Raw genomic sequence first — 122920 nt, 5'->3', positions numbered from 1 at the left:
TCATTCACACAAATTGATGAATTTAGTCAATCCTTTAGGCCTTAATGACTATAGAGTATAGACAGAACCTCAGAAAAATGCATGAATTTTTCCTTGGCCATTAGAGCACTTGTAGGAGTGCAAATGGGTCAGATCCAGGATGGAAGTTTTGCAAATTTTGGCTACTCTGTATCCGACTTCATCTGACTCCCCCATGTACTTAGTTGTTCCTTATCCAAACCGTTTGCATCTAGCTAGCTGCTTCTCATTTCACTATTTTATAGACAATGAGGGCTCCACTCATCTTGTAGGGACGACTAGTGAATGTCACCAAGGGATGTCATGACTTCAAAACCCACTCAACTCTGTGGAGGAGGCTGCTGTATTTTGGGTTGTAGTCTGATAGAGTACGAAAGTATTGATGGATGTCATGACTCATGGAGCTTGTTTGGGCATTTAAGAAAGTCAAATAGCTATGAAGATATTTTCTGCAATAAAGAATATTAAGCAGCAGTTGTACACTGAACCTTGGAGTTTGTACATCATATGCACTTCACAACTACCCCGCTTCCATCGCGGATCTTAAAATATTAAAAAGTGTGTGCTAGATTTACAACTCTCTCAACCCACAGGAAGCCCTATTGGTAGCATTAATCCGTGGCTCAGTCATGGATTCATTTAAAAGAAACCTAGTTTGGTGCTGTATCACACTTAACAATAACTTCAAAACTATGGGTCTAATTACATCGTGTGATCTATTTGCACGAGTTGGTGATTGCTTATGACTTAAAGGCTAATGCGGTTGAATATAAATCACTCAATATATACCTTGGCTTCTGCCTTTTCTTCCCTTTTTCTTTTTCAATACAATCAAGTTGGGGACGCATCCTTCCTTTGAACATGAACCACAGATCACTCATTAGGACGAGAACTATTTCATGCAACCATATCCTCATGTTGTTTTCTAAATTTGGCTGTCTTTTCCTTTATTTGTCACATAAGCATACCTCTCTTTACTCGGTTAATCCTTTTGGAGGAAGTCTTAAATTGACTCTCTCTCCCTCAGACAAAAAAAAAACCTTATGCACTCATACCCTTGTTTTGGTCGGCCAATTTGTCGGCACAGATAGATTTACTCGTTTCATTGCTTGAAAAGGAGTTGTGCAAATTAATTTTTTAATTTTCCAAACTTTTTTTGCTTTTGAGTCCTAATCAAAAAGAATTATCTGCCTTGGTTTGACCAGTACTGCCTTCTTTCGGGGCAACAACAGGAGCTACGTTAATTGCTTCAACTGTAGAGAAATTAAACAGGAGATTCCGGTTACTTCTGAAATAGCTGGTTGCATCTGCAGAAAGAATAATTTATTAACTCTAGTATGTGGTGATTGAAGGGAGAAAACAAGTTGGTGCATCCAATCGATCCCCAACCATGACATGACTTAAGCTATCTAGGATTGCTAGCTTGATATTTTAATAACCTAATTATAAAGACAATGAATCTATCTATCAAAAGAAAAAAGACAATGCACATACGTTAATTAGTTGTTGCTTCATTGTGAGCATATGATTAACCCCATAAAAAAATTATCCAATTTATAAGTTTAATCACACAGACCTCTTGTCACAAATCTACAAAACTTGCAGTTAAATAATCCCAACGCGTCACATGCAACAGGAAGGTTTACTGGTGGTTATGCCTGTCTTATAGAAGCAAACGAGTGTTTAGCATGCTACGCTCAATCCAACACAGATTGGAATTATTTCAAGTGAGATGACGACCTCAAATTAGGCTTTGTTTGGAAACTAGGAGCTGGGATAGGAGTTCATGCATTTGGCAAAAACTTGGTCAAACTAACTTGTGGTGGTCGTTTGGAAACTGGCATGGGATGGGTTTTTATGTATTTGGGATGGGAAGTGAGGTCCTCACCTTTGTATTTACACTAAAGAATGGAATCCTCAGTTACAACATCCAAGAGGTGGTAGGCAGTTTCGACTTTCTCAAATGGCACTTCCTATCCCAGCTACTAGTTTCCAAACAGGGCCTTAGTGGCATGACTCGTGACCAAAAGAGTTACGCACTCAAATCATGCTAGCTCACCAAATGTACGTGCACCGTTATATTTCAACCTCATCAGCCATGGGTTCAGTTTTCCAATCCTCCAAAAGTGACAATTTTAATGGTCCTTTATTATAAGGCTAAAACTAAAATCGGAAGCTTTGTCACAAATATCGCCACTGTTTTGAAAATATCGTGATTTTGTTTTGATGTTTTCAAAGGTTGAATTAATATGGGGAAAAATGATATTTTCATAGCATCACATATTTTTAAAATATCATGTTATTAACATGGCAGAAGCAATTCTGCAATCTTTATGTTTTTTGGTTTGGGATTACATATGATCATGTCACCATTACCTACAAATAAGTTTTCCTTTTAATTTTTTTAACTTTTTTTGTTGTATTTCATGAAACTAACCTTACAGATGTTATTTGCATGTTTAGGTTAGTAGGAAACGGATTTTAGATCATCTGATGCATGTAGGTTTTTATATCAAAAAACAATGTGTGATATTTTCCTGGTCATAAAAAAACATGATTCAAAAGTTGATTCCGACTATTGTAAACATGTTGAATCCATCCATGAAGTTGGATTGGACCAAAACAACCCAGGGCATAGAGACGGCACCATTACCAAATGTTATTCATTTTTGTTTGCTTTTATGATGAAGTAAAAAACCCAACCAAGAACTGGGTCACTTAATTGCCCGCCTGCCTGCAAGATAAAACTCTAGATTGAGGAAACAACCACTTAGCTTCACGAGCCCTTATTGACCCAGATTGTATAGATGCAGTGGACTTACAGGCAGAGGAGATAAATAGAGAGAGGAAGACGATTTGATGACTTGTTTCAAGGAGGTTTTTCAAGTTGTTATAAACTTGTATCTATAGCGAGACCTATAGGCCCTTATAGATTAACCCTCTGGTGTTGCCATTAGCCCAGAAAATGTAGGGGATTTACCACAAATTGTGGATATCTTAGCCCACTCTTAGTTAACCACCTTCACTATCACTGCACACCAAAGAGTGTAATAACCTCATTTTTTTGGGAATTAATTGGAATTTTTATAGATATAATGCATAAATGGTTTGATTTGGGCCTGGGATCCAAATCTCGAATCCAAGACCCATAAAGGGATCAATATAGGTGATAAATATTATAGCTATTGAAAAAAAAAGGTATATATATATATAATGACAATATAATAATAATTATATTAAAAATATAAAGGGGGAAATTAACGAATGGATCCACAGTTGGATCCACATGGATCCAACCTATAGATCCATAACCCAGACGAATCACGAATCCTAATATACATTTCAGACATGGTTGGTTCGCGGGGTCTTAGACCCGACCTGTGCCCCGTGTAACGAAAAAAAAAAAAGAAGAGAACCTCGAGTTAAAAAGGGCAGGACCTGCCGATAATAAGAAAAAAAATTGTGGTTAGGGTTATGAAGGAACCCTAACTCGATAGATGCAAAGGGGAGGGGCGCGGAGCCGCCTGAGAGAAAGTCTATCCCCTCTTCAAAAGGGGGTCTCGAGTCTCTTCCTCCTACTCTTGTTCCTCTCTTCCTCCCACCTTTGCTCTCTCTTTCCCTCTCCCTCTCATCTCTCTCTCATTTTTGCGCGTGACGGCAGGTCCACAGTGCCGGCAACCTCCCACCGCGGCAGCCTCTTCCTCCATCTCACTGGACAAGTGGGTTCTACTATCTTTTTGCTTTGGGTATACTATTTGTCGAGCATGCTATGTGGGTTCTTGAACCCTGCTAAGGGGTTATGATTTCTGTCGTGTGGTTGCCAAAAATACTCGAAGAAAAGGAGGGAGACTTGGGGGCTGGTGTGCCAAAAACCCCAAATCGATAGATTTAGGGATTTTAGATTGATGATTAAGGCAATGGAGGGGTGATTTTGTTTCGGATTTTTGCATTGAAGGGGTTTCTAAAAGGTAGCAGGGAGGGGTATTTGTCTGATTCCTGCTAGATGGTCGGAAACCCCAAATCACCGATTTGGGGGTTCCGACTGTCAATAGTATAAGGGGGGTCGGTTACTGTCAGAGAGGTAGACCGAAACCCCAAACCGGCAAACTCGAGGGGGGGGGGGGTATGTTGTTAAAAAGGGGGTTTCGATTAAAGGAGTTTAGAATTGATAACCAGTGAAATACGTGAAATGTTTTGGGAATAACTTGAGTATGTGCTTTGAATCAGTGTATCTAGGCTGTGTATATTATCAGTTCTGTAAATTCAATAATTTTTATCAGCCCTGTGTATCATCTTGTTTCAATGTTCTGAAATTTAAGACTTGTTTTTCAGTAGGACATCTTATATTTTATCCTAAAATGAATTTTTGGTAGGCTTCTGCCTGATTCCCTCCTTTTTCAGTGAGACCAACGAGGCTCTGCTTGTCTAGTAGAAGCAGCTAGTGCACGTCATCTCACTTTGTGTTGGGACGTTGCAAGTTCCAAACCCAATGGTATAGTTGTATAACTGGTTGGGGTCAATAACCCTAGCTTACCTTTAAAAAAAAAACTTTGAGCTAAAGAATTTCACATCCCTATGTTCGGCAGACACCCCCGACGACCCCCGCTTAAGTTGTTCTTCGCCATCGGCGTTCTTGAGCTTTTCCCAAGTGTCGATTCTGACATACGAGTTTTTTCTTTTAAATCATGTGAGAAATTGAATACCAATTTGATTTCCATGCAATATTTAGTGCAAATCCATGGTTAAAGAGTGATTCTATGTGTTCACTCTAGATTACATGGATGTAGATCCTCTTTTATATGGGTGTTTTTTGTTCTTTACACATAAAAATTTTTTGTATGGGGTTTTTATACAAAAACAGACTCATATTGGGTTATGATCGAGATTTATTTCTGTTTGTTATGATCAAGATTTATGCTTGTATATATATACCTTAATCTGCGTTTTCTGTTCTTGAATTGGGTTCATGCAAGATATAGTTTGAATGACTTAATCGATGCTTATAAAACTGATTTTGTTTAGGCATAGTTAAGATCAATGCTTAGGTGGTGATTAGATTTGCAAAATTGTTTTCAAGTTCATTGATTCAGCAAATTGCATATGGCTATATACAGATTCTCATGTGAAAAGTGTTCATGTTATCCCCCGGTTTACATGTGTTAAAGATTTAGTTTTTCTTTCTACGCATGTGAATGTATGGACATGTGCATGTATTGAAAACATAGATCATGAAAGTTTATTGTTATTGCACTCGCATGCTTATATACTTGTATGCATATTTTGCTAGAGGTGAAACAAGGAAAGAATGATATTTTCCTTGTGCTTAGAATCAACATGTTATGCTTGATTAAGACATTAGTGCAAGGTTGCTTGCATATGCATGTGCATACATGAAATTGATGTATTTTGGCACATATATCATGGTGTGCACATTCACATGTTTTAATTTGAACCAGTTCATGAATAAACGTATGCATTTGACTTGAGTATGCATCCAAATTGAACAAATACATGCTTATGAATATTTTTGTGGCATACACATAATACATGTTTGCATTTTTGAATGTGCCTATACATTTTTAGAATGTGTGGTGTGCATGTATTTTGATTCTCGAGACATGTCAAGATTTGAAATTATTTATATGCTTTGACTTGATGTGACGTGCTTAAGCATCTTACTATATGAAGTTTGTTTCAAATGCATATGCATACATGCATTGATGTGTATTTCAATTATGCATGATCTAGTGCATAACAGAAAAATGCATGATTATGTGCAATGTATGATTCCTTTTGTTATTTTTTTATTTAAGTTATATTTTTTCATATGCATGCCTTATTAAATGCACACAACTTTAAGTTCCTCTTCTTAATTACCGTTGCCCGTGGATACACTAAACGGGTACAATCCTCGATGTCAAATAGGTTCCCAGGGTAACTTAACACACAATTTGTATTTTATTACTGGGTTCAAACTTAACCCTTGACCGAATCACCTTCGGAACATTAGACCTCCACATCTAATGTCGGAGACACAAGGGACACCCCACGCCTACAAGTGTCACTTCCTTGGTACAAAAAACAATCACAGTTGTGACGAACACACCACCCTCAGGTAAAGTGGTGGACTCTCCCTAAAACTATGGCTAGAAGAAATAACATCAATATCGGGTTCATGGGACAAAATTACAGCACACAGAGTTTTTGTATCCTCACAGTCTCCCCAAGACCGTATCTCTAAGATCTCCATTCTCCAGATAGAAGATCCCAGAACATATGTTACACTATTTTTTATTATGTATTTAATTTACCTCAATTCTTTAAGTTTGCAACACCATATGAAAAAGTAAAGTGAAAACCCACATCCTCCCTTGCGAGAACTCTTACGGAACTCCAACCCATGAGGACAACTAGAACAGTGTAGTAGTGTGTCATACCAAATTATGTGGTTTAAGTGATGCAGTTGAATTATATGTGAGACGAAAACCATCCCACGGCTCTCTAGGCCGATGATGGTTCATTTAGACCATCGTTGCATAATCTATAAAAATTCTCTCAACTTATAATTTATACAATGAGGTAATCAATGCCTCCAAATGCATATCCAATTAAGCTCACTTAACAATGTGCATGAGTTATCACAACCATATGCATGTGCCATTTATGTGCAAGTGTTTCCATGCAATCTAATACACAAGATTTTAAATAACACATGGAACTCTAGACAGGAGTATAATGTTCAACTAGAGGCAACAAAGCAAAACACATTACGTATAAAATTTCAGTTCTTTGTGTCTATCCTCCCTAAACAGTGTAAAATGAACACTATTATACACAGCTGAACATTTCAGGTTATGTTTCAATGATCCCACGCTGCATCTTACAATTTTGAGCTTAAAACATACTCAAGCATCAACTTATGTCAATAGACATCCTAAAGCAAAACAGTAGGTAACACATGCAAAATCCTATCGGACCTTAATAATTTATGTACCTAGCAGAAGTGTATCACACTATTCATGCTTTAACGGTTTATGATTGTGTATATCCATTTATGAAAATAGGATATCAGATTAACATCATTCAGCTGACTACAAAAATGTATGGAAATCAGCCCTGACAATAGTAACCAAGACATGTGTGTATATATATATATATATAGTCAGTCGGAACACATACTGACTTTAAGTCTAATTCAAAACATTGTATGGTGCTGCATCATCAAACACATTTATCCCCTGTTTCGGTATACACAACAGTGTTCCATTTTGAGGATAACAAGATTTCAAAAATAAATGAAATCAATTAACAAAAAATTGCCTATATGCAGATCATCCCACAGACCCTTCTTCTCCCCTTTCAAATTACAGGCATAGACATCCCCTTTGATACCACAATAACCAAATGCAAACCGAAAATATGACTTCAAATTCTGAAAATCTAACATTCAGTCCAGAATACAATGATCCATTATGAAAATAGCAAGTCAAGATTTTACAATAAATTTCCGAGGACTAATTACCCTATTATCAACAACAACTACAAGTCCCCAAACAATCTTTATGTACTCGGTTTTCAAGATTACAAGTACTCATATTCAAATGCAACATATTTCCAGTAAGTAACGATATCAAGACCTAAATCCACACGCAAGATCAACTGGATTCATGATTTTAAATTATCATTACCATGTTATATCCAAGAATATAACATTTGGCAGAGAAAACAGAGGAAAGACTCATGGTATATGCTACAATCTGCTACTAATAGGGTTATAAAAAAAATTTAAGAATCTTCAGATTCAAATACAGCTTCTCATCCTACTTGTGTTAATCGGTTTCCAGCTAGGAAACCCCCAAATCTGGGGTATCCATGCAAGAAACTGGGGACCTTCACAGCTGAGACCATCCCCTACCTCAGCCAACCCCCACAATAGGCCTGATTTGGGGATTTTTCGTGTTAGGGTTAGACCCAAGGCTTTCCCCAAATCATATGCTACTACCACCTGAAACCCCCCTTTGTCCCTTGAAAACAGGGAATACATCCATCAACAGGGTTCTCTGGATGCTCACCTCAAACCCCACACACGAGATCGAACCCTCACACAAATCCAAGAAGAACTGTACCTTATCCGGCGATTTTTTCGACGATCGGAGGCTGGAGACATGAGTACACAGCCGCGGTTGACGCTCCTCGTGACAGAGCTGCTCGTCGTGGCATTCAATGGCAGTCGGTAGCCCACGCTGTCTGACGATGGCGTTCTGCCCTTCGGCGTGCGCACACACACACACAGAGAGAGAGAGAGAGAGAGAGAGAGAGAGAGAGAGAGAGAGAGAGGAAATCCAAACATCGAATGGAAGGGGTGATCTCCCCCTTTTATTCGAGGTCCGACCCCCTTCTCTTCCTCCAGAAAGGTCGGAAGGGGTCGGTTACGCTCTGCGTAACCCCTCCCCTTTCTCCTCTAAATCACGTTGCAAGAATCATGCCTAAGGCACGCTTCTTGTTTTTGTTTTCATTTTAAGTTATGTACAGGGGTCCGGGTCCAAGCTGCGCAACCCGCGACACTGAATCCAGCATATGCATGGATCAGGGTCGCCCTGAACCAGTGGATCCATAGTTGGATACTGGCGGGTGCCACTGCGGGTCCGACCCAGTACATGAAATTTTTTCTTTTCTTTTTATCTTATAAATAATATTAATTATTTATTAAATCTAAAATTATTATTATAAGCATAATTTAACACCCATTTTATCGATTACTTACGGATCCAAATATCGGGTTCTAGGCCTAAATGTCCATTTTTCTTTTGGTTATTATAGTGCCAGCCCCTCCCTGCCTTGTCCGAAGACTGAAAAAAAGGAGCAGGGGGCGTCGCCCCCCTGCCAGCCGAAAACGACGGTGGCAGGAAGGTAGCGCCCTCCTAAGGGTCGTATCTGCGTGAGGGAGATTGAGAGAGAGATAGTAGAGGAGAGGGGAGAAAAAGACAAAGGAGAGGGGATGAGTCAGACTTGTATAAGTAATGGGGCCACGACGCAAGCCTGGCCCATGTCAGGCCGGCTACCAGAAAATAAGAGTTGTTATCGGGCTGGGTAGCCCTTAGGCTTTCCAGTACCCAGCCCGAATTGGCTCAGGCTTAGACTGCAATTTGCAGCCCCAGCCTGAATACGGTCAAGCCGGGCCTTGCCTGATTAGGTAATCAAGCTCTAATCGGGCTGGTTCCTTGTGTAAATAACATAGGACCTGACAAGCCTGACCCATTAACTGGGGCAGGCCTAAAGGGCCCGGCCTGAGACAGTTTATGACTGAGCCGGGCTTGGGCTAATACATGAGTTCGGGCCTTTTGGGCCCTTATCGGGTCCTAATTGGGCCGGGATGGCCCAATGTCCACCCCTAAATGAAAACTGGAGTTGCAAACGGCTCGAATTCAGGATGGGGCTTTTGGAAATTTTGGCTGTCTTGGATCCGATCTGATCTGACTCCCCAATGTATTTTTTGATAGAAATCCAAACCGTTTGCTTCCGTACTGAAAACCCATCCGGTATCTGGCCCAATGCCCACCCTTGATTCAGACTCATAGAACATGAGTAGCAGATCGACCTAAATACGATATATGAGATTTCATACCAGACCCATCTCTGACCTCAGCACTGCTAAAGACCAGCTTATTTTTTTCCACTTTAAAAAAAAAAATTTCGGGTCCACCTATACAAGGACCAGTGAGTGCAGGTCCGACCCATTGACACCCAAACAGTCACACGCAGCTGCTGCTAAAACTACAGGGTGACTCCGGTGATACTCAATTATAAAGCCCACATTTTTGTTGCTGCTTAAGCTACGAACACTAACAATAGCGAGGCTATGCTTCAACGTGACGTCATATTCAAGCGAGACTTGTTTCTGAAAGGCACTTATTTTTCACGCAACTATTTTAAGCTCAGCGTAAGCAGCACACTCCATTGGTGGTGCCGCTCTGGCGGCCTTCGACCCGCCCCCGCCAAGCATAGAAGCCTACTCTCTCGTCAGTCTCGCTCTCTCTCTCTGGGTCGGTTCTCCATGGCGAGGTTGCAGGCGAGCGTCCGCGAGGGCGTCCCGCTCTCCAGATTTGGGATCCTTGTGGCGCAGCTCGAGTCCATCGTCGCCTCCGCACCGCAGCAGCCACCCGACGCCCTCCTCTGCTTCGATCTCCTCTCCGATCTTGTCTCCGCCATTGATGAAGAGCCCAAGGCATCCCTCCCCTCCCAACCCCTTCTCTCTCTCTGTCTCCTTCCTTTTGATCCTATCTCGAATTGTCGACGAATTGCTTCTGGATCTTGCTAGATATATGCTTCTAGTTTGCATCGTTTCTCGATCTTAGCGTTCTGATCGTGTTCGATTAGATCGATCGCGAAACCAGTTTTTGTTTTTCATGCGTTTTGGTTGATCCGGTAGATATTTTTTCGCATAATGCGGTTGGTTAGTTTACTTGTTTTGCTCATGTTGCACGAGACTAGGCACAATGTGGTTTCTGGAATCACGCACTTGAATTTTCGTTTTTTTTTTTGCGTCTTATTTGGTTGTGGTTGGGTTGGGTTGGGTTGGGTTTTAGGAGAATTAGGGCTCTATTGTTTTGTGTTTGTGTATATGAAATCGGGAGATCATGACGATTTTTTATTTTTTGTTTTTTTCTTGGGTTTCAGGCGTCCATCATCTTATGGCAGAGGAAGTGCGAGGATGCTCTCTATTCGTTGCTCAAACTGGCAGCTCGTCGGCCTGTTTGGCGTCTGGCATCACTGGCCATGGTGAAGGTGATAGCGAAGGGAGACGACATTTCTATATACTCGAGAGCGAGTAGCCTCCAGGGGTGGCTCGCCGACTGGAAAAGAAGCGATGCACTTTCGTATGCGGGTCAGTGTTGTTCTTCCCCCACTTTATTTTTCCATTTGTTGGAGAGAAGAACTTGAAAAGTTTGAACTAGCGTGTAGAAAGTGGTTGTAAATTCCAGTTTCCAAGACGAACTTCACATGTGACGTACTCACTGACCCTTTGAAGGATACCTTTAGATAGGAAGCAATTAGAAGATTATTTCTGGGTGGTTGCACAGATATAGGGGGACACATGAATAATGTTATAGCCGATATGGCCAACGTCTCGCATTCTGGGGCATCCACTAACCATTTTAGGTGCGGTTTCAGGTAGAAAGGAGGAGAGCGCCCTTATTAAGTACTTGACTAGATATAGATAATAATTGTTTGTACGTAGGGCCTCTGTCGACATTCCACATTCACAGTAACCCAATGACCCACCTCTGCAAATAATCAATGGCATGAGGTCTGGTTTGAAACCAAATCAGACAAATGCTTTGGTTCTCACCGAGGGGCTACTTCCTTACAGAACCGATTAACCAAATTGTTCTATCCTGTTCAAAAAGTATTTGGTCACCAACTGAACTCTAAATTCACGCAATAGGACTTTCAGTTTTGCCAGCCATGGGTCATTTGATCCTTCAACAGGGTTCAACATTTGCAGCCATTGGGAGATTTTTCACTTTGAACTCATTTACAAGCATTGGTTGCAACATTCAGATCACTGACTCATGCATGTAAACACTAGTTATGTTACATAGATAAAAGATCCATATGGCAAGTGGACAAAGCAGTTGAAAAGCATGGCGATAGTTAAGTTTTATCTACTTGAAGGGCATGTATTAACCAAGAATGGTTGTCGAGAAAGTAGTAGAAGCCATGATATGTTTTCAGAGTTTCATTCACTCACATTATTTAGCAATGTCTGCTTAAGTGAAGGATTCAAAGCTGATAAAGAATAGAATCAGTAATTTTCTCAACCACTCGAAAACAGGAAAAGGAAGTTAATTTTCCCAAGCTTATGTCAGAGTCAATGAGGGGCTGACTGGATGTCTGGAAATGTGAAGAATGCTTTGATTAAATAATGGGATCTAGGGGCATTGAACCTCCACATGTATGGCACATGAACCCAAGTAAGTTCCTTTATACAAGTATGAACTGTATGTAACCTATGTCACACGGACTCTTCTAACAGGGCACTGCACCCACGTCGCACCCAGGCGGGTGCGACACTTAATCACAGCTTCCTTTGTGTTAGGTGAAATCAACCATACTGAGGTCCATTTCTATCCAAAAGTAGATTCAGTTAACCCTAATCAAGTCCATTTTTATCAATTATTATATATATATATATATATATATATATATATATATATATATATATATATATATATATATATATATATATATATATATATCCTCCCCGCACCCTAGTTTTTTTAAAGTGCCGCACCCGTATATACCCTCCCCGCACCCGCACCCGCACCCGCACCTATGTGACATAGTATGTAACATATACCATTGGTGGACAGGGAAACAAGTTCTCATCCAAGTTTGTGTTTCACATTTTTTTGTTGTAAATGTGACCCCTGATGTCTGAAGATTGTCTCATATCTGACACCAAAAGAAAGATGTCACAAAAAAAGAACAATAATCAGATTCTTTTTGAGTGGAAGTGGTGAAGGGAAGGGGATGCAGGTTTCATATAGGGTGAAGAGAGAAATAAAAGGGAGTTCCGTGCTAGCTGAATTCTTCTATTTTGAAGATGATTGCACTCTCAGACCTACTCTTACAAATCTAGAGTTAATTTTGCTCTACCTGTGCTCTAATCTAAATGGAAGCATGCTTCAAACAAGATTGGTTCATGCTTCCGTAAATTATTGACCAGCTATTGGATACTGACACGAGTGTTGGTGTTAGACACAAGTAGAAAGGGTTGCACATGGCAGATGTTGAAAAAGTAGATGGATGACAAACAAGGTTCCATAACCAGGTTTGACTTTTTGAAACCTCTAGGCATGAAATGAGCAAAAGTAGGGTCTAAATATGATAGACATGGAGTGCTATCTTTATGATTATAAGGACATTTCTGCAAGACTATTATAATATCAAGTTATCAACACTGTTAACTATAGGAACAAACACACATGTTGCATGGATGCATTTGTTAAGTTGGATAAATGTAGTAGCAAAGAATGATAAGAAAAAAGTGAATGCATTAAAAATGTTTAATATTACTGTCGGCAAAATAAAAAAATAAAAAAATTCTGTTTAAGATGGTCTGGACATGTTCAATAACCTATCACAACACTGTTAAGAAAGGTTGACATGATGCAAGTGGAAGACATTAAAAAAAAGGAAGACCATTAAATATTTAGAGGGAGGGCATAAGAGGAGATGTGGCATACTATGTGAAAGTATCTTCAAAAACATACTACGATCAAGACACGATGTTCTTGATGAAAAACAAGCGCACTAATGCACAATAAAAACACTTAGAACACTTGTGCACAAAGGCACAACCCACAATATCTCACAAATGCACTAATGCATAAAAGAATGGAAGGCTTTATTAGATCACACATAAGCTTTGACCCAAAGCCTTAAGAATTACAAGGGGAGAGCCCCTATTTATAATCCACCAAAAAGGAGCCTTGGAGGGGCTCCACTCATAGACGTTGGAGCTCCTCCAACGGTCTCCCCCCAAGGTATCTTTTGGTAAAAATAAAAAACAAAAAAGTAATAAAATACAAATAAAAAAGAAAGAAAAGAAAAAGGAAATTACAATCACATTCACGAAAATGAATGTGCGTAAAACTAAGGAAATGACTAAACTACCCCTATGACTAAAATAAGAAAAATTATATATTATATATATAAGTGGATGGATACATATATGATATATGTATATGTATCAGCCTTTATATATATAAAATATATAAGATTACAAGATTTCGATAATATAATTTAACACCCCCCTCAAACTTAGGCCAAGATGATCGAAAGTTTGCCAAGAAGAAAGTTGAAACGCGAAGCACACAATGCTTTGGTGAAGAAGTCTGCCAACTGATATTCTGAAGTTACATATGGAAGATCAATGATCCCTTTCAGATATGCTTCACGAACATAGTGACAGTCCATCTCAATGTGTTTGGTACACTCATGAAATGTGTGATTTTTGGTAATATAAATTACACTCTTGTTATCACAGCAAAACTTGGTGGGCCTTTCTACATTAATCCCCATATCTTCTAATAGCTGATGAATCCACACAATTTCCATGGTAGTCATTGACATGACTCGATATTCAGCTTCGGTAGAGGATAAAGACACTTTTTGCTGCTTCTTACATCTCCATGAGCTCAGCGAGTCTTCTAAAAACACACAATAACCAGTGGTGGAGTGACATTTATTTGGGTCACCTCCCCAGTCAGAGTCAGTATAAACAATCAATTTCAATTCAGAAGAAGAGGATAAGAATACTTCTTTATTTAATGTACCTTTTATGTATCTCATGATTCGCAAAATGGCACTCATGTGAACACATGTTGGTGCATGCTGAAACTGGCTTGCAGTATGAACTGCATGCGAGATATCTAGTCTAGTAATACTTAGATACATCAACGATCCCACAAGCTGTCTGTAAGGAGTGTGATCTGTGAGGGGAATGCCATCATCAATCTTCATTTTGGCTCCAACTATAGCAGGAGTCTCACAAACTTTATCATCTGTAATACCTGACCTGTTAAGAATCTCAGAGGCAAGCTTAGTCTGAGATAAAAAATACCCTCTATGAGAGTATGCCGCTTCAATACCCAGAAAATAGGTTAGAAATCTCAAATCAGACATTTTAAATCTATCATTTAAAATTGATTTTATGCTTTTAACTCCTTTAGTGTCACTTTCAATTATTAACATATCATCCACGTACAAAAGCAAAATAACTATCCCTGTATTGGTTTTTCTAACAAATAGAGCAGTGTCAGTGAAACAGGATGAGAAACCATTTTCTAACATTACAGAATTAAATCTATCATACCAAGCCTTAGGGGCTTGTTTTAAACCATAAAATGCTTTTTGAAGACGAAACACTTTTCCTTTGGGAGTCTTCGTACCTAGCGGAGCATCCATATATACTTCTTCATTTAGATCACCATTTAAAAAGGTATTTTTAACATTCATTTGATAGATGTTTCATTTGTTGATTGATGCCACAGTAATGAGGCATCTGACAGTGACCATTCGGGCCACAGGGGCAAATGTTTCTTTATAGTCAATCTCGTATTCTTGACTATATCCCTTTGCAATAAGCCGAGCTTTATATCTCTCAAGAGATCCGTCGCTCTTAGTTTTTACTTTAAATACCCATCTACATCCTATTGCTTTTTTTCCCTTGGGAATATCTTGAAATTCCCAAGTTGTTGCCATGTTGAGAGCTATAAGCTCACATTCCATCACTTTTAACCATTCATCATTCTTTTTGGCTTCTCCGAAGTTTCTGGGTTCTACATAGGAGTGAATGACGCTAAGACAAGCTCTATGTTTAGGTGTAAAAGAATCACATGAGATGAACCTAGAAGGCACCTTTCTGTTTCTCTCAGTTCTTCGTAGGGTTTCTTCATTTGTTCAAATGAAACTACTAGGTTCATTGTATTTTCCAATTTCCCTTCTAAAACTGTTTCTGTTTCTATGGGTATAGGTTATAGGATCTCTCAATGCTCCTTCATCACTTTTTTGGTAGGTAGATGGATGAAAATAATATTTTCCTCATCTTCATTGTTATCATCATCATCATGAGTGAGTTCATCATCACTATCATCATCTTTCGATGACAGCTCAAACAAAAAAGAATAATCCATATTTTCTTCATAAGATTCATTTTTCTTAAAATCATTAACATTTTTAAAAAAACTCACATTTCTGGAAACATATAACTTATCATTCTTAACATCATAACATCGAAACCCCTTTTGGGTTTCGGAATATCCAAGAAAGGCACATGTAATGGCTTTCGGTGAGAGCTTGTCGTTCTTGTTAGTAAGAACAAAGCATTTGCAACAAAAAATTCTCAACCGATTATAGTTAGGTTCTTTGGTATACAACATTTCGAAAGGCGAGATTTTGTTCAAATTTTTAGATGGTAAACGATTTATAAGATAAACAGATGTTAAAGCAGCTTCGGCCCAAAAACCTTTTGGGATGTTTTGAGAAATAAAAAGGGTTCGAGTTGTCTCTATTATATGTCTATGCCTTCTTTCGGATAATCCATTTTGCTGAGGATTTTTTGGACAAGATCTTTGATGAAGAATACCATGACTTTCAAGATAAATTTTGAATTCATTTGAAAGATATTCTCCTCCAGAATCGGTTATGAAAATTTTTAGGTTTTCATTAAATTGATTTTTAATCATCGTATGATAGTTTTTGAAAGTCGAAAAGACTTCGTATTTGTGCTTAAGAAAAAATATCCAACAATATCTTGTGTAGTCGTCAACAAAAATAACATAATACGCAAAACCCCCTTTTGATAAAACTCGTGCCGGTCCCCATACATTTGAATGAACAATTTCAAAAGGTCTTGTTGTAAACATAGATCTTTGACAAAAAGGTATCTTTTTCATTTTTCCAAGAATACAATCGTTACAAGTGAAATCACTTTTACATAGGTGTTTAACAAAAGGTAAGTAGGAAATTTTTACAACATTTGGATGTCCAAGTCTCTTGTGTCATACATTAATATCCTTTTGTTGGACAATATTACAAAAAGGGTTCTTTGGAATTTGAAGGAAATCAAAATAGTATAGATCTCCCTTTCTAGAGCCTTCCCCAATCAACCTCCCTGACTGGCGATTCTGTATCCAACATTTGTTAGATGAAAATTTTATATCACACCTATGATCCGAGAGTTGAGAAACCGAAATCAAGTTTAAGTTTAATTTTGGTATAAATCTAATTTTCGGGATAAAGAATCCTTGTTTTTCAAAATTTTCAATTCCTTTTACTTCAAGAGATGTTCCATCCGCGGTTGAGACGAAGGATGGTAAAAGATTGTTTGAGTATTCAGAAAAAGTACTAATACTTGGGGACATGTGAAAAGAGACACCCGAATCTAAAAGCCAAGAGGTCTTATCGGGAGATGAAGAGGTTGACATGGCGGCTTCGGAAATTGCCCATTTGAGAAGAGGTTGAAGTGCATCCACAATTTGTTATAATGAGAGAGCTCCATTTGAAGATGACGAGCACTCTTCCTTTTGAGGTTGGGATGTGTTAGCCATATCCAACAACTTCTTCCACTTTGGACAAATAGGCTTGATGTGCCCCGGTTCCTTACAAAAGTGGCACACAAGTTTGCTATGATCTTTCTTTCCGCTTTGACCATTTGTACCTTGACTTTGATTCTTGAAGTGGGGAGGTTTATAAGTTCTTAAGTTATTCCCCGATCTTGAGACAACATTAACACCTTCACTTTCTTCATGGTTGGAAGATGTGGCTAGAACACTTGGGTTATTTTTGCTTATGACCATACGTGTCTCTTCCTCACTTAGTTTCGTAATTACATCTTCAAGAGAGGGGGAAGTGAAAGAGGAAAGAAGGGAGGATCAAATTTGCTCAAATTCGGGCCTAAGCCCATTCAAAAATTTAAAAAGCGATCCTCTTCTAGTTGTTTATGTCTAAGTTCAATAGCCTCTCCACTCCATTTGGGCTCAAGTATAGCAAGTTCATCCCAAATAGACGATAATTTCGTGAAATACTCTCTAATAGCCATTTCGTTTTGTTGAAGGGTCAAACCCCTTTTTTGAAGATAACACTTGTGGGACATCTTCAAGGTATTTCTACGCTTGAGAGGCTTTCTTGAACTTGATGATGTTGGCATTAATCATTGTTTCAACGGATGAGAAAATCCATAATAGGATTTTGAAGTTCCTCATCTCCCATTCTTCATGTTTCTTACTATAGTCTTCAAGAGCCTTGGCTCTTTCTTCTCTTTTAAGGATCTTTATTTCTCCTTGTTCCATCAAAGTGATTTTGGGCTCCGGTTCCTGAATCGAGTCTTGGACATAGCCCCAAAGCCCTTTTTCTTTAATATGGGCCCCCATCTTTCCGGCCCATACATGATAATTTAACCCATTGAGTTTAAAATAAAGAGAGAAATGTGAATCTTTTTCACCCATTAGAGAGGAGAAAAGAGAGAAAGAGATATGTACCACAAAGGAATTTAGGATCTTTCTTGGTAAAAGAGACTTCTAAAATATTGGATGAAGAGAAGAGTCCACCTCAATCACCAAAAATTTGAGGGCACATTTTTTGAGGTACTCGAAAAAGGTGAGAAACCACACGATCTTCTTTCTTCAACCTTGCTCTGATACCATGAGAAAGTATCTTAAAAAAGATACTATGATCAAGACACGATGTTCTTGACGAAAAACAAGTGCACTAATGCACAATGAGAACACTTAGAACACTTGTGCACAAAGGCACAACCGGAGTTACCGGAAGCGCTTAGGTAAAAGGGGAAGCGCGCTTCCCTGAAGCGCGAAATGTCGTGCTTCCGAAGCGTGAGGGGAAGCGTCTCCCTTTTTTGGGAAGCACACTTCCCTTTTATGGGAAGCGTGTTTCCCTTTTATGGGAAACACGCTTCCCCTTCGCTTCCCCATTTTTTTCATTTTTTTTCGCTTCCCCCTTGCTTCCGGTTCGCTTCCTAGGTCGCTTCCGAGACGGTTCAGAATTTTCTTCTAAGTGGTCCCACGCTTCCCCGCTTCCTAAATTTTTTAAAGTGCCTCGCTTCCCGCTCCCGCTTCCCGCATCGCTTCCTGCTCCCGCTTCCTCGATTGGTAACTCTGGGCACAACCCACAATATCTCACAAATGCACTAATGCATAAAAGAATGGAAGGCTTTATTAGATCATACATAGGCTTTGACCCAAAGCCTTAAGAATTACAAGGGGAGAGCCCCTATTTATAATCCACCAAAAAAGAGCCTTGGAGGGGCTCCACTCATAGACGTTGGAGCCCCTCCAACGGTCACAAATGTGACTGTTGGAGGGGCCCAACGTCTATTTGAGTGCCCCCCCCAAGGTATCTTTTGGTAAAAATAAAAAAGTAAAAAATACAAATAAAAAAGAAAGAAAAGAAAAAGGAAATTACAATCACATTCACGAAAATGAATGTGCGTAAAACTAAGGAAATGACTAAACTACCCCTATGACTAAAATAAGGAAAAATATATATATATTTGATATATATAAGTGGATAGATACATATACATATATATCATCCTTTATATATATAAAATATATAAGATTACAAGATTTCGGTAATTAATTTAACATACTAATGGTGATCTATGTCACCTTGGTGCGGGTGTGGAGGGTACGACACAACAAGTTCGAAACATGTGTGTATGAGGACACAACTATATATATAATAACATTTTTAAATGAAATAAAAAAATAATAACATTTTAAATGTAAAAGAGGAAGAAGGGGTAAAATGAAAAGGAAGAAGGGGTAAAATGTTTTTTTTAAAAAGAGAGGGTGTTTTAAAAGTGTGTGTGTGTGTTTTTGAAAAAATATAAAGGGGAATGAGTTATTTAACCCCATTCCCACCGCCTCTCACTCTCTCGATCAAGATGCCAGATATGAAGGAGGAGGACTCCATGCGAGTTTGGTACCTTCTCTCTCTCTCAGGATTCCATGCTTGTAGAGAGAGAGAGAGAGAGAGAGAGAGAGAGAGAGAGAGAGAGAGAGAGAGTTGAGGGGTTGGGGGGGGGGATTTTGCTTTTGCTTTTTTTCCATTGAGGTTTGGGTCTGCATTAGACCCGACCCGACCTGGCGCAGTACGAGACCCGACCTGTGGCGTACCCACACTATGCTCGGTACCCGTACCCGTGTTGACGCATGTCGACACAGGTATGGCAGCCAAACTACCGTGTCGCGGTTACATAGATGGTGATTGAACTTGTACCTATAAATAGGAAGGTAGAAAGAAATTGGACTCATCAAGCCAACCTCGTGTACTTGGGATAAAGCTTGTTAATGATGCTCATCGATGAATAAACAAGTAAAAGAATATGTATATAAAGTTTTGCCTAAAAAATCTAGATGGATAGACGTGCTCCCAAAATATGGCATGTACACATGCCTCCATTGTTTTTTATGGGCATGAATAGATCCCAAAATTTTCTTTTACCCCTAATCACTTTGAATTTCCATGTTGTTGCCTCAAATATAGTATACTAATGGCATATAAGTAATTTTATTCTATAAGCTGTCACACGGACTCGGCTAGGGAGGCGCCGCACCCGAGTCGACATGCCCCGACACGGGTGCGGCTTCGGACACGGCCCGGACTCGGTCAACACCGAGTCGTACTCGGTCAACGAGTCGAGGCCGAGTCTGTCCTTGTTTTGGACTCGATCAACGTTGACTGAGTCAAAAAATGTTCATTTTTAGGGCAAAAAAATGATCTTTTTATATATTTTTAAAAAGAATATATATATAGCATGAGTCTCAAATATAAGCCTCAAAAAAAAAAAATTCCGGGGAGGGCGGGGGGGCGCTGCCCCCCTACGACCCCTCGCCAGGGGCGGCCTCCCTTGGACCCCCGCCCGCCGGGGCGAGCCCCCGGACCCCCCTTTCTACAAGGGCAAAAGTACAATTTGCAAAGTTTGTAAAAACACTCATGCTGGTGCCAAACTTTAGAGGACAATATCCACATATATGCACACACTGGATATATATATATATATTTTAAAAAAAAATCTATATATATATAGCCGAGTCCCCGTGTCCAAAATTTTTAAAATTGTGCCGCACTCGCACTCGCACTCGCACCCGCACCCACACCCGCAACCGCACCCGCACCCATGTGACATAGTCTATAAGTCATATTTATTTCATATGCCCTGGGACATTAAGGTTTTCTTTAAAAATGTTTGGTATGTTTTTTTATGAAGAGCTGCCATTTGTGGTGTCAACTAATACTAGATCACCATGGTATTTCATAATCTTTTGTGTGTATAAGTGCATTTGCGTGTGTACAAGTTCACCAAGAATTTTTGGCCAAGCGACTCCTAGATTATCATTTTGAATTGTGTATTAGTTGGCACCATTATAGGTATGCCAGGGTATGTTTGAATCCTGTGGATCTAAGTTTTGAGGGGTACATCTAGCGTGGGGCGCAACTGAATATACTTTTGGACATAAATGGACCTCAGTGTGGAAGCCATGTCCAAGTGTCGCACTCAGTGTGGAAACCGTGTCCAAGTGTCGCACCCGCGTGTGCGACGCTGGTGCGGTGCCCTGTTAGAAGAGTCCATGTTTCATATCTTTTGAGCTGCATAATTCCTTATTACAACTAACAAGAATGATTTTGGACAGGTCAACAGAGAGACCCATGGCTTCCATCTTAAATTATTGGTCTCTGACAGACCATAGCCAATTATTAAATGACATTCAAGATCATATATGTTCTGTGATATGACTTATAAACATTATATTGAGTTTTGCTGCAAAAGAAGAAATGAATATTGTGAGAACTACAGTGACACACTGATATACTTCTGAAAGTGATGTTAAAGTTAGCACAACTTGAGAGTATTTGGTGGGCTTGGAAAGCTGGGTTGAGCTTTTGCAGGGAGCAACATGATCATGGGGTTTTGTGTGCGACAATACATATCAATTAGGCCCAAGAAAACAGGTGTCTAAACTAGAATGTTGGGTTTGTTTATGGCTGTGTTTCCTCTGGATGCTAGCGGCTAAAAGTTTGAGGATGTTTTTGGGATAACAATGTCAGGTATTTCTTTTTGGTATGCTGATGGTTCCTATGTAATGCACTGTTTCCTTTTCTTAGTGTTTTGATTATTTACATTTTAATTTGGTGAAATTAATAAAAATATCATCATTTTTGTTATGTTACTCTTAAATCACATTTTTCGAACTCCTTTATTATCTTTGAAGATTTTGATAATATGTATATCAAATTACCATTTTCTTTTAAATGCTTAAATTTAAGGTGCATTTCTGACACATCTATATAGCTTGATTATTTTCTTTGGCTGGCATGCTTACGCTTGATTCTTGCTCTCTGAATTAGGTTCCAGCCCATGTTCCCAACATGCAAGTAGTTGTGTTTATAAATGCATAGTTGCATACTAGGCAATTAACTTTATGGATGCATGCTGGTCAACTAACCCTTTGGTCTTGCACTCCGAACGTGCAAATGTTGCTTTCAAAATCGTGGCTTGCTTGTTGAACACCAAAGGTTTCTTGCGGGCTTCAAATGAATTTATTCATGATGAATATCGTCTTATTTTTTTTAATTATTTGGTAGGTACCACACATTGCCTAGGGGAGTTATATCATTCATTTGGAAGGAGGATTACTTCAGGCTTAATTGAAACGGCTAACATTGCAGCAAAGTTAATGAAGTTTCATGAGGTAGACAAATTTATAACATCTAAATTTTTGTGTATAGGTTTTTGTAATCCTTTTCGTCCTCTTTTCTGTTAATTTTTTTCCTCTGAAAGGGTCGATGATGTATCAGAAAAAGCTAAGGTTTGTATAGATGAGAAAATTGTATGAGTTACAGTCAAAGACTCTAAGAAGATGCAAAAGAGTGTGACACATACATGTTCAAGTTATGTAAGCAATGAAGCAGGATGATAAACAATGGATGTAAATAGGTGGTTGTATCCTACTTGATGCCTGGAAACTGATGGCTCCTTGATGGGCAGGGTGATGGGGCAAGAGTTAAAAACAATGTGAAATTCAATGAGGCAAAGACATGATGGATGATTGGATAGCATAGTTTTTTCCTAGCATCCACTTCTATACATCTTTATATGCCAACATAGAATATTGGTCGATTGGCCAGGTGGATGGGTCAAGGCTTCATGATGATCATTATGAGATGCAATATTAGATTACTTTTCAAAATTATTCACAAGGTCAATCATTAGGAGAACCTTTGTCTAGAAAGTTTCAAAGAACTTCTAGGCCTCCAAGCAAGTTTGTGTCTTACTAATCCTTTTTCCCAAAATATAGGACTTGCTTGATGACTATTCATGCCTACCATGAACCCTCTGATGTCAATGAAGCTAAGCAACATTTACATTGGATAGAAGCCATGAAATTAGAATTAGAAGCTCTTCATAAAGCCAAAACATGAGAAGTTGTTAATTTACCCATAGGAAAGAAGATTATTAGTTGTAGATGGGTTTTTAAAGTCAAAACCAAAAGTGATGAGTCCCTAGAAAAGTATAAAGCTAGATTAGTGGCTAAGGGGTATTCACAAAAATATGATATTGACTATGATAAGACTTTTGCCCCTATGCTAGGATAACTAGTGTTAGGACATTGATTTCCTTAGCATCCATTAAACGGTGACCTATTTATCAGTTAGGTATGAAAAACACTTTTCTTAATGATGACCTTTGTGAAGAAGTTTTTATGGATCTTCCACCCGGACATAACATTAAAAGGGGTCAAATTTTTAAACTTAAAATAACTCTTTATGATCTTAAACGGGCCCCAAATCGGGGCCCAGAGCTTTATCACCATTCATTTGAAAGATAACATTTTTCATCTCTTCCTTAGTTACAGGTTGGCATAGGGAGAAATTTTCAGAATATGAAACTTTAGGACCAGGAACCAGATTAAAGAACATACCTCCACAAGCAGGGTCTTTGGTTAAAAGATCGCTGAATTGAGTCTTCCCCGCTTCTTGCATGCGCTCAAAAGAACGAAGTCTCTATCCCTCAACGTCAATGGAGTGGATAGTATTATGAGCCCGCCTCCCCCGAACACATGAATGGAAGTAGGAGCTATTAGTGTCACCCTGAAGGAGCCACAAAAGTTTGGACTTTTGTTTCCAATACAACTTCTCTTCTTTAAGTGTCTTCACCAACTCCTGCTGCAGGTGAGGTTCTTGCTCGATTGCTTTTGTCCCAGCAGCCATAGGTCTAATATGATCGATTTAGTAGTATTATTATTAATAGTGGTTTTGTCTCCTGTTATACTGATATTGCTTTCTTTGTTAGAAATGCAGAGAATAGTATAATTATTCTGCTATTATATGTTGATGATATGATCATTGAAAATGATAAAAAGGGCATTAAAAGAAATAAAAAATATTTTTAAAAGAAATTTTAATGTGTTTGACCTTGGTTTTTATGGTATTTTTTAGTTATTGAAGTTGCTTACTCTCCTAGGGGTATGTGCTTTCTCAAATGAAACTTGCATAAAATATTATTACTAGATCTGGTCTAACTGCCAAAAAGAAGATAGATACTCTAGAGGTGATGAATGTTAAGATGATGGCCAATTTTGGAACTGTATTAGAATATTTTACTCCTTTTCGTCAGTTGATAAAGCCTCTTATATACTTATCCATCACAAGGTCAGATATAGCACATGCAGTTCACAGTGCAAGTCAATTTCAACATACTCCCACTTTTGTTCTTATGGCAACGATCATGCGTATTATCAGATATTTAAAAGGGACAATGACAAAAGGACTCTTCTTATCCTCTTCTTCATCTCTTAGTTTAGTTGCTTATACATCGAGATGGACTGTCATCATGTTCGAGACAAATTTCTAAGAGCACTATTGAACTTCCTTATGTTACGTCAGAATACCAGCTTGCAAATTTCTTCACCAAAGCTGTATCGTCATCTCGGTTTTCTTTCCTCTTAGGTGTTAAATATATATATATATATATATATATTCATTGTTCTTGTTTATGTAATATAATATATATTTAAATGTATATATACTATACTTTTCTTTTCATTATTGTAATAGGTAAACCCATTAGGGGTATTTTGGTCTTTTTTATTTGTAATAAAGTCTGCCCAATAGGGACAAAATTTATTATTTTCTTTATTTTTATTTCTTAATTTGGTTAAGGGTCTATGGTCTTTTGACCATAGAGACAATGCTCCCAAGGGCATTTCTCATGCCTTATTAAGTGTATAAATAGAGGGGGTTATTACACTCTCTAGTTAATGCTTTTTCTTAAGCATTTTATAAAATTTATGTGTGTCTTGCTCTTTGTAAGTTTTGTAACTTTAACCCTTTGTGGCTTATTGTATTTAGCCCATTAGTGGCTTTTGTGTTTGGGCACTTTTGTAGCCATTTAGTGGCATTGTGTTTGTTCACATCTTGTTTCATTACAAATCTCTGGTGAGTCTCTTCAAAAACAGGTTACTGCCTGTTCTCACCTTTTTTATGGATTCTCCTAGAAAATAAGCAAATATTTGTACTTTTTCTAGATTTCGATAAAAGATGGGCAAGCACATCTCCCCCCCCCCACCCCCTCTCTTTTTTCCTTTCCCTCTAAGTAGTCCTGGATATTCATATAGAAATAGTGACTAACATGATATGCTTAATCCAGAAAAACAGTCACTAAGGATATATCCTAGGATACAAAAACAGCCAAATCCCTTAACTTGTGTTAGTGTTCTAAATTATTTTGATACTGATGAGATTACTGCTATGTTTCATGCAAAAACAAGCTAGAAAATCTAGGTGACAGTTTTGAAATGGTTTCCACAAACTTTGACCATTGTACTTAGGGATGTCAATGAATCGGATTTTATCCGATATCCGACTGAATTCAATTCTGTTTAGTTGCATTTGGTATGTCAAAACCATTCCCAATATAATCGGATGCGGATATGGTTTTGATTTTTTGCTATTGAATCCTGATAAATAACGAATTTGACAGATATCTGAATCCGCTTACATGTAAAAAAGAGGATCTAGTATGAGCTTTTGACCATCTGAATCCAAATCCTTTTAGCCAACATCTTATTAGTTGAAAATGGCATTGGCCACATCCGATCCAAATCCAAACTGTTTACATCCTTAATTGTACTGAACGAACACCAGATTTGTGGCATGTTTCTACTTTAGATTACAACACACAACTCACAGCCCACGGCCTCCCTTGTTCTTGCATAATGGTATGCACACTTATTGCAATCTCATGCTTGCCCAAGGAAGTACCTAGGAACCCAAGACTTAGCACCTATTGTGCGTGGCTACTGTATCAATACTTGCAAATGCAGATGACTCATAAGTTCAGTGTAAAAGATATATTTTGTTGTCAATGTAAGTTAGTGTGCTGCCAACAGTGGACCATAGAATAGTTGATCATAACTAATGCAGTTGAGAGAATTTACATCATCAAATAGGAGCATATGGGATGATTTCGTACTTATATTATGACTACATTTTGGCCATACATCAATTCCTTTTCATCTTTTTTTCTATATTAAACATCTGTTTGACATATGTTGCAGGACTTTGTTAGGCAAGAAGCATTGCAAATGCTTCAGAATGCCTTAGAAGGTTCTGGCAGAGCAGGTTCTTCAACTGCATATTCTGAAGCATACCGCACTATCATGCGTTTAGGCATCACAGATAAATCACCTATTGTAAGAATAGCTGCAGCTAGGTGTCTTACTGCATTTTCCAGCATTGGTGGCCCTGGGTTAGGTGTAACAGAATTCGAACACTGTGCTACATGTTGTGTTAAGGCAAGCATGTGCTTTCTTAAAGTAAAACAAATTCTTGCTCGAGTCTTTGCCTACCATCATTTTGGGAGAGTCTTATCATAGTTCTCTTGGTTATATCTGCTAATTCTTTCTTGCCTTCTTTAGGCTCTTGAGGATGCAGTCTCCTCTGTCAGGGATGCCTTTGCTGAAGCCTTGGGTGCATTGCTTGCTCTTGGGATGAATCCAGAGGCACAGGTATGTTCCTCTGTAACATGAAAAGAATACGCAGCATTTACCAATATATTTGCAGTTGTTGCTCATACTGTTATATGATTATAAGGTGCAAACAAGGGGCAAAACTCAACCTGCTGCAGCAAGAAAGATGGAAGGTGGTTTACAGAAGCATTTGATATGGCCTTTTGTTAAGGGTAAGTGCGTGAGTGTTGGTGCAATTTTTGTATGCTAACATGCTTCCATTAAATTTTGCAATTAATAGTTGCCTGAAGTTGCTATTCTTGGTTTAATTGTTGGTTCATAGATCATACAGTTTTAGTTGACTTTGGTGAATTGGGTTTGTTTGACTTTCAGCTACATGCATGTAAAGTTGTAAACTAGAATAGACATAAATCTAAATTTAAATTTAGGTGGGTCTGAATTTATATTTGGATTCAGGTTGTTTTCATGGTATACCTGGTCCAAACTAACATTCACTAGGAAATCCATTTGTTCTTTTAGGCATGAGTCAAGCTTGGGTGACAATCCAACCCATGGACAGCCCTTCTTGTCTACTTCCTCATACTCAAAAGAGTGATTAGAAACTCAATTACAGAGTGGGCTTGTTCAGGCAACTAATTGAGCCTCTATGGCCATATATCATATAACTCTGCCATAAGAGGTTTTGACTCAACTAATGCCAGTCCTAATCCTGCATAAAGGAGGGTTGGCAGCAGTCGCAAATGGCTGCAATACTGTAGCCATATCCTTTGAATATTTCCAAGAGAATTTCTGTTAAGTCATTTGAGATGGTTTGGGCAACTTATGCGGAGACCTATTATTGGCATCAATAAGAAAGGTTGGCATGATACAAGTCGAAGAACTTAAAAAAGACTAGGGCCATAAAGACTTGAAAGGAGGCAGTGAGAGGTGATGTTAAGGGTTGTAAGCGACCAAAGTTGTAGCTCTAGATAGGAAGGAATGAAGAAACAAGTCTCATAAAGCTGAGATCATGTAGTTGGAACAAGACTTGATGATGATAGATGCATACACACACGTGTTCTTGTGTCCTACTTTTTATATTTTTTTTGAATTAATATCCCATATTCACATTGTGTTTGTATCCATATCCGAATCGATCTGACAATAGATGTTCAGTGAGGGTTCCTAAATAAATACACCTCTTTTTTGTATTTCTGCAATTTTTACAGTTCTACTTAGTGTTTGATGGATGACTGCATGTTGCATCATTGGCAACATTCATCATTTTGGAAAACTAATTGAGGCCAAAATCTTTCAATTACTATTACTTGTAGGAAGCAGTAGACTCATTAAGTTAGTTTCATGATTGCTCTCTATTAAGTTGGAGTGTCTTAGTGGAAGATATTACCATAGTTATCTGGCTGTAGAGCTTTCATATTTATATGAACAATGTGAGAATTGATATTGCATTTTAATGGCTTCTGAATTGCAGCTGGTGGTCAATGCTCCAGGGAATTTCGCGTTGGAATAACTCTGTCATGGGTTTACTTTCTGCAGGTATGCCAATCTGCTCATTAGTTGTATTTGCTAGTTTATGATTTCTCTTTCAGGGAGAATATGAGTTTAATTTGTACGATGTGTTTCATAGACACAGGCACGAGGCATGGATTTCACATGGATATAGTGCAATTTTTAAAAAAAACATGGCATGTTTACATCGATAATTATTTTAGTTATTGTATACTATATTTTAGGATATAATAAAAAATTCTGAAGTGCAAGTATAAATTGCCAACCAACATTGTAAAGAAATATGTATAAAATCATTGCTAAGGAAAAATGATAAAAGAACATCAATTACCAGTAAAAGCACTATTTTGGTTGCCCAGACTTACACCCGGGTAAGCTAAAGTGCACTGTGACAAATGTCCGCAATTTAAAAAAAGAAAATAACAAAAAAGAAAGAAATGTCCAAAACGCTTTAAACAGAAATCTCTTGTAATATTTTGAGAACATGTGTTTTTATCATTTTTACTTATGGTTTAACTGCTATTTACAACAACAACAACAACAACAACTACGCCTTCATCCCAAAACAATTGGGGTCGGCGATATGAACCAGCAAAGAAAATCATTCTGGGTCTTCCACATGAATCCTTCTCCTCCAATCATTTCTATCCAATGCCATGTCCTCGGTGAGGTTCAAAGCCTTCATATCCTTTCCTATCATCTCCATCCAAGTCTTCCTAGGCCTACCCCGACCTCTTTTAACCAATATATTTTCCCATTTCTCCATCCTTCTAACTGGAGCATCATTAGGCCTTCGCCGAATATGTCCAAACCACCGTAAACGATTCTCTCTCATCTTATTTTCAATGGGTGCAACGCCTACTTTCTTACGTATCTCCTCGTTCCGAATCTTATCTTTTATTGTATTTCCACACATCCATCTAAGCATACACATCTCAGCTACACTCATTTTTTGAATATGATGTCTCTTGGCAGCCCAACATTCCGTACCATATAGTAAAGCGGGCCTAATAGTTGTCCTATAAAACTTTCCCTTCAACCGCAATGACATTCTACGATCGCACAACACTCCAGTTGCATTTTTCCATTTATCATGAAAAAATGTGTGTTTTCATTTTTAAAGTAGTTTTATTTGTATATCTTGATAAAACTATTTTTATAAAAGTTAATTTATTTATTGTTGCCAAAAAATGCAACAGTTTAAAAAAAGTTATATTTCTCACCAGATTTTGGCCGCCATTGTTTTGGCGCTTTAAATGCTTCTCGCTATGCTAGAGAGAAGTCAATAAAGGAATACTTCTAAAAAAATCCAAATTTTCATTTAGAGTCAACCTTTTGCTCCTACTAAAATGAATTTTTTCTTAATTTTTTTATATATCACATGCTTTTATTATTTGTTTTATATTTTTGAATTATAAATGCACTAAGTTTTCCTAATGTCTTCTATAGAAAGCTTGATTTTATTATTAGAAGGATTTTCCCTTTATGATAATGATCCATAGAGAAACACCTTTACCGAGATTGGTTAGAGCAAGGTGTTGGTCAAAGGGAATTACTGAATAACTCAGTAGAATTCATACGACCGCTATAGATGGGATTTTTTTCCCCTTACCACATTGTGGAGGTAGGGGTGCAGAGACAGCCAAGAGGTTTGCCTAGAAGCAACCACCCTTGAAAGAGTGTGTAATAGCTCGCTCGTGCACTGAAGATGAATGGGGCTAAGCGATCGGCCGAAGCTGTGAGATGTAAAAATGCGGTTCTCTCTGAATGAATTAATTGGTCTTTTTCTTCATATGAATCCAATTTTTGTAAGTCGTTATTTTTAATTGTACGATGCTGATTGACTTTATTTCTCCATTTTAGAAGTGCTAATCAAGACCATTTGGCACAGGCTATGCCAAAATAGGGATAACACTTGATATAATTAGAAATGCCCAGAAAATATCATATTCTGAGGAAAAATATTCACCACCAGTCAATCATGTGGCACTTGGATCCATATATGAATTGCTTCAATTGTTTCAGCTTGAGCGGGACCAGATCAATAGCCCAAGATTTAACCAAAGAGGAAGCAAAAACATGTTTTTGACCAAACTATACCAGGTCCAAGTTTGCGTCTTTTACCAGGTTCCGTGTTCAACTCATTCTAAACTGGTATAAGAAATTAAACTTGCCAATGAAGGTTGCAACTTGGTTGAATTAGTTCAAGCGTTCAGCTCATCCTTGAGTCTACAAATTGGTTATGACTCTGACAACTAATTTGGTCTCGAATTTGGTTCTGGGTACGATCAAAATGGAGACTCATATGATATAGGTTTTAGTGGGTTTATGTAAAAACAGGTTGGGCTTTAAATAGACATGTTTGTTAATTGGTTCTATATTGGAAACCAGAACAGACTCATTTTAGTTCAGTTTTGCATTCAAGTGTGATATGCCAGATTTTAGACCCATAAGAGTAAGTGGGCTTAGGTATAAACCGGGACTCCCAGCCGATACTTGTAGGGATGAAAATTGGTTGGAATGTCTGGTGATCCTTGACCCGGCATTCTATCTGTTTCTTAAAAACAGTTCAGATCAGGATTCAAATCTGAATCGGGTTTCTCAGTGAAGTTTGAGATCCAGTTAAGACTCGAGCTTCTCTGGTAGTCGGCCTTGTTGACTTTTATATGGTCTGATATCTGATCCGATGTCCCCGACATTTTAGTTCTGGATTCATATCCTTAAAGTGAGAATCCAAATGTGCATTAAGATGACATTTGGATTTGTTAAGTGAGATTGTTTTTTGGATTCACATCAATATTGCAAGTTGGACCTAATTCAAAATCGGATCAAAATATGATCCATTTGCATTTTTACATATAAATAGCTTGCTTTTTTGCCTATGGATCCAGTATTACCACATATAATTTGGACTGAGGCCAACCGTATCAGATCAGATTTCTTTTGAAGCTGGATTCATTTTCTGTTCGTATTTTTAATTATGATCTAGCATCATCTGGCCTGAATGCGTCTGTTTACACCCACCTACTCTCAACAGAGAGAGAGAGAGAGAGAGAGAGAGAGAGAGAGAGAGAGAGAGAGAGCACTCTGTCACATACCTTCCCCACCCTCCGCACCAACTTAACTGGTGAGGGAGAGAGCCCAACTGTACATGATGAACAAACAATGTTTTTAGGTTTTTTACCTTTCATCTGTGTTATTCAAATAAAAATGTTTGATTAAAACCACAATAAATTTGGTACTTACATGGCAGATGGTAAGTGTTATTTCACAAAACATAGTATTCTTTTTATATTCTTTGTTGTTATTGGCTATGTAGTCAAAAGCGCTAGGCAGTGCCTAGTCGGTATACCCCTAAAAAGACTAGTCGAAGACTAGGCGGACTAGTCGGTACCCCAATTAAATATTAAAAAGTACACAAAATATACATAGAAATATGCTTAGTTCTTTTACTAATAAGATGATTTCATTACACAAATACAAAATTACACATGTTTTCACAAAATATATTAATATACATAACCAGAATATACATATATAATTGTACACACACAAATCAATTATTCATAACATATTCAGTATAATCAACAAAATATGCATTCAACCTTTCGCAGAAGGACAATAACACATACATACATAAATAACATTCATAATGCTAAACATGCTTTCTGGCTTTTATAGAAAAATTCATTAGAAACAAAGTAACACACATATATAAAAAACATAATCAATTAAAATTAACTGTGCATGCTTTCAATGTTTCACAGAAAAAATCCCAAAAGCAAAGTAGCACACACACACACACGCATATAAATATAATAACTAAGCATGTTTTCATGATTTCACAGAACAAATATATATAATTATATATATACAAAAAATAACAATATATATATATATACGTATATATGAATAATAAATAACTAAACTGCTCTCGTGCCTAGGCTGAGGCAGCTTAGTTGGTGCCTAGTCGGCAAAATTGGTACCTTTTAAGGTACCCACCTAGGAATTGCAAAGCCTAGGCATTTTACTTAACCTAGACCGACTAGGTGGACTAGTCGGTGCGTAGTTGGGGCTTTTGACTACATAGGTTATTGGCAAAACTGTGAGTTGGACCCTGCAAAGTGGGACCAGCACACTAGAAAAAAGAAAACTGATGGAGGACATTATGTTACCATTATTATTTTTTGTTTTCATGTGCCATCAATGGCTCCATCTGGTGGTTCAGGAACTCAGGCCTGAAAAGTCAAAACAGGCTAACAATACATTTATATTATATATATAGAAGATTCAAAATGCTTAACATAAACATGGTTGCAGTCATGGACATGGGTTGACCATGTCAATACACATTTATCTTTTGTCTATGAGAGGTTGTGGTGTGGGTGCTTGTGTTTTGTGTCTTTATTGTGTTGATATGGTTCAAGCGTTAACATTAGGTGCTGCATGGCTCTCCCGGCTAATGTCATATTTTCACATGAAGGTGAAAAAAGCTTTACTCCAGTTGACATATGTGCTTTTTGTTTAGTGTTGACCTTCAGCTGATGTTTGTATTTTCCTTTTTATATTTGTTATTTACTATTTTTACATTTTATTTACTTCTATTTCTTGTTTTTCCTCATCATTGCATGTCAGAAAAAAATTGGTTTGCCTTTTGTACATGTCCTGGTTGTTTTACTGTCATTTTTGTTCTTTTTGATAAGTAGTTTTTGTGAATCAGATTTTGGTTTTCTCCAAGTGATAACCTTGTAATATGGATTGTAAATTTTGTGTTGCAGACAATTCGTCTGAAGTACCTCCTTGCAGATACAGAGCTTCAACAATTTGCACTGCAGACAATGGATATGCTCCAGGGGAATTCTTTGATGGATACCCATGCATTGGTATTTTTGTTCTATTCAAGCCTTTTTTATTTTTTGTATTTCTTTCATAAGTAGTTTGCTGTGTGTTGTAGGGCAACAATAAAATCTCTTTTGAATATTTTTGTCTCTCTATTTGGCTCTATTTGGTAGCATTTGCAGTGCTGGTCCTTTATATATTTTTCTAGAAAAATCCCAGGTACTATAGTAATCAATTTGTTAGCATGTATATGTATGTATGTATGTATTGTCAGGTTGCTTTGGTGCCTCTTGGAGGCTAGTAAATTAAGACATAAATTTCATAAAGGGCTCATCACTGTCCTGGATTATTGTACAGCTTGAGTCAGTGATAACTTTGATGAGACACCGAAACTAAAAGTCAATGGTCCACTTTGTGAAACTGAAACATAATCAACTTGGTCCAAATCATGCATAACCTCAGGTAAAGATGGATGATTCCATTTTATTGAGTCACAGTTATCTTGATTTGTTGTGATTGAGATGCAACTTGTTTGATTTAGTCAGATTGAAAAATCTATGACCAAGCTTGCTAAACAAATAATTAGTGAAACTTAGGTAAAAGATTAATAAAATAAAATAGGAGAAATCAGGCATCATTTATCATTTCTTTTAAAGGAGTCTAAGAGGTTGTTGATGTGCTTTAATGGATAATGACATGAATATTAAAAAATTGAAGTGTATTGCATTAATAAAGCTAGCACCACTCTTACATTGATATCTGAGACACAGATTTGCATAAGGATGTGGCACAGAAAATGGGACACTGATACAGGAATTTTACAAAGATTAGGACATGAAGGCACATGTATTTTTCCGTGCTAAATGAAATATGCTAAATGATTTGTTTTATTTTTAAATTCTGAACAAGAGGAAGAAGAAGAAAGTGACTGGGGGTCGGGGTTTGGGAGAGAGAGATTTGATGTACGTTTTAGACCAAGAAAGACAGAAAACATCCTTACACCTAGGTGAGGGCCGGCTCGGTGATGCTTAGTCAGTCAACATAGTATTGGTTGACTGGGGCCCTGCTCGACTAGGTGCTTAGTTGACCTACTAGATGTGACTTTAACTACCAAGGTCTTGTCATAGAGTTCTCGGTCTTTGGCCAAGTCTTTATGCAATGAAGCTGAAACCTTGCTTCTCATTTATCTAGAAATTATGCTTACATTTAGGCACAAGTTTATGAAGCACATAAGGTGGAATAACATTTTGACAAGGAGTATTCATATGTTGTATGAGTATATATCATGAAATTGTAGTGACTAATGGAAATAGAGCATGATTCTCATTGACAGTGCAGTGCAATTCTGTAAACTGTACGTGTCATATAGCTTGATTTATAGTTAAAATGTTTCTTTTATCATGTTATTGTGATGATTGGTTTTACTGCTCTTTATAGAATTTAGTGTTAATTTGGTTGAAATAACTTTTCCTTCTGGTCTTACTTTTGTTGCTACCTTGTATCAAATCTTTTCCTGAAGTTTCGATGTTCAATATTGCAATCATTTTGACGGAGTTGATTTTGTGTCGTGCTTGCACCCATGCATTGCATGTTGTCAAAACTTGGACTCAACTTCCTAGCTGGAAACTTGTAGCTGTGTCACTGTCTGCTTCTTGTGTAAAGGGCTACTTATTTGTTTTTATTAACTGTCAGTTGATGTCAATTTCTGTATGCGTTTTTAAGGCATGTGTTCTGTATATCCTCCGAGTTGGTGTTACTGAGCAGATGACTGAGCCAACACAAAGAAGTTTTCTAGTCCTCCTTGGAAAACAGGTATACTCCAAATAATTGAGTTTGAAATGATTTGGATATACTTTGATTATGAATTATTATGTTTTTTATATAATGCAGCTGGAGTCACCTGGCACCAGCCCTTCCATGAAGGTGGCTGCATTACGCACTTTATCCTTCCTTTTGATGACTTTGGGAGAAGTAGGCATCATAACATCACTCTCTGATCTTGTTTTTAACTGTTATACCTGTATCTACAATGCAGTTATTTTTCAAAATATTGAATAATATCTTTTCCCTGCAAAATGTTATTTTCATCAATTAGTAGATTGGAAGAAAGAATTTTAGGCTTATCTATGCAAGCTTATCTTTTCCTAGCGACTTGTTATTGTTAACTAGTAGATTAGAAGAAAGAATTAGTCTATGTAGGCAAGCTTGTGCTCAAGATTAGTGCATGGAAAAACATCCATATGTATATTCTCATGGAGATGTCAATTCTTCAACAAATTGTTTAATTTTCCATTAAAAAAACAGTTCGTGAATTTTGCTCTCTCTAGGTTTCCTTAACAAAAATTGATACTTTCTAAGAGGGAACATAATTTTGACATTCAGAGTAGCATATAATTTCTTGCAATTTTTGATGTCTATTCTATGAGGGAATTTGTCTGACTTCTTTTAAAAGGTGCCAATGGAATCGAAGGACATCCTTGATAGCACAGTTGTTGCGGCCCTATCTCATCCATCATTGCTGGTAAGATTTGTGATGTAATTTGATCTTGTTCTATTTTATTTGACAACTTTTTATTGTTCATCTTACAAAATTGGTCCTATCTTCATTTATTGCCAATTGCTCTATTATGTGTGGGGAAAATTGTTAAACTGCCAGTAACTTGCTATGAGGTGCATTATGTATGTATGTCCATAACCCCATATTGATGGTCATCATAACCTGGTTTGCACGTATTAAATTTCTCTCACAACTACTCGAACAGCCACCTGAAAGAAATCTGCATATTTTTTGCGAGATATGATTGCCCACTTGTTTGGGCAACTTGAAAATGGACATGAATTAAAGCGGGATACTTCCAAACACATGTTTGATCAGGGTAATTCAATCCGTGAAAGATATATGCTTGACTTTCTGCGACTGATCTTTCTGCACCACTTTATACTCATTTTCTCAATGACAAGCCTTAGAAGTTCCTTTCATGAGGTGCATGCCAAAAAACTTCAAAGGAAGCTGTTTGAGGGACCAACCAAAAATAATTGATGCAGCCTAAGTGTGATAAGAGGAGTTATCATGTTCGTCTTTATTTTACTCATGTTTGTTAATATATTTGTATGCTAGGCTATTTTAGTCATATGAGATTATTTTGGTCATTTTGTTCTCTTTTTCTTCTAGCATATGCTTTGGGTGTAATTCACATTATTGAAGCTAATAAAGTTCGACAAAACCTTCTTCTGTAACATGAACTTCTCTTGGAAGGACAAGTATTGAACTGTAGAAACCTGTAACATGCACACAACCTCACCAAATATATCATTTAAAGTAGTGATTCTTAGAGTCTCTTTTACTAAAGTTTGATACTTTTGCTAGGATTTATTCCATTGTGTCACCTGAAGTTCATGAACTTCCACTTGTTGTGAGCCCTTTCATCTGACATGGAACACCATGAGAAAACTTCACTAAGAGAATGTTTGGTTTGATGACATGAGAATCACTCTCTCATTTGAATGAGAGAGTGATTCTCACATGGTCCCAAATCTCATGCTCAACCAAACATGGGATTTGGGGCTCACGTGATTCAAAATCACATCAACTCGTGAGATTTTGAATCTCACGGGTTGGGTTATTGTGAACACAATTTTGCGATGATCACAGTTATGCGGGGTGAATCGATTCTGACGAGCTCCATTAGCCAAAAAGGACGAAGGTGAATCAATTCCGATGAGCTCCATTAGCCACTTGGCTGCTGACGGGTCTGGGGGGGGGGGGGGAGGAGCTCGCTGTAATGGATTCCGGCGAGCTCCATTAGCCATAGTCAGATGGGAGGGATGATGTGGCTGCCCAGGGGGACAGTTTGCCGATTAGCCACTTGGGGAGGAGCTCGCCGGAATGGATTCCAGCAAGCTCCATTAGCCCTACCTATGGCTCTCACTCTCGTCAACTTACCAAAATAAAATTTGAATCTCATACAAATGAGATTCCTTTCGTCAAACCAACCAAACATGAGAAGTGGAATCTCATGACACTCCAATTCACATGATTTTGATTATCATGAGATTTCAAATCTCATGAGATTTACTTTCACATTTGTAAAGAGCAACCAAACTTACCTTAAATGGATCCTCACGTTGATTCTTATAGTGTTTGTATTTGATGACTTCCTAGTTGATTCTGCTTTTTAATCATATCTCTGCATCCACTATCTCCCACTTTCACTCCCTTAACGTTCCTAATTCCTGCTCTTGTCTACTGTGGTGAAAATGTTGTGCATATCTGTTTTTTATGGGGTTTTCAAGAATTTCTAGTTAGGTGAACCTTAGGTACTTGAATGGTGTTACTGAATGACATTGAGGTTGTCTATACTAGCATTGAAGATCCACCATTCCTTGTCCTTTCGAAGTTGCTAACTTGCATATTTCTGTATCTATTTACTCAAGGTCTCTCAAAATTGCTCTGAGTTACCAATAGTTTTTCAAGTGGCAAATGTAAATTACAATCCATATGAACAAACATGGTGTTTTTAATTTGAAGTCAACTGTTTGTCAGACTTCAACATTATGGTTCATGTATTGTTATTGAGAGTGGTGGTGTTTGCACTTTTCTATGAAGGTACGTGTGGAAGCTGCTTTAGCATTGCGTGCACTAGCAGAAGTTGATCCTACTTGTGCAGGGAACTTAATTTCATGTGGTGTGACATCGCTGCAAGCCTTGAGGGAGATTGCTTCCTTTGAAAAGGTTAGCAAATTGCCTGCTTGGTTGGGAGATAAGTTTGTCTTCTATATTTTCCAAACTGTGTCTTGTTTGCTGCTTGTTTACTGAAAATCACTGCTTATCATCTAAATCATTTTCTGCTAAGGCTGGATGTATGTGTTCCCAAAGTTTACGAATTCATGTTGTTGCTCGTAACATACTAAACTACTTTCACTTTACATTAGATTAACATTATAGTGAGTATCAAAATGGAACAGTATTGAGACTACTTTAACTTATAAGATGAAAATTCCTTCTATCAATAGTAAATCTGTGTTGAAATGTGATCCCCTTCCATTCTAATGTGTTCTTTGATTTGTCTTATATTTCTGGCATTTTCTCATGCCTTCAAACAAAAACTTCTGTGTTCAGTATTACTTTTAAGCAAATTTAAATGCTGATATGTTTTCTGCAGTCAAAGCTTCTGTTTTCTCATACTTTTAAATACTTTTATATGTGCATCTAATATTTTTGTTGTTTTAATTTCATTACATATTCCAGCTAGAAACTTCATAATATTAGATAAAATGAACTTCCAACATTAAATTCCTTGGAAGAAAAATGAATGTGAGATTCCCATTAAATTGACAGTTACCTTCCGGGTACTGTTTTGAAAGAATTTATGACAAGGAGTCTAGCTTTTTCATGGAGCATATGAATCAGGATAGAAGGTCAACTGATGCTCCATGCTACTGTTTTATGAGGAGAGAAGGATAATATAAGTTTATATATGTAGCATGGGTGCTTCTGTCGACTTGACGCATCCGTATCGGCACAGTCCAACTGTTGTCAAAAGGGGAAGCAGAATAAAAAAGTGATATAGGAAGCAGAACATAAGAAATGAAGGGTTTATAGATACATGTGAAGTGGGAAGCACGAAGTTAATAAAAACCATTTAAGAAATGAACTTATTAGAATTGCATAAATTTTTGAGAAATTATAGAAAAAATTATTGTTTATAATTTATTATTCAATTTAACTAAAAGTAGGTTAAGCATTATAAGAATCAATAGTAACTAATTATGTAGCTTCATTTTTTTAGTAAAAAATTACTTCTCATGTTGAAAATTTGAAACCCTTGAAAGCGTGCTTCTCATGATAAGGGAACCGTGTTTTGGAAGCCCTTAGCTACTAGCTTCATAGCAGCTTCCCAAGAGAGGTAGAAGCTTTTGGTAACCGTGGCCTGACACGTGTGTGGGCAAGGCATTTAATACAGTCAGGGTGCAGTCAAGGGGGATGGGGTGTGGTCAATTTCTTGGACTTAGTCAATGTTGAGCAACTCCATAATTGTCCTTTTTAAATTTATGCCTAGGTATTAAAACCAGTCAAAGGTCAAAGCTCTGTCCCCTTTCTTGTTTGAGCCTTCCTCAATGAGCAACTTTTGGTACCTCTAGTCCAGACATCAAGTATTTTTTTTTCTTTTACCCTTTTTATTACACAATTTTTCTTTTGGCGTTGGCAACCACCTCTCTTCCAACACGGTCTCCTCTCTCTGTCTCCATGTGTGTGTTGGGGCAGGGTTAGTAGCTTAACCATTAGCATATTCTTGGGTTGAAATAATGGCGCAGACTCCCTTCAGGTGTCCCGACTGAACCACTGACATTGTGTGTGTGTGTGTGTGGGCGCTTGCACGTGTGCATGTGCATATGTGTGTGTGTTTATCTTCCCTTTTTTATTGTGCATTCATGCGTGGTTCGTCCACCCATCTTCCCTTTTTTATATTTAGAGGTTGGATCAAAAGATTAGACTGGGGATCGCTTGTTGCCGTGGTGTATGTTGTTTGCTAATGATATTGTTTTGATTGATGAGTCTAGAGCTGGGGTTAATGCTAAGTTAGAATTATGGAGACAGACATTGGAAGCAAGAGGTTTTAAGTTGAGTAAGAGTAAAACAGAATACATGGAATGTCGATTTAGTAAGCAACGTAGTGATGGGAGTATAGTGAAGCTTGGTGAGCAAGAAATACCGGTGGATGATTGTTTCAAATATTTGGGAGCTATCATTCAAAAGTATGGAGAAATTGATGGAGATGTAAATCATAGGATAAAGGTTGGGTGGATGAAATGGAAGAGTGCAACTGGAGTGTTGTGCGATCGTAGAATGCCATTGCGGTTGAAGGGAAAGTTTTATAGGATGACTATTAGGCCCGCTTTACTATATGGTACGGAATGTTGGGCTGCCAAGAGACATCATATTCAGAAAATGAGTGTAACTGAGATGCGTATGCTGAGATGGATATGTGGAAATACAATAAAAGATAAGATTCTGAACGAGGAGATACGTAAGAAGGTAGGCGTTGCACCCATTGAAAATAAGATGAGAGAGAATCATTTACGGTGGTTTGGACATATTCGGCGAAGGCCTAATGATGCTCCAATTAGAAAGATGGAGAAATGGGAAAATATATTAGTTAAAAGAGGTCAGGGTAGGCCTAGGAAGACCTGGATGGAGGTGATAAGAAAGGATATGAATGCTTTGAACCTCACCGAGGACATGGCATTGGATAGAAATGATTGGAGGAGAAGGATTTGTGTGGAAGACATAGAATGATTTTCTTTTTTGGTTCATATCGCCGACCTCAATTGTTTTGGGATGAAGGCGTAGTTGTTGTTGTTGTTGTTGTAATATGTATTTGTTGAAATTTGTCATTAAGGGCCCATTTGTTTCTTGCAATTTTCATTGGAAATTGCTGAGTTGGCATCCCTTTCCCTCCCTTCCATCCATGAGTGAAGCAAACATCAAATCATCATGGTGGGAAAGTGCTACGTTGGCACATGTGGGTCCCAGTTTTTCCCAGCACCTGCCACTTTTCATGTGCAAATCCTTCCATACCTCCCCTCATATGAAAGCATTCTCATGGGAAGGCTTAGCTGTTAGGATTTTTTAGAAGTCCTTTCCCATGAAAGGTCCTTCCCTTCCATGGGAATGAAGCAAACAGGCCCAACCTAAGTTATAGTAGTTTCTTATCTGATTACTTTCCAACTTATAACTAGGGGATTAATTCTTCTAGGCCAAAACTGGGCATAAAATCCGAGTGCTCTTTAAAAACTCTTTGAATAGTTTTTCTGTTTAGATGCGAAAAAAATGCTTCTTGCTAGTTCAATGCAATTGTTCTGAATATGCTGGTATAGTTGTCATGTTTCATTCACTCGTATCGTGCAACTCTTGATTTATGGATGAAAACTTTTGGCCCCATGGGTGTTTATGAAAATTGATACATTTGAACCTGGTTTATGTTTCAGGGTGATCGGTTGAAAGTGGAACTGGATTCCTTGCATGGACAAGCAGCTGTCCTAGCTGCTTTGCTATCCATTTCACCAAAGCTGCCGCTTGGTTGCCCAGCAAGGCAAGATTTTAGCAAATTTATGCTTTGATTTTGCATCCTGTCTTGATAGGATTATTGAACTAATCCTTGCAGATTTTCTTGTTAATTGGTGCCATATGTCATTCTTTTTATCTTAGGTACTGCACGAACACTTTTTAAGGCAAAAAATGTCATTAGTGAGGGTAGCATTTTGATCCCATGCCAGCACTTGTGCATATGTTTCTAATTTTTGCACTTCTGCCAATTGTCTGGTGACCATTATGAAGTGTTCATTCAATGCAAGAGGCTTAGATTGGCCTGTAATAGTGATTGTCCTGTTGAAGTGTTACTTACTCATTATTCCCTGTGCAATGCTCCAGGCACTACATTTCATTGCTGTCCCTTCTGGGCACATTATTTGAAAGAACCAACTATCCAGTTCACACCCTCGTCGAGAACCGTACCGTTTCAGATGAACTGTAACGTTTGGAACTTTAACAGAACCACACTTTCTGATCTGTGGGGGGTTTCTGGCATTGTGTGTACACTGTACACACATACATATCTGGTTGGCATGTTGTGGTTCATGACCAACATAGAGAATCCGGTAACCATGATTATTCATTGATTTCATGGCTATCATTATTGGTTTTCCAACCATATTTGAGAGTGTTGCTATTATACATGAATGCTTGACAACTTTGCGTGCACGGCTATGCTGTGGTTTTACATGTCTGTTGCAATTGAGAAGCATACAAAGGGTTTAATCCTTGGGTCATCTCATCATGTTAAGTGTTTCAAACTTGACTTATAAGCACAATAATTGGAATTTGCTGTTTGTTTCTCACTCTTTTATGTTGTCCAAAATGGCAGTTTATACTAAGTTGATGTATTCATACATAAACATCCAAATAATCTATGAACACCACAGTTGAACAGTGCAAGAACGTGTGAGCTACCACGATAATTCTAGATGTTTATCTTGATAAACACACAAGTGGAGCATTTGTCTAGGCTCAGGATGCTTTTACTTATGGAAGACTGTTGGTCCAATACAACTTGGATGGAATGATGAGGCGTCTAGCCAGGGATGTTTTGGGTTACCTTTGTCAAATGGTCAAGTTGGTGAACATGGGATGCCCAGAATTTTGTTGGTGAATAATATTTGCTAATTAAGACTTATGGAGTTGTGCTCATGGATTGTTGCACTCATTTGCTTTGATTATGCTAAGAATGGTTAGGAATTCTTAACCATTCTTAACATAATCTAAACAAATGAATGCAATAATCCACTTGAAATCAGATAAATCAGGTCTCAGTTTTGGAAATCTACTCGGGGAGTCAACCAGGAGACTAAGACATGGTTCATAGACATGAAGGGTTGATGGTTCAGTGTTTGCCACATCAGCTCAAGCTGTAACTCAACATGCAAAATATTCTGCCCAACAATGAAATTGACTGTTCATGCAGTTCTAAGTGGATGAAATGGAATATGTGATAGCTTTATCAAAAACATGAATAACTAAAGTTACAGCATCTAATCTATAGTCTTTTTTTCAGCAAAAACTGGATCATTGTATATCTCTTGCAAAATTTGTCAATTTAAAGCATTCAAAGTGATACTGAATCTATGGACAGGAACTTGCTATCGTGCTTTTCTTGGCCCTTGGCTGCCACTATACCATATTGAATTTTGAAGTATAGTGCTATACTTACATGTTTTCGTAGATTTTTAACCCAATCATATGTTTCTATCTTTCATCACCTTAATCTTGTACTAGTTCATTGCTAATTTATTTATTAGTACATTTTCTTTTCTGTTTCTTCTGGATGACGTTTATTATTCTTTTACAAACTCCACATTATAAGTCTGAGTCATGTCATTTATATTACAGTTATTACTTACAATATATTTGTTTTATAGTTCCAGCTCTTTTCAAATGTTATAAGGACTTCTGGTTCTTTTTTTTGGGAGTATGAAAAGCTAAAAGCATACTTTGCTTGCACCAATTTGTACTAAATTTACTTATGTTTGGTCATCATCTGTCTGAATCATATGATCAGTTCATACATTACCTGTCCTGTCTGATATCCACAATTAATCTCCTGCAATTTAAGAAACTTGATTTCAAGTCTACTTGTAAATTCCCTCTTTATCTTTTCTGCTTCTTTTTATTAGTATGAAATCTGCCTGTTCAGCTATTGTTTATTTCTGCAGGTTGCCTAAAGCAGTGTTTGAAGTTGCGAAGAACATGCTAACAGAGTACAGTAGAAACCCTGTTACTGCAGCTGTGGAAAAAGAAGCTGGGTGGTTACTTTTAGCATCAGCTGTGGCCTCCATGCCAAAAGAGGTTTTTAGATTTCTCAAATTATCAAATCCTGCTGCTATGTTATGAGCACCATCGAAGTAAGACTAAACTTCCTTCTTTGCGTGTATAGGAGCTTAATGATCAGGTGTTCGATATACTTGCTTTATGGGCTATGGCATTTCAGGGGAATCTGGAGTCTCAAATCAAGCCACTGGAAGACCTAAAATCTGAAGTTTGGTAAGCTGAAATTGTTACATATTGCTCTATGGTGCACTGATAAGACATTCAAATATAACTATCTCCAAAATATTTCAAATGCTACTGGTTTATGCATTCATTAGCATATGTTTTTTCCTTTCCTTGCTTCTCTGATACTTGGTGTAGAACAAGGTTGCCAGACTAGGAAGCAGAAACGGGAAACAATATGGGAAGCAGAAGCGATGAGCGATGCATTTCTAAATGTGTAGGAAGCGGGAAGCGAGGAATATAAAAAAACAATATAAGAATTGAATGGGAATCATAATGGAATACAAACAAAAACTAAAATCAAAGTGATTATTTTTAAATTTCATGATTTTCTAGTGTAAGAATGTAATTTTTAAGAAAATCTAAAAGTGATGATTGCCAATTTAGAGAAAGCACATTGAAGTGAGTGAGAAGCGTGAGAGAAAACACATAAAAACATGAAAAGTAGAGTGAGAAAACATATAAGAAGAATAGATGGAGCGTGTGGAAAGCATAGGAGAAGCATGGAAGAATCGAGATTCCCATCAAGTTTCGGAAGCGAGGAGTATCGTGCTTCCGAAGTGACTTTTTGGGAAGCGACCTTCCCACCTATCTAAGAAGCTTCTGGTAACTCTGGTGTAGAATAATACATCATCTATCAGATGGTTCTATTTGGAGATTGAGTGTGAGTCCAGTCAATATTAGTATGGCAGGCACGTCTGTGCTCGATGAATACTTTCTACTGTTTAATATGTTAAATTTTCCTTATTTACATTTAAATGTGTACAGTTAATTGTTTTTGTTTTTAGCCTTTAATTCATCACGTGATCCAAGTTGTAGTTTGCAAATTGCAAGCATTTTTCTTCTGAAGGATTATGTGCCTTATATTACTCATCTCTTATGAATTGGTGGGGTGTCATGCACTTTCCTCTTCCTTCATCACAGCTTTTTTATGTTTCCATGTCTTAAAAATTTCCCTTTGTGCCTTTTTCACTTTGGTTCCCTTTTGTTTATAGCGTGTGGTCTGCAGCAGTTGAGGCACTAATCGCATTTACAACAAATTTTGTTTCTTCAAATATGACGACTCTCAACAATGGGATCTTGCTTCAGCCAGTTCTAGTATATCTCAGCAGGTAGTTTTTTTGGCTAATGAAATATAGCTTTTAAATTTTATGCATTCCAGTCCCCCTTTCAGTTTCTTATTGAGTAATCAATCACCTGTGATGGTTTGCAGGGCTTTATCCTGCATATCTTCCATACGTGCTAACCAGCTCCAAAGTATAAAGCCTACATTGGATCTGTTTATTATTAGAACATTGATTGCTTACCAATCCCTCACTGATCCAACGCTGTACAAAAGTGATCATCCACGGATAATTAAAATCTGTACCACACCCTTCAGGTAATTGTTTCCTCGCTTATTGCAACCTTTAATGTTATCCTAACTTATCTATCATACTGTCAATTTTTTTATTTGCTGAATCAGCATTGTCATCTTTTAATGATTGATCATTTGTTTTCAAATTTTTTCCCTGTTTTCTGTATTTCATTGTGATATTTGCATCAAAAGGGAACCTTCTGTTTGTGAAGAAAGTTCGAGTTTGAGGCTATTGCTAGACAAGAGAGATTCATGCTTGGGTCCATGGGTACTTGGCAGGTGATGCCATCTCACCTCCTTATCACTTCCAATGTTTTTTATTGTAACTTTTTCACTGATATCATCCACCTTTCACCTTATAAAATTTCAATTTTGCTGTCATTTTTAAACCGTATAATTTAATCTTTTGTCCTTTTAAATTCATTCTGTACGTGCAGGGATTGGTTAGAGGATGAACTACATGCGTTTGAAGGTGGCATTGATGGGATGATGCCTTACTTATGGGAAGATGAGCTCCCTAGCTTTCCCCAGGTGACAGTTGTTTTAAACTGGGAGATTTGCAGATCTTAGCGAGCATGTTTTCTTATCTTCCTATTTTGCCTTATCTTGTTTGTGATATTGCTTGTCTTCAGAAAAAAAATGCAACTTTTTGTCATATTAGTTTTTTTTAGTCGCTATTGGTTCCTTGGGTTGTAAGGAGGCAGTGCTGTTCTTTCTCACTGTGTTTGTGTTTTGTCTGATGCTGACTATTTTCCACTTGTTTGAATTCGACTGCTGCCTACATGTTTTCCTTGTGTTGTGGCTATTAATTTTTTGGCATGGCAATGAAGCCGGAGACATTAAGCAAAATGCTAGTCAACCAGATGCTTTCATGCTTTGGAATCATGTTTGCAACACAGGTAGATGCGTGTAATTTCTGATCCATTCCCAGGATATGGCCTTTAACAACAAGTGCGAACATTTTGGATGATCTCAATAATCTTATATATATGACAGGAAACCAGTGGAAAACTCAGGCTTCTCAGCCTCATTGACCAATCCTTGAAATCTGGCAAGAAGCAGTCATGGCACATAGCTAGTACCACAAATGCTTGTGTGGCCCTCCTTTCTGGTTTGAAGGTGCCAAATTGCCATTGAGCTATTGTTTGTACTAGATACCAGTAAGTGTTTTTTTAAAGTAAATTCTATTGTCTTTTTGCCCCTTCTATTTCAGGCTTCTCTTGCACTGCGTCCTCAATCATTGGGTCTGGAGATACTAAGTTCTGCTCATTCTATATTTCAGGTGATTGTAGACTTCAGCACATTTTGAATCTTCTTAGTATATTATGTTGCATTTTCATTCTTTAGCTGCCTTTTAATGTATTCTTCCTTCCACTCAAGATATTTTTGTGTTATTTTGTAGGGCATCCTTACTGATGGAGATATGGGTGCAGCACAGCGGCGAGCTGCATGTGAGGGGCTTGGTCTGCTGTCTCGTTTGGGGAGTGATACTTTCACAGCCAGGATGGTCTGTTTCTCATAAGATTTTGATACCCGCTGGAGATTATAATTTTCATCAGATTAGTAATTCTTGTCCATTTCTCCAATAACCAGAAGCTTATAGTCCTTAGGAAACTGTAGTGTGAGGAAGTGTTTTATAGCATTATGCTCCGAAATTTTGGTGTAAAACCTCTTTGAAGTGTCCTTTACCACTATGCCTGAGTTTCCTGTCACATCATGCACTGCTATGAACTGTTGTATTGTATCTTAAATTTTTTTGGTTGATGTTTAGGATTCATGGTTCTGATTATTTGTCTGACAAAGTTTTCTTCTGTTTTTCAGACACGATCGCTTCTAAATGATCTTGCTGGGGTGTCCGATGCAAGTTATGCTGGATCTCTTGCACTAGCACTAGGTTGCATTCACCGTAGGTATTTTTCTTTTATTGTCTTAATGCAGTTTCAGTTGATGTATTGGGCTGCATAAATGATGCTTACTTTTCTCACTAGAAGTGTCGATCTGTCAGCTTAAGGTCCGGTTCTATCCCTACATGGAAAAAGTTCTGATCCATATAGGGATCGGGTCAGAACTGGATCAGCAACCTCATGATCGTATTAGATCTTTGTTGGGTTTGGAGTTGTGATTGGGCTCTCTAGTACCCTTGGACAGCAAAGAAAATAGCAGTAACAAATATTGATTTGGAAGAAGTTCATCAGCCATCTTGGAATATATTAAAAATTACCTTTTGTGGTTGCTTGCTTACATTTTTTTGTCTATGCTCTCTCTTTAATTGGCTGTTTGTTATAGGTGTATCTACTACACTTATGTGCTAGTTATGAGAATTAGTTGCATTTACTAGAAGGGACAATAAAGTCCATTTTTACTGGTAAACTGGGAAAATTTAATTTACATATTTGTTTATATATGACATTTCACATAAAAAAACTTGTATTTTTCTACTGTGACACAAGATATCTTCCCTTCCATCTTGAGCGCACACTTACCACCTGTCACAAAATCATGTAAAAAGTCTGACTCTTATCTGTGTTGTCGGATGTTATTGTTCTGTAAACTTTCTTCTTTTTCTTTTAGTTTCATCTATACTTTCCATCATGAACACCCCTGCATGCACTAAGAGCATCCTTTTTGGCTTTTTCTTTCTCCTCGTCCATTTTTTTCACTTCTATTTGTTACTTCAGCAGCTCTGATCTTGAATATTCTTTTCTTTTGTTGCAACGTCAATGTGCATAATATATTATTGATTGCTCTTTCACACCAGGCTTGCTGATGTGCACAGGCACACACACATACATCATACTTTATTTTCATAGTTCATTAGTTTGGTTTCAAACAGCTATTTTCTGTTTGATTTGATGACCTTATTACCATGGACTGCTAAGCAGCTATGTCACAGGGACTCAGCCAACTGGGTGCCGTACCCGCGTCAACGCGACACGGGTGCGGAACCCGGTGCAGTCAACCTGATCCTGGGTGCGTTGACCGCACCCAGGGTCAAGTTTTTTGAAAGTGCCGCACCCGCACCCATGTGACATAGCTAAGCAGGCATTGTGCTTGGGGGGGGGGGGTGAAAGCACCCTGCTCTTGGATTTCTTTCTTTGCTGAGGATGATTTTTACCAGTCTCTTTTGTCATGGTTCTCTTCATTTCAACTCTTGTAGATCATTATGTTTTTTATTCATGTTTGGAATAGACTCTGACTAACAGCTCTTCCTTAAGGTGAATTCATGTTCATGTTGTTACCACTGTAAATTTGCTTATGTTTATGAATTTCCTTATCGAGGTTGTTGTTGATGTCCTACTGCACAACCTTCATATTAGAATATCAAATTTAGAGTCACGTTATAACTCATACTGGACAAGTAGTTGGATTTTCAGTACTTGTATATCCTGATCCAACATATTTAATTAGCACCATGTGAGATAAAATCCTGTCCTTGTTTTCTGCATGGGTTTTGATCTTTGTGCTATTGAGTTCAGTGTTTTTATGAATAGTTATTCTTTTATTTGTCCTATGTACTTGCAGTGCTGGAGGAATGGCCTTATCTTCTTTGGTTCCTGCAACTGTTAATTCAATCTCTTCACTTGCTAAGAGTTCAAATGCTTTCCTTCAGGCTTGGTCTCTGCACGGCCTCCTTCTTACAATTGAAGCTGCCGGTTTATCTTTTGTCTCCCATGTGCAGGTATTTGGATTCCGGCCTTGCTTTTCACTTTATTGTGCTTTCAGATACCATTACTCTTGGCAATTTTAATATGCTTGTAAACTGGCTGTTGTAGTTGTTTTCTTCCTGGTCTTTGCAAATAGTTGTCGTTTATTCTGGCATGTGTGATGTCATGCTCAACTGTAGCCACTGGGTGCTTTATGTAGATTGTACTCTATCCATAGATTGTTGTATGTAATGCCGGTCATGGTAGTAGAAATATGTTTGCTGTATTAAAACTGATCTGATGATGGAATACTTTTTTGGCTGTCGTACAGTCACTCAAATGTGTTGTGTTATGCTTTCTGTTCACATTTCTCAGCTTTATAAAGCCTTAACTTTCTAAGATATCTGTAAGACCCCCTCCGGCGGAGTCGCCGGAGGGGATAAACATAAAGTTTAAAAAAAAAAAAGAGTCACAGAGATGGAGTTAGAGGGGGGGAGTCGGTCGGCCCCTGTGGCGGCCGACTCCGACGGCCCCCGGCGACCGGCAGACACTATCGGCCGGCCCCGGAGGCCGGCCCAGGCAGGGAATGCAGAGAGAGGGTCGGCAGGGGCCGACCCTCTGCAACCGTTATCGGAAGGGGCACAGCCCCTTCCGCCTTTTTTTTATCGAGGGACTGGTTCGGTCCGGGTGATCGGACCGAACCGGGTCGGTCTGGGTGCGACCCAGACCGAGCCCACCGGTCTGGGTCGCACCCAGACCGAGTGTTCAAAAAAAAAAAAACAGAGTCTGGTTCGGCCTGGGTGCGACCCAGACCGAACCGGGTCGGTCCGGGTCGCACCCAGACCGAACCGGGTCGTGAGAATTGGGTGAACCGGTTCGAATCAAACCGGTTCAAGCCAAACCGATTCGGAATGAACCAACTCATGTTGAACCGGTTCAGGCTGAATCGGTTCAAGCCAAACCGGTTCAGACCGAACCGGTTCAAGCCGAACCGGTTCGGGATGAACCGGTTCAAGGCAACTGAGTTGGTTATGCTGGTTCGGGTCTGGATCCAGGTATTCAGATCAGATCCAGTTCAATCTGGACCTGTATCAGATCCAGATTAACCAGGTCCAGATTTGACTGGATCAGTCTCGGATCTGGACCCAGTCAGACAGGTCTGGATCCAGTTAAGGCAGATATGGATCCAATCAGACTATCTAGGATCCAGTCCAGCAGGCCCAGATCCAGTCAATCTGTCCTGGATCCAGTTAGACTAGTCTGGATCCAGTCGAATGGGACAGATTCGGTTCAGACCCAATCAGACTTTCTGGATCCAGTCAGCAATTTTGGATCCAGTATGAGAAGGATCTGAATCCAAACAGACAGGGTTTGGATCCAGATTAGGATTGGATCTGAAAATAGTTTCGAAGTGGCCCGAAATCCGAAATGTGCCAAGAGATCCATTTGGATCCGTGAGATCCATTTCAGTAAAATGGACATATCTTCGCACTCCGAACTCGGAATCGAGTGAGGTTTGGTGCGTTGGATTTGTATTAAAGAGAGGAATCCATTGGTCTATGAACGTCAGTCAAAATAGTAATACAGAAACCGTGGTTTCTTTAATAAGATTCGGGAAGGGTATTTTGGTAATTTTAGTAAGATGTTTTATGATTAATTCAAATATATTGCTTTAATTACCAGATCCTACTGTTAGAGCATCTTGAAACTCACTCTTGGTGAAAGTACAGATTCACACTTGAGGTAAGAGATGTTATAAGTAATTTTAGATGTGAATAAACCCTTTACACGTTGCTTGTTATCGTAGTGCTATAGAGGTTATGTGATTAGCATGATAGCTTTGAGTTAGACCATGACATGCATAAAATTCATGCTTGACAATTGTGAGTTACTTTAAATACATGTTTATTCTGAGATGCATGTTAGGGTTAATATGTCATGCATGATAGAAAGAGAGTGTGTTTATGATTGCATGTTAATTGAGCATTTATATCATGCATTGTGATGAGATTGAGTTATATTAGAGTCTCATTTAATTCATTCATGTGGTGTGAATGGATAATTAGAGTTCAGCATGCAGTACCCCTTAAATCCCGGAAGTGGCGACCTGTGGCAAGGGCTACCTGGTTCGCGGCCAGAGTGCAGCCACCATGGAGAGTGGGCCGCCGGTGATTTAATGATGTAGAGACACTACATCATTGCGTGCTAAGTGAGAGCGGTGTGAGTCCTAACGTCATCATGGGATTGAGAATGAGATTGTTGTGATTAGTCATGACACCACTCGTGAGTGAACGAGTGAATTTTGAATTTGAGAATATTGTTCAATGTGTGAACTTAGTTATGACTTAGGATTTCACTCACACTGGGTTGAGACTCTAGAGGACCATGGATGGTTAATAACCATCATGGTTAGGATGTAGCATGAACCATGCCGAGATTGAGAGCTTGACCTCCCGGCTAGCTACCGGTGGGGTCCCCGTGGTGGTTCACTGCAGTGCCTGGTGGTCTGGGGACCACTGGGAGTGTATCGTTCATTGTCTGGCCAACATGTAGAATTGGGGTGTTCTACAGGGTTGCTACGCCCATAGATGGCTATTACCGGTATAGCCAGCCTAGTGATAGTTGTTTGAAAGAGAGTATTTGAGAATGATAATGGGGGAAATTAAAATATACAAACATGTGTGGTGTATCGAGAATTAAAATAAGACTAGGGGCTTAGAGCCCACTACAATTGTAAATTGTGTTTATTTACTTATGATTATCTCTTACTGGGTTATAGACTCACCCCCATTTGTGTTTAATTACAACTGTAGGTGCCATGTATTAAATCAGTCGCTTGTGAGCAGTTCTTTTTCAGTCTTCAGCAGAGCAGTGATATACTTTTACTTTCCTTGTCATTGAGAATAAATTGTAATTGCTTTTCTCTGTTATGAATGATGATCAATGTAAGAAAAAGTTTTATTATGAAATAAAATGAAAAGTTTTTTTAGCCACGTTTTCACTGTGTAAGCTTTGCACTCTTCCCTCTGGGAAGTAATACCAACCGAACTCGGACTCCTGAGGTCCCAGATCGGGGTGTTACAAAGTGGTATCAGAGCCAGGTTTACACAGAAAAACTGTTCATCATTCATAATAAGACTCAATGACAAGATCTAAGTCTCTCCTCGAATTAGGCACGTTAATGATTAGATTGTTGCGTGATTAGGAGTAGCTAGCGAATGAGGAAACCACGAAGACCCAAGGGATCAAGACCATGCTGAGCCTTCCGTCAGAGAGAGAAAAGTGTTCATCACTGCAATGGTGATGACTACCGAAGTCATGGCAAGCATGTCTCAAATTGTTATAGATCTTACACCACGATGTCACCAATTTACATCATATTTAGGAGAAGAGATACGTATGGACATGACTACATCGACACTACTTTCGGGCAATAGTCATAGCCCTATGGGCGTGGGACTCACCAATCCCACCGTCAGAGATCTCGGTCAGTATGTGGTCAGATGATGAGAGATTAGATGATGGCTTGATGAGGAGTTACAAGGAGAGCATCCCTTAGCGCAAACTTTGCGTTTCAGGGAAGGTTTTGTATGGCTAGTGCAAGGACACAACATATGTTTCGAGCCATTTAGGTGACTGTCATGAGTGCAACCAATTGAGGAATGTCAAATGCTTCAACTGCCAGCAGATGGGGTATTATGCTAATGATTGCCCACAGCCTGATCGAAGAAACAACGCTCCACCAAAGCCGAAGCCAGCAGTACCAGGTCGCGCCTATGCGACTGCTCTGCAAGAAGCTCTTGCCAACCCTGATGTGGTTGAAGGTACACTTCTTATTTCTGGTGTTCTTGCTCGTGTGTTATTCGACTCAGGAGCCACACATAGTTTTTCTTCTTCAGCTTTTGGGAAAAGGTTGCCAGTGGCACCTTCTCCATTGAGTGTTTCTTATTTAACAGAGACCCCCTATAGGAGAAACCACTATTGTGGATACTGTGTATCCAAATTGCATTGTGATAATTGAAGATCGAGAGTTGCCTGTGAATTTGTTGCAACTCGACTTCAAGGATCTAGATGTTGTTCTAGGCATGGATTGGTTGTCGGACCATCATGCCACTATCGATTGTAGAAGAAAGTGTGTCAGCTTTCAGATACCACATACTCCAACTTTCACATACCAGGGTGTTAGAAAGTTACATAAGCCAGCTGTCATATCGTGTTTGAAGGCCAATAAATATATTGAAAATGGATGCATGGTATTCCTGGCGTACATGAAAACCGAAGAGAAAGAAGATCTCTCAATATCAGATGTAGACATAGTCTGTGAATATGATGATGTCTTTCCAGAAGATCTTTCTGGTCTCCCTCCTGATCGGGAGACTGAGTTCCAAATCGATCTAGTTCCGGGAACAACACCCATTTCGAAGGCTCCCTATCGGATGGGCCCTGCGGAACTCAAGGAACTCAAGGAGCAAATACATGAGTTATTGGAGAAAGGATTTATTCGACCTTCAGTATCTCCTTGGGGTGCTCCAATTTTGTTCGTGAAGAAGAAGGACGGATCACTGCGTATGTGTATAGACTATCGTCAATTGAATGCAGTAACCATAAAGAATAAATACCCTTTGCCGAGAATTGACGATTTGTTCGATCAACTGCAAGGAGCGGCATGCTTCTCGAAGTTGGATTTGAGATCAGGTTATCATCAATTGAGAATTAAGAAAGAAGATGTGGCCAAGACAACATTCAGATCAAGATATCGCCATTATGAATTTATGGTCATGCCGTTTGGTCTGTCCAACGCGCCAACTGCCTTCATGGACATGATGAATAGAGTGTTCAGACCCTATTTGGACAAGTTCGTTGTGGTATTCGTTGATGACATCCTCATATACTCTACCTCGAAGGAGCAACATGAGGAGCATCTGAGGATTGTCCTGCAGACACTCAGAGAACATAAGCTCTATGCCAAATTCTCTAAGTGTGCTTTTTGGTTAGAACAAGTGTCATTCCTTGGACACATTGTTTCTAAAGATGGGATTATGGTAGACCCTGCAAAGATTGAAGCAGTCACCAATTGGTCAAGACCCAAGAATCCTACTGAGATTCGCAGTTTTTTGGGATTAGCTGGGTACTATCGGAGATTCGTTGAAGGATTTTCGTTGTTGGCGGCTCCTATGACGAAACTCACAAAGAAAGATGTAAAGTTCGAGTGGAATGAGAAATGCGAGCAAAGTTTTCAGAAGATAAAGAAGCGTTTGACCACTGCTCCAGTGTTGGTCTTACCTTCTGGATCTGGAGGTTTCACTATTTATAGTGATGCCTCTCACAAAGGTTTGGGTTGTGTTCTGATGCAACACGGAAATGTGATAGCTTATGCATCTCGTCAGCTCAAAACACATGAAGTAAACTACCCGACGCATGATCTGGAGTTAGCAGCAGTAGTTTTTGCCCTTAAGATATGGAGACACTACCTCTATGGCGAGCAATTTGAGGTCTTTACCGACCATCAAAGCCTTAAGTATCTGTTTTCTCGGAAAGATTTGAATTTGAGGCAAATGAGATGGTTGGAATTTCTGAAAGACTATGATTTCGAGTTAAAGTATCATCCGGGTAAGGTGAATGTTATCGCTGATGCTCTTAGCAGAAAGGCAGGAGCTCTAGCTAGACTTGCAGACTGGGAGTTATTTTCTTCGGTGGCTCATCAGAAGGCAGAAGCTCAATGCTTACCAAGTCGATTATTATTTGTACAAACCACATTGAAGTCAGAATTGTGGGATCAAATTAAGGAAAAGCAACTCTTAGACCCAGAATTTATGCAAGTAAGAAAGAAGATTTCAGAAAGTGAGGAGTCAGAATTCAAATTTGATGATCAAGGACTTCTTAGATTTCGTCAGAGAGTGTGCATTCCTAAGGATAATCAACTTAGAAATATGTTGATGGAAGAGGCACATCATTCTAGATATGCCATCCATCCTGGTAGCACTAAAATGTATCGAGATCTGAAAGATACGTTTTGGTGGAGTGGTATGAAGAGAGACATTGCTGAGTTTGTTAGCAAATGTTTAGTATGTCAGCAGGTGAAGATTGAGCACCAAAGACCAGGTGGTCTTTTGCAACCACTCCCCATACCCGAATGGAAGTGGGCGGATATATCAATGGACGTCGTCTCGGGGCTTCCTAAGACGAAGAATGGGATGGATTCTGTGTGGGTGATTGTCGACAGGCTAACTAAGTCAGCACACTTTTTAGTTTGTAAGACAACTCACTCGTGTGACCAACTGACTCGATTGTTTATTAGAGAGATTGTGAGACTTCATGGAGTACCAGATTCAATTGTTTCAGATAGAGACTCGAAGTTCACATCGCGATTTTGACTAAGTTTTCAAGAAGCTATGGGGACAACTGAAAATGAATACAGCTTTTCACCCTCAGTCAGATGGTCAGTCAGAGCGAACCATTCAGACCCTCGAGGACATGCTCCGGGCATGTAGTTTGGAGTATAGTGACTCGTGGAATGATATTTTGCCATTAATGGAGTTTGCCTACAACAACAGCTTTCAAGCAAGTATAGGCATGGCTCCATTTGAGGCATTGTATGGTCGACGATGTCGAACTCCTTTGTGTTGGGATGAAGTCGGAGAAAGGAGGCTGTTAGGACCAGAGATGGTTCAACGAATGGCAGATCAAGTGAGATTCATTCGAGAGCGTCTTCTCACAGCACAAAGTCGTCAGAAGAGTTATGCGGATAAAAGACGTCGTGAGTTAGAATTTGAGCAAGGTGATCACGTGTTTTTAAGGATATCTCCGTTTAAGGGAGTAATGCGTTTTGGTCGAAGAGGAAAGTTGAACCCCAGATATATTGGACCGTTTGAAATACTTGCGAGGGTTGGTCAGGCAGCATACCGGTTAGCTCTACCACCTTCTTTATCTCGAATTCACAACGTATTCCATGTTTCCATGTTACGGAAGTACGTACCAGATCCCTCCCATATATTGGATACAGTCGAGACTGTATTAGATTTACAAGACGATTTGAGTATGAGGGAAAAGCCCATCGAAATCCTGGACACGAAAGTGCAAAAGCTGAGAAACAAGGAGTTATCTCTGGTATTGGTTAGATGGAGCCATCACAGCAATAAGGAGGCTACGTGGGAGCGTGAATCTGATATCCGCGAGCAATTTCCACAATTGCTTCCAGGTAAGATTCGGGACGAATCTTCTTTTAAGGGGGGTAGAATTGTAAGACCCCCTCCGGCGGAGTCGCCGGAGGGGATAAACATAAAGTTAAAAAAAAAAAAAAGAGTTACAGAGATGGAGTTAGAGGGGGGGAGTCGGTCGGCCCCTGTGGCGGCCGACTCCGACGGCCCCGGCGACCGGCAGACACTATCGGCCGGCCCCGGAGGCCGGCCCAGGCAGGGAATGCAGAGAGAGGGTCGGCAGGGGCCGACCCTCTGCAACCGTTATCGGAAGGGGCACAGCCCCTTCCGCCTTTTTTTTTTATCGAGGGACCGGTTCGGTCCGGGTGATCGGACCGAACCGGGTCGGTCTGGGTGCGACCCAGACCGAGCCCAACGGTCTGGGTCGCACCCAGACCGAGTGTTCAAAAAAAAAAAAAACAGAGTCTGGTTCGGCCTGGGTGCGACCCAGACCGAACCGGGTCGGTCCGGGTCGCACCCAGACCGAACCGGGTCGTGAGAATTGGGTGAACCGGTTCGAATCAAACCGGTTCAAGCCAAACCGATTCGGAACGAACCAACTCATGTTGAACCGGTTCAGGCTGAATCGGTTCAAGCCAAACCGGTTCAGACCGAATCGGTTCAAGCCGAACCAGGTTCAGGTCGAACCGGTTCAAGCCGAACCGGTTCGGGATGAACCGGTTCAAGGCAACTGAGTTGGTTATGCTGGTTCGGGTCTGGATCCAGGTATTCAGATCAGATCCAGTTCAATCTGGACCTGTATCAGATCCAGATTAACCAGGTCCAGATTTGACTGGATCAGTCTCGGATCTGGACCCAGTCAGACAGGTCTGGATCCAGTTAAGGCAGATATGGATCCAATCAGACTATCCAGGATCCAGTCCAGCAGGCCCAGATCCAGTCAATCTGTCCTGGATCCAGTCAGACTAGTCTGGATCCAGTCGAATGGGACAGATTCGGTTCAGACCCAATCAGACTTTCTGGATCCAGTCAGCAATTTTGGATCCAGTATGAGAAGGATCTGAATCCAAACAGACAGGGTTTGGATCCAGATTAGGATTGGATCTGAAAATAGTTTCGAAGTGGCCCGAAATCCGAAATGTGCCAAGAGATCCATTTGGATCCGTGAGATCCATTTCAGTAAAATGGACATATCTTCGCACTCCGAACTCGGAATCGAGCGAGGTTTGGTGCGTTGGATTTGTATTAAAGAGAGGAATCCATTGGTCTATGAACGTCAGTCAAAATAGTAATACAGAAACCGTGGTTTCTTTAATAAGATTCGGGAAGGGTATTTTGGTAATTTTAGTAAGAGGTTTTATGATTAATTCAAATATATTGCTTTAATTACCAGATCCTACTGTTAGAGCATCTTGAGACTCACTCTTGGTGAAAGTACAGATTCGCACTTGAGGTAAGAGATGTTATAAGTAATTTTAGATGTGAATAAACCCTTTACACGTTGCTTGTTATCGTAGTGCTATAGAGGTTATGTGATTAGCATGATAGCTTTGAGTTAGACCATGACATGCATAAAATTCATGCTTGACAATTGTGAGTTACTTTAAATACATGTTTATTCTGAGATGCATGTTAGGGTTAATATGTCATGCATGATAGAAAGAGAGTGTGTTTATGATTGCATGTTAATTGAGCATTTATATCATGCATTGTGATGAGATTGAGTTATATTAGAGTCTCATTTAATTCATTCATGTGGTGTGAATGGATAATTAGAGTTCAGCATGCAGTACCCCTTAAATCCCGGAAGTGGCGACCTGTGGCAAGGGCTACCTGGTTCGCGGCCAGAGTGCAGCCACCATGGAGAGTGGGCCGCCGGTGATTTAATGATGTAGAGACACTACATCATTGCGTGCTAAGTGAGAGCGGTGTGAGTCCTAACGTCATCATGGGATTGAGAATGAGATTGTTGTGATTAGTCATGACACCACTCGTGAGTGAACGAGTGAATTTTGAATTTGAGAATATTGTTCAATGTGTGAACTTAGTTATGACTTAGGATTTCACTCACACTGGGTTGAGACTCTAGAGGACCATGGATGGTTAATAACCATCATGGTTAGGATGTAGCATGAACCATGCCGAGATTGAGAGCTTGACCTCCCGGCTAGCTACCGGTGGGGTCCCCGTGGTGGTTCACTGCAGTGCCTGGTGGTCTGGGGACCACTGGGAGTGTATCGTTCATTGTCTGGCCAACATGTAGAATTGGGGTGTTCTACAGGGTTGCTACGCCCATAGATGGCTATTACCGGTATAGCCAGCCTAGTGATAGTTGTTTGAAAGAGAGTATTTGAGAATGATAATGGGGGAAATTAAAATATACAAACATGTGTGGTGTATCGAGAATTAAAATAAGACTAGGGGCTTAGAGCCCACTACAATTGTAAATTGTGTTTATTTACTTATGATTATCTCTTACTGGGTTATAGACTCACCCCCATTTGTGTTTAATTACAACTGTAGGTGCCATGTATTAAATCAGTCGCTTGTGAGCAGTTCTTTTTCAGTCTTCAGCAGAGCAGTGATATACTTTTACTTTCCTTGTCATTGAGAATAAATTGTAATTGCTTTTCTCTGTTATGAATGATGATCAATGTAAGAAAAAGTTTTATTATGAAATAAAATGAAAAGTTTTTTTAGCCACGTTTTCACTGTGTAAGCTTTGCACTCTTCCCTCTAGGAAGTAATACCAACCGAACTCGGACTCCTGAGGTCCCAGATCGGGGTGTTACAATATCTGTGATTGTTACGGTTATTTTCATTTTTTATTTATGGAATGCTGCTAAATTGCTTGTTTTCAATCTTGTCAATTATGACCTCCTCTGTTCTAAATATCACTCACTATTTCCATAAGATTTCTGTAACTTGGTGTAATCTGTAGTCTTTGCTCTTACATGCCATTTTGTTACATTTGCGCTGATAAGCTTGGTGTCTTAAATCTGTAACTTAGTGTAATCTGTAGTCTTTGCGACTAAATCTCACATTTGTTCTATTGCGCTGATAAGCTTGGTATCTTAAAGGTGTGGTTGCAACAACATCTCCTTCCTGTGCAGACAGGAAGGTGTCTTTAAGAATCGAATATGTACACGTGCAGAAGCACATGTGCTTTCCATTAAATGGTTGGACGTTCCTTTCTGAAATGTAAAACATGTTATAATTATTTGTTGTTACTTCCTGTTTTCTCACAATAATTCTTCTGTGAAACTGTGTTATCTCGCTATTACCATTCATTACATGCCAACAAGTTTTCCCCTCTTCCTTTCTCTTTTCAGCATCAATATTTCTTGTGAGTGGTTTTCATCAGGCTGTATTTAATTCCTCTTCTTTGTCTTTTATGATTCATATCTTATTAATGGTCTATTTTTCTATCATCACTGTATTCTACCGAAGATGTAAATCTGTCTGTCATTAAAGTAAATCCCATATTGCTTGCTGGCCTTAAGGAGTTGCTAGTCACATGATTTTCTTGTTAGCTTGCTTGTTACATGATAATGGCAGCAGTCTCCTTGTTTTCTAAATTGGTTTTAGTCAAGGAAAAGTATGTTTTGTCATCTTTCTATGCTACCTTCCTGCCATATCTTTTTTGTTTGGGCGATTCATCTTATTTGCTGTATTTATTGTATTGATGTCACATAGGGAACACTCATGTTAGCAATGGAAGTTCTATTATCAGAGGAGAATGGACATGTTGATCTTCGACAAGGAATAGGTCGTCTAATAAATGCTATTGTAGCAGTGCTGGGTCCTGAACTATCCCCTGGGAGCACATTTTTTTCTCGTTGCCAGGTTTGCATAGTTTCCCTTTAGGTTATTGCTGTCATGTTCACTGTTTGTGATTTTGGTCTTTTTCATGATGGTAGAGCATAATAATGATGTAAATTTAGAACTTTGATGTAGTTAGATGGATGATGTACTAATGAGAATTTTACATGTTCTCCAGTCTGTCATTTCAGAGACAAGCTCTGGACAGGAGACATCTACTCTTCTTGAGTAATAATCTTTTCTTTGCTTTTGCCGTTTGGATCTTGTCTCTGTATGGGAAAATGGCCACACAAATGTCTAATTTTGCAGGTCTGTTAGGTTCACACAACAGCTTGTCCTTTTTGCTCCTCAAGCAGTATCAGTCCATTCCCATATCCAGACACTTCTTCCTACTCTTTCTTCAAGACAGGTATCCAACTATCATAGTAACAAGTTTAATGTCCGTCATGTGGCTTTTAACTAGAGTTACCGGAAACGCCTAGCCAAGTGGGGAAGCGCGAAACGTCGCGCTTCCGAAATGCGTTGGGAAGTACCAAATTTTTTTGGAAGCGCGCTTCCCCCTTGCTTTTCCCCTTTTTTTCATTTTTTTTGTATTTTTATTTTTATTTTTATTTTTTTTCTCTTTTTTCGCTTCCCCCTCGCTTCCTAGGTCGTTTCCGGTTCGCTTCCGGTTCGCTTCCTAGGTCGCTTCCGGTTCGCTTCCGAGACGATTCTTGATTCGCTTCTAAGTCGTCCCACGCTTCCCACTTCCTAAAATTTTGAAAGTGCCTCGCTTCCCGTATCGCTTCCCGCTCCCGCTTCTTCAACTGACAACCATGCTTTAAACTTACTTTAAACTTATGTCATCGAATTTTGTTGTTTTCTTTTACAGCCTATCCTTCGGCATCTTGCTGTATCCACTCTGCGGCATCTAATAGAAAAAGATCCTGTAAGAATCTGGTTGTTTTACCTCTTTTCAGTCATGTTGGCCTAGTGATATTTAATTGCTAGTACTTTCACTGATTAATTTTAGGCTATGCTGTTAGCATAATGAGTTGCCTGCTTCATACATGTTTTCTTTAATCATAAGATAATTAGTTGTGCACTCTCAAGATGCAGAGTTACTCTTATTCATGAACTTTTCTTCTCCTATTCCCTATGGTTATGATACTAAAGTGAACATGCTTTCTGTTTTTTATTGCTGGTTTAATGCAATGTACATACCATCTCCTTTTGTTTCCTTTTCTTTTCTTTCTGAGTTCCTCATAAGTCCCAAGATCAATTTTTTTTCCTGTTGCTTTGCTTAAATGGATGATTTACTCCTTTTTTGGGTCTCTCAATTCATTTCCTCTTCTAGCCCGTTACACTTGGCGAGTTCTTTTTCTTTTGATTTCTCATCTCTATGTGTCTCGTAATTCTATTGTCCAAGATTTGAAATTAACCTTTCTGTTTAAGTTATGATGATTGTTATATCCAATTATCCTACTTTTGTTTTTTCCATTTTACTAAGTGTTGGTTCATGAGCAAACAGGTTTTTGGAATTTTTTAGGATGCATTTTTTCATGTGTTAAAGATGTCTGTAATTTGTGTCTTCATGAGCAGCCCTATAATGTTTCTAATGGTATACTGAAGTTCAATAAATTTCTGTTCTCAGGCAGGTTCAATTGCTTTTTCTTCTCAGGTAAAATGTTCGCTCTTAACAAACATACCACCAGACCATTAATGCTTGAGAGCAAATACCATTAACATATCAGGAAATTTATCCTCAACCTCAGTATCTTCCATAAATGAGCATCAATTTTGTGGTGTATATGATGAAAATAATCATTATTTTGCTTCAATGAACTTTCGTGATAGCAGTGAATTATTTATGGTTATTTGAAAATAAGACTAAATCCTGGGATATCTGAAACTTGAAAAAAGATGAATCTCGACTACCGAGCCTTTGATGGAATCAAAAGAGACATGGTTCATGTTGAAGTCGAATATTGGTGGGCTATCGTGAATCCGTATTCTATTATTGTAATTGAACTTCCTTAGTAGCTGCTTCCTCTTAGTACAGAGAAATCCAGCAGATAAAACTTCCATATCTCATCCTTGTTTCCCATTGGGAAATCATATTAGACATGCTTAGATAACCATGGAAAAGCTCCTTAATGAAATGAAATGAAACAACACAATATTAAAAACCATTTATATGCTATATCATCACATTAACTTTTTATCATGTATCCTGATTTACATGTGTATTACTCTGTTTTCAAATTCATAAACAAGAGAATCTTTCTTCCCAACCATTGGTATACTGGTGAATCCCCTTTTATGTTTTCTAATATACTGATATCGTATTCTATAAACAGTTTGATTTTTGAATGGGTAAGTGAGATTTAGTGGATGCTCATTTCTAATGTCTCCGTGATTGACACATTGATGCTGGAAATCTGAAGGTGGGCAAAGCCACCACTTGCAATATTGCATGTAAGGTGACTGGTTTGAATTCATATCTGGGTAAAATGGATGATTTTGATGAAAAATGTCAGAGGTAAGTTGAAAGACATGAAAATATGAAGAAAAGATGATCACATCAGCCCTAGGTCAAACACATCCCACTTAGTGTTTGATGGAACACAAAGGTTGGCAGAAAAAAGAAAATACACAGCACAAAGCAGAAAACCAGAGGTACAAAAAGAAGATCCTGAGCAAAAGAGAATGGTTGTGGAAGAAAGAAAGAGAGATTGAAAAAGAAGCAAAAGAAGATGAAAAGGGAAGGTGAATAGATTAGACCCACAGCCAGTGAGCAGCAACGGAAGAGGATCAGACATGTTAGACAGAGAGCTGCTTTGATACAATTTGAAATAATAAATAATATTGAGAAGAAAAGAGTTATGGAGGGGGGTGGGGAAGGAAAAACGTGATCAGACATGGGAGGCTTCTCTTTATTTATGCGCATTATACTTGTTAGATTGCTGGAAGCTGTAGTTGTTTCTTATTCTTGACCTTTTATACTTCTCCCAAAATTTGGTTGAATAACAGCGATTCTTATTGAATAATTTTATTGTTTGCATAAATAACCCTTTATTGTGATGATCAGGTTGCAGTTATTAATGAGCATATTGAAGGGAACTTATTCAGTATGCTCAATGAGGAAACAGACTCTGAGTATGCACCTTGACTTCTGTATCTTTGCATCATTTTAGTTATTGAAGAAATATCTAGATTTTGATTTTGATGAGCGGGTTGTACAGAATTGTTCTCTTTAAGAAATACTTTAACTTTTCATTTTGACAAGATCCTTATTTGTGGTGTATCCCACATTGTGGTACCTTTGAGGGGCATGGCATTAACTTCATGGATAAGCTCTCACAAATTTTTTTTCTGGATTTCTGAAGTTTTCTTTCAACTTGTCATATACTTCAAGACGGTTATATTTTGATCCCCATGAGACCATATAATCTTGATCTGGAGTGTATTTTTCAACAGCTATGATTTAGACACCTTTGTTTATATATTAACTGTGTGTGTGTGTGTGTATATATATATATATATATATATATATATATATATAGAGAGAGAGAGAGAGAGAGAGAGAGAGAGAGAGAGAGAGAGAGAGAGAGAGAGAGAGAGAGAGAGAGAGAGAGAGAGAGAGAGAGGTTTTAGCTTTGAATGGAAGCCCTTGGCGGCAATCACTAATGTCTTAGGTAGCAAAATTCCTCATCTACATAAGTTTCCATGAATGATATAATGTCTGCCCCGCTGTCTCCATCATGGACCCTGTGAAATTTAATTCTCCATGAAGATGAGTACCAGTGGGTAGATGGTAAGGCCATATGCACCTTGACTATTATAGTTTGTCACTAGTTCCCTGTTTTGCTTTTCTTATGAGGTAATCTCTGTGGTCTTTCTTGTCACTATTATGTCTTAATCTCTGAGACAAATATATTTAAAGGTGCTGTTTGAGAATTTCTATGAAGATTTAATTTCCATGAACGGGAATGAAAGCAATTCCTATTAAAAGCAGTTGCATGTGTGGACTACACATGATTAGTCAAAAGATACCACTGATCTACACATGATTATTCAAAAGTGCATGCTAAAATGAATGTTGTATTGCCTTATATGGGAAATTTGTGATATATATGCTAAAATAATTTTTTTTTAATTTCTTGATGATTTCCTTGTAGGATTGGGATGTTGGTTCGTGCAACCGTTATACGCTTGCTTCATGCATCTTGTCCTTCTTATCCATCACTTTGGATTCAAATTTGTCGAAGTGTGGTAAGTTATTAGCTTCACATGTGTTGTGGGTGCAAGTGATCTGCATTTTTTTTGTAAGTCTTCTCCAAATGGAATTACTAGAGACTTCAAGTGATAGTGTTGTGGGTGTGTCCTCTTATACGCTCGAGCTCTTTTACATGCAAACCCACCTGCTATGCTGATAATATCACTTACATGGTATGCGGGATCAATGTTATAAGTATCGTACCTTATCGTACGATGTGGTACGATACATATCGTTACTATGGGCAACAACAATACGATACACTTGTATCACGATACAAGTGTGTATCGTATTTGTATTAAGTGTATTATATGATATACCCTTGTATCATACCACATCATATGATACAAGGTGTATCGTACAATACAAGGTGTATGCCTTTGGTGCACTTTAAAAAGGGTCGAAACTTGTTTTTTATTTTTTGGGTTTTAAAGACCTCTTGAGGACTGACTTCCTCATTTGTGTAGAGGTCATTACAGAGGTATCCATGCACCCTAGTGTTGGGGAACAACGCAACACACTATCGATAGATCGAAAAAACAAAAACGGGAATAAGAGAAATAAATCAACCACACAAAGAACAAGGATTTTACATCGTTCGACAAGAGTTGCCTACGTCCACGAGCGTATTAAGATCCACTATTAAGATTGAGATACACACATGCCTTACAAAAAACAAATTGCTCTCTTTAAATACAAGGAGTTGGTAAAAAAATCCCTATTCTTTGCTTCTTATTGAGTTTTTTTCGGGGAAGATAACATCAGATCATCCGACATGGCAATGAGATACTAAAGTAGTAAGTGGAAACTGATTGAAAATTGAGTGCAATTATTGCGATAATATTTTTTCAGGTGGTATCTCTCAGTTGAAACATCATTTAGCTAGGACACATCTCATTGTTGTAGCTTGCTTGTTAAGGAATTTGCCGGATGTTGTGAAATGACAATGCCAACAATTAATCACTGGTATGAGAAAAAAACAAGAAAAAAAGATGAGTGAGGTAGAAATGGGGTATGCGCAGCCCTGGGAGGATGTGTATGACAAAGATGCGTAGCCCTGGGAGGATGTGTATGACGAAGATGAGACATAAATGCTTCATATGCGATTTTATCATTGTATTTTGTATAATTCATCATTGTTTCATGTGTTATGATTTTTTTAGAATTTTTGCTAAATTTTTTATGATTTTTTGAATTTTTTATTAAAAAATTCTGATTTTTTTACGATATGATACAATATGTATCTTATTTTGGGCCTGACCAATACGGGTTACGATACAATACTTACAACCTTCTGTGAGACAGTGAGAGCTCCTATTTGCATTATCTAGCAGAGAGCAGCCTATGATAATGGAAAGAGACAAAGCCAACAGAACCAGACATGGACTCTCAAAGCATCAAAATAGGACCTATTTCTTCTTCTTCGTTTTTTTCTCCCCTCCCCTACACTCTAAACTACAGTTTGTAAGGGTTACAAGCTCAATGAAACTAAATTATGTAGTTAAAATGCTATGGCTACTGCAAACATCTGGTATATTTGCAAGTGTTGTAAAAAACGAAAAGTTCACTTGTCTGGTTGATTAAAAAAGAAAAAAATCCGTTATCTATTTTTCTATTGGTATTGGGAAGTACCCTTCATTTCATGTGAAACCACATTGTACTAAAATTATGTAAATGGATTTCAGGTTCTTGCAACTTCAGTAAAGAGGGTGAATGTGCATAATTCTTCAGAGTTTGATATTTCAGCTGGAACCTCTGATGGTGATGTGGCATTGAATTATGGGGATGATGACGAAGACATGATAACAAATTCGTATGAAGGGCGAGGAAAAGGATCCATCCGTGATATTTGTCACGTTGATGTAAAAAATGATAAACATCTGCGTTATAGAACTCGTGTTTTTGCTGCAGAGTAAGGAGTATTTCATTTTGCTTTGTTGATATGTTTGAGAAACTTGTTTTGCTCGTAAATTCTTTATATCTTGAATTAAATGGTGAAATATGAAAATTTTATGTGTAAGGCCCTGGGTTTTCTTCCCCTCTTTTTGGGCTACTTTTTTTATTTGTTTTCTGGTATTGGAAGTTGGCCTTGTTGAGATCTTGTTTATATCATTGTATATTGTAGCTTTGCATTTGGTCCTAGGATGATAGTTCTGATGCACATAGTTATTGCATGATATTGCACCCAATCTTCAGTTTCTTGCTCCATAACTTTTCATGTTTAATGATAATGTAGTATGTAACAACATAACTGCCTATATCATGATAAAATTTGTGGGCCGTCGACTCCATTTCTCATGACAAAAAATAAGTTGGAGGAATTGTAGAAAAGATTGAGACCTCCTCCCTAGCGGTGAGTGCTGCCTGGTGTAGCCCTTGCTTCACTCAACCGCTAGGTATTCAAACAGGGCTGCTGATACTGTCAAAGGTGTAAGCATGACTCTAAGAGGAAATGATAAGAACAAACTGCTTTGCAGCTTTTCCACAACAGCATGTACGTTTCCATAATATATATAGAAAATAAGTTTTGTGCTAGACTAAATTAGCATTGCCATGTAAAACTTTGAAAAATTGAAAAGCTTATTGTGTTGAATTGTGGAATTTTTGATGCAGTGAAAGACTTGCATGCATGTATGACTGTTAAGATATATATATATATATATATATATATATATATATATATATATATATATATATATATATATATATATATATATATATATATATATATAAACCGAAATACCCATTAGGGGCATTTTGGTCATTTCACCAAATAGGCATCAGTCCCTAATGGGCTGACATTTTATTTTGTCTTTTATACTTTTACTTTTTTTTTGTTTTTTTTCCTTATGTCTTTTATGCAAAAGGAGCATTTTTTTTTTGTTTTTTTCCTTTTGTCTTTTATGCAAAAGGAGCAGCTCATGTGAGTGTTGGGTGCAGCCTCAACAGTCACATGTTCATCCCCTTATTCCCCCAGTGTATTATAAATAGCCCCAATGGGCCATGTATTCTTTACTACTCTTTTGAGTGCCTTTTATGCAATAACAATTTGTTATGACCCTTGTGTGGGTGGTTTCGTTGATTCAATCAAGTATTCTACTTGATTGAAAGTGTGTTCTTGCATGTGTATCAGATTCAATCCACTTCATTTCATGGTATCAAAGTCTTGGTGATCTAAACGCATTTTTCTAAAAGAAAGATCGTGACACTATCAAGAGGATGATCGTGGGATTAGCGGATACAACAAATCAAGGATTGTTGCATCGAGAAACGTGCCATTTCTCAAACAAGTCTTGTGTCTCTATCTTTCTCCCTTCTCGTTATTTTTTCTCTACCCTTTCTCTTCGCATTGTAAAGTAATCTAGAATGAGATAAAAGTTATAATCTCCATTCCCGTACGCCTAAACGATACCAACTATGTGATGTGGGCATCCATAATAAAACACAAGATATGGGAAAAGGGGTTATGGGGTTTGGTGGATGGTACCGAAAAAGAGCCCAAACTCATTTTTACGAAAATTGAGAACAGGAGGGAGGTTGCTCTTCAAGGTGAAGAAATGTGTAAAGCCGTTTTCGATTATGAGAAAAAATGAAAAGAGTAAAGGATGAGCCATTCCAAAATTATTGGATGGCTCATCAATAGTGTAGATATTCATAAATGCCCTAGCTTAGCAAAATTTGATTTTGCAAGCGATGCTTGAAAATATCTTAAGGACATGTATAGTTGCCCACATATGCAATGTCCAAAATAATGTAAGAACCATGACTTAAGGAGAGATGAATATTAGAGAATATTACAATGCTCTCTCTCTCTCTCCTATGGGATGAATTGACTCTTCTTGAGCCAAAATGACAGTGTCCTCAAGATGTAGAACTCCGTGAAAATCAAATTAAAATGAAGCATTTCTACCAATTTGTGAATGAGCTTAGGCCCGAATTTGAGGGAACAAAATCGACTCTCCTTCATAGAGGAGGTTTGTCATCCATAGTCGAACTTGAAGAATTGACTATGGAAGAGAATAGATTAAAGAAGCCATTCGCTTCAAAAGATGAAACCGTTCTTGCTATGTCCAAGCCCGGTAATCACACTAGGAGTTACAAGCCTCCTCACTTTATGAAGAATGAGAATAGGAGAAATCCCAATAACTATGAAAAAAACGATAAAAAAAGAGATCATGAGTATAAAAAAGGTGGCAAAATCATATGATATCATTGCTATAAACCGGGACACATCAAGTTTTTTTGTCCCAAAAGAAAGAAAGAAGATCACCGTGATGATAAAAGAGTTGCGTCGGTGTAAAGAAATGATGTAGACGACTCCAAATGCATTGGCTCACTGTCTTTAGCTTAATTAATGGAGGTGCTACAACCAATGTTCAAAGGTCATGCTTCTTCCTTTTCGAGGGCGGTCGTATCCACAAGTGGTGACCCTAGTAAGACTTCTTGGATCTTAGATTCCGGTGCTTCATTTCATATGACTCCAAATGAGTCAATATTATCCGAATGTCATTCTAACCCAAATAATTCTTATGTTTCAACCGCCGATGGAACATCTTTAAAGATCAAAAGTTTTGGAACTTTTCAAAAACAACCAAACTTTCACATACCAAGTATTAGAGTTGTGTCAAAACTAAATTTAAACCTTTTATTAGTTTCACAAATTACGGATTATGGTTGCAAAGTTTTATTTTCTTCTAATGATTGTTTAATACAGGATCTCCAGTCCAGGAAGCCGATTGGGCAAGGCCATAGAAGAGGAGATCTCTATGTAATGGAATGTCTTGAGTTATCAAAACAATCTTTTTTGTAATTTTGTGAAAAAGAAGGATATAAAAAATTAGCACAAAAGACTAGGACATCCTAGTGTGACCAAATTACATTTGTTTTCATATCTTAATAGTTGTAAATAAAAGAATTTGGTTTGTGAAGATTGCATTCTTGGCAAAATGAAAGCTTTGCTCTTTGAACAAAGACATTTTATACCAAAAAATCCTTTTGAGTTAATACATTCGGATGCGTGGGGACAAACTCCTGTTATATCCAAAGGTGGGGTATCATACTATGTTGTGTTTATAGATGACTATAGTAGACATGCTTGGATTTTTTTCTTAAGCAAAAATCAGAAGTATTTGAATGCTTTAAAAAAATTATTTTTATGTAAAGACTTAATTCAAAACCAACATTCAAATTTTTAGATCTGATTCCAGGGGGGGATTTGTATCAAAAGAATTCAAAAATTTTCTTGACCTAAATGAGATCATACATCAAAAATCTTGCCATACACTCCTCAACAAAATGGTCTAGCTGAAAGAAAGCATAGACATATTGTTGAAACCACTAGAACACTTCTTATATCGAGAAATATTTCAAAAATGTTTTGGATTGAAGCCGCTCTTACATCAGTTTATTTGATAAATAGAATGCCAACTATTGAAAATATATCTCTCATTGAAAAATTGCTTAAAATTTCCCCCGATTATAAAAGGTTGAGTCTTTGGATGTAAATGTTTTGTTCTTACCCATATAAATGACAAACGTTTCCCAAAAGCAATCCCTTGTGTTTTTTTAGGCTATGTTGAAAAATCAAAAGGGGATATAGATGCTATGACATGAAAAGAAACAAGTTATATGTTTCATGAAATGTTACATTTCTGAAAAATGAAGATGGTTTTAGCAAAAAAAAAATTCAAGAAAACTATGTTTATTCGTTTCTTTTTTATCTTATTAATGAACATAATATGTGTGAAAACATTCGTAATGAGGATGAAAGTGAAAATGAAGACACTTATGATATAAGTGAAAATTGTAGACAATGGTCTTGATAATATCGACCCACTTCATACTACCATACAAACATACACTCGGCGGACCGAAGATCACCCACCATATGCCTTAGAAAGATACTCACAAAATCAAGATGTAGACTTTGCTAGTATTAGAAAATCAATAAAAATTTTCAAGGCCCCTAGTAGATTTGTATCTTATGATTCCTTTGAACCAAGATACCGAGCATGTTTAATGGCTATACACTCATATATAGAACCATCATCTTATTATGAAGCCAAAAACCATCAAGAATGGGTTAAAGCAATGAATGATGAATTAAAAGCTTTAGAAAAAGCAAAAACTTGGAAATTCAAACATTACCCAAAGTACAGAAAACTATAGGGTGTAGATGAGTTTACAAAATTAAAACCAAATGAGATGAGACATTGGAAAGATATAAAGCTCGATTAGTAACTAAGAGATATAGTCAAAAATATGGAATTGACTATGATGTGACCTTTGCTCCAGTTGCTCGAATGACGACTATCATAACCTTTATATCTATAGCATCAATTCAAAAATGACCTATCTTTCAAATGGATGTAAACATGACTTTTTGAACGATAATTTAGATGAAGGAGGTCTACATGGATCCTCCACCAGGTTTGAATTTAGCACATGGAAAAACTCTTAGGTTACGAAAAGCCTTGTATGGATTAAAACAAACTCCCAAAGTTTGGTATGATAGATTCAGTAATCTAATGACTCAACTTCATTTTAAATCTTGTTTTACCGACACTGCATTGTTTGTTAAGTCTTCTAATGTAGGGATGGTCATACTGCCACTCTACGTGGATGATATGATAATCACAGGAGGTGATAAGCAGGGAGTAAATCATATCAAAGATGTGCTTAAAGACAACTTTGATATAACAGATCTTGGTTTTTTAAGATATTTTCTTGGTATTGAAGTGACATACTCACCTCGTAGTTATTTTTTGTCACAAACTAAGTATGCAACAGAGATTATTGAGAGATTAGGACTCTCAGATGAGAAACATGTTGATACTTCAGAGGTCATAAATGCAAAAATGAGGAAGGATGATGGAGAACCTCTACAAGATCTAACCCCATATAAACAAATAATTGAAGTTTTGTCTTATCTTTCTATTACTCGTCCTGATATTTCTCATGCTATTCATTCAGTCAGTCAATTTTACCATGCTCCCACTACAGTAGATATGAGTGTTGTAATACGAATTATTAGATATATTAAGAACTCTATAAGTCAGAGACTATTTTTGTCATCCTCTTCCTCATTAGAAGTCATTGCATACTCAGATTCTGACTGGTGAGGGGATGCAAATGATAAACGCTCAACTATTGGTTTATGTATTTTTGTAGGCGACTCTCTAATCTCATGACGATGCAAAAAGCATCAGAAAGTGTTTCTCTCCTCAACTGAAGCTGAGTATCACGCCATAGCAACGACCACATCAGAGTTAGTATGACTCCGACAATTACTGGAGGACTTGGGAATCCACACCAAAGGACCCTCCAAATTATGCTGTGATAACAAGAGCGTTGTGTATATTGCAAGCAACCATACGTTCCATGAGAGGACAAAACACATTGAAATGGATTGTCACTATGTTCGTGAAGAATTTTTGCGAAAGACTATCACATTGCCCTATGTTCCATCAGAGTATCAACTAGCGGATTTCTTAACCAAAACACTTCCGTCACCCAAATTTCACTTTCTACTTGGCAAACTCTCGGTTGTTCTACCATGAGTTTGAAGGGGGGGGGTTAAGATATAGTTAATATATATATATATAAAAACCGAAATACCCATTAGGGGTATTTCGATCTTTTCACCAAATAGGCATCAGTCCCTAATGGGCTGACATTTTATTTCGTCTTTTGTACTTTTACTTTTTTTTTTTGTTTTTTTCCTTTTGTCTTTTATGCAAAAGGAGCAGCTCATATGACTGTTGGAGCTGCCCCAATGGTCACAAATGTGACCGTTGGGTGCAGCCTCAACAGTCACATGTTCAGCCCCTTATTCCCCCATTGTATTATAAATAGCCCCAATGGGCCATGTATTCTTTACTACTCTTTTGAGTGCCTTTTATGTAATAACAATTTGTTATGACCCTTGTGTGGGCGGTTTCGTTGATTCAATCAAGTATTCTACTTGATTGAAAGTGTGTTCTTGCATGTGTATCGGATTCAATCCACTTCATTTCAATGACAACCAAAAGTCTTTACTAATTGTTAACTATGCTAGTGCAGAATAGCAAACTTCCTGTCCTTTTACCATTCTCAAGCCTGTGTAATTGAATGCTATCCATTATTTGTGATTTATGTTTCTGCAATACTTGTACAAATTACTAACTCAGAAATATCGAAAGCAGATGTCTTAGCCACATACCTGTTGCTGTTGGATTAGATCCTGCACATTTTGACCTGACTTTGGCTAGAGCAAGACGTTCCATGAATTCCGATGCCGCTTCCAGTGATTGGTTGGTGTTCCATATTCAGGAGCTAATCGCACTTGCTTTTCAGGTTTATGTGCAAGATGTGCATGGGATGTTTTAGCTGCTTGACTTAGGTGAGCCTCCTTGAATATTCGTCATGCCAGAGCATTAACTTGTATTTTTATTGATGGCTTTGATAGATAAGCACCAGTCAGTTTGAGAACATGCAACCAATGGGTGTCTCACTTCTATGTACAATTCTGGACAAGGTAATATTGTAAAAAGCACCTTAGAGTGCTCTTTTTTTCACAAGTCTACCTTGGTATATGTTAAGACATCAAAAGTAAAACATAAAGTTCAGTTCCTTACTAATTAAAGAAAATGTCCTTACATTACAGACAGTTTCACCACTCGTATTTACTTTTCTAGGCACGGTAAACCTAATGTGTTTTACTCAACTAGCATCCTGTAATTTGTAAGGCAGCTGCTATCTCAAGAGCCCTGACATTGAATCTTAAGATTTATGTTTATCTAGTCCACAAATAATGAATCAGAGTAATTTTTCCAAATGAAATTAGAAAACAAGAAGACCAAAAGCTTAATTCTTCACCGTTTATGGATATGCTTATACTGTTGTTTCATTTAGGTGGCAATTGGCGCATAAAGACTGGGCAGAATCTGTATATGTATTAATTTGTGTGGCGATGCATTTGGAATGTGTTTTCTTATGTCCTGGTTATTCACCATTTACTAGCATACCAACATTGTATAGGTGAAATTTATATGCTATTGTTCTAAAATGTTATATATTTTTAATCCATTTTTTCATTTGTCAGTTTGAGAAGACTCCTGATCCAGAAGTTCCCGGTCATCTTCTAATGGAACAATATCAGGTTATTGGCTGACTTGCTGTTGTACTAAATGTTATGCAAAAATTTTCCAATCAGATTTTAAGTTTGTTAGCATCATCACTTATCTCCCAAATACTTTTTTGGTCAGATCTTTGTCAAGGTCGCAATGATAGTTTATTTGAAGTATCTCTGTCTGCTGATTCTAGTTATTCTGGTTTGTTGGATGTCAGGCACAACTTGTTTCTGCTGTTCGAACTGCTTTGGATGTTACTTCCAGTCCTCTTCTTTTGGAATCTGGTCTTCAACTAGCTACAAAGGTGTGCATTTCATATCTTTGAACATATTTTATGCTTCCCATTTCACTTTTGTATGGAATAACAGTAAGTCATGATAAACATTTCAGATTTTTACAAGTGGCATTACTAGGGGGGATCAAGCTGCACTTCAGCGCATATTTCAATTAATTTCATGTCCGCTAGATGAAATTGAGGACATCTATTATCCATCTTTTGCAGAATGGGTAGCATGCAAGGTGTAACTTTGTGTTAGATTGTGAATTTGAATTTCCTTTTCTCAAATAACTTTTCATACTGGGTGTGATGAAGTTATGCTTGGTTCATTTTTTTAATGGTCTGTTTATGCTTACTATTCTGGTTTTCTTTTTCCGGTGTGTGGTTAAGATCAAGATACGACTTCTAGCCGCACATGCTTCTGTCAAATCTTATGCCTATACGTACTTGAGAAGACATCCAGAAAGCCTATCTGATGAATATGCATCACTAATTCCTGCTTTCTCAAAGACCTCAAGCATCTTAGGAGCATACTGGATTTCAATGCTCAATGACTTCATCCATATATGTTTTGGTTTGCAGTTCCTGACTAACGTAAGCTGTCTTTGATATGATTTTCTCTCTTTTTTCTCCTCTTGCATGTTTTTCACTGCTCCATTCATCGCAGTTTAAGCCTTTCCTTGCTGGAATTCGATCTTCACTGGTTTCATCAATGGTGAGGCCCTGTCTTGATGAAGCCTGGGCAGCAATTCTGCAAGCAGTCACATTAGATTCTATTCCTTTACAGACAGAAATAGATGGAACATCCAAATCAGAAGCAGGAGAGTTATCATTGCCAACTAGTTGTTTGTCTGGGTACAGCATGGTCAGATTGTCACTTGGAGAATTCAGTTTCCTTTGGGGTTTTGCATTACTTTCTCTCTTTCAGGGACAATCAGATGATTCCAAGCACAACTCAAAGCTTTTTTGTTCTGCCAAATATCTTGTTAGCAGCAATACAGGAGATAAAGAGTCAAGCCATCTGGATTTGAAACTCAATGAGGTTGCACTAGTTGCCATTATTTCTCTCTCAACTAAACAGTTTTATTATTCAGAAATGATTTCTTTGGACCTTTGCAGAGAACTTGTGCAGGTATTTCTTTAAAATGTCATTTTCATACATGTTTTCTGTTGGTTAAACTTTATCATTTTCTGCTTTACTTTTCTTTTACTTTGTTTTTCTTTCGAACTGTATGTGCTATATGATTTTGCATGTGTTATGGAATTAGCAAATCCCCGTTTCTATCCACATTCTTTAGGTTGGTAGAAGGAAGTATTTCTACTGAGACTAAATCATTAAGTTCAAAATTGGCATCTTGACATCCTTCCCTTTTTATTCCCATAGGCTCTGCTATACCTCGACTATGTGGATGTTTCATGGAATGATCTTCTAATAAATTTACTAGCACAGGTAAGGCATTTACACAATTTTCTATTTGGCCCAATTCTATATAATTTCTGAGATCAATTTAACATGTTTTTATTGTATAAAGATTCCTCATCTTGCCCCCTTTTAATTTGGCCATTAGTTCAGTGTATCACTTTGTTACAGTAAGCTCGTATCTCATGCTAAACAGTTGACTTTTGTTATTAGGTATAAAGAATTGCTGTTTGAAATCAGAACATGCAATTTCATGACCAAAAATAGTTTGCATTAATATAAGGTAAAGTAAAGCAAAGTGCAGTAAAGTAATGTAAGCAAGTAATTTATGTTTCATATTGATTTTCCGATTTACCTGGGCATGACGTAGACCAACCCGAAATAGGCTAACTAGCTCGGGTGTTTATTATGCTATGTATTTTATTATGCTCGAGTAGCCTCCTGAGTCGTGTTCCCTAAGGACGAAGTACAAAACCGTGAAGAAACGACCACTCCGAGAGAACTCTATGCATTCATAATTCTTATAAACAATATGTAAAATCATATTTAGTCATTCAATCGTGAAACACATGCACATACTTTCTAAGTAAATCGGTTAGATATTCATGCTACACATTAATCATGATACATAGGTGTGATATATTCGAATCAGACAATCATAATGCAATCATTTGCAACAAAACTATTTAGGTGTGATGCGTCATTCACCTAATAAGTCAATCTAGTCATTTGTAGGCGTGATATGTCATTCACCTATACGCTAACATAAGTGTCACAATCATAACCTCATATCAAGATCTAAAATCAATAAGGATCTGATTCTCACATCTAAGTTTAACATATAATCATACTACAATAGAAAAGCTAAATCTATAGATTCCTAATTGGCGATCTCCACCAACTCAGAAGATCATCATAACATTTTATTTAATCATATAAATATTTATAAGATCTACACTAGATCGCCTTGTCTAGGAAATGTACGACCTCACAATGAGTTACCGCCACAGGCGAATAACATGTCTGGTTTTGAACAATACACTTCCTCACAGGAATATACCGTCTTCGCGGGCTACCCGCTCTTGGACAATGCACTTACTTATAAGAACTTACTGCTCTAGCCGGATTACTTGATTTGGTCATACATGCATCATTATAATTGACCACTCTCAGGGTCTATAGCCACTAATACGGGCACAAACATGTATACAATAAATAAGCATCACATCATACATCACTTCATATAGTATTAAAATCATACATTTAACCAAATAAGGTTTCATAAACCATAGTTCACTATTGAACTTAAACATTTATCGCATGTATTCATAATTTCATATCATGTGACATTTAAATCATATCATACAGAAGAATATTATCCTACACATCAATCATTGTCACAAAAAATATTGTATTTTCGTAAATTGAACCTCGAATTATGCGTAAACAAAGCACGAGTTCTATGCATGCATACGTGAACATACACATTTCATAATACAAAGCAACTAAACCTCAACATACGTAACTCCTACGTAGTTTGAGTTATTCACACAGGATAAAAGTCATATATACATTATTTCACCACATAAATCAATATATCACCTTAACTATAATTACAAAAGAAAAGTATGTCAAAATCTTATTGACCATCTCAGCGCACATTATACACACATGTTTCTCAAGCAAACAAGACATACGAGTCTAAACCAGAGTTATTAGTCGAGGAAGCGGGAGCGGGAAGCGATACGTGAAGCGGGAGTGGGAAGCGAGGCCCTTTCAAAAATTTAGGAAGCGGGGAAGCGTGGGACTACTTAGAAGAAAATTCTGAACCGTCTCGGAAACGACCTAGGAAGCAAAAAAATAGAAAAAATGGGGAAGCGTGGGGGAAGCGCGTTTCCCATAAAAGGGAAGCACGCTTCCTAAAAAAGGGGGAAGCTTCCCCTCACGCTTCGGAAGCGCGACGTTTCACGCTTCTGAAGTGCGCTTCGGAGAAGCGCGCTTCCCCTTTTACCTAGGCACTTCCGGTAACTCTGGTCTAAACAATTTATATCTCATTTAAGTATGCTTTTAGAATCAATTAAGATAATTTATTTGCAAGACAATGCGAATTGAGTCATATCTTACGCATACAATTTACATAAACCTTTGTTCAGATCTTCTCACATGTCAAATACATTATTTTTTATGCAATATGATTAATAAACAATAACAATATGCAATACAAGTCAGAAACATATTAAACTTTTAAATTTCTAACATGTTACAAGCATAGGTTTTCAAGAAAAATTTGGATCTCTCTTGACCCGTTTTTATAAATTCTGTCAAGAATAACTGAGTTTATATAAATTCATGGTATTTTTACCGTGGTTACTTGTACCTCTCAAGAATACAATTCAACAAACCGTTTGCAAAAACAATAAATACACAAATAATTAAAAATATTTTACGAAACCCTCTCCTGACAGAGTTTCGGTCCAGAATCTGTAATCTGCAGGATTTTAATCAGATTAAGGTATTTATTGAAATTTTTGCAGAACGTTTTTGACAAAACCCTTTTTACACAATCTGATTTTAGGTATTAAGATTCACCCAAAATTTTTATAAAATATTTGGAGTCGTTTTTCATAGGGGTTTACAACGTTTATCAAAGATGAGTCAAAATCATCCTGTAAAAAGAGTCAGAAATTGGGGCTCTTTTAAAATAGGCATATCTGCATCAATATATATTCAAAACGAGCGAAACAAGATTCTAAATTCAAGATCAAGATGTGTACATGATCATGGTGATTTTATTTAGATTTTTTGGGCTAATATTCATAGAGTTATTGAGTTTTTTTCGAAACTGGTCGGGAAAAATTTATCAGACATCACACCCTTTTTAAGATTATAAAACCTTTAGAATCTGATTATTTTTTTGTTTGATCTGACTTAATACAGGTTAATACATGAATAACACCATAAAGAATTATATTAAGATTAGATCTAATACAAAATAATAACAAAGCCTTAATTTCGCATATTTCTCAAAATCGTTTTTAGGAAAAATTCATTATTTGAGTTTTTCGATCAAAGAAACGACTTTTTCAACCATAAAAACGTAAAGAACAGATCAAGAATATATTCAAAGTTGTTGGAAATCAAAATAATAAAATCATGCTCCAAGTGCATACAAAACATCGGCTACGTAAATCTTATCTGTCAAACGATAGATTTTTAAGGTAGAACGAGGAAAACGAGTGATCTGGCTCCTATTCCATCACCAAAAATCGAATAAGTGCAGGTCTAATGGCTGCACAGGGGTTCTTCAAACCTCCTAGATGTTTTGCAGGAGAGAAGAAACAAAAAACAAAAGGGAAAAAAGAAGAGAGAGAGAGAGAACTAACCTTGTTAATCCTTGTTAATCCTTCTTATGAGGGTCTCTATTTATAGATGGGCTTAGACAAGAGTCTCATCTCTAATATAAGAAGTTAATATTTTTAATTTTTTATATTAATAAAATAAAAAATAAATTATGAGACCTAATTCATTAAATTTCGAAATTACTTAAGCTATAAAAGAAAAGTGAAGACTTTTTACTCTGGCTTGAGCTTTAGTGATATGGTAACATTCTAGGAGGCCTACAGACCCAAAGAATCATTAGAATTCGACGTTTAAATAGTCGATTTGATAACCCTTGAAACATAAATCGTCGTAGTGGTCTTAGATTTAATCATATGCATACGGATCAACAATAAAGTTTAGTTGATGTCGAAAAATGTTAATTTTCGACTTATAATTAGGCATGAATTTCAATCGATGATAAAATGCTCAAATCAACACCAATTTGGGCATGCAGATAGTCGATTTTGATGCCCTCGAAACGAGGAACGTCAAGGTTGAATCTGATTAAATAGGTGAGCCACTGATCCACCAAAATTTTTGTTGAAACAATAATGATGTTGTTCGGAGCGTCCAACACTATGGGTCCAATTTAATGAGATTAAATATAAATCCAAAATCTATAATCTAATAATATACAAATCATTTACTTTCGTGTTTGGTCCGCATATTTTAGATTTTTCAATTATTCTTGAAATAATCTTCATAACTTGAGACAAAGATTCATAATTAATTGAAATCAAGAAAATCAAGAAGATCAAGAAGATCAAGAAGATCAAGAAAATCAAGAATTCACGATTATAGTCATGAATGCACCGATAATTCATCATTTATTTATTTTAATTATCAAGAAAAAATCTCTGGTTTTACAGCTCCCACATTGCAACCTTATTTATGTAAAGTATATAATAATTATACGATGTGCAAACTTGAAAGTTTGAGTAACCTACTATTTGTGTCTATATCTCTTCTTTGCATGAATATATGTGCTTAAGCTTGTAAGCTTTCACCCATGGATGCTAAGAACCATAGTTGCTAGATATGGGTGCAAGGTACTGGCTTGAATATGTAAGGGCCTCAAAAGTTTTAGGCACACTTTAATTGAAACACATTGGTACATCTAAAAAACTTAGTACTGATTTTCATAAACATGGATACAAGGTTCTAATACGGTCTTGCTTGAAGATTGGTACGGGTTGCTGAAGAAATTAATACAAGTTCCTGAAGATTATATCCTAGCATTTACCTTTTCACTATTAAAATATGAAGACCCTCTTTATTGTACATATGATTCTTTATGAGGGTAAATCTGTAAATTTTCCCTTTCTTGTATTATACTTATGTTGTAAGGGTTTTTTAGCCTTTGTATTTGTAGGGTATGGGTGTCGAGTGCCAGAAGCTTCTTAGATAGGTGGGAAGCTCACTTCCTGGAAACTCGCTTCGGAAGCGTGATACTCTTCGCATCCGAAACTTGATGCGAAGCTCGATTCCCTCACTTTTCCTATGCTTTCCACATGCTTCATCTATTCTTCTTATATGTTCTTTTACTCAACTTTTCATGTTTTTTTTGTGTTTTCTCTCACTCTTCTCACTCACTTTCATGTGCTTTCTCTAAATTGGTAGTCATCATTTGTAGATTTTGTTAAAAATTTAATTCTTACACTAAAAAAAATCATGAAATTTAATATTAGTCACTTTTATTTTAGTTTTATTTGTGTTTCATTTTGATTCCCATTCAATTCTTATATTTCTTTTTTTTTATTCCTCGCTTCCCGCTTTCTATACATTTAAAAATGCATCGCTTCTCGCTTCTGCTTCCCGTATTGTTTCCCGCTTCCGCTTCCTAGTCTGACAACCTTGGTGTCGACCCTTCCTTTTTATTGTTGTATCTTCTCTTTCTTTATGGAATGAAGTTCTCATTCTCCCTAGCCCTCTCTTTTTCTTCTTTGCTTGTTTGCCCTAGGGTTTCGTGATATGGTATCAGAACCATGTCTGATAGGAAGATGGAGAAGGGAAGCATCATTTTGGTGGAGATTTTGTCAGATTGATTGGTAGATTCAATAACTCTTGATTTTAGAGACTTATTGAATCAAGAAGTGGATCGATTGGTTCAGTTTTTTTATTTTTTGTGGTTTTCTTTGGAATTTCTGGAAGTGGTGATAAACTGGACCAGTCTTAAATCTTTTGCTTGTTCTTATCTGGTGAGTGGTTTTGGGTGACTGCAAACCCATGTAATAAGGTTGTTTTTTATATAAGAGTGCTGTGCAATGTGGTTGGTTTTAATATTTGAGGAAGATGATGAGTTTTATAGTCATGTATGAGTAGTTACTGTTGACGGTAACAGTGTTTTTGCTGTTTTTGGTGTATTTCCACCTGTGTATAGCTGGGCCTGCATTGGGTTGGAATTTTATGATTTTTTGTCTCTATGTTCTCACCTCTTGTTGTTGAAGAGTGGGAAGTAGTTTGGCATATCTTGGTGCTGGGCTGTGGCAGTCTTGTGATTGACTGCATGTGTTGGGTTGCAGCAGTCTTGTGGATGATGGCATGAGGGTGCAGACACTTGCTATATGTGATTGTGATGCCTTTTCCGTGTGAGGCTGGTTTACCCTTGCATATAGTGTTGGTGGCTTCCATTATTGGTGTGGTGGTCTTCTTGGCTTTAGTTGTGCAAAGTGGTGTAGCACAACTATATTGTTCTACTTGGGAGTGTGTGTTGCTTGTTTTCTTTGTATGCAGGTCTGTCTAATTTTGTAGTTGGGGGTTTGGTGTGACGATGGACAAGGAGAATATTCACTTAAATTCGACCTGACAGACTTTACTTATTGGGCAGAGTTTATGCGAACTGTTGGGTACATTTGTCAAGTTGTACATGTATATATATATATATATATATATATATATATATATATATATATATATATATATATATGTATGTATTGTCATACATACATATTTGTTTTATTTTGTACATATATACACATATATATTTATATATATGTATATAATGATGTAATAGGTAAATACCCTCTAGCGGTATTTTCATCATTTTACTCATGTAATAGTACTGCTCATTAGGAACATTTTTTCTCTTATTTATTTTTAATCTTTTTATTTAGTGTTTTTTTTGTAAAGAGCATGGGCTCTATGGTCAAAAGTCCATAGAGTCATTGCCCCCCCCCCCCCCCCCCCCCCCCCCCAACAGTCACATTTGTGACCGTTTAGAGCTCCCAACGACTCTATTGAGAGCTCCCCAATAGGGCCCCATGCTCTCCCTTTGTGTATATATAGGGGTTGAACCCCTTTCTTGTAACCAATGCTTCTTTTATGCATTTATGCTAAATAAAGATGAATATTTTTTACATTTTGTAATTTTCTATTTAATTTCTTAATGTTTTATATGCACTTAGTGCTAGTATTGGTGTCCCTTGTTGGCTATTGTTTTGTCCTATAGTGGACTTGTGCTTGTGCACATTATGATTACGATCTTGTAAGCCCTTAGTGGCATTGGTTTGTGCTTATGCACTTTCGTGATCGTAATCTTGTAAAGCCCTTGTGACATTGTTATTGTATTTTTTGCTATTTCATTACATGGTATCAGAGCCAAGAAATTCTTCTTGGCATTTTGCCTCTTTTGGGTCTTGGGATTCTTTGGTTCATGTTCGTGCTTCATGAAGGATTCATGATCGTTGTGTGGCTTGGATTCAAGGGAAATATAGACCTGATATGTATCTTATATCTTTAAGTATTTCTTGTGTTATCTATTCCATACATTATGCATGAGAAAACACTTATTTTTTTTATCATATATATATATGTATATATATTATAAGGAAAAAAATCTCTTTAAATGTTTTTTTAATCATTGTTGGACTTATTTTTTATTAAATATCTTATAAGATTTATTTGTTTATTTTTGAGAAATTAGATATATATTTGTTTTGAAGTCATGTTTGAATATTAATTTTTTAAAACATGCTTCTTTTGAACACGTCATGATTATAAATGTCAAATCATGTTCGTATTGTTGAACTTGATTTTGTTTTTTTTTTGATAAATTGTTATATATTTTAAAATAATTGGAGATATTTCAAAATAATGATGTGTGTATTTCACAAGTATAATTTTATGAAATTTTGCTTGAACTTGTGTTTAATATTTCTCTTTACTCTTGGTGTATTAAAAGTAATATATGAAGTGTTAAAAATTATGATCTAGCTTATAAAATAATTTTTATTATTAATATTTGATCCTTATTTCCTTATGATTGCCTTACATGATGAATAAGATTGTTTGTTTGTGCATAAGGTATTGAGTATAATTTCTTATGGGTAGTCATTCACTTTAATAAATGCTTTTTATGGGTCTTTTGTGGGACAATAGTTATGATATTAGGTGTTTATGTTGTTGATCCTTTTTGTGGTACTTATGATTATGTTATTAGTCTCATGACATTATTTTACATGCCTTGTATATGATTTAAAATATTGTGTTGCATACTTAGTTTTTAATAAAATATTAAGATGAGAATCATGAGAAAATTCTTTTGGAAGTTATATTTGTTTCTCTCATAGTTCATTTTAGTACTTGTCCATTATTGATGGACGTGTTTGTCCACTTAGATCTTTGGTGGATATGTGTGTTCTTGATTAAAGACTCTTGATTCATTGGATACTTGTTATTCATAAAATATAAATTTTTATATTGTGCCCTCAGTGCCTTAAATCTATTACTTGCATATATGTTTAAATTTTTTTCTATGCATGGTTTTTTTTATAAGATATGTTGTTTTAAGTTACTTAGATTTTTGCATATACATGAGTTCTTTTGTTCTCTTTATGAGAATCCATGATTAGTTTTATTTGTGTATACACTTGTTTTTTTGTATGGTTCTTTGAGAATCTCTATATATGTTTTGGTCCTCTTTAATGGCATTAATTGTCTCATAGTAAACTTGTAATCTAGATTGGGTTATAATTGTTTGTGCATATGATTGTACTATATTCAGTCCAAGTTTTTCATCTACTGTTATTGGATTTGATTTGAAACTTTGTTTTTTCTAATCAGTTCTTATATTTGAACCCACTTGTTTGAAAAATGATTTCTGTGAGTATTTATTGACTACTTATGTCATTTGTCATATCCATCACAAAATTTTATATGATGTATCATGTCTCTTGGCCTTGTTATTTTTTATTCAGAGAGATTGTTGGGGTGAGTTGTGTGCACCTCGTTTTATATCAGTTTAGATTGTCAGCTTATGGTTTAGCTCTAAGTAACAAATGATTAATCTCTGGATCTGAGTGTGTTGTATCACTTATTTATTAAATGGACACTGTTATTATGGGTGTTTGTAACTTTGTTTATACGTGATGACTATCTATTTTTAAAACCATGGTGTTTCGAAAGATAATTAAAATTGATATTTTTTTATAACATTAGTGTGCCTTCATTACAAGCTCTCTTACCTTTTGTGTTTTCTCCTATTATGCCTCCTATCTAAGTGTCATTATATGTAGATAATAGATGTTTATTCCCACATTCGTGTGTGTTTTTAGTCCATTGTTGACATTATAATTATACTCTTGATCTAGTCATAGATACACTTGACTTTTTAGAGTCATTATATGTAAACAAGAGATGTTTATTCACACCTTTGTGTGTGTTTTTAGCCCATTATTGACATTATACTCTTGATCTAGTCGCTGATACACTTGATTTTTTAGTGTCTTTGTATGTAGACAAGAGATGTTTATTCACACCTTCATGTGTGATTTTAACCTATCGTTGACATTATATTCTTGAATCAGTAGTCGCTGATACACTTTATTTTTTAGTGTCATTATATGTAAACACGAGTTGTTTATTCACACCTTCGTGTGCGATTTTAGCTCATTGTTGACATTATGCTCTTATTCTAGTTGCTGATACACTTGTTTTTAAGTGTCATATGTAGACAAGAGATGTTTATAAACACCTTCGTGTGTGTTTGGCCCTGGCATTATGTTTATGCTCTTGTTCTAGTTGCTGATGTACTTGATTTTTGAGGTTTGGAGGCCTAGTGAGGTAATTGTTTGTGGTGGTCGAACTATTGTTGAAGTTTGCAAAATCACTTCTTGATATTTGTGAAAATTTAAATTTCTTTATATTTTTTGCAAATTGGTGTTGATTTGCAAATATCACTCTTTGATACGTGAGATTTTTAAAATCTCTCTTTGAAAATTTTAAACTTTTACTACTAGTTTTTTTTATGAAAAATGTTTATTGATAAAATCTCTAAGCATTTTTGTGTACTTATGATAATCTTATTTTTTATATTGATAAAAGCTAGGTCGTCGCTCTGAAGCGACGCGTCACACCGGCGCCCGGCTGTGGTGTCAAATAGGCAAGGGTTCCCTGACTTTGTTGGACGGGTGGGGGTAAAAAAGTTAGTCCAAGACCATAAAATTAGGTTAGCCACTTGGAACATAGGATCTTTAACTGGTAAGTTGGTAGAGTTAGTAGATGTTATGTGTAGGAGAAAGATTGATATTTTATGTTTACAAGAGACAAAATGAGTAGGTGAGAAAGCAAAAGTGATAGAACCTTGGGGATATAAGATTTGGTATACAGGAATAAATAGGAATATGAATGGAGTAGGGATTGTTATGAGTCGTGAGTTTATAGATAATGTAGTTGAGGTCCGTAGGAAGGGTGATAGGATTTTACTTATTAAATTAGTATTAGGTTCAGAGATTATTAATATTATTAGTGTTTATGCACCTCAAGTAGGTTTAGATGATTCCATTAAGCGTCAATTTTGGGAAGATTTAGATGGAGTAGTACAAGGGATATTTTATGGAGAAAGACTTTTCATCGGCGGTGACCTTAATGATCATGTAGGCATTAGTAGGGATGGATTTGAGAGTATCCATGGAGGCTATGGTATAGGAGAAAGAAACAAAAGTGGAGAAAGGATTTTAGATTTTTGTTTGTCCTATGATATGATCTTAGCAAACACTTGGTTTAGGAAGAGAGAGTCTCACCTAGTAACATTTAAAAGTGGGGTTAATACGAGTCAATTTTTTTCCTACTTAGAAAGAGAGATAGGGGTTGTTGCATCGATTGTAAGGTTATACCGGGAGAAAGTGTAGCTATACAACATAGAGTCTTAATTTTAGATCTTAGAATTAGACAATGCCACAAAAGGGATAAACATAGGATAGATCCTAGAATTAAGTGGTGGGCACTGAAAGGAGCTAAACAAGGAATGTTTGTAGAGAAAGTAGTTAAGGAAGCTGATTGGTGTCTCGAGGAGGATTCAAAATCAATGTGGAATAAGATAGTGAGTGGCATGAGAAAGGTGGCTAAGGAGGTATTGAGTGAGTCTAAAGGCGGTGCACCGCTAGGTAAGGATACATCGTGGTGGAATGAGGATGTCAAATTAGCTATTAAGGTTAAAAGAGAGTGTTATAGAAATCTAAGTAAGAGTCGTGATAATGAGAATTTGAAGAAGTATATGATAGCAAAGAAGGAAGCTAAAAAAGTAGCTCGAAACGCGAGGGATAAGGTATATAAGGAGGTTTATGACAAGTTGGATACCAAAGACAGCGAGAAGGATATTTATAGGCTTGCAAAGATGAGAGATAGGAAATCGAGGGATCTGTGTATGGTTAGATGTATCAAAGATGAAACACAAAGGGTTTTAGTCAAAGATGAGGAGATTAAGGAGAGATGGAAAGATTATTTTGATAAGCTATTTAATGGAAGTCATGCTTAGGATCTTGGAGACTTGTCCATTCCTTTTCATGAGATGAATCGTGACTTTATGCGCAAGATTCAAAAGAAAGAAATTGCAGAGGCTTTGAATAAAATGAAATCAATGAGGGCAGTTGGCCCAGATGGTATACCTATCGAGGCTTGGAAATGCTTGGGAGAGAAAGGTTTAGAATGGTTGACAAATCTTTTTAACAAGATTTGGCAGACAAATAAGATGCCTAATGAGTGGAGGAAGAGTACTTTGGTGTCTCTATATAAGAATAAAGGTGATATACAAGATTGCACAAACTATCGTGGTATAAAACTCATGAGTCATACTATGAAACTTTGGAATAGGGTGATTGAGTCTAGGTTGAGGAAGGTTGTAATGATATCAGAGAATCAATTTGGTTTTATGCCTGAAAGATCAACTATGGAAGCTATACATCTTCTTAGACAACTTATTGAGAGAAATAGAGAGAGGAACAAAGATTTGCATAAGGTTTTTATTGATTTGGAGAAGGCATACGATAGAGTACCTAGGGGCGTTCTCTGGTGGACAATGATAAAGAAAGGTGTTTCTCTCAAGTACATTAGTATAATTAAGGATATGTATGAAGGAGTAGTAACCAATGTCCGCACTTGTGGAGGGGTGACAACCAATTTTCCTATAACGGTTGGGTTATATCAAGGATCTGCTTTAAGCCCTTTCCTATTTGCTATAGTAATGGATGAGCTTACGAGATCAATTCAAGAAAATGTGCCGTGGTGTATGTTGTTTGCTGATGATATTGTTTTGATTGATGAGTCTAGAGCTGGGGTTAATGCTAAGTTAGAATTATGGAGACAGACATTTGAAGCAAGAGGTTTTAAGTTGAGTAAGAGTAAGACAGAATACATGGAATGTCGATTTAGTAAGCAACGAAGTAGTGATGGGAGTGTAGTGAAGCTTGGTGAGCAAGAAATACCGGTGGATGATTGTTTCAAATATTTGGGATCTATCATTCAAAAGTATGGAGAAATTGATGGAGATGTAAATCATAGGATAAAGGTTGGGTGGATGAAATAGAAGAGTGCAACTGGAGTGTTGTGCGATCGTAGAATGCCATTGCGGTTGAAGGGAAAGTTTTATAGGACGACTATTAGGCCCGCTTTACTATATGGTACAGAATGTTGGGCTGCCAAGAGACATCATATTCAAAAAATGAGTGTAGCTGAGATGCATATGCTGAGATGGATGTGTGGAAATACAATAAAAGATAAGATTCAGAACGAGGAGATACGTAAGAAGGTAGGCGTTGCACCCATTGAAAATAAGATGAGAGAGAATCGTTTACGGTGGTTTGGACATATTCGACGAAGGCCTAATGATGCTCCAGTTAGAAGGATGGAGAAATGGGAAAATATATTAGTTAAAAGAGATCGGGGTAGGCCTAGGAAGACATAGATGGAGGTGATAGGAAAGGATATGAATGCTTTGAACGTCACCGAGGACATGGCATTGGATAGAAATGATTGGAGAAGGATTCATGTGGAAGACCCAGAATGATTTTCTTTGCTGGTTCATATCGCCGACCCCAATTGTTTTGGGATGAAGGCGTAGTTGTTGTTGTTGTGAGTCCTTTTGTGTGTGCTCCTTTGTGAGTTTTCTAATGTGTTCCTTAAATAAACACTTGATGGGCACTTTCGTTCATAATTGAAGGTACTTGATTCTTTATATTAAATTTATGCAGGTTATGTGCATTTTATTAATAAAAATAATTATCTTTTTATTGTTGTTTTATGTGCATTAAATATGCTTTAATTGTATGATGCATATGTGTGTGTATTTCATATTAATTAGCTTGGTTCACATAATTGTATTCATGCATTTAATTAGCTTCTTTTTTTATTGTATGCATGATTGAAATGCTTAGGGTATTATTTATGCATAATTGTTTATATCTTCTTGATAATTGATATGTTTTTTAGTGATTAAGTTCCCTTATCATCAATATTTATGTTTTCTTGAAAAATATGTTGATTTTGAGTTTATGATTGTCTAAATTTGATTTCATAAAGATTTCTCTTTTGAGGTATGCTCTTCCTATCTTTTTTAATGGTTATCTAATATTTCTAAAAATTATCACCACTTTGCTTAAATTTTTTTTCCTTAAATGTTATTTTTGATCAATATATATATATTTGTTTTAAAACTTAATAACTATTTGGTTAGAATACCTTTTTTTTTGTAGTTGGGACCTATGTTTTGTTTTTTCTACAGGTTCTTAAAGATGTGATGGACTGAGAAAGGAATATCTTCGATGCATCATGAAGATGGAGATAGCTGTTGAAGGCGATTGGGGATGATCACCAATAAAAGACATTTGAAGACTTGTATTTGCAAAACTCTCTAATATGTCATAAAGATGGAGATTCCTATTGAAGCCATTTGAAGACTTGGATCCTTCCCATTGAATCTTTGTTGTATTTTCAAACTTTCGGTATATCTCACCGTAAGTTTGAGGGGGAGTGTTAAGTTGTACATATATATATATATTGTCATTCATACATATTTGTTTTATTTTGTACATATATACATATATATTCATATATACGTATATAATGATATAATAAGTAAATACCCTCTAAGGGTATTTTCATCATTTTACTCATGTAATAGTACTGTTCATTAGGAACAATTTTTCTTTTATTTATTTTTAATCTTTTTATTTAGTGTTTTTTTTGTAAAGAGCATGGGATGCTCCTCAACGGTCACATTTGTAACTGTTGGGAGCTTCCAACGACTCTATTAGGAGCTCCCCAATAGAGCTCCATGCTCTCCCTTTGTGTATTTATAGGGGTTGAACCCCTCTCTCTTGTAACCAATGCTTCTCTTAAGCATTTATGCTCAATAAAGATGAATATTTTTACATTTTGTGTTTTTCTATTTAATTTCTTAGTGTTTTATATGCACTTAGTTCTTATGTTGTCCCTTGTTGGCTATTGTTTTGTCCTATAGTGGACTTGTGCTTGTGCACATTGTGATTGTGATCTTGTAAGCCCTTAGTGACATTGGTTTGTGCTTATGCACTTTTGTGATCGTAATCTTGTAAAGTCCTTAGTGGCTTATATTTTTCGCTATTTCATTACAACGTTGGGTTATTAGATGGCTCTAAGGTCAAGCCCAAGTAATGTGATAACAACCATGAGACAAATCTTGTTGAATGGGAGAGAGACAATGCCAAAGTAAAATCTTGGTCTTGGGTTTCGTGGAACATAATATTTCAGTAAATATTATGAAATATGAAAATGCCAAGGATGCATGGGCATATTTGAGACAGATCTATGAGCAAGCCAATTGAGCAAAGTGATATCAATTGCAACAAGAGTTAAAGTCTCTAAGGTAGGGAAGTGAGCCCGTTCAGGACTTTTATGTTCGTTTTCACTAGGCATCATATGCTCTGACCTTGACGATGTCCATCTCAAAGTGTAATAAGTGTAATGAATGTATTGAGTGTCAGAATTGAGATGTGGAGGCCAGGGATCAGAAGCAGGTGATAGATTTCCTTATGGCTCTGTGTTCTGAATTTGATGATGTTTGAAACAATATTTTACATCGCTCCTTTCTCCCTACCCTAGTGCAAGCTTTGGGTGAGTTTCTTATAGAAGAGACCAAGCTCAAGTCTCTTGGTGGTTAGCCTCCAATAGTGTGCTTGCAATAATCCGTTAGTTTAGGGGTAGAGGTGGAGGTAGGGCGGGAGGTCGGTTCAGTGGAAGCCATGATGATATGAGCTCTATCTAGTGTCATTACTCTAAGAACTATGGACATGAAAAAATTCATTTCCAGTGCTCAAGAAGAAGAGTGGAGTTGTAGCTTTATCTGTAGAGGAAGATGGTTCCAAAGCTAAGCCTAGTATATCTGATGTGAGCAGTGTTGGTTCTCAAGCTGGTACTTCTTCTACATCGAAATCACCTGATATTGTGAGCATCATCCACCATCAGTTATTGGAGCAGATGCAACAACATATTTAACGACTTTAACTTCTTGCTCAATCTGCCACTGCCTCCTCTACTTCTGGTCTTTCTTTTTCTGGTATTGCTTATGCAGGTATTCTTGGTAGTTTCGATGGTTAGTTGATAGACTCAGGAGCATTTTATCTTCTGACAACTCATGGGTCTATCCTATCCAATTGTCATCCTTTCAATGGTGTTTTTCGCACTATAGATGGATCTTCGATGTCAATTTCTAAAGTTGGTACTGTGTCTTCCACTTTTCTTGGGGGTTAAGCTTAATATCTCACAAGTTTATTATGATCTTTGGCCATGAATCTCATTTTTGTCGGGAAAATAACTAAGCTCAATTGTAATGTCTTCTTTTCTCCTATTGACAGTGTTGTGTAAGATCAACTATCGCGGAGGAGGATTGAACTTAGCCACAAAAAGAGTGATTTGTATTATCTGGAGTGGTTGGACATGAGTAAGCAGAGGAGATGTGAAGTTGGTGTGAGTGTCGCTAGTTTGGATGAGCCTTTTTTGTGGCACCAAAGACTCTGACATATATCTAGTTTTAGGTTGCAATACTTAGTCACTTCTGGTAGTCTAGGAGGCTCAAAGCTTGTAGTTTCGAGTCATGTGCAAGATTGTGAGATTTGTAGGTTAGCTAAGGGTTATGCCTAGAAACTCAAAGTCCATTTCAGTTTGTACATTCTGATGTATGGGGTCCATCTCCTACTTTATCTAATGAGGGTTCATCTTACTTTGTCACATTCATAGATGATTGTATAAGGCTTACATGAATTTATTTCATGAGAAATAAAACTGAACTTTTTCAGATATTCAAGAAATTTTGTGCAATGGTTGAAAATCAGTTTTCTGCTAAAACCAAAAGTCTGCATACCGACTTTGGAGGAGAATAAGAGAATAAATTTTTTTGGGAGTTTTTTGTAAGATAAGAGAATTAAACATCAGAAGACATGTCCTTACACTATTGAGCAGAATGGTATAGATTATTAAGATTGTATTATAAACTGTTAATGTAACATATAACTTTATGTTTGGGTATGGATCTAAACATTTGGTCCAACCCAGTTACTACTTTGTATATATATATATATATATATATATATATATATATATATATATATATATATATATACACACACACACACACACACACATGAAGTAGGGCACAACTTCGGTTGTGAAGTCTCCCCTTTTACTGCTGCAGCTCTCTCTCTCTCTCTCATAGGGCCATTCTCACATAGATAAGAGAAAGAACATGCATATCTTGGAGACTACTAGAGTCCTGCTTTTTTTGGTGACAACGTTCTTGGAAATTACTAGGCAGATGCAGTTTGCATGACAATTTATCATATCAATCGCATACCATCAACAACTCTGGAGGGTATATCCCTGTTCTAAAAACTATATGGGTCCGTTCCTAATTACAACTTGATGATAATATTTGGGTGCACTTGCTTTGTATTGTTACTTAGTAGATACATGGATAAACATTCACCTCGCTCAGCAAAATGTTGTTTCGTGGGCTTTCCTGATGATTAAAAGGGGTATAAGTATTATGACCTAGTGGAGAAGCAAGTTTGGATATCTAGATGTGTTTTTCATGAAGACATGCCTTTAGTCAGGATGAGACCAAAGAAAAGAGCTCAGTTGATTTCTCCTTCTCGATTTCATTCTCTGTAGAAAACAAAGTTGAGAGATATATAGGGGCTCAAAGGGAGGAAACTCAAGGGGCAAATGGTAAATTTGGTCAAACTTATTTTAGGAGGCAAAAATATGTGGTGATCAGGTTGAAGTAGAAGTAGGAAATATATAGGCCAATTCAGATCCTCTTCAAGCTGATCCTGAGCACGTGAGCTTGGAGTCTCTTTCCACATCTTCTACTCCTCCTCAGGTACATCGTAGTACTAGAGTCTCAGTCCCTCCTACTCAATTTGTATCTTGTGAGTCCTTTACTCCTTATGTTGAGCCTAGTTCTTATTACAAAAGCTGCTTCTAAAGAGGAAAGAATGCATACTTGGGATCTTGTGTATCTCTTATCAGGCAAAGACGTAGTTGGTTGCAAGTGGGTATACAAGATAAAGACTAAATCACATGGGTCAATCGAACGGTATAAGGCCAGATTGTTTGCAAAAGAGTACAACCAATCAACAATTCATAATTGACTTTGAAGAGACTTTTGCTTCTGTTGCTAATATGACTTGCTAATATGATTGCCATTAGGACCTTGTTTACAGTTGTTGCGATAAGGCAATGGAATCTCTGGCAGTTGGATGTGAAAAATGCATTCCTAAATGAAGACTTAGATGAGGTGTATATGGAGTTGCCACAGAGACATGCAGATGCTTAGGGAAGAGTTTGTAGGTTAAGGAGAGCCTTGTATGGGCTTAGGCAAGCACCCAAAGATTAGTTTGAAAATTTCAGGTCAACTGTGAAATCGCTTGGTTTTTAGCAAAGTTATCATGATCCTGCTTTTTTTGTATCCTCTTCTGTTCATGGAAAGTGTATCTTGCATTTGTATGTTGATCATATGATCATCACATGAGATGATATGCAAAAAATAGTTGACACCATCTTGGGGCATCTAAAGTATTTTCTTGGTTTAGAGGTTGCATATTCAAAGAGAGGGCTTCCATTGTCACAACATAAGTATGCAACTGATCTTGTGGTAACTGCTAGACTTGCAAATGATTTCAAGGTCTCAAGTACAATGGAAGAAAATGGTAAACTAAGAACCACTGATGGTGAAAAACTTGTGAATCCAATGATTTACATAAACTTATGGGAAGTTTGGTTTATTTGACCATTACCATGCCTGCCATGACTTATGTAGTTCACGTTGTTAATCACTTTATGAGTTCTCCTACTTCAGTCCATCTTGCTGCAGTGCTTAGAATCATCCGGTATATGTGAGACACCATGACACCATACACTTAAGAATGTTTTTTTCATCATCATCTTCTACAAAACTTGGAGCAGAGTTACCGGAAGCACCTAGCTTAGTGGGGAAGCGCAAAACGTCGCACTTTTGAAACATGTTGGGAAGCGCTGATTTTTTTGGGAAGCGGGAAGCATGTTTCCCTTTTATGGGAAATGCATTTCCCATTTATAGGAAACACGCTTCCCATTTATGGGAAGTGCGCTTCCCCCACACTTCCTCCATTTTTTCATTTTTTTTGTATTTTTATTTTTATTTTTAATTTTTTTCGCTTCCCCCTCGCTTCCCAGGTCGCTTCCGAGACGATTCTTCATTCACTTTTAAATTGTCCCATGCTTCTCGCTTCCTAAAAATTTGAAAGTGCCACGCTTCCTGCTTTCGCTTCCCGTATCGCTTCCCGCTCCCGCTCCCGCTTCCTCGACTGATAACCATGACTTGGAGCCTTTTGTCTCAGATCTTGAGGGATCTACTATAGATTGTCTTTCGACTGTTGGATTTTGTTTCTTCATTGGGTGATCTTTGATTTCCTGGAAAAGCAAAAGGCAACAAAGGTTTGCATTATCTACTGTACAGGCAGAGTATAGAGTTATAACAAGTGATTGCTGAGATCATTTGGATAAGATGCTTTTTAGAAGAATTTGGTGTTGCAGTAGGTGAAGGAACATCCTTATACTGTGACAATATGAGTGCATTCTACATTGCAAAGAATCCAAAGTTTTATGAATGAAAAAAATATATTGAGATAGATTTTCACTTTACTAGGAGGGCATATGAGGATGGAGTTATATTCTTGGATCATGTGAGCTTAAAAGAGCAAATAACTTATATTTTTACCAAGAGTTTGGCTCCTTTGCATTTTCAAACATTACTATCCAAACTTGGGATGATTTTGTTTGCATCATCTCAATTTTGAGGGGGAGTATTAAAATATGAAGACCCTCTTTATTGTATATATGATTCTTTATGAGGGTAAATCTGCAATTTTTCCCTTCTAGTATTATACTTATGTTATAAGAGCTTTTTAGCTTTTGTATTTGCAGGGTATGGGTGTTGACCCCTCCCTTTTATTGTTGTATCTTCTCTTTCTTTAGGGAATGAAGTTCTCGTTCTCCCTAGCTCTCTCTTTTCCTTGCTTGTTTCCCTTAGTCATTGGGTTTCGTGATTTTCACAACTAGGGTTGTCAACTGGTCGGGTCAAAGCTCAGCCAGGGACGACCCGGACCTGCTCGTATAATTAATTATTGGGTTCAGCTTTTGTCAGGTCACGAAAATGGAATCCCGAACCCAGACCCGCATAATTTCAGAATTTTTTTTATTAAAAATGCCATGGTTTTAAAACCCAGTGGCTTGTCACTCGGCGACTCGGCCAGGTTATGTTAACTTTATATTTTATCTAAAAATGTATAAATATATGTATATACTATGTATATTTTATAGTATTTTATCAATATATTATATATTATGCATTATATGATATTTTTATATTATATTTAATGTATAATTTTATTAATATATGTATAACTATAGTTTTATATATAATATACGTAATTATCTATGTCACACGGACTCGGCTAAGGAGGTGCCGCACCCGAGTCGACACGCCCCGACACGGGTGCGGACTCGGGTGCGGCTTCGGACTCGGCCCGGACTCGGTCAACGCCGAGTCGGACTCGGTCAACGAGTCCAGGCCGAGTCCGTCCACATTTTGGACTCGGTCAACTTTGACCGAGTCCAAAAATGTCCCTAAAAAACTATTTTTTTATATTTTTTATTTAAAAAAATATATATAAAAAAGGCACTGTGACTGTGCAGTCTTTGCAGTGTGCACAGTCTTTGCAGTGTGCACTGTGCACAGTCTGTGACTGTGCACAGTGCTGTGCCTGTGCACAGTGCACAGTGCTGTGCCTGTGCACAGTCACAGTCTGTGACTGTGCACAGACACCTGTGGCATTTAAAAAATAAAATAAAATAAAATTATATATATATATATATATATATATATATATATATATATATATATATATATATATATTTTTTTTTTTGCCGAGTCCCCGTGTCCAAAAATTTTAAAATTGTGCCGCACCCGTGTCGCACCCGCACCCGCACCCGCACCCGCACCCATGTGACATAGGTAATTATATATAAAATATATTATATATGTATATATATGCACGACTCTCCCATGACTCGGTTGACTCTTCCATGACTCGGCTGGGTCAAGTCGGTAACTCGGTCGAGTTTTGTACAAAACGAGTTTGTACTCATTTTTTATCCAATGACTGGGCAATCCGGGCCGAGTCATTTGAGTCACTAGGTTGACCCAACGAGTTTTTATACTATGAAAAATACATATAATTTACTCGGGTCAGGTCAGGTACCTGGCAAAAATCATGACCCAAAACCAGCTGCATATTGCTCGGGTCGTGTTCGGGTTGACTCGAATATTATTCAGGTCAGCATTTTGCATGGCCATACCCAAGAATTCTGGTTCGGGTACCCAGTACAAACCCGACCAGTTGACAGCCCTATTCACAAAGACATGTAAAAACAATATTGATGACAAAAGAGACAAACTCGACCCCTTCATTTTTTTTTTCTGATTTTTTTGAACCTTTTCATGGGACACATGCGATTCATATATGAAATTGTCTTTCCTTTGTCGGTGAGTAAAAAAATCTAACCAACCTCTTCTTCAATTAGCATAAGGAACCTTATAACTTCTCTTGGTTTTGCAAAGGAGATTCAAGTCAATTCATTATAATGCTAAAATGGAATTATAAAATGGCAGAGATTTTGGTGGCAGATAATAAAATAGCAGGCCTCATATCACAAAAAAAAGACTCGAGCCAAAACACAGAAAAGAGGGAAAGCCAAAAGCATGAAATATCAGGAAAGTAGAGCACAAAAATTACTGGAAACTGGGGAAGGATATCTTGCTGACGAAGATTGTAGGCAACTTGATCTTGCAGATGCAGCACTGCTTGGTAGTAAAGATGAATAGGAGGAAGATGACACACATGAAGCAGAACTTGCCGAACCATGAACATATGGACTCTCATATTAACCAGCAATTAAACCCTGAAATGATCTAAATCGTGAACAAGTTTTACCTGCTAAAGATTGATTTTGAATCATTGAGCTAGCTCCAGTGAACATGAAAGGGAGGGAGTCCTGCCATCCCTCTTCTTTGGTTATTTTCTATGGCTAACATCTAATGAAAATATGATTACAGGTTTCTACTTTCTATATTTGATAATATTTATTTGAAGAGGGTTATGTATGTTACATGTCTCTTTTATAAGAGAATCCAGTTTATGTTTGAAGTGGGTGCACACAAACCAGTGCGCACCAGAGAAAGCCTTGACCACCTCTCTGTCATTATCATGTTTTTAAATTTGGAAGGAGAATTATAGTATCATCAGGAGTCCTTGATTTTCATACTTGCATCATTACTTGTCAGTATTATCTGAATCTTATAGATAAGCGTTTTGATTTTGAAACAGATTGTGGAGTTTTGCCCCATTGATTATTTTGAGAATGAAGAATTTGCAGCCTTCACAACAGAGCTTTGTATCAAGTATCTTTATAGAGCTTTTCGAAGGTTTGGAGATCTTGTCTTGGTCCTCATTACTTTTTTTTATGTTCCATGTGGTGTGCGATGCCCTCCTATTACAACTTATTTCATTAATTAATAAATACTCATCTGTAGAGAGAGAGAGAGCCCCAATCTAGGCAAGTAAAGACCTGGTCTTAACCTGATTTTTAAACTCAATTCTTGGACCCGATTCATAACATACAGTTGCTTTATGTTTTGCTTAACACTTTGTTCATAACATTGTTTTGAACCTTTCATGTTTAAAATTGTACAGTGTTGAGAGAACAGATATTGACCCCAGTTTTGCTAAAACATTTTGCACATCACTAAACGTAACTGAGACCCTTGCTTGCCGTCTGTGTGTTGAGGTTTGTATTCTTTATCCTTTCTTTTTCTTACAATTCAATGCTTGTTTTAGGCCATTGGTTTCTTCTTCTTCTTTCTTGGATCATTTTGTTTTCTTTTCTAAAAATAGAGCTCTTAAATGTATTTGCAGTACCTGCATGGAACCTCTTGTGTTTTCTATTTCCTCTCCTCATTTGCCATCATATATTGGTGCCTTTCTGTTGGACTTTCATTCTTTCTATTATATCTGATAAATCTGATAATTGCAGAAACAAAGGAAGCTGTTGCTAGCTTTGCTATGTGCAAGCCGTACTTGTTTCCAAGGTGCTACAAGTTACACAATATTGTCACCAGTAATTGCTTTTACCCAGAAAGTTCTGCCTTTGCTGAAGCAACAATTTGGAGGTACAGATTTCTCATAATGATAGGCGATTTTCACACAAATACAAATTTTTGTTTGAATGCCCATTTGTGGAAAGCTTACTGTTCTACTCACTGCAGAATTCAATCATTTGTATTTGAATGGCTTCATTGGTTGTCCTGATTTTAAGTTTTTTTTTTAATATTACCATAGTGTTTTTTTTTTGTGGCACAATGTATATATCCAGATTAATTTTTTGAAGTAACAAGTGGATAAGAAGACTTGAAATCTGAGTGCTTGATGAACGTGCCATGGCTAGAGTGGATCACTAATATGGCTGTTTGGACTGTTTAACAAGATTTTATTTATATTGAAAATGCCAAATAAGTGGAGGATACGAATCTTAATACATATCATATCTACAAGAACAAATGCGAGACCCAGAATTATGACAACTATTGAGTTATTAAAGTCATTAGTCTTACCATGAAACTTTGGGGAGTTGGAGTGACACCTTAGATAATCAAATGTATTTGAGAACCAATTTCGATTCATGTTAAAAAGTTTGATAACATAATCTATTTTGCTACTTGGGCAACCGATTACATTGAACTGGTGATGCAGGATGAACTGGAAGCCAGGTTACGGTGCGTAACTTTGCTCTAACCTAGATCCCACAAAGGGTGTTGGTCGATTAAGACAGCAGGACAATGGTCATGGAAGTTGAAATCCCCTAAGGAGTGTGTAACAATTCACCTGCTGAATCAACTAGCCCCGAAAATGGATGATGCTTAAGTGTGTGACCCACACCCGGCCGTTGGGGCGATTGCCATGCCTCAATGAGTAGGAGGGCACGACGGTCGTTGCGAAACCCAGGCCGTGAGGCTGGGTGAAACGGCCGTCGGTGCAGATCTTGGTGGTAGTGGCAAATATTCAAATGAGAACTTTGAGGGCCGAAGAGGGGAAAGGTTCCATGTGAACGACACTTGCACATGGGTTAGTCGATCCTAAGAGGCAGGGGAAGCCCGTTGGATAGCGTGGATCACACGAACCTCGAAAGAGAATATTTTAAAATTCTCGAACTCGAACATGGCGGTTGGCGGCAACGTTTAGGAGTCCGGACACGTTGGCAGGGGCCTCGAGAAGAGTTATCGTTTCTGTTTAACAGCCTGCCCACCCTAGAAACGGCTCAGCCGGAGGTACGGTCCAGCGGCTGTAAGAGCACCGGGTCTCCAAGGTCAACAAACTCTGGCCAATGGAACAATGTAGGCAAGGGAAGTCGGCAAAACAGATCTGTAACTACAGGATGGGGTTGAAATTATTGTGAAACAATGAATGGTGAGACATTTATTTCAAGGTTGGCTTACATCATGGATTTGCACTAAGCACATTTTTGTTTGCACTCATTAGGCAAAATGCATTCATTTATACAAGAATAGATTTTGTGATTCATATTGTTTGCAGATGATCCCTATATATATATAAGTAAGAGTCGTGATAATGAGAATTTGGAGAAGTATATGATAGCAAAGAAGGAAGCTAAAAAAGTTGTTCGAAACGCGAGGGCTAAGGTATATAAGGAGGTTTATGACAAGTTGGATACCAAAGAAGGCGAGAAGGATATTTATAGGCTTGCAAAGATGAGAGATAGGAAATCGAAGGATTTGGGTATGGTTAGATGTATCAAAGATGAAACGCAAAGGGTTTTAGTCAAAGATGAGGAGATTAAGGAGAGATGGAAAGATTATTTTGATAAGCTATTTAATGGAAGTCATGCTTAGGATCTTGGAGACTTGTCCATTCCTTTTCATGAGATGAATCGTGACTTTATGCGCAAGATTCAAAAGAAAGAAATTGCAGAGGCTTTGAATAAAATGAAATCAATGAGGGCAGTTGGCCCAGATGGTATACCTATCGAGGCTTGGAAATGCTTGGGAGAGAAAGGTTTAGAATGGTTGACAAATCTTTTTAACTTGATTTGGCGAACAAATAAGATGCCTAATGAGTGGAGGAAGAGTACTTTGGTGCCTTTATATAAGAATAAGGGTGATATACAAGATTGCACAAACTATCGTGGTATAAAACTCATGAGTCATACTATGAAACTTTGGGAGAGGGTGATTGAGTCTAGGTTGAGGAAGGTTGTCATGATATCGGAGAATCAATTTGGTTTTATGCCTGGAAGATCAACTATGGAAGCTATACATCTTCTTAGACAACTTATTGAAAGATATAGAGAGAGGAACAAAGATTTGCATATAGTTTTTATTGATTTAGAGAAGGCATACGATAGAGTACCTAGGGACGTTCTCTGGTGGACAATGATGAAGAAAGGTGTTTCTCTCAAGTACATTAGTATAATTAAAGATATGTATGAAGGAGTAGTAACCAATGTCCGCACTTGTGGAGGGGTGACAACCAATTTTCCGATAACGGTTGGGTTACATCAAGGATCTGCTTTAAGCCCTTTCCTATTTGCGATAGTGATGGATGAGCTTACGAGATCAATTCAAGAAAATGTACCGTGGTGTATGTTGTTTGCTGATGATATTGTTTTGATTGATGAGTCTAGAGCTGGGGTTAATGCTAAGTTAGAATTATGGAGACAGACATTGGAAGCTAGAGGTTTTAAGTTGAGTAAGAGTAAGACTGAATATATGGAATGTCGGTTTAGTAAGCAACGAAGTAGTGATGGGAGTGTAGTGAAGCTTGGTGAGCAAGATATACCGGTGAATGATTATTTCAAATATTTGGGATCTATCATTCAAAAGTATGGAGAAATTGATGGAGATGTAAATCATAGGATAAAGGTTGGGTGGATGAAATGGAAAAGTGCTACTGGAGTGCTGTGCGATCGTAGAATGCCATTGCGGTTGAAGGGAAAGTTTTATAGGACGACTATTAGACCCGCTTTACTATATGGTACGGAATGTTGGGCTGCCAAGAGACATCATATTCAAAAAATGAGTGTAGCTGAGATGCGGATGCTTAGATGGATGTGTGGAAATACAATAAAAGATAAGATTCGGAACGAAGAGATACGTAAGAAGGTAGGTGTTGCACCCATTGAAAATAAGATGCGAGAGAATCGTTTACGGTGGTTTGGACATATTCGGCGAAGGCCTAATGATGCTCCAGTTAGAAGGTTGGAGAAATGGGAAAATATATTAGTTAAAAGAGGTCGGGGTAGGCCTAGGAAGACTTGGATGGAGATCATAGGAAAGGATATGAATGCTTTGAACCTCACCGAGGACATGGCGTTGGATAGAAATGATTGGAGGAAAAGGATTCATGTGGAAGACCCAAAATGAATTTCTTTTTTGGTTCATATCGCTGACCCCAATTGTTTTGGGATGAAGGCGTAGTTGTTGTTGTTGTATATATATATATATATATATATATATATATATATATATAAGAATGGGTTTCCGAGTTGTTTTTCCCAGGTCTGACCGCACAGATGCGTTAACGACACTTGGATCTTATTTTTTGATAAAAAAAAACATGATTTTTAAGCCTTGAGTATTTATGATATTTATAAAAATTTTACACCGGCGATTTTCAAACCTTATAAAAACCTATTTACAAGTCAGAATCGAATGATGCAAGAGTTCATTCCTATAAAATCAAACACGTAGAACACATCTGTATGGTCAGATTCGAGAAAAACATGAAAAAGAAACCTTCAAAAGCCCCATAGGCAGCGGTAGACACAGATCGGTGTAGGCAGCTACTCTCTACTATATATATGTATATATAGAGGAAGACCCATAATGTTGAACGACATTGGACTCGCCCCTGCACGTTAATTTTGCGCAAAAAAAGAGAGTATTAGCAGCAGTCATGACCACGGCTAATTGTCTCGGCGAAAAAACGACGCCCGTCGCTGTTCGCGCGCGTGATCATCGGCGGGCACGAGTCCGATAACAGTGGATGAAATGTTCATCCACAGTTACAGGTTACTATATATATATATATATATAGAGAGAGAGAGAGCCGAAAGAGGATCAACATTATCACTCATGAAGATCAACAAAATGTTGAACCCATGAACCCAACAAAATAGAAAACAAAACTAAAATATAGAAAAACAAAAGCAAAAGGAAAAGAAAAAGAAACTACAGCCAGCTAGCAACAAACAACAAAGCCAAGCTCAGCCAGGATCCTCTGGATAAGAAGGAACCACCGATGAGTGAACGTTGTTCAGACGGAAGGAGAGGTCTCTAAGATGCATACATAGAATCACGTATACATCAACCAAGATTTTATGGACAAGATTGTTAAGGATGACCGGAATTTGACGGAAAGTAGCATCATTGCGTGCCATCCAAACAAACCACCAAGTAGTAAGCAACCATGTCTTCCAGATCAGTCTCCACCGCTTGTAACGTCTAATTTCAATAGGGCCTAGGAGCAGATCAAGCGCAAAAGACTCCTCTTTAACAATTACGTTCGGAGATCTCCACGTGCTATTAAATAGGGCCACGAAGATTGGGCAGGACCAGAATAAATGAAAAGTAGTTTCTTCAGCAGCTTGACACAACACACACCAACTTGGGAACTGAAAGCCCAACTTCTTTAAATAACTGTGAGTCTAAACCCTATCATGCAAAATTAACCAAGCCAAGACCTGAGATCTTGGGGTAGGGCCCTTACCCCATAACGCACACTCAGGGAACCAATCTGCCCCTGGGGGGAGCAACGATCTATACACTTTATGGGTGTGGAACGCACCATTTGGTGCAATAGCCCAATGCAACCATTGATCATAATTACCTGCATCCCCAATTTGATCTCTGAAGGACGATAAGGCTCTCAGCCACATGCTTCGCAAGTGCGAGATCGCCAGCCCCCGGGTTCCATGACGAAAGTTAGATAAATCAGGAGCACCATATTTAGCATGAAGCAAACAAGCACAATGAGAACCTGGTTGATGGGCCATCCAACATTGCTTGGCCACAAGAGCAATACTCCTCTGTCTTGGAGCAAAAACACCTAAGCCAGCCATACGCTTAGGTAACACCAACGTTCGCCAACCAACCAAATGGCACTTACTCTTAAGCTGACACCCAGACCAAAGAAAATCTGTCATTAAACGACAAATCTGCTTCTCCACGCCCACAGGCATCACGAACATTGACATGAAGAATTCAGGGATAGAAGAAAGAACATGTCTGATTAAAGTCAGACGGCCAGCAATGGTGAGATAAGACGCCTGCCACGAAAAAAGCTTGTTTTTCACTTTTTGAATAGTTGGAGCCCAAGCAGCTGAAGAGAGGTGCTTCACTTGTAACGGCAGGCCCAAATACGTCATCGGCAACTCAGAGATTGCACAATTGAAAATCCGTTGACCCGCTGCAAGCATAGGATACTGAACATTGAACATAGTAATAGAGCATTTGCTATCATTTAGGGAAAGCCCAGAAAGAGAAAGAAAGAACTGGAGAATAAGCTTGAATCTAAGCATTTGTTGCACGTTTGCTCGCCCAAAAATAATCATATCATCAGCATAAATAAGAATATGGTCCGAAAAATCCGGAAGATCTAGAGGATCTATCAGGCGCTTCTCCGCAGAGAGAGAGAGAGAGAGAGAGAGAGAGAGAGAGAGAGAGAGAGAGAGAGAGAGAGAGAGAGAGAGAGAGAGGTGTATCTCCCAAACTGTCCCCGACCCCTTTAAAAAACATACTTCCATGTGTTTTTTTTAATCTAAACCTGTAGATGTGACCTCTATGCTTTGTTTAGTAAAAAAAAAGTATTAGTTTAAGCATTTTGATGTTTACATGTGTTTTTAGGGCCGTGAAAAAATCAATGGTATATATTGCACCAAAAACTTGATTAGCTAAAAATCAAGATTTTTTGTTAAATTGATTTGCTCCAAAACATGGCTTTAGTAAATGAGCAATGATAAACACATCTATAGGTTTGGATTAAGCAAAACACTTGCACAAATATGTTTTTTTAAAGAGGTCTAGGACAGTCTGGGAGATAAATGGTCTGGAAGATACAATATATATATATATTAATAGAGAGAGAGAGAGAGAGAGAGAGAGAGAGAGGTTAGTATCACAAGTTCAGGTGCTGGTACATGCTGCATGTCATGTTTGGTTCCACAAGAAGGGCGCAGTTGGGTTGTGGCCCGGCTTGGCCTAGTTAAGACATGTACTTTTTAGTGGTTGATGAATCTTATATCAAAACACGGGTACTTGAAGTGATAGGCAAAAAGGGAGGCCATGAGATCGCTGCTATGACTCAAACCTCAGATGTGCACAAATGGTGATGTTATTGTTGGTCAACTGGGTTACACCTAATCTGTTCTGGTCTTTGTCCTAAAAGATGGGGTTTTATGTTAGCCAGTAGTATGACGAAGGGGAAGGAGAGGGGTTGTATGTCATTGGTAATATAAACTAACGTTTGAGAAAGTTTGTCATTTAGTGTTTTATTTCTCATCTTAAAATCAATGATTTGTCTTGCAGATAAAGCCGACAATAATAGTGATGAAGCTGCAGAAGTCAACACAGTAATCCGTGCTTGGGCAAGTTCCATTGCTCATCTTTGTTTGCATTATACTGAAAGAGTCCACATGGTGGGGAACAAGAGGGACTCGTCAAAACTATATCTGGAGAAGCTCTCTTTCTGCCTGGCAGAATCTGTGGTGCTTGCCAGACTTATTCATGAAATTCAATATCTTTATCCAAGTGATGACCACTTATTTTATTTTTCCATTTATCAATGCTGCATCAAATGCATACAGCGCTCTATTACTGACTGTGATATAGAGGTAAGATGTTATTGATTCCTATACATTGTCCACAAATTGCAAGTGTCTGAGAGTTCGTTGCTTCAACAGGTTCAGGCCATCGGATTGCAAACGTTGAAAAACATCATGCAAAAAGAACTTGGTGAAGGCTCACAAACTAAGAACTATTCATTCATTCTGTTTTTCATAGGAGAGCTCTTTGAAGACATCCTGCTTCTGGCTCAAAAGCTTTTAAAGGTGTTTATTCACTATGTTGACAAAAGAAAAGTAAATTTCATGTTGTGCCTTCTTTTTTATTCTTTTTTCACATAATCTTCTGCTTCTGGCAGAAGCCGGTGTCTCCAAAAGCAGTGGCAACAACGTGTGATTGCTTGAAATTGTTAGTGTTCCTACATAGTTTGTCACGAACGAGTGAATGTCACAAGGATATTCTGAACTTGACCTTGGAAGCCATAATCATGGTTTCATATAATCCGACTGACGATCATTCTCTGGTAAGTCTAATTGTGTCTCAATTTGTGTGGTGTGCTGAGAATTTTTGCTCCTTTTTAATGTTTTTGCTAATATTTTTTTTTCCTGATTTATTTGATTCAGGAATTTCGTGAGGTCAAAAGTTTTGCAATGAAACTGATTTCCCATCTTGCACATTCTCAATCGTCTGCCATGCAATTTAAAGAGGTTTTGGTGGAAATGCCAGAAACTCAAAGACAGCAGCTGCAGGTAACTAGAAAGCTGCTTTTTTTATTTGCCATTGGTGCAACTTATTCTCGGTATTTCTCAATTGAGAAATGACAGCAGTTGTCTGAGTTCATAAATTTATAAAATCTGGATAGTTTGAAGTTCTCCGAATTTCTTAAGAGTGCCAGGACCAAGTAGGTTGAGTTTGAACCATTGTCAGCGATATGGGTGATATTTTGAAAATATCGCGAGAAATACCGATATTAAAGGTAATATCTTGTGATACAACAACAACAACAACAACAACAACAACAACAACAACAACAACAACAACTACGCCTTCATCCCAAAACAATTGGGGTCGGTGATATGAACCAACAAAGAAAATCATTCTGGGTCTTCCACATGAATCCTTCTCCTCCAATCATTACTATCCAATGCCATGTCCTCGGTGAGGTTCAAAGCATTCATATCCTTTCCTATCATCTCCATACAAGTCTTCCTAGGCCTACCCCGACCTCTTTTAACTAATATATTTTTCCATTTCTCCATCCTTCTAACTGGAGCATCATTAGGCCTTCGCCGAATATGTCCAAACCACCATAAACGATTCTCTTTCATCTTATTTTCAATGGGTGCAACGCCTACCTTCTTACGTATCTCCTCGTTCCGAATCTTATCTTTTATTGTATTTCCATACATCCATCTAAGCATACGCATCTCAGCTACACTCATTTTTTGAATATGATGTCTCTTGACAGCCCAACATTCCGTACCATATAGTAAAGCAGGCCTAATAGTCGTCCTATAAAACTTTTCCTTCAACCGCAATGGCATTCTACGATCGCACAATACTCCAGTTGCACTTTTCCATTTCATTCACCCAACCTTTATCCTATGATTTACATCTCCATCAATTTTTCCATACTTTTGAATGATAGATCCCAAATATTTGAAACAATCATCCACTGATATTTCTTGCTCACCAAGCTTCACTACACTCCCATCACTACTTCGTTGCTTACTAAACCGACATTCCATATATTCTGTCTTACTCTTACTCAACTTAAAACCTCTTGTTTCCAATGTCTGTCTCCATAATTCTAACTTAACATTAACCCCAACTCTAGACTCATCAATCAAAACAATATCATCAGCAAACAACATACACCACGACACATTTTCTTGAATTGATCTCGTAAGCTCATCCATCACTATAGCAAATAGGAAAGGGCTTAAAGTAGATCCTTGATGTAACCCAACCGTTATAGGAAAATTGGTTGTCACCCCTCCACAAGTGCGGACATTGGTTACTACTCCTTCATACATATCCTTAATTATACTAATGTACTTGAGAGAAACACCTTTCTTTATCATTGTCCACTAGAGAACGCCCCTAGGTACTCTATCGTATGCCTTCTTCAAATCAATAAAAACCATATGCAAATCTTTGTTCCTCTCTCTATTTCTCTCAATAAGTTGTCTAAGAAGATGTATAGCTTTCATAGTTGATTTTCCAGGCATAAAACCAAATTGATTCTCTGATATCATGACAACCTTCCTCAACCTCGACTCAATCACCCTATTCCAAAGTTTCATAGTATGACTCATGAGTTTTATACCACGATAGTTTGTGCAATCTTGTATATCACCTTTATTCTTATATAGAGACACCAAAATACTCTTTCTCCATTAATTAGGCATCTTATTTGTCCGCCAAATCTTGTTAAAAAGATTTGTCAACCATTCTAAACCTTTCTCTCCCAAGCATTTCCAAGCCTCGATAGGTATACCATCTGGGCCAACTGCCCTCATTGATTTCATTTTATTCAAAGCCTCTGCAATTTCTTTCTTTTGAATCTTGCGCATAAAGTCACGATTCATCTCATGAAAAGGAATGGACAAGTCTCCAAGATCCTAAGCATGACTTCCATTAAATAGCTTATCAAAATAATCTTTCCATCTCTCCTTAATCTCCTCATCTTTGACTAAAACCCTTTGTGTTTCATCTTTGATACATCTAACCATACACAGATCCCTCGATTTCCTATCTCTCATCTTTGCAAGCCTATAAATATCCTTCTCGCCGTCTTTGGTATCCAACTTGTCATAAACCTCCTTATATACCTTATCCCTCGCGTTTCGAGCTACTTTTTTAGCTTCCTTCTTTGCTATCATATACTTCTTCAAATTCTCATTATCACGACTCTTACTTAGATTTCTATAACACTCTCTTTTAACCTTAATAGCTAATTTGACATCCTCATTCCACCACGATGTATCCTTACCTAGCGGTGCACCGTCTTTAGACTCACCCAATAGCTCCTTAGCCACCTTTCTCATACCACCCGCTATCTTATTCCACATTGAGTCTGAATCCTCCTCGTGACACCAATCAGCTTCCTTAACTACTTGCTCTACAAACATGTTTTCAAAATCTTGTGATATTTTCAAAATATCCCCAGAAGACAAAATATCGCGATAATGTCGTGATATTTTTTAGAAAACACTTTTTTTTTCTAAGTTTGCATTTCCTATTTTTTTTGTTTATTTTATATTTTAAAACCTTTAAAACATGTTTTCTTTGTATTTTTGGAAGAAAAACAATGCAACTTATTATTTTCTTAGCTTTTTTGTTATTTATATTTTTTTTCAATTTTTTAAACTCCTGAAATATTCTCGAGAATTATCTGTAAGGAAACGACTTTGAATATATTAGGTTCAATAATGAACCAATACACATGCACATAAAGTGTGAATATACCCACTAAAGGGGAAAACACAAGCACATAATATGCTAACACATAAACCCACAAAGGGGCAAAAATGCCTATAAGGCATAAGTTGATATTATTGAAGAGAGGAAGGGTGTAACACCCATTACATGGAGCAAAAGCTCCTCCAAAGGAGTGAATAAATTACAAGGGGGAGACCCCTATATATAACAAGAGAGGAGCCACATAGGGGGCTCCCAAAGGAGTCGTTGGGAGCCCCCAACGGTCACATTTGTGACCGTTGGGGGCTCTCCAACGACTCTTTGGGGAGCTTCCCTAGGTGGCGCAAACCACAAAAATGAAAAAATAAAAAAATAAAAAAATAAAAAAATAAAAATAAAAATAAAATTACAAACATATTCCAAATGGAATATGCGTAAAAAGGGGAAATAACTAAACTACCCCTATGCCTAATAATAGAGAAATATATATTATATATATATATAATTAGGAAGATACATATGCATATATACCATATATGTATATGTATCATCTTTTATATATATAAAATATATATAAGATTACAAAGATTGAATGATACATTTTAACACCCCCCTCAAACTTTGTGTGGGGGAACGAAAAGATTGAAGAATGCAAGAGGAAGAATCTCAAGGCTTCAAGAGCCTTCAGTCCAAAAGCCATTGAAATTTGCAAATGTCTTCCTTCAAAGTCTTTAACGATGAACACCTTTCATGATCTATCCAAGGTACTTCTTTTCCTCTCATCTTCAAGATCCTGTGGAACAAATCAAGAAGCGGTCCAAGTAAAAGATATCTTTGCACTTTAATTAAGTGAAATATTCCAAATAAGATGAATTAACCAAAAAATCATATCATATAATTCATACCAGAGTACCTAGGGACGTTCTCTGGTGGACAATGATGAAGAAAGGTGTTTCTCTCAAGTACATTAGTATAATTAAAGATATGTATGAAGGAGTAGTAACCAATGTCCGCACTTGTGGAGGGGTGACAACCAATTTTCCTATAACGGTTGGGTTACATCAAGGATCTACTTTAAGCCCTTTCCTATTTGCTATAGTGATGGATGAGCTTACGAGATCAATTCAAGAAAATGTGTCGTGGTGTATGTTGTTTGCTGATGATATTGTTTTGATTGATGAGTCTAGAGTTGGGGTTAATGTTAAGTTTGAATTATGGAGACAGACATTGGAAACAAGAGGTTTTAAGTTGAGTAAGAGTAAGACAGAATATATGGAATGTCGGTTTAGTAAGCAACGAAGTAGTGATGGGAGTGTAGTGAAGCTTGGTGAGCAAGAAATATCAGTGGATGATTGTTTCAAATATTTGGGATCTATCATTCAAAAGTATGGAAAAATTGATGGAGATGTAAATCATAGGATAAAGGTTGGGTGAATGAAATGGAAAAGTGCAACTGGAGTGTTGTGCGATCGTAGAATGCCATTGCGGTTGAAGGAAAAGTTTTATAGGACGACTATTAGGCCTGCTTTACTATATGGTACGGAATGTTGGGCTGTCAAGAGACATCATATTCAAAAAATGAGTGTAGCTGAGATGCGTATGCTTAGATGGATGTATGGAAATACAATAAAAGATAAGATTCGGAACGAGGAGATACGTAAGAAGGTAGGCGTTGCACCCATTGAAAATAAGATGAAAGAGAATCGTTTATGGTGGTTTGGACATATTCGGCGAAGGCCTAATGATGCTCCAGTTAGAAGGATGGAGAAATGGAAAAATATATTAGTTAAAAGAGGTCGGGGTAGGCCTAGGAAGACTTGTATGGAGATGATAGGAAAGGATATGAATGCTTTGAACCTCACCGAGGACATGGCATTGGATAGTAATGATTGGAGGAGAAGGATTCATGTGGAAGACCCAGAATGATTTTCTTTGTTGGTTCATATCGCCAACCCAATTGTTTTGGGATGAAGGCGTAGTTGTTGTTGTTTGTTGTTTATATAATTCATCCAAAAGTAATGGTGCAAAAAGATATTCTATGCATAATTCATCACAGGATTTGATGGAACAAGATAATTATTTATGTATGCAAAATGATTTTAGAAAACCAATTTTTCATAATCATATACCATGTTGAAGAGGGAGCGAAAACGAATTACAAGAATGCATAATGCATTCATAAAGTTCAACATTGGACAAACATAACCTCATAACGAGGAATAACATAATGGTCCACAAGGGACACCACAAGAAGCCTACGAAGAGTCATAAGTTGCACATAATTTATTGAATAAGGGCCAAAAGGCCATAATGAGCATATGCATACAATATCATGAAATGAATCAACACCTAAAAGAGTCATTAATGAGCATGCTCCAATCATACTTAAGTCGAGTAATATTACATGAACCGATAAGATAGAAAGACAAGTGTTATTGATTTTAGCAAGTCCTTTGAAAACGATTTCAAGAGGGAAATGCTAAGAGCATAAAAAAAGAGTGTATAAAACACAAGAGTTCAAAAGGTTTTAAGTCCACTTAAGAGGCAAAATAATAAGAGTTATTTGAGTAGAGAACCTTACACATTTAGGAACATCTCACTCAAATGATTGCAATTACAAAAACTCATTTTGCATATCAAATATAAAAGGTGACCAAAAAATCAATTTGATTTTAAAATATGCATATTAATGATATGATTCACTTGTATCTTTAAAAGACAAAATATGAATGAAATTTCACATATTTCAACAATAATTCATCCATTACAAGCAACTACCTCATTAGTCTTCCAAAACCTATAAATCAAGTGTATAAGCTACTAGATCAAGAATATAATGCCATTAAAGGCCAAGAACACATACAAAGGTGTAAAAAAGAACCTCTTGTCTACATCTAATAATACTTGAAATGAGTGCATCAACGATAAGACCAAGAGAATACACGCCAACATGGACCAAAAGCATCTCTTGTCTACATAAAAATAGACTCAAGACCAAATATGTTCAGCTACTAGAACAAGAGTATCAAACCAACCATGGGCTAAAACACAATACATCTCTTGTCTACATAAAATGACACTTGAAATGAGTGAAAGAAGCTAACCATGAGTATACGTCTCAGCGATTAGAACAAGGACACAAATGCCAACATGGACTAAAGATCATACACCATGGTGTGAATCAACGTGCCTTGTCTACATATAATAACACTCAAGACAAGTGTGTTCAGCTACTAGACCAAGAGAACAAAGCCAACAAAGGGCTACCAACACACGATGGTGTAATAATATGTCTTGTCTACATATGATGACACTTAGATAAGAGGCATAAGAGGAGAAGACTTTTGAGGCAATAAAACTTGTAATGACAAACATATAAATAAAACCTTGGACAATATTTTGAAAATAAATATGTGCACATACGCACAACAAGAACACTTGGAACACTTGTGCACATAAGCACAAAACACTAAATCACAAATGTGCAAATGCACTCATAAGATTCATAAGCAATAAAAGGTTGGGCAATAATCCCCAACACCCTTGAATTAAATATACCTTAAAACATTTAAGGTTCCAAAACACCATATATCCATCACATTTATATATAAATAAGAGCATCCATAAGATTAATGGCCAAAAGAAAACGAGTGACACACTCATAATTAGAGATCATATAACAAATCATTTTAGAGTCCCAGGGTGCCCATAACTCACCTCAACAACCATCTTTAATATGGTAATTGGACAATCTAAAATGACATAACATAAGGTGCCCTTAACTCACCTCAACAATCATCTCTAATATAACAATAAGGCCATACAAAAAGGATTGATGCATCATATAACTTGTGATGGATAAAAATAAATGTCATAAAAAGGCAATGAACACTTAGGGAAATCATTTTCCAAATATGTGATTTTACAAAGAGGGTCGATTCAAAGGTCCAACATAATTAATCACAACAATATGCATTATAATAATTTTGCATAAATACGAAATTATGTTTAATCATGATCATTATCAAAAGACTTAATAAACACAACATGAAATATTTAAGCAATGTCTTGTGTGAGGACGGATTTGGAATAATTCAAGAATCAAATCAAGCTTTTATAAATTGCAATTATATGCATACCAAGATGTACAATGACAATAATCTTAAATGAGCAAATTTAAGGCAACATGTAACAAGATATTGCGGAAGCACTTATAATGATAAAAGAAACAATCTCACAAGTCCACTAAGGGACAAAACAAGCCTTAAGGAAGGCAATATATATCATCTCTTTATTGAAAAAAGAGTACCATGTGAAAATGTCTATGAATAGACAATACGCATACAAGCATGAATACTTTATAAAAGAAGTGTACGAAGACACTCTCACAACACTTGAACAAAATACACAAAAAGCATAATAATAGCAAACATGCAATAATGCATGTATTTTATAAAAGGAGCAAATGCTTGAGACTCTCAAGCTTTCACAAAGATGGTAATATTTAAAAAATCTCATAAAAAACCAATATTAAAAAGAAGCTTATAACAATCATGAAATCTTCTCAAAGAGTATATACTCATAAGAAGATTCACAAGGATCAAAAGGCCTTTCAAAGAGAGATCCAACAAACAAAATTCTCAAATGAGGGTACATACGAAAGGAAGAGGGAAAACTTATTAAAGTGGAGAAAATCCCAAAGAGAATACTAGTATTGCGTTATGGCATAAATCTATAAACAAAAATTCATAATATTATATGACTTAATAGATTATAACCAATGGCATGAATATGTTTTAAATAAATCACAACATGAAATATTTAAAACATATGTAATAAGTATGCAACATTAATGAAGACCATAAATCTTATAATAAAACATATTCTTGAAATTGAATTGAAGAATGAAAAGAGAATAACCATATTTTATGAGATCATTTTTAAAACTTAATTCAACCGATATTATAAAAATGCCTTCTTAATCAAACATTGCTCGTATGAAAAAGAACTCATTAGGTAGGAAAATAAAATATCATTTTTCAAAGACATGTTATTATGAAAAAAACTCATATAGGACATTTTAGAGGGTGAACACATACCTTTAATATGAAATGATTATGATGAGAGTATGTGAGCAATGCTACATCTCTCACAAACATTTTACTTCTAACATAACTTTCTTTAAAAAACTTATTTTTCAAGAAAAGACATACGAAAGAGAATAATATAAAAAGTTCAATGGAATTGTTAAGAATCCAAACTCATAATGACATGGAGAACACATGCAAAAACATATCTAATTCTTTATAATGCTCAATATTTAAAGAAATATAATGCATACCAAATATTTTAAGAAGCAAAAGAGAGAAACACATATGCAAAAACATATCTAATTCTTCATAATGCATAATACTTAAAGAAATATAATGCATACCAAATAATTTTAAGAAGCAAAAGAGAGAAACAAGAACTTCACCATTCTTCTTTAAAATTTCTTGAAAAGCACGTTTCCCAATGCAACAAAGAGCAACTCGATCTCAACCTCGCTTTGATACCATGTAAGGAAACAACTTTGAATATATTAGGTTCGATAATGAACCAATACACATGCACATAAAGTGCGAATATACCCACTAAAGGGGAAAACACAAGCACATAATGTGCTAACACATAAACCCACAAAGGGGCAAAAATGCCTATAAGGCATAAGTTGATATTATTGAAGAGAGGAAGGGTGTAACACCCATTACATGGAGCAAAAGCTCCTCCAAAAGAGTGAATAAATTACAAGGGGGAGACCGAGCCACATAGGGAGCTCCCAAAGGAGTCGTTGGGAGCCCCCAACGGTCACATTTGTGACCGTTGGGGGCTCCCCAACGACTCTTTGAGGAGTTTCCCTAGGTGGCGCAAACCACAAAAATGAAAAAATAAAAAAACAAAAAGGAAAATAAAATTACAAACATATTCCAAATGGAATATGCGTAAAAGGGGGAAATGACTAAACTACCCCTATGCCTAATAATAGAGAAATATATATTTTATATATATAATTAGGAAGATACATATGCATATATACCATATATGTATATGTATCATCCTTTATATATATAAAATATATATAAGATTACAAAGATTGAGTGATACATTTTAACATTATCAACTTCTGAAAATCTCTGAGAGAAATTACCTATAACGATACAGGTGACTATGAACATGTGATTGCTTATTTGAACTCTAAATACAAGCTTGGATTTAAATGTGAAGTTACGGGAACACCCTGCGATTCTGAAAATTTCACAGCTTTTTGTGATTCAGGGCACTGCAAACATTAGAAAGTTTTCCGTTGATTTTGATTTCCCTTGCGATTTTAAAAGCCTTGTAGATTGTCAAAGTTGGTCACAAGTGTGACCCTGTAACCCACAAGCCGTTGATTTTCAAGTGAGATTCAGAAAAAGCAATGATTGACATCTTTGTAGCCTTCATAAAATCATTGATTTTTTTCGTAGAAAGGGGCTGTGCTTTTTTCACACAAGCAAACACAAGAAAGTTTATCCTAGAAAGGGGCTGTGCTTTTTTCACACAAGCAAACATAAGAAAGTTTATCCTTGAGAATGTGTCACATAATCAACATTTTCAGGGACAAACTTTCACAGCTTGTGAAACCTGTGATCAAAGCAAACATGCCCTACATATTGGCACATTAGATCTCAACTTGGAGTTGGCACTAAGTTGGTCCAATCTTGAATTGGGTCCCAAGTGCCTGTCAGGTCTGAGGAGAAGGCCAGGCCTGGCCTCTGCTTCTCATTCTGCCTGATAACCAAAAGAATGCTCAATTATGTACATATTGATGTTGGGCAATGGAAGCCTTATTGGGAAATGTTACACCAGGCCTAAGTCTGACCTTTGACCTTGTTAATTGTGGGGTAGGTCCTGGCCCAGGTCATTTGGCCCCAGTGCAGCACAATATCCACCGCTCCCAACACAGCCAGATGACCTGTGGTTTAGGAGTTTGAAAGCCTTCTTTTTTGTGATATAAGTAAATTTTTGCTTGAACTTTTTTTGCATTTTTGTGCACAATGAGAAAGGCCAGCAAACTGCTCTATATCAATTTTTTTTTGGCATTGGTCACCACGTACCATGAAGTTAATATGCAAGTCGTCACCAAAGTTATATATTCAAGTTCTTAATGGATCATGCTTCGTTGGTCCATGAGAACTCGTGTTGTTTCAGCAAGCGTATCCCATCATTGTTTTCTTGTTCATCTCATTGCCTGTTTTTTATGCATTATTCACCTAGTCCGAGGTAACATCCCAAATATCAGTAGTGAAAGGAACTACTCTGAGAGACAATCATCATACTAATCTGATCCGTCTTCTCGATAACCCAGGACATAATCAGGGCATCAGTAATGCAGGACCAAGCTTCTGTCCAGACAAAATCAGTTGCTCCACTTTCAACAATCAAACTACCAGTTCAATCCAAAACGAACTCGCATGAAGATTTCCAAGCAACTTCCACCACAGTTGTTCAAACTGCCAGTGCTGACAATGGCATAGAGGAGGAAGATGACTGGGATACATTTCAGTCATTTCCTGCAGCTGCATCACTTGCTCATGAGGAAATCCATGTCCAGCCTACTTCTATTGGTGATTCTTCTGTCTCGGAGAGCAATAATTATGCAGAGAACATCTCTCACAGGATCATGAATCCTGAACCTGCTGTAGAATCAATTACAGTGGATGATACACATGAAGATGGTGAAGAGGTTGGTGATGGCAAGAGTAATATCAGAGACCAAGGGAATGATGAGCAATCGAGTTCGGTTGAGGATGATTTTCAAGACTTTTCTGATCCCCAACCTTTTGGTATGACATCAGAGGTGCTTGAATCGGAATCATCGAGCAGTGGGGAAAAGACCGAGGGTAAACCAGCAGCTAAAGGTGGTGAAGGAGATAATATTTGACTTAGTGAGGGGATGAAACAGGCACGTTATCTAGATTGAGTTGAGAATCTGAATGAAATCTTCTATAGTTGGAATGGTAAAATCCATTCATGTGATTGATCGGAAGCAGTGAGGAACGCAACCTGAAGATAGTGTGGCAGCAAATGGCAATGTGGTAGATGCCGTTGCTTACTTTGTTAAAAATGGGAGGATGAAGAGTTTCCTTGTTATGGCTGTTTGATAACTCCATTCATCTGTTTTGAGCTTGTATGGTTTGTAATAATAATAAAATTGCACATGATGAATGATTACGGGGAGTGACTAAGATGGAGCCATCAAGGGATCGTGAAGCGGTGCAGGAGATTAGTTTTGCACATACAGGCAGGGGAAGGAATCTTTTGTTATGATTGCGTTCACAGATTGGATACAGCACTAGTTCTGAAGCTTGTACGGCTAGAATTGTAAACGGGATCAGAATGGTGATCGATAGGAAGCCATGAAAGGAAGATGGGGAGAATGAGACTATGGAGCAGATATAGACTTCAAATGAATGTGATGGCTCATGAAATGGGTAAAGGTGTCATGTTATGATTTTTTGGTTCTTCCCAGTAATCCATTTCATTATTGTCGATTTTTTAGTTTTAATTTGTGATCCTCTCTAATTAGTCGCATGTCGTATCATTGTAAAGTATTCCTTGAGATGCATGTGGTAGATGCATGGTACAAAATTATGCGAGAAAAATATGTATCTGCCCACAAACAAGTTGACCCTGCCTTTCAATACACAATCCTACGTTTCCTTCCAACCGTCCTGCACTCGTGATAGTTGCAGCCTCGAGTCCTGTCAGTATTTGTGAAAGTCAACTAGCGAAGATTGAATAATTGGGGATTGTGTAAAACGATATCGATTCTTTTCTTACAGTTACTAGACAAACCGGGTGTGTTGTGGCTTAAGCACAAAGCATGAAGCATGTAAAACCATGCTATTGCTAATACATTTAGAAAGGGGGGCCTATTGTGATGGAAACATTAGGGTTATTTTCATTGCTAACACTAACTTGTAGATGCCACCGTGGACATGAACCAGACACCCCTTGGTAGCAGCTTGATTGTGCTTACATGGCCAATTTTGAGATTAGGCTCACCAACATCACCATCAAGACCCTACAAAATTATAAAACCAGTTACATTAAGACGCTAGAATATGAGAACCAAATTATGAGAACTAGAATATGAAGTGCTTGGCATGGTAAAACCAGTAACAATGTTGAGATTTGGCATTTTCAGTATTTTTTATTAAATTCTAACCGTGTGGATGTGCTTGGCATGGTGAATCAACCATTGGATGTTTTATGAAAAATGCAATTTTTGAATGCTTGAATATTTATGAAGATTATGAGACATTGATTTTAAAGTCTTAAAAAAAACTCGTTTATGCATCAAAATTGAATGATTCAAGTGCGGGTTATTATTAAACCAATCATGTAGATCACATTCATGGACAAAAAATCCATGAAAATCACGGTTCACATTAGTTATCATATTTTCAGTTCTGTGACAACATTAATAACCCCAAAACATGTGGCTGAGACAAAAACACATGAATAGAATCACAGGGAGGGAGCCAATAGACTTATCGAGTGCAATATCGGCTCTAGAGAACTGGAAGCCAAGCACAAGATGCGAACCTAACAGGAGACTGTGCTAAACACGCGCTCCCCTTGTAGAGGCTGCATTGTTTAGTCAATGCAATATTTTCTTCTGTTGCTGCTTAAGCAACTCAAACAGCAAAATAAATCCCCAAAACAGAACAAAAAAAAGCTTCTGATGAGACTTTTAGCCTCTCTAAAAATATGGGATTTGGTGATTGATGGTGCAAATGGATAGGAGCTAGTCAAGTTGGCATCAGCTGTAGTTAGCCCAAATGGAGAATTGGGTCGGCCTTTTGACCTATGATCATGCATAATATTTGCACTTTATATCTTAATTTATGCATGATCCAGTGAAAAATCATTTTAAAAACTCATTTTTATCATTAGTTTTAAGAAACCGCATTGAAATAAAAATTATCAGAAAATCTTGTATTTCAAAGCTTGCCCTGCATTTTTTTCAGTGTTTTATTTAGTTTAGAAATTTTGTAGTGTCTTAATTAGTTTAGAAGAGTTTAAGTAGAATTTTAATTAGTTTAGAAAGTTTTGTTTTATGAAACACGTTTTTCAAAAGACATTTTTTTAGAAATTATTGAAAATTATTTGGACTTGTTTTGAAAAACTTATTTTAACCTAATATTTTATTACAAATAGTACATGTTAAGAAGTAGAAGACATTTTTCCAGCATTGAAAAACACACCCCTTGCTCTCTCTCTCATTTTGTCAATTTCTTTGTCTACCTCTTTTTCTCTTCATTTTTCATCTTGCTTCAAACTCTTATCATCGTCGACAACTTCTTCTTCTTTGTCGAAGAGGTGAGTGTTCAATTGGGATAACCATCTTCTCTTCTCATCCAATCCATCGGAAGCGATTCGCGAGGTGATCTTCTTTCTTTTCCGTTTCATTGTAGTTTTAGTTTTACATAGCATAAAGCATAACATCACATGTAGTTTCATTTGACAATTGTGTATTCATCGTATTTAGATTAAATTAATTTATTTTTATCATCTAAAAATATAAAAAATATATAGATTTTAATCTAGTTTAGTCATTTTTCTTGATTTGCATGCAAGATAATATTATTTTATTCTAATCGATAGGCTTAGCATAGAGTTTTTTGATATTTTACTGATTTTTAATTCAGTCCATGTTAGATTTAGTTTAGGTTAGTTTAGATTAAATTTTTGAAATTATTTAAATTAAATCTAGTTATATTTTTCAGGTTAGCCGATTAGGGTAGTGTACCTTTAACTGATTTTTAGTTCTTGTTCATGTTATTAACTTGTTAATCTTAGTTTAATTAATTAGTTGGTAGGTTCAGCTAATTATGTTCTTGATCTTTAGTTTCATGAATTCTTGATTTCTTGAATTAATTGGTCATTAGTTTGTTGTAATTTAATTTTTTGATTGTTAGTTAGGTAGTTTTGCTATTTTGTCTTTTAGTGTAGGTTGTTACAAGTTAGTTCATGTTATTAGTTTAGTTCATATTATTAGTTTAGTTAATGTTTTTATGATTTTTCTTCATATTTACCTTTGATTTTCTTATAGATTTCTTTGTTTGCTTTGTGTTTTGTTTTTGTGTTTTGCAGGAAAGCATTGAAACGTGTGGTGAGTCCCTTTTTGTGCCCTTGAAGTACCCTTCGAGGTCTCCTCAAGCCTTCAGAAGTGCCCTCAGGGAGCTCTTAGAGAAAAAAAATATGCATTACCTGTTCCATTGAGAGAACAAAGTGGGAAGGACAAAGGAAATCAAATCAACTCAAGAAGGGACCAAAAGACTTTAGCACTGAAGCCTTTTCTTTTCTTTTTAGATTAGGATTTTATTTATTTAATTCAATTGGATTTGTAATAAGGCTATTTAATTATTTGTTTAAGCCCTCTGCAGGGGCAACACTCTCTTAGTTATTTATTTAATTAATTCTTTTTATTTTTAGCAATAAAGCGTAGTTTAGATTGTTTGTCGAATACAAAGTATTTTCTGTTCTCTGAGATCGACCCGAACTTCACCGCTCGTGCGAGCCGGTTTTTATATTTTTGGTGTTTGGCTTTTACTTGATTTTCATTAAAAATATTGTTTTAAAAATTGTTTTACAAAACTCGCACCAACCTGGATAGGGGAGTTTGACATGACTGTCTAGTATCCCTTTTAGTTTTTGATGTCATCGCAGCAGAAGGTCTCACAATGCTATTTATGTAGGATACAATGATTGATTATCAATCTCACATATTTTTTTGTTTTGATTTAACTCGCAATTTGCTAATGATTTCATGATTTTTGGCAAAGCCTCCAGTGAGAAGATGACGAGAATCTTATGCATCCTAAGGTTATTCGAGATGTTGTCAGGTCTATAAGCAAATTAATAGAAAAGTGGTCTTTGTCTTCAACACAGACCCCATCGCCATCGTTGTTGCATCTCACATTTTTTGTTATGTGGGAAAGCTGCCTACTTCCTACCTTGTGCTCTCTATCGATGGCCGGATGATACGTGCCTATAATTGGTCACTCGTCCTAGATAAAACTGAGTTCTGATTGCAACCATCGTGAGGCAAATATCTCTTCCAAGCAGTTTAACTCACTCTCATTAAATAAGTTATTAGTTATTTTCTCCCACTTTATGTTAGTTTATGGGATCCCTGCTAAGATTGAGAGGCATGTTGGGGCTTTCTATGATGAGGAGATTCTGCATTCTAAGATTGCCCAAGTCACTTGTCTCATATGGCAAGGCCGATTGATAAGGGGGTTGGGGATCCCCACCCATCACATAAAAAATCAAAGCAGGTTATATGTCTCCCCCCCCGAACAAGGCAGTTAGCTACATCTCATGTTCGGGGGTCCCAAAGAGCACCACGTATGTAAGCATGTGCATCTCGTATCCCCATGTTTGTCAGCATTAATTAGCATTGAAGTTTGATGCGATTGCAAAGACTTAAGTACCCTCTTCTCCATTGGTGCAAAAAAAAATGACGATTCTTGAAAAGGAGTGGTTGTAAAGACTTAAGTGCCCCGAAGATGATTATTTAAGACCCAGTCTCTGCACTACAGGATTATCTGAGAAAGAAATCTCCCCTGGAGGAGGCCATGAACATCAACCCTCTCACTCACTCTCTCTCCCTTCTCTTTCTGCTTCTGTGCACATCCAACAGAAGATCTTACATTGCTTCATCAAGCACCGACTGACCTGCACATTGACTGTTGTGGAGCCTGATTTAAAGTTTTTACCCTTACAGGAGGAGGGTTTGGGGGGCTTCTCTCAGCGTGGGTAGCATCATTCAACTAAATGAGTTGTAGATCCTGATTCAGAGTTTTTACCCTTACAGGAGGAGGGTTTGGGGGCTCCTCCCAGCGTGGGTAGCATCATTCAACTTGATTCGTTGTGGAGCCTGATTCAGAGTTTTTGCCCTTACAGAAGAGGGGTCTGGGGGCTCCTCCCAACGTGGGTAGCATCATTCAACTTGAAGAGTTGTGGAGTCTGATTCAAAGTTTTTACCCTTACAGAAAGGGGGGTCTGAGGGCTCCTCCCAGCGTGGGTAGCATTATTCAACTTGATGAGTTGTGGAGTCTGATTCAGAGTTTTTGCCCTTATAGGAGGAGGGTTTGGGGGCTCCTCCCAGCGTGAATAGCATCGTTCAACTTGATTCATTATGGAGCAGGATTATCTGAGAAAGAAATCTCCTCTGGAGGAGGCCATGAACATCAACCCTCTCACTCTCTCTCCCTTCTCTTTCTACTTCTATGCACATCTAATAGAAGATCTTACATTGCTCCATCAAGCATCGGTTGACCTGCACATTGACTATTGTGGAGCCTGATTGAAAGAAATCAATGAAAAATCCAACAAGGAGCATGCCAGAATCAAGATGTGGATGTCAAGCGAGAATGGTGTTGTGCAACTCAAATAACACAAAATAATAGGGGTCTGGTTTTTAGTTAAAACGAGGAATGAAATGACAATAGAAATTGCTGAAAATTTACAGAAATAAACTAGACTCAATAACATAGTCACCATTTTTTACGGATTTGGAATATGACCTCCGGTTAGGGAGATATGACCCTGACAAGTTTGACCTAATTTGGGTAGCGATTTACAGTGATTTGCTTACTGAATAATACTACAAATCGATATAGTGATTTGCGGAAGACACTACAAATCGCTATAGCAATTTGCGGAAGAATTTACAAATCGCTATAGCGATTTGCGAAAGACACTACAAATCGCTATAGCGATTTATGGAAGACACTACAAATCGCTATAGCGATTTGCGATTTGTAGTGTCTTCCGCAAATCACTATAGCGTTTCGTTGGAGACCCGAAAATACTACAAATTGCTGTAGAAAAGCCCGATAATACTACAAATCGTTGTTGGAAGGCCCAAAAAAATACTACATGGTTGTCAAAACAAGAAGAAATACTCTAATGTGCAGTCCATATTGATTACCTTAATAAAAAAGCAAACCAAAGTGGGCCCGACTTTTTCTTCTCTTTTGTTGCAATCTAAACAAGTTGTCCTTGGCTATTTGTGCACAAAAACCCAAATTACCATGTATAAGGTAGGGGTGGCAATCGGGTCAGGTTGGCGGGTCAGCATACCTCAATCCGAACCCGACCCGTTTATTAAACGGGTCGGCTGTGGTAAACACGAACCCGACCCGTTTATTAAACGGGTAACCCGACACGACCCGCCAACCCGTTTAATAAACGGGTTGGCGGGTTAGCGGGTTGTCAGGTCGGGTTGGCGGACGGGTTGACCCGCCTGCCTAACCTATTTATTAAATGGGTCAGCCGGGTTGGCGGGTTGGCATACCCCTAACACGAACCCGACCCGTTTAATAAACGGGTAAGGCGGGTCGACCCGTTTATTAAACGGGTTGGTTTAAGCCAAACCCGAACCTGCCTAAGAGGCGGGTTGGCTGTCGTGTCAAGTTTTGCCACCCCTAGTATAAGGACTCAACATACCACAAAGCCTTTCTTCTTCATTTTTTTAATCCTTATTTTCCGTCTTTTTCTTTTTGGTTTTTCTCTCATGAAAAGATCTCATGTTGGAACCACCCTCTCATATGGGTTTCCAATTACCGCCCACTTTAGTGGGTTCCTCCCAAAATACCCTTGCATGGGTGGTTTCCAAAATAAAGAGGGAAACCCCCTAATACATTGGGGTTTCCTTGAGCCAAAAGAAAGAGACTCTAAGTGGGTCCCATGTGGCAAATTAAAGCCACACACCATATCTCGTTTGTAGATAATATATGTGTGTTGATCTACTATATCTAGGAGGATTATTTAAGATGCATACATGTTCATTACGCCATTCCCCCCCCCCCCCCACCCACCACACACACACACACCCAAAAAAAAAAAAAAGTAAAATTAGGGATGGCAATGGATCGGGGTGAAGGTGGGGAACAAGGTCCCCACCCTTGCTCCATCTCAAAATTCTGGCATCCATCCCCGCCTTCATCTCCTCACGGGTTTTGATCTTAACCTCCGTCCCCATCTCATGTCCTTCATCCCTGATCCAAACAGGGCGAGTCAAGACGAGGCCCCATTTCTCCCCGATCCACTGCCATCCCTAAAGGTATTTTAGTTATTTTACTAACGGGGATAGGGGAAGGGGTGGGGCGAGGCGGGGGAAAGCGTAAGTCGATCTCCGCCTCCATCCCCACACGGGTTTTGATTTTAACCTTCATACCTGTCTCCATCCTTGTTTCGTGCCCTCCATCCCCGATCCAAATGGAGTGAGGTGGGGCGGGGCCCCGTTTCCCCCGTTCCACTGCCATCTCTAAGTAGAATATGTCTATAAAATGTTTAGCTTGTATGGAGAAACGATTTGTGATATTTTACATAGATGATTGTTCTTCGATGTTCTTTTGGAATCACACCACAGCGACCCTTCTTGGACCTGGTACGCTTTGCAAGGACTTTTCTCTTGTGTCCTGTCACTCTAAGCATGTTCAACTAATGACAGTGCGTTCACTATATCCCACAAGTTCAGTAGTGTAAAGTATGATGACAATGTCGCCAAGGTAGTCCCTACATGTTTGGGAAAAGTTGTCATGGAATCATCACGCATTTGCCTCAAGAATGATATAGAAAAAACAGAATAATGATGCGGCCCCATTTTGTTAAGCTCATGCTGGTCGCCTCAAGTACAACTGGCTCGACATATTTAATTAAAGAGCAGAACTCACTCCTAGTGGCGAGACTGCTGCTTGTTTTATCGAGTGGGGGACCCCTTGGGGCTCATATGCCTCATATCC

General features: G+C 37.5%; 1 protein-coding gene across 2 annotated transcripts; it reads left to right on the top strand.

Annotated features, from left to right (window-relative positions):
* Positions 1–10005: 10005 nt before the first annotated feature.
* On the top strand, positions 10006–115646 carry LOC149816090 (protein SWEETIE-like). 2 transcript variants are annotated; one of them, XM_089987568.1, is made up of 48 exons: positions 10006–10243; positions 10696–10903; positions 22192–22298; positions 26166–26402; positions 26526–26615; positions 26701–26788; positions 28048–28112; positions 32864–32968; positions 34647–34736; positions 34815–34895; positions 35377–35445; positions 37531–37656; positions 40914–41017; positions 43194–43326; positions 43415–43521; positions 44526–44642; positions 44744–44911; positions 45080–45166; positions 45325–45418; positions 45718–45786; positions 45884–46006; positions 46101–46169; positions 46290–46394; positions 46709–46797; positions 48410–48566; positions 59385–59534; positions 59689–59738; positions 59820–59919; positions 60382–60438; positions 62581–62648; positions 63671–63764; positions 65454–65680; positions 71952–72102; positions 72215–72283; positions 72851–72907; positions 73096–73182; positions 73269–73397; positions 73546–73749; positions 73823–74287; positions 74540–74605; positions 96130–96227; positions 96496–96589; positions 96836–96971; positions 103401–103705; positions 103775–103921; positions 104014–104178; positions 104279–104404; positions 114466–115646. In XM_089987568.1, the coding sequence occupies exons 1-48, from the start codon at positions 10073–10075 to the stop codon at positions 115039–115041; spliced, it is 6480 nt and encodes a 2159-aa protein (XP_089843694.1). In that variant the 5' UTR covers positions 10006–10072; the 3' UTR covers positions 115042–115646. The 2 variants fall into 2 exon arrangements, with proteins under 2 accessions (XP_089843694.1, XP_089843693.1); XM_089987567.1 differs by lacking the exons at positions 10006–10243; positions 10696–10903; positions 22192–22298; positions 26166–26402; positions 26526–26615 and having other exon boundaries at positions 26735–26788; positions 28067–28112.
* The last annotated feature ends 7274 nt before the right edge of the window (positions 115647–122920 follow it).

This window comes from Nuphar pumila, chromosome 14 (genome assembly GCF_984573655.1).
Source record: "Nuphar pumila chromosome 14, dmNupPumi1.hap1.1, whole genome shotgun sequence".
Classification (NCBI taxonomy): Eukaryota; Viridiplantae; Streptophyta; class Magnoliopsida; order Nymphaeales; family Nymphaeaceae; genus Nuphar; species Nuphar pumila.
The sequence above is the reverse complement of the archived record's forward strand: the minus strand, read 5'-3'. Positions and strand labels throughout refer to the sequence as shown.

Coding starts and splice junctions, on each gene's coding strand:
- LOC149816090 (XM_089987568.1), top strand. CDS start 10,073: ATGGCGAGGTTGCAGGCGAGCGTCCGCGAGGGCGTCCCGCTCTCCAGA. Junction 34,896..35,376: donor TTTTGATGACTTTGGGAGAA/GTAGGCATCATA, acceptor TTCTTTTAAAAG/GTGCCAATGGAATCGAAGGA. Junction 72,284..72,850: donor TATGTACAATTCTGGACAAG/GTAATATTGTAA, acceptor TTCATTTGTCAG/TTTGAGAAGACTCCTGATCC.